Source organism: Scyliorhinus torazame, chromosome 17 (assembly GCF_047496885.1).
Source record: "Scyliorhinus torazame isolate Kashiwa2021f chromosome 17, sScyTor2.1, whole genome shotgun sequence".
NCBI lineage: Eukaryota > Metazoa > Chordata > Chondrichthyes > Carcharhiniformes > Scyliorhinidae > Scyliorhinus > Scyliorhinus torazame.
Window position 1 is genome coordinate 144713392 of NC_092723.1, and position 105604 is coordinate 144818995.

A 105604-nucleotide genomic window follows, 5' to 3' on the forward strand; every position below is an offset into this window, starting at 1 on the left:
CTTTGTAAGAGTTAAGGTTTCCCCCGAATGAAGCTACAGCCCAACACCGCCACCACCCCCATATTTAAATAAAGTGTGGGAGCAAAACCTGTTAGCAGCCGAAGAAAACTATTCCAATAGCTGCTGACCAAATGACAATGTAACATACTGAGGAACTGCACTTGTTCTAACTGTAATCTGAATTCAGCTCAATTGTGTTGAAGCTAAAATTCACAAGTCCCATCCAAGATTTTGAAAGAAGCCGAGGCTATCAAATAAACTTTTTAATAGATGTGTAATTAATTAATTACTCGGACTTTCATTAAATCATATTGTTGTCACAAATAAGTTATTTGATTGTTTTCGAACAATGCGATTCACATTGCAGGATAATATTCAGAATTTACAGTGACTGGCGTGATTCATGTAACATTTTACTTTATGGTATAAGTGTATGGTATGAAGAGAGAAGTCATATAATTAATACATTAATTATATAAGCCTTTGAATGATGACATTACTATAATTTGCTTTAAAAAGTGCCCCTGGTATTTTATCGATGAAGGCTCTTTGTTTATATCCGGAAGGAGTAAATATGGCGGGCGTGCTGGGTGTCGTGGTGTTTGCCGGGAGGTACGGCGAGCGTACTGGGTGTCGTGGTGTTTGCCGGGAGGTACGGCGAGCGTACTGGGTGTCCCGGTGTTCGCCGGGACGTCGGACTTGTGTGGTTTGCTTGGGGGCGGGCAGCGCAGTGCCTGCCGGGAGCGGGAGGGGGGAGGGGGAGGGGGGGGGGGGGCGAGTGGGCGAGTGGGCGGGACGAGCGGTGCCTGCCGGGAGGCGGGGCGAGTGGTGCCTGCCGGGAGGCGGGGCGAGTGGTGCCTGCCGGGAGGCGGGGCGAGTGGGCGGGACGTGCGGTGCGTGCTGGGAGGTGGGGCGGCGGGTGACCGGGTGGCGGTTGGTGAGGATGGCGGCGGTAAGCGGGTCGTTGTCGGAGCTCTCCGAAAACTTTAACAGTTCCCTGTGTCGGAAATGCTCCGGCCTGGAGCGTGCCGCTGCCGCCGCCAAGTGGGTCCGCCTGAATGTTGGCGGCACCCGGTTTCTCAGCACCCGCCAGACCCTGTGCCGCGATCCCAAATCATTCCTTTACCGCCTGTGCCAAGCAGACCCCGACTTGGATTCCGACAAGGTAATTGGAGAGGGAGGGTGTGGAAGAGGAGAAATAGGGAGAGAGAGAGGGAAGGATATGAGGGAGTGGGGGTGTGAGGGGTGGGAGAGTAGAGGGAGGGAGGGGGTTAATTCTTCCTAGTGTGTCCAGGCATGACAATTTCCCATCCCAAGAGTACAGGAATACTAAATTCTGATGTAACATTACTTGAGGAAGGGAATAATAGTCGCCTGTATGGTGGCTATTGTGTGCCAACACTAAGAACATTGTTCTCTAAGAAACACCATGTTCATAACAACTGTACAGAGTTTTCTGTGGTGATAGTTGACCCGTATAAGGTATCAAGAATATGTACAGGTGAAAGAGGTGAGAGTAAAAATGCTTGCAATTTATCTAGTTTATGTAATCCACTGCTTTGCTATCTAGATACTGATGGTGTGTATTTTCTACTATAAGCTTGTACTGGATATAAATGCCATCACTTATGGTGAATTATTTTGCCTGGTGTTGTAATATGGAAATATCATGCCCATCTCGTGATTTGTTTTGCAAATTGAGCAGGCAGTGTGCTGGAGAAACTCCACAGTCTGTTGAGTTCCCTGTACTATCTAAGGTAACAGGCTGAAAAGCTAATTTTGATATCTTTAACACTCACTCGCATTTTTGTGCCAGCAGTTTGTTGCATAGTGAAGTTCCCAAGAGATTAGAAATCCATGCAGCTGGGAAAATTCCAGTCCCAGCTCTGCTTGCTTACTGATTTTCAGGTGAGGTCTTGTAAGTTGTCTTTGACACAGCAGAGAGAGTATTCTGCAGGGTGTGTCAATGAATGTATATGTCCAGGGAGGTGCAGGCTGAGCAAAGGGACTGCACTTGCTTCTCCTGTTCCATGACAATATCAGTTGTCGCATTCGGTCTATGAGCAAGCTAAGGAACTTAATGGTACTGCACTGTCAATAGCCAGCCATCCCATCTTTTGTTTTGGGGGTCTGATTTTCATATCTAATGATATCACTCGTCCTTCCCATTAAGCACTATACCGTCAACAACTGATCTTTGTAACTGTCCTTTGGTCGGCTGTTTCCCAAGTCTTTCAGCATGGTTGATGCTTGTGTGTATTGACACACTTCCCCTGAGCAGCCTTTTAACTTCTGAACAGCGAGATTCCCACAGGAAAAAAGGGTGCTTTCATCAAACAAATAGTGTGCTGGTACATGTATAGAACAGCACCGAACAGGTTCTTCAGCCCTCGACGTTGTGCCTTTAGTCTTTCATATGCACTAAAGTTTATGTTTTTGTTTAAAATAATCAAGTCTTGGTGGTGTGGGGGGGGTAGATCTATTGGTTCGAAGAGAATGTTCTGATTTCTCTTTAAATATTAACAGTCCCCAACTGGATTGTAACGTATACTAGATTTATATCAAGCCTCATACCTCTTGGTTTTGTAATTACTGTTGGAAGATTTTTAAAATTGTTTTTATTCCATTCTCTTATCTCGCCCTCTCAATTCCATCTTTCTTTTTCTCTCTGTTTTGTTTTCTGCACATGATTTGACATGGAATTAAATATTATAGCTTCTGGTTTACGTTGTTTTTTTCAGGAAGGATTCTTTAAACTGTCTGGATAAGACAACACACTGTTGCTTACCACAGGTCTGCACGGAAATAACATAGTGAGACCTCTAATGGAGCTATTACTGAGGTCTCATCACAGCTGTTATCTGTTGTCCTGGAGCTTGTGTTTTGAACACAATGCCATATCTAGAAACATATCTGATAGCACTTTGCTTGATCTTTAGAAGGAAATGGGAAACCTGAAGGGAGAGGGTTGGACCAAAACTGCTGTTGGAAAGGTGAAGTGCAACGGTGAAATGGTTTTGGACAGGAGCTCTGGAGCATTGGGGTGTAGCGATCAGAAATGGAAAAACAGAGTTTGCCTTCTTAGGAGTTGCAGTCCCGCTGTCCTGCCACTCTGCGTGTGCTTCATATAAAAATCTGTTAATCTCTAGAGGAGTACAATATCCTTTACAAAGAGTCTGTTGTATCTTTTGGAACAGACCGTTGCTTCATTCCTCAAAATAAACCATTTGTGATAAGTATTTTCTTTTTAAAAAATCTTTAGATTTTGTCTGAACTCATTGAATCAGCTTAGTGTGAAGTTTCAGGCCTTGTGTTTGATTTGTTGAGATGCTTGAGACCACAATATAAAGGTCAACTGCCATGGTTAGTAGCCAGACTGCATCAACACAGGAGGCTGTTCAATGGAAAGCATGTATAAATTGGTCAGAATTCAGTGGGTGGTGTAGCAATGTTTAGTGAATGTCAGTTACCAGAGGTTGGAGGATAGGTATAATTGCAATGTTTCAGAAGGTGACAAATGGAGAAAGGGGAGATTAGCATTTATCTTTCCAAACCAGAATTTCATTTCAGGTGAGCTGGTATTTTGGGAATGTAGGAGACCGACTGTATCAATGCTGAACGATCTCTTAAGAATTCTTGTCTGAAATTGCAGTTGGTTCTTGTGGGATCACAAGCCTCAAATATTTCTTGAGCAACCTTCCATATGAAGGAAGAATCAAGTTGTATATAAATTAAAGTTTGTCACATTTTGCCTCTGAGGACAAGTGTAAACATTTAACTGAAATCACTCTTGTTTTTTGTATCCACTGAGAGATGTTTTACACGATTAAAAATAATCTTTGGTCCTGAGAGTTAGCCGAGAAGAAATCCATATACATAATGTAGTTGAATCATAAATGGGTATCTTTATTTTTTGGTACATGTGATAGGCAGCAATTCCTGCCTCTCTTGTGAGCTGTGGAGTTTGCTGATTCCCTCCGCAATTCCTTTAACCTCTTCGTTGAAAATGTTGTTGGTTTCTATCAACAACGTCACACTTATTCAGTCAGCGAAGTTTCAGGAGGCATGGTGTCGCAGTGGTTAGCACTACGGCGCTGAGGACCGCCCTGTTTGCAGAAACAGTCAATGCTCCAGATTGCCTTCCAGGCTCTGCGTTGAGTTCAATAATTTCAGATCATAAACGCTGTTGTTTTTTCGGGCAGCTGCTTCTAGTCCCAGTCACCAAGTTTGTAAATGTAAGCACAATTACTGTTTGTTTATAACAAGAACGGATACCTACTTTAACTTGCCCCCCCCCCCCCCAATGCACAAGACAGACAACCACAGGGGTGGAAAGGAGTAAAAATCATAACTGTAGGAGAAAGAGTGTTTGTTTCAGATGATAGTTCATCAGCACATCGTCACAGCAAGATTGCAGATTAAAGCTTTTGGTTTGCAGCCTATAATAATCTTTGTAGATTAATTCCTTCAGGTACTCTGTAGCTTAGAAATGCATTGCTTACAGTTTTTCCTAGAGATGCACCTTATTTCTCATCCAACTGCTTTCAGTTTGTGGTTGGTATTCAGGCCTGCTGTGGTCTCAGGAGAGCAGCACCCAGAAGCTTTCTGGAGAGTGGCCTTCTTAAGAGAGTTAGCTGGATCTTTCTGGAGAGTTCGTAGAGTCTTGTCTGCTTGCTGCCGGAATCAAAACTAGAACCAAACTCACACCATGGAACTCTGTAAAGCATCCCAGTGGAATAGAATCCAATCACCACCTGTTACCAGGCAGAGCACAGCATTTTGGGCCAATTCATTGGCCACCAGCCAAATCAATCAAACAGGGTCCTTGATCTAGCTCTCACTCACTGCCGGCCAGTCTACAGCATCTGTTTAAAACCGCCTTCTGGATTCTTCCTGCTTGAATTAAAGTGAGAAGTCCAATCATCCAAGAATCAAAAATAAAAGAAAGGGGATAAACATGCATGGAGTAAACAGGAAGGACCCTTACTCCCCGTGTTTGCGTGTGGGTTTGCCTCCGCAACCCAAAGACGTGCAGGGTAGGTGGATTGGCCATGCTAAATTGCCCCTTAATTGGAAAAAATGAATTGGGTACTCAGAATTTTTTTTAAAAAGGAAGGACCCTTACACTGTCCACAGATGCTGTGTGACCTGTTGAGTATTTTCAACATTTTCTCTATTTGGGATAAGGAGATCTTATCCAGTAGTGAGTACAATAAGCATGCCATCTTGGCACCATGCTGGCCTGAATGAGGATGCAACCCCAGTCATCTGTTACTGCATTAAATTCCACACTAAGGCACTATTGCAAATCCATGTGGGATAGAAACCGATGTCTCCAATCGATTGTTACCTATGTTATGGGCCAGGGTTGAGAGAACCCCAAAGTGTATCATGGAGTTCACCTGATCCTTTTAATAGATTGTGGTATGGGGAGCACATGGCCCACCCTGCAGGTGTGGTACAGCAGAAATGGAAAAGTATTTTTAAAAAACAAAACAATGTTTATTCTATGAACTCAAGTTAACCTTTTTAAAACAAACCGTGAATATCTTGGTAACTATTAATTCAAAGATAACCCCCAAAGAATATAACACTAAGTAATCCTTTAAGCTGTCCTTTTAACATCCAAAAGACTTAACAACCTTTAAACAGAAGCACAACAGGGTTTACATTCAATACTGAAAGCATTTAAATTTCTGAATTCACCAAATGATCAAGAGATAGTCCTTCATGGCAGAGAGATCAACAGTACAGCTGCTTTGGCTGACTTCAGCTGCAACACACTGAAAAAACAAACCAAAAAGACAGAGACACACCCAAGCTTTTCTCAAAGTGAAACTAAAAAGCAGAACCAGAGCTCAGTTCTACCCACACTGACATCACTGCAGTAACATGAGCAGCCAAACATTTCTTAAAGCGACATTCTCATGACACCTAGTTTTGGGGTCTTTCAGCACATATAAAAGAGTAAACCAGTAGACCTGCCGTCTATTATGAAAAAGCTATTCCAAATGTTGAGTGCTACTCCAAATGTTGAGTGCTACTCCAACTTGAACACTGGAGTGTGTTGTAGCAGGACTTCACCTAGTCATTGCTCCATCAAAGGTTTTTCATCCTGTAGTCAAATTGTATGCCTCTCCCAGAATATAAATCATGACTGCCAACATTTTGGTGAATAGGAGAGGGAAACAATGTAATGCTTATGGAAAAGCACTTGACAGATTGTTATAGAACTGGTACTAGTTTGATGCATTTCCATTTGCAAGCATCTAATTAATATTCCATTTTGATTTATAGGAAGTTTTATGCTGAAATATTATTAAATGTTTTGAACTTCACTAACTTCAAAGTGGTGCAAATATTTTTTTAAATTCTTGGGATGCCGGTGTTGCTGGCTGGGCCAGCACTTATTGCCCATGAGGCATTTCAGAGTCAGCCACATTGCTGTCTGGAGTCACATGGAGGCCAGGCAAGAGCACAGATTTTCTTCCCTAAAAGACATTAGTGAACCAGATCATTTTTTACGGATATCAACAATGTTTTGATGGTCATCATTGGACTTTAATTCAAGATTTTGATAGAATGAAATAATAGAAACAACTAAGAACCATTTGTACAATAACAGTGCCTTGCTCTCTATCAAGCAAAGTGCAATTTCTTTGTAAGCTGATGGGAGTTGGAGGGTTTCACTTTTTGGCATGGTTGGTATGTCTGAGCACACACAGCATCAGTCTGTGCTGACAGTTTGGAACGCATCCGCTCTCAATGCTATTGAAGCAGAGTACAGGTAAGGCAGTGCTGTGAACAGGGGAAGTTTTAGTATCAATCCTGTGAACTTGTTCATGTAGCATATCGTGAGCTTGAATCTTTACTGTTCTCGTTGTTGGAAACAACATAGCTGAACATGGGAACAGAAGTGTCAGTTAGAGTCCTGAAGACTCGATAACGTTTTGTAAGAGAAACATTAAAACTGTAACCACCCGACTTCTACAATTTAAAAATGTACAATGCCATGAAATGACATATCAGCATATATGTTGTGTTTTTTGTACACCCAGTATATGTGGAGCATTACCACTAATAAATGCTGCCTGCTGGGCTGGGGTTCACCCATCAGGTTAAGTCCAGCACCTTTTGGACTTTTTTAAAGCAGTGGGCCTTTCCGAGAGTAGACAGTTGTGTCAAGAATATCAGGTGACTGGGACTGCATGACAGTGTTCTGACACACTGCTGAGGAAGGGTATTTCCAATGGCAGTATTCACAGTTTCCATTACTGTGATATTTCCATTGTTGTGCATTGGGTTAGAACTCTGACAGGTAAGTATTTTCCAACCTTTTGAAATGTTGTCGCTGAGCTCTGTAATGATGGCTGCAGCTGTACAAGTAATACACAGCCGTGTGTCTGTGAAATCTTTGCACGTAACAGCTGTGAAAGACACCCAGCAGTATAGTTAGGTCATAGATTTTTTTTTTTATAAAGGAAACACAGCCTGGCAGTCAGCATCTGAAGAGAGCAGCCAGGTTAAGGTTTAAGGCTTTGGCCTTCATTAGAACTGAAGATCCCAAAAGTGTGGAAATATTTTTAATGAAAACAAAACTGAGTGTTTTAGGAGAGAAGTGAGCAATATTGGCAGAAAGCCATGGTACTGTGCTTCAGGCAGTGGAACGAATCATTGGAAGTCATTCAATACCCAAAGATTGTGTCTATAGCTCCAGCACCGGCAGGCAGGAAGTGACAAGCTCAAAGCCATGAAAACCTGTAGTTTGATTATGCAAATAAAATGTCAAATGCTGCTAAATAGAATAGGGTCCACTGTGTGCCAGTAAGTGAAAGCAGACTGATCCGAATGGAACTAGCCCCCCCCCCCCCCTCCCCCTCTGCCAGCCGTGTTATTTGATGGAGTTTCCACCACAAGCCTTAACCAGTCTCCCCTGGATGGATCTATCTTATATCCTCATCCCCTTTCTACTGTAAAGAAAGTAGAGCCTGTGGCTGTGGTCCTAAATCAATAAATTCAGTGTTCAGACCAGAGGACTACACAGTGTCTTCGATAAAGTTAAAATACCATAGCTGGAGCTTATGTTGAGCTTCTGTTAATCCCTGTATGACTGGAAATGGAGAGGCCAGAATGGGTAAGCAAGCACCAGGGGCGCACATAGAATTGAGACGTTTGCAGAACAGCCTCTCCAACATGGCTGCAATCACACTGTGAACAGTGGACTTGGTGTGTTAAACTGGTGGGAAATACTTGTATATCTTGCATGTAAGCCGTGTTTACAACACTGGGCAGTGGAATGAGGAAATAAATGCATCAGCTCTGCTTGCATAGGTAGTCTAACAGAGGGGAGAAAACTATGCGTCATGGAAGTTATTTGGCAAATGTGAAGGATGGTGAATGGAAGGTGAGGATAAAAGAACCTTGCAGAGGGATTCAGGAGTGTGGCTGAATAGATATTAACAAGGATGAAATGCTGGTTGGAGTGACTTGGGATCAAAGAGATTGAATATTAAATAATATTGGTTGAAGTGCTGTTTTTGGTACAAGTAGGTCTATTGATGCTTGAAGAAAGAAGTGGTGCTCAGCTTAATTCTGCATCTAAACATGCACAGTATCCTTTTAACTTAATTCTCTAGGACATCCCAGGTTACTGAGCACCAAAACATATCTTTAGGCTTGTTCTAACAGCTTTGTTTTTTGTGAGTGCGATACTTCTGCTCCGGGCTGAGGGTTGACCAAAGCTTTTACTACTTGCTTGGGGAGAGGTGTGATGGGAACTTTTAGCTGTTAAGTGGAACCTTGCAGCTCGACTGCAGTTGTCCAGAGAGGTTTTGAATTTTATATATTGTCAATGGAATGTCCCTTTAAGAAATGTGTGTTTATCAAATCGCTTCAGTGATGTCATTGTGTGGGTGGAGCTGGGCTGTCGTTCTGTCTTTTACTTTTGTTTTAGATGGTTGGGAGCTGCATTCAGACAAAAAGTTTATTTTGGTCACTCTCTCTCTATATGTTAAAAGGTATCCAGATCACTTGATAATTTAAAAGTGATACCTGTTTTTTGTAAAGAATTCAAACCTACTGTTTTGTGGAAAAAGGGATCGTCTGATTTATGGATGTTGTTACTTGAGTGAATCAGTAAAAGGGAAGTTATTAAGGGTTAAATATAGAGTACTGTAGCTGTGTGGGGGTGTATGTTTGGAGTTGATAAAAATGCTTATTGTGAGTGTTTATAAAATGTTAACTGAATTTGTAGAATAAACTTTGTTTTTTGATTTAAAGTGCTTTAGGCCTTCATTGCATAACACCTGAAGAGTAGGCCCTTGTGCTCATAACCAAAATTTATAAACAGTTGTAGATCAGGTGAACCCTATGATATACTTTGGTGTTCTCTAAACCCTGGCCCATAACAATATAAAATAGTTCACGTGTTTGGTGGGTATGGACATCCAAGGTCTGCTATCCTGTGACTCATTAAAATGTTTAGTATTGATAATTCCCCTTTGTGATCTTTTGCTCAGTTGATTTTGCTGCTTTGCTCGTCACATATCTTTTGGAAGTTTTTTAGCTCTCCAGCCTCTCTCCATCAGTTTGGCATTCTCCAGCAACGGTCTGATTTCTCTACTCTGTGCTCTTATCGTATCGTTCCTCACTCTTTAGTGTCCCCACTTTAATCAATGATTTCAGTTGCATGCACTTCTGATACCTTGCACAGTCAAATAGCCTGCGGCTGTCTAGATTCCTTTGAAGAATGTCACATGAAGCACTGGAACAGACAGGCTCTTCTAGCTACAGTATTTATGTCACTGATTCAGTTAAGTTTCTGGTCAATTTTGAGCCCTAGTATGTTAATAGTGGGGAATTCAATGATACAGTTGAATGTTATGGGGAGATGGAGAGAACTTATCTTGGGTTAGTTATTGCAAGATTAAAAACTCAAGCTTACATGGTATGTAGGTATTGCTGCATGTGGACATTGGCTATTTCATTATCTGAGTTATGAATGGAACTGAAAACTTCTAAGCTTATGATGGAGGGAAGGCTGTTGGTGGAGCAACTGAAGATGGTTGGCCCGGGGACAGCATGGCGCAGCGGTTGGCACTGCTGCCTCATGGCACCGAGGTCGCAGGTTCAATCCCAGCTCTGGGTCACTGGCCCTGTGGAGTTTGCACGTTCTCCCTGTGTTTGCGTGGGTTTCGCCCCCACAACCCCCAAAACAATGTGCAGGGTAGGTGGATTGACCATGCTAAATTGCCCCTTGATTGGAAAAAATGAATTGGGTACTTTAAATTTATTTTAAAAATAGAAAATGGTTGACCCTAGGACACTGTCCTGAAGAACGCATGCAGCTGGGGATGAAGGGCTAGGTATGATTCCAGACAGTGGCGAGCTTTCTTATGGTTCCCATTGACTTCAGTTTTACTGGGCTTCTTGATGACACACTCGGCCAAATGCTGTTGTAACGTCAAGAGCAGTCACGCTTGCATCACATCTGGAATTCAGCTCTTTTGTCCCTATCAACATCCTGAGGGTTACCATTGACCAGGAACTGAACTGGGCTAGCCATATAAATACAGTGGCTAAAGGAACAGGTCAAGAGGCTCGGAATCCTGGAGCAAATAATTCACTTCTGACTCCACGAAGCCTGTTCAACATCTACAAGGCACAAGTCAGGAATGTGATGGAATACTCTCCACTTGCCTGGATGAGTGCAGCTCCAACAATACTCAAGCTCCATACCATCCAGGACAAAGCAGCCCTGCTTGATTGGTACTCCTTTCACAGACATTCACTCCCATCATCACTGATGCACAGTAACAGCAGTGTATACTATCAAACAGATGCACTGCAGTAACTTGCCAAGGCTCCCCACACAATACGTTCCAAACCCACAACCACTACCATCCGGTGGGACATGGATAGCAGATGTCTGGGAACACAACCACCTGGAACTTCCCTTCTAAGCCACTCACCATCCTGACTTGGGAATATATTACTGTTCCTTCATTGTCGCTGGGTCAAAATCCTGGAACTTCAGCACTAACAGCACTGTGGATGTACCGCAGCGTTTTAAGAAGACTTAAAGACCACCAACTTAAAGATAATGAGGAATTGGCAATAAATACTGTCCAAGCATACCATGCCCACATCCCGTAAATTAACATATAAAAGATCTTTTTACAGATTGTGGTGGAATGCTGTTCTATTGCTGCTGATAGGCAACAGTGCTTCATGGGTACCTACTGCTCCATTCCAGGTACTTCCACATAACCTGCTCAATTCCAGGCCCCTCTGCTTAACCTTGGCTTAATAGGGTGGTGGTGGCACAGTGGTTCTGTCGCTGGACAAGTAATCCAAAGACCTAGAATAATTATCTGGGAACACGAGTTTGAATCCCACCATGGCAGATGGAATTTAAACTCGAAAAGATCTGGAATTAAAATAATGATCATGAAACCATTGTCAATTGTCGTAAAAAGAAACATCTGGCTCACTAATGTCCTTTAGGGAAGGGAAACCTGCCTTCCTTACATGGTCTGGCCTACATGTGACTCCAGACCCACAGAGTAGTGGTTGACTCTTAAATGGCCTATCAAACAGCTCAATTATGTTCAACCGCTTCAAAGAAAACACAAAGGATTGGAACTGGATGGATCACTCGGCATTTACATAGGCACCGGAAATTATAACTGCAAACCTAGTTCTGTTGACCCTGTAAAATCCTCCTTACCAACATCTGGGGGCTTGTGCCAAAATAGGAAAGCGGTCCCAAAGACTAGTTGAGCAACAGCCTGACGTAGTCATACTCGTGGAATCGTACCTTACAGATGATGTCCCAGGCACCACCATCACTATTCTTAGGTATGTCCTGTCTTGATATTTCAGCAAAGCCCTGTAGATTTCTGCTCCAGAGCCCCTAGCCCAACTGTTCCAGTACAGCTACAACACTGGCATCTACCCAGCAATGTGGAAAATTGACACGGATGACCTGTTCATGAGAAACAAGATGAATCCAACACTGTCAATTACTGCTCCATCAGTCTACTCTTTTTTAATTTAAAAAAATTAAATTTAGTTTATCTAATTCATTTTTTCCAATTAAGGGGCAATTTAGTGTGTTCAATCCACCTACCTTGCACATCTTTGGGTTGTGGGGGCAAAGCCCACGCAAACACGGGAAAATGTGCAAACACCACACGGACAGTGACCCAGAACCAGGATCGAACCTGGGACCTCGGTGCCGTGAGGCATCAGGGCTAACCCACTGCACCACCGTGCTGTCCCCCTCCATCAGTCTACTCTTGACCCATCAGCAAAGTGATGGAAGGAGTCATCAACAGTGATATCAAGTGGCAGTTCTCAACAATAACCTGCTCACCAATGCTCAGTTTGGGTTCCCCTTGCCTCCCCAGGCGTTCCATATATTTACCACCCTCTGTGTAAAAAAAAGCTTGCCTTGCACATCTGTTCTAAACTGTTCCCCTACGCACTTTAAACCTATGTCCCCTAGTACTTGACTCTCCAACCCTAGGAAAGAGCATCTGACTATCCACTTTGTCCATGCCACCCATAATCTTATAGACCTCTATCAGGTTGCCTCTCAACCTCCGTCGTTCCAGTGAGAACAGACTGAGTTTATCTAACCTCTCCTCATAGCTAATCCCTCCACACCAGGCAACATCCTAGTAAACCGCTTCTGTACCCTCTCCAAAGCATCCACATCCTTCCAGCAGTGTGGCGACCAGAATTGTACACAATACTACAAATAATATATAATCATTGCAGGCATTTCTCTAGGCCCAACCATCTTCAGCTGCTTCATCAATGACCTTCCTTCCATCAAAAGGTCAGAACTGGGCATATTCGTTGATGACTGCACAATGTTCAGCACCACTCATGGCTCCTCATACTGAAGCAGTCCATGTCCAAATGCAGCAAGACTTGGACAATATCCAGGCTTAGGCTGGCAAGTTACATTTGCGCTACACAAGTGCCAGGCACTGTCCACGAAGAGAGGATCTAACAATCGCCCCATGACATTCAGTGGCATTACCTTCACTGAATCCCCCACTATCAATTTCCTGACCATTGACCAGAAACTGAACTGGACCAGTCCTTTAAATACTGTGGCTACCAGAGAAGGTCAAAGACTGGGAATCCTGCGGTGAGTAACTCACCTGACTCACCAAAGCCTGTCTGCCATCTACAAGGCACAAGTCAAGAGTATCATGGAATACTCTCCACTTGCCAACAACACTCGAAGTGCAACACCATCCAGGACAAAGCAGCCTGCTTGATTGGCACGCCTTCCACAAACATGCAATACCTTCACCACCGACTAAGAGTGGCAGCACACCACCGACTAACAGTGGCAGCAGTGTGCACTATCTACAAGATGCACTGCAGGAACTCCGGACCTCTGCGCCTAGCCTGCCTGCTGTTGGGACAGGCTGTACTCCAGGATGGTAATGGTGGAGTCTGGTATATTTGTTAACTGAAAAGTATGATCCTGTGAGTATGACGACGCCATGCTGTTGTTTGTCTAACTGTCAGTGTTCTGATTTTGCCACAAGACCCCAGATTTTAGGGAGGGGGACTTTGCCGGGCCATTTGCCTCCATATGTGTTAGTCATATTTAATGCTGGGTGGCCCGTCCAATTTTATCATAGTTCTGCGTACAGGCACCACCTCAAGGTCCTGAAGAGATACCATTAATGCTGTCTGAGATGGATCAGGGAGAACAGGAGTACTAACATCAGCGTCCTTGAAGGAGCCAAGAGCACCAGTATCAAGGGCATGATAATCAAAATCAACTCTGCTGGGCTGCCACTTGCTTAGGATGCCAGTCTCTACTGCCAAAGCAAACCTTCATCACCCAGCTCCAGGAAGGCACCCGAAAAAGAGGATGACAAAGGATGCACTTCAAAGACATCCTGATGGCTTACCTCTAGAAATGCAACATAGACCATTGCTCAGAAGATAACTACTTGGAGGAATCTCCTGATTGAAGGGACACAATTCTTTGAGAACACCCGGTGGCAAGAGGGTGCAGTAAAGGAGCCTGAGGAAGGAATACCAATGATCTCTAGTCCAAGGACCAAATCCATATCCCAGAAACACCGGCCAAGTGTGTGGTCGGAGATGCAGCTCCAAGATCGGGCTCATCAGCCATGCAAGAATCCACAGAACCTATGACAAACAAAGAAATGTACAGCACAGGAACAGGCCCTTCGGCCCTCCAAGCCCGTGCCGACCATGCTGCCCAACTAAACTACAATCTTCTACACTTCCTCGGTCCGTATCCCTCTATTCCCATCCTATTCATGTATTTGTCAAGATGCCCCTTAAATGTCACTATCATCCCTGCTTCCACCACCTCCTCCGGTAGCGAGTTCCAGGCACCCACTACCCTCTGCGTAAAAAACTTGCCTCGTACATCTACTCTAAACCTTGCCCCTCTCACCTTAAACCTATGCCCCCTAGTAATTGACCCCTCTACCCTGGGGAAAAGCCTCTGACTATCCACTCTGTCTATGCCCCTCATAATTTTGTAGACCTCTATCAGGTCGCCCCTCAACCTCCGTCGTTCCAGTGAGAACAAACCGAGTTTATTCAACCGCTCCTCATAGCTAATGCCCTCCATACCAGGCAACATTCTGGTAAATCTCTTCTGCACCCTCTCTAAAGCCTCCACATCCTTCTGGTAGTGTGGCGACCAGAATTGAACACTATACTCCAAGTGTGGCCTAACTAAGGTTCTATACAGCTGCAACGTGACTTGCCAATTCTTATACTCAATGCCCCGGCCAATGAAGGCAAGCATGCCGTATGCCTTCTTGACTACCTTCTCCACCTGTGTTGCCCCTTTCAATGACCTGTTGACCTGTACTCCTAGATCTCTTTGACTTTCAATACTCTTGAGGGTTCTACCATTCACTGTATATTCCCTACCTGCATTAGACCTTCCAAAATGCATTACCTCACATTTGTCCGGATTAAACTCCATCTGCCATCTCTCCGCCCAAGTCTCCAAACAATCTAAATCCTGCTGTATCCTCCGACAGTCCTCATCGCTATCCGCAATTCCACCAACCTTTGTGTCGTCTGCAAACTTACTAATCAGACCAGTTACATTTTCCTCCAAATCATTTATATATACTACAAAGAGCAAAGGTCCCAACACTGATCCCTGTGGAACACCACTGGTCACAGCCCTCCAATTAGAAAAGCATCCTTCCATTGCTACTCTCTGCCTTCTATGGCCTAGCCAGTTCTGTATCCACCTTGCCAGCTCACCCCTGATCCCGTGTGACTTCACCTTTTGTACTAGCCTACCATGAGGGACCTTGTCAAAGGCCTTACTGAAGTCCATATAGACAACATCCACTGCCCTACCTGCATCAATCATCTTAGTGACCTCCTCGAAAAACTCTATCAAGTTAGTGAGACACGACCTCCCCTTCACAAAACCATGCTGCCTCTTACTAATACGTCCATTTGCTTCCAAATGGGAGTAGATCCTGTCTCGAAGAATTCTCTCCAGTAATTTCCCTACCACTGAAGTAAGGCTCACCGGCCTGTAGTTCCCGGGATTATCCTTGCTACCCTTCTTAAATAGAGGAACAACATTGGCTATTCTCCAGTCCTCCGGGACATCCCCTGAAGACAGCGAGGATCCAAAGATTTCTGTCAAGGCCTCAGCAATTTCCTCTCCAGCCTCCTTCAGTATTCTGGGGTAGATCCCATCAGGCCCTGGGGACTTATCTACCTTAATATTTTTTAAGACACCCAACACCTCGTCTTTTTGGATCTCAACGTGACCCAGGCTGTCTACACACCCTTCTCCAGACTCAACATCTACCAATTTCTTCTCTTTGGTGAATACTGATGCAAAGTATTCATTTAGTACCTCGCCCATTTCCTCTGGCTCCACACATAGATTCCCTTGCCTATCCTTCAGTGGGCCAACCCTTTCCCTGGCTACCCTCTTGCTTTTTATGTGCGTGTAAAAAGCCTTGGGATTTTCCTTAACCCTATTTGCCAATGACTTTTCGTGACCCCTTCTAGCCCTCCTGACTCCTTGCTTAAGTTCCTTCCTACTTTCCTTATATTCCACGCAGGCTTGGTCTGTTCCCAGCCTTTTAGCCCTGACACATGCCTACTTTTTCTTTTTGACGAGGCCTACAATATCTCTCGTCATCCAAGGTTCCCGAAAATTGCCGTATTTATCCTTCTTCCTCACATGAACATGCCGGTCCTGAATTCCTTTCAACTGCCACTTGAAAGCCTCCCACATGTCAGATGTTGATTTGCCCTCAAACATCCGCCCCCAATCTATGTTCTTCAGTTCCCGCCTAATATTGTTATAATTAGCCTTCCCCCAATTTAGCACATTCATCCTAGGACCACTCTTATCCTTGTCCACCAGTACTTTAAAACTTACTGAATTGTGGTCACTGTTACCGAAATGCTCCCCTACTGAAACATCTACCACCTGGCCGGGCTCATTCCCCAATACCAGGTCCAGTACCGCCCCTTCCCTAGTTGGACTGTCTACATATTGTTTTAAGAAGCCCTCCTGGATGCTCCTTACAAACTCCGCCCTGTCTAAGCCCCTGGCACTAAGTGAGTCCCAGTCAATATTGGGGAAGTTGAAGTCTCCCATCACCACAACCCTGTTGTTTTTACTCTTTTCCAAAATCTGTCTACCTATCTGCTCCTCTATCTCCCGCTGGCTGTTGGGAGGCCTGTAGTAAACCCCCAACATTGTGACTGCACCCTTCTTATTCCTGATCTCTACCCATATAGCCTCACTGCCCTCTGAGGTGTCCTCCCGCAGTACAGCTGTGATATTCTCCCGAACCAGTAGCGCAACTCCGCCTCCCCTTTTACATCCCCCTCTATCCCGCCTGAAACATCTAAATCCTGGAACGTTTAGCTGCCAATCCTGCCCTTCCCTCAACCAGGTCTCTGTAATGGCAACAACATCATAGTTCCAAGTACTAATCCAAGCTCTAAGTTCATCTGCCTTACCCGTAATACTTCTTGCATTAAAACATATGCACTTTAGGCCACCAGACCCGCTGTGTTCAGCAACTTCTCCCTGTCTGCTCTGCCTCAGAGCCACACTGTCCTTATTCCCTAGTTCTCCCTCAATGCTCTCACCTTCTGACCTATTGCTCCCGTGCCCACCCCCCTGCCATACTAGTTTAAACCCTCCCGTGTGACACTAGCAAACCTCGCGGCCAGGATATTTATGCCTCTCCGGTTTAGGTGCAACCCGTCCTTCTTATACAGGTCACACCTGCCCCGGAAGAGCTCCCAGTGGTCCAGATAACGGAAACCCTCCCTCCTACACCAGCTGTTTAGCCACGTGTTTAGCTGCTCTATCTGCCTATTTCTAGCCTCACTGGCACGTGGCACAGGGAGTAATCCCGAGATTACAACCCTCGAGGTCCTGTCTTTTAACTTTCTGCCTAGCTCCCTGAACTCCTGCTGCAGGACCTCATACCCCTTCCTGCCTATGTCGTTAGTACCAATATGTACAACGACCTCTGCCTGTTTGCCCTCCCCCTTCAGGATGCCCTCTACCCGTTCGGAGACATCCTGGACCCTGGCACCAGGGAGGCAACATACCATCCTGGAGTCTCTTTCATGTCCACAGAAACGCCTATCTGTGCCCCTGACTATAGAGTCCCCTATTACTATTACTCTTCTGCGCTTTGACCCTCCCTTCTGAACATCAGAGCCAGCCGTGGTGCCACTGCTCTGACTGCTGCTGTTTTCCCCTGATAGGCTATCCCCCCCGACAGTATCCAAAGGGGTATACCTGTTCGAGAGGGGGACAACCACAGGGGATTCCTGCACTGACTGCCTGCCCTTTCTGGTGGTCACCCATTTCTCTGCCTGCACCTTGGGTGTGACCACATTTACATAACTGCGATCTATGACGCTTTCCGCCACCTGCATGCTCCTAAGTGCATCCAATTGCTGCTCCAACCGAACCATGTGGTCTGTGAGGAGCTCCAGTTGGGTGCACTTTCTGCAGATGAAGTTTCTTAGGTGCTCAATCATACTTGTTAGTGATCGCCGAAGATTATAATAGTTTATCATAACAGCTTTGCAGCAATGGAGTGGCTTGCGTAGGCAAATTCAGAGTACAGTTGAGAACAAGCCACAGTGCTGAGGGTCTGGAATTGCACATAATCCGGCTGGGTATGGATAGCAGATTTCCACCACTGAAGTAAATCAACTGGGTTTTTACAACTATCCAGTAGTTTCATCGTTGCCATTACTGAAGATTTATTTAGTTAATAATCTTTATTAGTGTCACAAGTAGGCTTACATTAGCACTGCAATGAAGTTACTGAGAAAATCCCTTAGTCGCCACACTATAGCTAGCGCCTTTTCGGGTAGACCGAATTCACAATGTCCAAATCACCAAACCAGCATGTCGGGACTTGTGGGAGGAAACCGGAGGAAACTCACGCAGACATGGGGAGAACATGCAGACTCCGCACAAAGTGACCCAAGCCGGGTCACTGGCGCTGTGAAGCAACGGTGTTAACCACTGTGCCACCAAAACTGATCAAATTTAAATTCCCTAGTTGCTGTGGTAGAATGTGAACTCCTGCTTCTGGATCATGAATCCAGACCTCTGGTGTACGAGCCCAGTAACTTAACTATAATAAGCAAAATACTGCGGATGCTGGAATCTGAAACAAGAACAGAGGATGTGGAAAAATTGTTAGATCCCCTCTTCAAAAAGCATTTGTAAGGAGAAGAAAGCAGAGTTAACGTTTTAAGTCCTTTTGGCTTTTCGTCAGAACAACTATACTGCTCTACCATTTTCTTACTGTCAATGTACATTTTCTTAAAAGGTGCCCTGCAAAATCTTTAATTTAAAATAATTTTTTATGATGCTGGTTAAATATTGCGCAGTACTTTCCCAGCACCACAAGAGTGATACTCCATTTCTTTTATTTATTTACTGTCTGGCCTTTTTACTACCACTTTATTCCTGCAAAGTGTACCATCTTGTGTATCTCTACATTACCCTTAATCTGCCTTATTTACTAACCTGTCTATATACTTTTAATGTTGCTTAATGTCCTCTTTGTGCCATTATATACAGGAGTTAACTTACCATGCCACAACAACGTCCACCTCCGGCTATGACTTTTGCACGTAAAATATATTAGTTTATTCTGTCTTCAATTATTTTATCTTGCCTTCTTCAAAAGCTCACATGAAATGAAAAATGAAATGAAAATCGCTTATTGTCACAAGTCGGCTTCAAGTGAAGTTACTGTGAAAAGCCCCTAGTCGCCACATTAATAGTTAACCTCAATTGCCATTGTGTGTCTGATGTAGTGTGACTAATTTAGTGGGGAAAATGCCACAGCTTGTTGGGATTCCCGAGATTCCTAAAGAGTCAAGCTAGTGGTTGGAGAGGAGAATAACTAGCTTTGTAAAGAGCTGTTTTCTATTTACTGCAGGTACTGCACAAATCACAGAGGAAGCATGGCTCAATGATTTAACTGTTGCTGCTACGACTGAACAATGACATAATTGTTTTTCTTAATGAGTAAACGTGAGTGCCATGCAGCCTGTGTGGTTTGGTTACCTTAAGCACCATGTTTACTGAGCGGGAAGAGAATTCCAAATCTTAATCGTTTAAATCATGTCACAAATTTGGGGTGGGGAGGAATATTAGCAAAATTACAAAACTTATGTCTGAGCAATGAGTAATTAACCAAACCATTGGTTTTCTTTACTGGTCCTGGTTGAGACAAGTGATTGTAAAAGGGAATCCAGATTTTGTTAAAAGAGCAATGCGGAGAAATTGTTTTTTGTTTATATTGTTAGAACATGGAATGCTTTGCTGTGATCAGATCAGCGGGTGGCTCTCTCCTGCCAAATCATATAGTCACGGTTTAGGTCTCAATCCAGAGACTAAAATGTACAAAAAGTACCAAAATCGCCCAATTTTGAAAAACTTGATTATAATTGCAGCAAGACTTACTGTCTCTTATACCACAACCCCATTACAATAAAGGATAAAACATGTTGCTTTTCTAATTGCTTTCTGTATCTCTCTGCTAGTTTTGTGATTCATATATGTACAAGCACTTCCAAAATGCCTCTGTACACTAATACTTATTAGCGTCTCACATTTTAAGACAATTTCACATTTAGCCACATTATAAGCCATCTGCCACATTCCTGTGCACTCGTTTATCTTGCGTGCTCTCCTAATATTGTATCAAAGCATTGATGTACATTGTAAATAGCCTTTTGTTTTCACTGCATCGCAGAATCCGAGAATGTGGCAGTCCATTCCATATCTCCATCTCGTTATGAAGAATTTGATGTCAGTTCTAAATTTTCCCTTATTAGTTTGAACCTGTGCCTCCTTGACGTATTTGAGAGATTATTGTTACTCAGTTGGCTGGATTGACTGTTCCTATGTAAGTTTTCTATTTGATATGACACCCAACAATTCAAGTGTACAAACCCCAGGTTTATTTGTTCCTTTCTCAAAATTCAGCTCTACCCTGAAGATCAGACTCTGAAGCTAATCATAGAATTTACAGTGCAGAAGGAGGCCATTCGGCCCATCAAGTCTGCACTGGCCCTTGGAGAGAGCACTCCAGTTAGGCCCATGCATGCACCCTATCCATCCACCCAGTAAACATGGTGCTTAAGGCAACCGAACCCCACAGGCTGCATGGCACTCGGGTTTACTCATTAAGGAAAATTGTTCAGTCGTAGCAGCAACAGTAACCCCACCTACCTTTTGGCCACTAAGGGGCAATTTAGCATGGTCAATCCACCTAACCACATCTTTGGACTGTGGGAGGAAACCAAAGCATCCGGAGGAAACCCACGCAGACACGAGGAGAAAGTACAAACTTGGCCCAGGCAGTGACCCGAGGCCGCAATTGAACCTGGGACCCAGGAGCTGTGAGGCACCACTGTGCCGTCCGAGCTTTAATGCTCTGTAAAATATTTCACACATCATCACTTAAAATTACACTCTCCTCTATTGGTGCCAGCTATACAGTAAGTGTTACATCGTCGATCATCCAGATGCAGCCTGCGTTTAGTTGGACTGGATTTGTCTATCTGCTATTATGCAATACAGTACTATGCCTACTATTATGCTTCATGAAGCCTGCTGAAAATACCTCCCAAGGCATTCAAGGCTAAGGACCAAGTTCTGGGAAATGGGATTTGAATACTTAGGTGGTTGGTTTTGATCAGTGCATACAGGATGGGCTGAAGGACCTTTTCTGCGCTGTACACCTCTCTGGCTCTAACTGTTGTGTGGAACTGGGATATATGTAGCCTCATTTGATGCTAACTAGTATTTTTACAAATCTATCTTTACTTGAAGGTTTTATTCGTTAGTATATTTTAAAAAAAAAAATTTAAAGCACACAATTTTTCTTCCAATTGGGGGCAATTTAGTGTGGCTAATCCACCTACTCTGCACATCTTTGGGTTGTGGGGGTGAGACCCACACAGGCACGGAGAGACTACAAACTCCACGTCGACAGTGACCAGGATTGAACCCGGGTCCTTGGCGCTGTGAGGCAGCAATGCAAACCACTGCGCCACCCTGCCACCCATTGGCAACGATTTAAGTGGGTGTTCAGCAATTGCACCTGAATTTTGTACTCTATACCCCTAAATTTTGTCATTTGTTCAGATTTTGTGCTATCCCAGTTGTTAGTGATCACATCTCAAATACGACATGTGCAATTAACCAACATGTAATCACTTAAAGAAGCTGCACCTGTATAGTTAGTGCACATATTTTTGTCTTACAAACAGTAATTCCTGTCTGAAGTGGTTGTGTGAGGGCCTATGTTATTAGATTGATAGTTGTCTCTTAGCGGAATACCTGGAATTTGCTCTTGGCCTAAACTGAAGTTCGTGGTGGCATCATCTTCGTCTTATCAGTGGAACCTTGGGCACCAATTAGGAAATTAGAATCAAAGAACAAAGAAAAGTACAGCACAGGAACAGGCCGTTCGGCCCTCCTAGCCTGTGCCGACCTTGCTGCCCGTCTAAACTAAAATCTTCTTGCTTCTGGGGTCCGTATCCCTCTATTCCCATCCTATTCATGTATTTGTCCCTTATCGTCACTATGGTCCCTGCTTCCACCACCACCTCCAGCAGCGAGTTCCAGGCACCCACTACCCTCTGTATAAAAAAACTTGCCTCGTACATCTCCTGCAAACCTTGCCCCTCGCACCTTAAACCTATGCCCCTAGTAATTGACTCCTTTTACCCTGGGAAAAAGTCTCTGACTATCCACCCTGTCTATGCCCCTCATAATTTTGTAGACCACTATTGGTCGCCCCTCAACCACGGTTATTCCAGTGAGAACAAACCAAGTTTATTCAACCTCTCCTCCTATCTAATGCCCTCCATACCAGGCAACATCCTGGTAAATCTCTTCTGCACCCTCTCTAAAGCCTCCACATCCTCTGGTAGTGTGGCGACCAGAATTGAACACTATACTCCAAGTGTAGCCTAACTAACGTTCTATACAGCTGCAACACGACTTGCCAATTTTTATACTCCATGCCCCAGCCCATGCAGGCAAGTGTGCTGCATGCCTTCTTGACTACCGTGTTTCCGTGGGTTTCGCCCCCATAACCCAAAGATGTGCCGGGTAGATGGATTGGCCATGCTAAATTGCCCCTTAATTGGAAAAAAAATGAATTGGCTACACTAAATTATTATTTTTTTAAATTAAAAAAAAAAAAAATACTCTTGAGGGTTCTACGATTAACTGTATATTCCCTACCTGCATTGGACCTTCCAAAATGCATTACCTCGCATTTGTCCGGATTAAACTCCATCTGCCACCTCTCCGCCCAAGTCTCCAAACTATCTAACTCCTGCTGTATCCTCTGACAGTCCTCATCGCTATCCACTATTCCACCAACCTTTGTGCGTCCGCAAACTTGCTAATCAGACCAGTTACTTTTTCCTCCGAATCATTTATATCTACTGCGAACAGCAAAGGTCCCAGCACTGATGCCTGCGGAGCACCACTAGTCACAGCCCTCCAATCAGAAAAGCACCCTTCCATTGCTACTCTCTGCCTTCTATGACCTAGCCAGTTCTGTATCCATCTTGCCAGCTCACCTCTGATCCCGTGTGACTTCACCTTTTGTACCAGTCTGCCATGAGGGACCTTGTCAAAGGCCTTATTGAAGTCCATGTAGACAACATCCACTGCCCTACCTGCATCAATCATCTTTGTGACCTCCCCGAAAAACTCTATCAAGTTAGTGAGACACGACCTCCCCTTCACAAAACCGTTCCGCCTCTCGCTAATACGTCATTTGCTTCCAAATGGGAGTAGATCCTGTCTCGAAGAATTCTCTCCAGTAATTTCCCCACCACTGATGTAAGGCTCACCGGCGTTTAGTTCCCTGGATTATCCTTGCTACCATTTAAAAAAAAAAAAAAAAAAAAAAATTAAAAAAAAAAAATGTTTTATTAAGGTTTTCATAAAATATCAATAACAAAATGAAAAAGAAACCCAACAGGGTTAAGTACAAAACACGGTCTAGAAAAGCAACCCTCCCTACCCCCCTACCCCTAGTACATAAATAATAAATTAACATTAACACCCCGACTTAACACAACTGGTATATACACCCCCCTGGACCCTCCAGTGTAAATAACAAACAGAAATAAAGTAAAGTTACTTGCACTCCCGGCTCCTCTGCCACCCCAAATAATGCAAGCCCCCAGCCCGGTTTGACCCTGGACCCTATCACCCTCAACACTGTCCTTGCTACGCCCTTCCAAAATTTCTCCAGCGCTGGGCATTCCCTGAACATATGGGTGTGATTTGCTGGGCTCCCTGAGCACCTAACACACCTGTCCTCACCCCCCAAAAAACCGTCTCATCCTTGTCCCGGTCATGTGTGCCCTGTGCAGCATCTTAAACTGTATGAGGCTGAGCCTCGCGCACGATGAGGAAGAGTTCACCCTCCCTAGGGCATCTGCCCATGTCCCTTCCTCAATCTCCTCTCCCAACCCCTCCTCCCATTTACCTTTCACCTCCACCACCGAGGCCTCCTCCTCCTGCATCACCTGGTAAGTTTCCGAGATCTCCCCCCCCCCCCCCCCCCCCCCCCCCCCCCGCCCCGCCCCCCCGGAGAGCACCCTGTCCTGTACCGTGTGGGGCAGTAGCCTCGGGAATTCCACCACCTTCCGTCTGGCAAACACCCTTACCTGTAAGTACCTGAAGGTGTTCCCCGGAGGGAGCCCGTACTTCTCCTCCAGCTCACCCAGGCTCGCGAATTTCCCGTCCACAAACAGGTCCCCCAGCTTTCATATCCCTGTCCTGTGCCACCCCGAAAACCCTCCACCTCTTCTTCCTAGGGCGAACCGGTGGTTCCCCCGTATTGGGGTCCACGCCGAGGCCCCAACGTCCCCCCCCCCCCCATGCCGCCTCCACTGCCCCCAGATTTTGAGGGCAGCCGCCACCACCGGGCTCGCGGTATACGTCCTTGGAGGGAGCGGCGCCGTTGCCAGCGCTCCCAGACTCGTACCCACACAAGACGCCGTCTCCAGCCTCTTACATGCAGCCCCCTCCCCCCCCATCACCCACTTGTGCACCATCGTCGCATTGGCGGCCCAGTAGTACCCACAGGTTGGGCAGCGCCAGTCCCCCCCTATCTCTACTCCGCTCCAGGAACACCCTTGGAGTCCCTCGCGCCCACACAAACCCCATTATTCTCCTGTTAACCCGTCTAAAAAAAGCCTTCGGGATAAACAAGGGGAGGCACTGGAACAGGAACAAAAACCTTGGGAGCACAGTCATTGTGATTGACTGCACCCTACCCACCAAGGACATCGGCACCGCGTCCCACCTCTTGAACTCCTCCTCCATTTGCTCCACCAGCCTTGTAAAATTAAGCCTATGCAGGGCCCCCCCCAGCTCCTGGCCACCTGGACCCCCAAATACCTGAAGCTCCTCTCCGTCCTTTTTAGTGGGAGCTCACCAATCCCCCTCTCCTGGTCCCCTGGGTGAACCATGAACAGCTCACTCTTCCCCATGTTGAGCTTGTACTCCGAAAAGTCCCCCTAAGAATCCTCCGGCATTCCCCCCACCGGGTCCGCCACATATAGCAGCAGGCCGTCTGCATAGAGCGACTCCCTATGCTCCTCCCCACCCCGCACCAACCCCCAACAGTTCCTTGACTCCCTCAGTGCCATTGCCAGGGGTTCAATTGCCAGTGCGAAGAGCAGGGGGGACAGGGGGACCCCTGCCTCGTCCCTCAGTGCAACCGAAAGTACTCGGACCTCCTCCTGTTTGTGGCCACACTCGCCGTCGGGACCTCATACAACAGCCGAACCCACCTGACAAACCCCTCCCCAAACCTGAACCTCTTAAGCACCTCCCACAGGTACCCCCACTCTACCCTATCAAAGGCTTTCTCAGCGTCCATCGCCACCACTATCTCTGCCTCCCGCTCCCTCGCCGGCATCATGATAACGTTCAAAAGCCTCGGCACATTCGCGTTCAACTGCCTCCCCTTCACAAACCCCGTCTGGTCTTCATGGGTGATCTGCGGCGCACAATCCTCAATCCTCGTGGCTAAGACCTTCGCCAGCACCTTGGCATCTACATTTAGCAACAAAATCGGTCCGTAAGACCCACACTATAGGGGATCCTTGTCCCGCTTCAGGATCAAGGAGATGAGTGCCCGGGACATCGTCGGGGGCAATGCCCCCCCCCTCACTTGCTTCATTGAAGGTCCTGACTAACAACGGGCCCAACAGGTCCATATATTTTTTATAGAATTCGACCGGGAAACCGTCCGGCCCCGGTGCCTTCCCCGCTTGCATGCTTCCTATCCCTTTGGTCAGCTCCTCCAGCCCAATCAGGGCCCCCAGTCCCGCCACCAGTCCCTCTTCCACCTTTGGAAACCTCAATTGGTGCAGGAAGCAGCCCATCCCTCCTTTCTCCCGTGGGGGCTCGGATCGGTACAATTCCTCGTAAAAGTCCCTGAAGACCCCATTGATGCCAACCCCACTCCGCACCGCACTCCCTCTCCTGTCCTTAACTCCCCCGATCTCCATAGCTGCATCCCGCTTCCGAAGCTGATGCACCAGCATCCGGCTTGCCTTTTCCCCATACTCTTACATCGCCCCCTGGGCCTTCCTTCACTGCACCTTGGCCTTCCTGCTGGTCACCAGGTCGAATTTGCCCTGGAGGCTGCGCCTCTTCCTCAACAATCCTTCCTCGGGCACCTCCGCATATCTCCTGTCTACCCTCACCATCTCCCCCACATGCCTCTCCCTCTCCCCCCGCTCCCTCCGCTACTTGTGGGCCCTAATGGAGATCAGCTCTCCCCTTACCACCGCCTTCAGTGCCTCCCATACCATCCCCACTCTGTCCTCCCCGTTGTCGTTGGTCTCCAAGTACCTCTCTATACTTCCTCGGACCCGCTCGCTCACCTCCTTATCCGCCAACAGCCCCACCTCCAAGCGCCGCAACGGGCGCTGGTCCCTCTCCTCCCCCATCTCCAAGTCCACCCAATGCGGGGCGTGGTCCGAAATGGCTATTGCCAAATACTCAGTCTCCTCTCGCTATCAGCGCCCTACTCAAGATGAAAAAGTCGATTCGGGAATAATCCTTATGGACATGTGAGAAGAATGAAAATTCCCTCGCCCCCGGCCTTGCAAATCTCCAAGGGTCCACCCCTCCCGCCTGGTCCATAAACCCCCTCAGCACTCTAGGCGCCGCCGGCTTCCTACCCGTCCTAGACCTGGAGCGATCCACTGCCGGATCCAGCACCATGTTAAAGTCTCCCCCCATTATCAGGCCCCCCACTTCTAAGTCTGGGATCTGACCCAACTTATGCCGCATAAAACCCGCGTCGTCCCAATTCGGGGCATACACATTGACCAGTACCACGCTCTCTCCCTGCAACTTAGCATTACGTACCTACCGCCATTATCTGCCACAATGCTCGACGCCTCGAATGACACCTTTCCCACCAAGATCGCCACCCCTCGATTTTTGGCATCCAGCCCCGAGTGAAGCACCTGACCTAGCCACCCTTTCCTCAATCTTGCCTGGTTTGCCACCTTCAGGTGTGTCCCCTGGAGCACAACCACATCCGCCTTGAGCCCCATTCAGGTGCGCGAACATGCGGGCCCGCTTAACTGGCCCATTCAGTCCCCTTGCATTCCAGGTTATCAGCCGGATCAGGGGGCTACCCGCCCCCCCCTCCCCCGCCGACTAGCCATAACCCCTCCTCGGCCAGCCACGCGCCCGCACCCCACACCCGGCCCGTTCCCCACGGCGGCATACCCCTGTCTCGACCCCCCCTCATTCGCTCCAGCTCCCCCTTGACCATAGCAGCAGCAACTCTATCCCCCCCCCCCCCCCCCCCCCCGGGGCTAGGTCCCATCCTAGCTGCTTTACTCCCCCCATTGCACTTCCACAAGTCAGCTGACCCCGGCCACTCCCGCCTCTCCTTCGACTCCTCCCATTGTGTGCCACACCCTTCTCTCCCGTTCCCCATCCATAGGCTCTCCCCCTCCCCCTTCCATTCTAAGCGCGGGAAACAACCCTCGCTTCCCGGCCCCGCCACCTCCAGTCTTCAGCAAGGGAAAAAGCCCGCGCTTTCCACCAACCCGCCACCTCTGACGCAGCTCCTTTTACAGGCCCAGTCCCCTCACCCCCGACTCGGGCCTCCCCCTCCCCCGCGGGGCCCCATCTCACCGCCGGCCACCACCCCTGTTCCGTTTACCTACCCCCCTCCAAGTGCCCCCCGACCAACCCAACCATAACCGTGCCCAACCCGCCCCAACCACCCTCACCGACCTGAAAGAGAAAATCACAGAGAAAAAGAAACCGGGAGCAAAGCAAAGGCCCCCCCTCAACCGCAACACCCATCCCGACCCTCAATCTGTGTCCAACGTCTCGGCCTGAACAAAGGCCCACTCCTCCGGAGGCTCAAAATAATGGTGCCGGTCCTTGTAGGTGACCCACAGTCGTGCCCGCTGCAACATACCAAACCTCACCTCCTTCGCTCGATTGTACCCGGCCCCCCTCTTCGCCACCTCCGCACTCCAGTCCTGGTATATTCGAACCTCCGCGTTCTCCCACCTGCTGCTCCTCTCCTTGGCCCAACTGAGCACACTCCCGATCAACAAACCGATGGAACCTCACCAGCACCGCCCACGGAGACTTGTTAGCCTTGGGTCTCCTCGCCAGCACTCAATGGGCCCCTTCCAGCTCCAGGGGCCCCTGGAAGGACCCCGCTCCCATCAGCGAGTTCAACATGGTGACCACATAGGCCCCCACGTCCGGCCCCTCCGGGAGGCCCAGAATCCACAGATTCTTCCGCCTCGACCGATTCTCCATCTCCTCGAACCGCTCCTGCCATTTCATGTGGAGCGCCTCCAGCTTTACCGCCAGGCCTAAGATCTCGTCCTCGTTGTCGGAGATCTTTTGTCAAGCCTCGCGGATCGCCACCCTCTGGGCCATCTGTGTCTCCAGCAGCTTATCAATAGAAGCTTTCGTCGGCTCTTACTGGTCCGCTTTAATCTCTCTGAAGCAGTGCTGGATACCCTCCTGTTGCTCCTCCGCCCACTGCATCCCCGCTGCCTGGTCTCCGCCCGCTGCCATTTTGTACTTCCCTCGCATCTTCTTCGGGTCCACCACCAAGACTTCGGGTCTTTTTAGTCGCCCAGCTCCTAGTGGAAGCCATATGCTATCGGGGAGCTGTTATAATCTCCTTCCCATACCGGGAAACGTCGAATAAGTGCTGTTGGGGGGCCCTGAAAATAGCCCAAAAGTCTGTTTTTGTGGGAGCCGCCGAATGTGCGACTTAGCTCTGCATAGCCGCAACCGGAAGTCCCTTGCTAACATTCTTAAACAAAGGAACAACATTGGCTATTCTCCAGTCCTCTGGGACATCACCTGAAGACAGTGAGGATCCAAAGATTTCTGTCAAGACCTCAGCAATTTCCTCTCTTGCTTCCATCAGTATTCTGGTGTAGATCCCATCAGGCCCAGGGGACTTAATATTTTTCAAGACGCCCAACACTTCTTTTTGGATCTCAATGTGACCCAGGCTATCTACACACCCTTCTCCAGACTCAACATCCACCAATTCCTTCTCTTTGGTGAATACTGATGCAAAGTATTCATTTAGTACCTCGCCCATTTCCTCTGGCTCCACGCACACATTCCCTCCCCTGTCCTTTAGTGGGCCAACCCTTTCCCTGGCTACCCTCTTGCTTTTTATGTACGTGTAAAAAGCCGTGGGATTTTCCTTAACCCTGTTTGCCAATGACTTTTCGTGACCCCTTTTAGCTCTCCTGACTCCTTGCTTAAGTTCCTTCCTACTTTCCTTCTATTCCACACGGGCTTTGTCTGTTCCCAGCCTTCTAGCCCTGACAAATGTCTCCTTTTTCTTCTTGACGAGGCCTACAATTTCTCTCATTATCCAAGGTTCCCGAAATTTGCCGTATTTATCCTTCTTCCTCACAGGAACATGCCAGTCCTGAATTCCTTTCAACTGACATTTGAAAGCCTCCCACATGTCAGATGTTGATTTACACTCAATCATCCGCCCCCAATCTAGGTTCTTCAGTTCCTGCCTAATATTGTTATCATTAGCCTTCCTCCAATTGAGCACATTCACCCTAGGACCACTCTTATCCTTGTCCACCAGCACTTTAAAACTTACTGAATTGTGGTCACTGTTCCCGAAATGCTCCCCTCCTAAAATTTCTACCACCTGGCCGGGCTCATTCCCCAGTACCAGGTCCAGTACCGCCTCTTCCCTAGTTGGACTATCTACATATTGTTTTAAGAAGCCCTCCTGGATGCTCCTTACAAACTCTGCCCCGTCCAAGCCCCTCGCACGAAGTGAGTCCCAGTCAATATTGGGGAAGTTTAAAGCCTCCCATCACAACAACACTGTTGCTTTTACTCCTTTCCAAAATCTGTCTACCTATCTGCTCCTCTATCTCCTGCTGGCTGTTGGGAGGCCTGTGGTAAACCTCCAACATTGTGACTGCACCCTTCTTATTCCTGATCTCTACCCATATAGCCTCGCTGCCCTCTGAGGTGTCCTCCCGCAATACAGCTGTGATATTCTTCCCATCAGTAGCGCAACTCCGCCACCCCTTTTACATCCCCCTCTATCCCGACTGGAACATCTAAATCCTGGAACGTTTAGCTGCCAATCCTGTCCTTCCCTCAACCAGGTCTCTGTAATGGCAACAAATCATAGTTCCAAGTACTAATCCAAGCTCTAAGTTCATCTGCCTTACCCGTTATATTTCTTGCATTAAAACATATGCACTTCAGGCCACCAGTCCCGCTGTTTTCAGCAACATCTCCCTGTGTGCTCTTCCTCAGAGCCATACTGGCCCTATTCCCTAGTTCTCCCTCAAGCTTTTCACCTTCTGACCTATTGCTCCGGTACCCACCCCCCTGCCATACTAGTTTAAACCCTCCCGTGTGACAGCAAACCTCGCGGCCAAGATATTTATGCCTCTCCAGTTTAGATGCAACCCGTCCTTCTTATACAGGTCACACCTGCCCCGGAAGAGCTCCCAGTGGTCCATATAATTGAAATTCTCCATCCTACACCAGCTGTTTAGCCACATGTTTAGCTGCTCTATCGTCCTATTTCTAGCCTTACTGGCACGTGACAAAGGGAGTAATCCCGAGATTACAACCCTCGAGGTCCTGTCTTTTAACTTTCTCCTGAGCTCCCTAAACTCCTGCAGCAGGATCTCATCCCCCTTCCTGCCTATGTCGTTAGTACTAATATGTACCACGACCTCTGCCTGTTTGCCCTTCCCCTTCAGGATGCCCGCTACCCGTTCTGAGATATCCTGGACCTTGGCACCAGGGAGGCAACATACCATCCTGGAGTCTCTTTCACGTCCACAGAAGTGCCTATCTGTGCCCCTGACTATAGAGTCCCCTATGACTATTGCTCTTCTGCGCTTCTGAAAACCGTGAAAAACTCCTTAAGCAAAAAGAACGGCAGGCACTGAAAAGAAACAAAAATCATGGTAAAATATTCACCTTCACTGATCACAGATAATGCATTAATTCTCGACTTCAACATCATGTCCTAGCCAAGAAGCTTGACACTAGTTTTATTAAATAGTAGAATCTAGATGGGAAAATGTTGCACAATTTTTTGGAATGGTTACATAAGTCTGAATAAACTCATTTTATGAAGTATGTAGGGAACACAATGTAGTGAATGATGCTGCATCCACTAAATATTGGCAACCATTGGGCTCATTTTAGGTTGTTTGCTGATTAGTGCAGCTCCTCATCTTCAGTTGATTAAGGAAAACATTACCTATCTAAAATGCTGAATGGTTTGTTTCAGATATTTCTGTTTAAGCTGAGTGCAGCTGCAATCAGGAGGAAACTGCTTAAGAAGGAGTTATAAAACCAGCCTGAGAGCTGCATTAACATCAGTACGGATGATTAACTGTGCTTCAGCAATGTGCATTGATTCTGCTTTGAGACATAGCCATTTCTCTGCATCATCTCCCCCCCCCCCCCCCCAAACCACTCCCCGCGTGCTCATTGATTACACAGATACCCCTGCAAAAATAAGTCATACAGGGGTAAGAAAAAGTGTGCTGCATGATTAAGTGCCCAAGCTTTATCACTGGTCTGAGTTAGCTAATCTTAATTGATGCACCTGATGGGAAATTGGTCAGGGTTTTGTAAGATCATTATCTAGAAACCCCCACTGTGCGTGTGATAGGTGAGGACAGAATTAGTATGAATTAATGGACATCTAAGGCATCTTTGTATGAACACTTTAAACGAGTTACACATTTCCATTTTACTCTTTATCTAACCAGGAAAGATCCTCCAGACCCACTCCGGGATATAAACCAAACAGATCTAGATTTATTCATAGTTTAACCATACACACTTATCTTTCCGTGCTCCCACCACTGAGGTAGCTGATTCTGATGCTACTTATACATGTGATCCTGTGGAGGACGTGTTTGTGTACCGTCAAGGTAATTCAGCCTCATTTACTTCTGCCTGGTTTGTGATGCTGCTTTACTTGTCGTTTTAATCCTATTCATTTGTTCGCAAACTTTTAATTTGCAAAAAAAAGGTCTGAAGTTAAAATCTGCTATCAGGATCAAAAACTTAGTATCTTAGTCATCTAGTCAATTTGATGCAAACATTGCTATTTTTCTCCATGTGACTCATTCAATGAATAGCACTGCGCAATGTTAAATACTGACGTCACACGTTGTGTCATCAATTTATTAACCAGATCTACTCTTGCCATCTCTAGATTCACCTCTCCCTCCTCTCCTGGTATCTCTTAACAATCTGCAAAGATTGATGCTCATTGCTGCCTTGTAAGATTTTCTATGTATCAGCCCCAGCCTCGCACATAAAGTCGGGGCATTCACTATCCAAAGCACCTTACATCACAATCCCTCCTCCAGCGGCACCCCCAGCTCTTCCTCCCACTTAGCCTCTACACTCTCCATGGACACCTTTATCCTCCTCCAAAATCCTCCCGTAAATCGCCAAGACGACCGTCCCCCATGAAACAAATCCTTCATCTCTCTACTCCCCGGAACCATGCATCCATCTTACCCAGCTCAAATCCATGATCCCCACCCACATCCCGCTCCCAACTTAAAATGCTGCCGAAACTGCCTCCAAATCTGCGTGGATACCACCACCAAACTCACCGAATACTTCCCAATGCCCGCAACCCAACCCCCTACATGAGCCAACTGCCGTCCCCTCTGCAGCACCACCTTCTTTACTCTGGCCACCTTCCCCACTCATACAAACAAAGAGATCAGTTAATAATAATGTTTATTGTCACAAGTAGGCTTACATTAGCACAGCAATGAAGTTACTGTGAAAAGCCCTAGTCGGCACATTCCAGCGCTTATTCGGGTACGCCGAGGGAGAATTCAATGTCCAATTCACCAAACAGCACGTCTTTCGGGACTTGAGGGGAAACCGGAGCACCCGGAGGAAACCCAAGCAGACACGGAGAACGTGCAAACTTCGCAGACAGTGTCCCAAGCCGGGAATCGATCCTGAGACCCTGGCGCTGTGAAACAACAGTGCTAACCACTGCTACTGTGCGCCCTAGCCACCCCTTGAAAAACTTCTTAAGTAAAAAGACCGGCAGGCACTGAAAAGAAACAAAAATCATGGTACAATATTCGCCTCACTGCCTGTATCCGGCCCACCTGCAACAGAGGTAGATTATCCCACCTTGACAAATCAGCCTTCACTCTCCTTCACCAAGCTTGATAAATTCAACTTCTGAAGACCTGCCCAGTCCTGAGACATCTGCACCCCCAGATACCTGGAGTGAGAAGCTGCCAGACGGAATGGCAGCCCCACCCCCCCCACCCCTGGAGAGGAAACCACAAAATACCCTTCCCCAAATTCAGCTTATGCCCGAAGAACGTCCCAAATCTTAGAAGCAAACCCATTGCGTCCCCCATCGAGGAGCCTGGCTGCGAAATGTATAACAAGTCATCTGTGTACAAGGGCTCCTCTTTATCCCCTTTCGCAACTTTGAGCTCCTCAGCTGAGGGATTATTTCAAGCAGTTGCTGTTCTGATGTCTTGTATGTCCATTGTTAGAGCAGCTTGTCGCTTGGATAGTGGTTTGTGGTCTTGTGTCTGTAATAGCCATTGTTATATAGTCCTTGCTCTGTCCTGAAAGATTGTAAAAGGATTAGTGTTTTTCAAACTTTTTTTTCCCTGGACCCACTTTTGCCAACTGACCGACCTTCGCGACCCACACCACGTTTGTTTATCTTTAATACATTAGGTCTAAGGAATCACTGGGTGCAAACCTTTTTTGCAAAAAAAGCAAATGCGTAAGATTGTATTTCCCACAAGAAATTTTTTCAATTGTGAATTGAATTCTGCATTAAAAACATTCTCCCTCTGAAGAGACCACCCCTCCCCAACCCCAGTAAAATGGTGAAACTAATGAATCTCCAGCTCCCAATTTCATAGTCAAAAGTATTAAGAGCACATGTAGGTTTTATAAGAACATTAAATTGGCAAGGCACACATGCCCAGCTGGACACAGACAGCAGCTTACACTGAAAAATGAAACTTCACCTAATAATACATTCCAATTTTAAAAATATATATATATAAAATACATGTAAACACTATGAATGCTCTTGGGGTGCAGGATATTCAGATTCTGGTTCCTTACCACTGAGATGGTTGCAATAATCTTGCATCCAGTTGTTGTTCCAATACCTTGTGCAATAAAATGGTGGATCAGAACATCCAACCACACCAGTCATACAAAATAACTATTTGAGTGGAATGCAGTTCTGGTGCTATTATATTTTGTGCACTGAACATAGTTTTTCAAAGAATGCAGCTGGTGCATGTTGCATGACTGTGTTGGATCTCTTTATGTCTTGGCTTTGGAATATCGCAAATGACCACTGAAGAGTATCTGCCACCTGGACGTGAGACTGGTGGTGAGGTTAATTCACCTTCCCGTCACCTGGATTTATTCCACTCGTCACAAGTCTGGTCCAAGCAGGGGCATTGGCCGCCCCGATGAGACGGATAGTTTTAATACAAGCACTAGCAATTTTAATGCAACCACTGGCTGGTAACAACTCTCCCACCTGTTCCTTTCCGACCAGGAACAGTTGCACCTTCTAATTCATTACTGCCATGCTCTCCTGTACCACTTCTGTAATTGGGATGATTTTGCTGAGGATTACCACAAGGTACATTTGCTTCCCTCTGTAGCCCGCATTCCCCGCCTTCAGCTGTCCTGTACAATCAATTGCCGCATCTGCCTCACTCTTGATTTATTCTCTCAATTACATTTTGTTCTTTGCCTGCCCTCTTTCGTTCTGGTCCTTGCCATTCACATTTTTAGTGATCCTGCACTCTGCGACCCTGCCCGTGATCCATTGCAATCCGCACGTTGAAAACCCTGGAATAGGGCATAGGATGGGAGGGTGGGAAGGCAAATTCTGAAATTGTTTATTTAAATGGCATAATATTGTGTAAAATGAGTGGCTAATATGAAGAACAGTATTCCAAGCTTTATAAATAACTGCTGTAGAAGATAATCTACTCTACAGTATTTCTGAAGTATCCCATCATCAGATGCCATTGAAAGATTTTGTACTACCAAAGGAATTTTTAATGCATTTAAAGTGAGTAATGAGGAATGGAGCACTTTCCATTCTGGGGACCAAGAGTTAACATTAAGCAGTGAAAGTTGCCATAGTTCCAGAGAACTATAGGCTGCTCTCCCCATTGAGAAAGCTGACTGGTGGTGATTTATCCTGAGGGTCACCAAAGTCATCCGGGTTCATAACGTAAGCCATTTTCCAGGCCTGCTCCTTAGAATGGAAATAGTTTGGGTGTTTTATGGATGAATTTGCATTGAATAAACAATGCTATTAACCTATCTGGAAGCAACTAGGTACTCCATTATGTAGAGCTTGGAGTATGTTCCGGTCCAGGTCAATGGCCTAAACTGATCAGGTTTTCAATAGGCAACAAATTTTGAAAAGTTGTGTACTTCAGGATCTACAAATGCACTATTTAGTTGAGCAATGCTGCTAAGGTCAAGGCACTGATATTAATCTTAAGATCACTACTAGTCATCTGAGGTATGTGACAACAGTCACAATCTTGAATGTGGTACAACACTGTGCCTGTGAGTATTCACAATCCCTCGTGTTGAGGATGATTCTTTATTGAGGATAACTGGGTGAAAATGGGATGTCAGTATTGACTATTTTGCAGGTGCTTATGAGTTCTATCTTGACCTCGCAGGCTTTTCCACAGTGAGGACATTGGTTGTTGACTGCGAGAAGTGGACTCTTGTTGATTGATCTTGACACTATTTTAGATGATTTCACCATTCTGGTCAGATTGTGCATCTGCTTCTCATGTTTTGATGTTCATAGAGCAGATCTTCATAGGGGCATTAAGATGACTTTGAAACATTTTATTTGGTCTGTCAATGGCCACCTGTTTCGGCAGTCTTAAATGTGCATTCTGATGACATGTCCTGTCCATCGCAGCTGAATTTATCATGGCCTCTATACTTGACGTGTCAGTGCCTTGCAGATGTCAATACTCACAATTGTACTCTCCCCATATCAACAGATACACCTGTAAATGCTGTGTAATGGCATCAGTATGTAATCCGTCTGAAACACCCACTTTGTTAATGGTGAAATATCTTAAGATGCTATGGTTAGGACATAATATAGGTTACAGATGGTCTACTTGCAAAAATTTGTTTCCTATGCTTCTGTAATAGTCTTTCAATATATGTGCATAGCAATGTCTGATCTTTTTCTTTGCATGTATATTTTTGTGTATGCAAATAAGGAATTATGTAGCACCATCACAGCATAAGGACACCCCAAAACGATTCACATCCAGTAAATTTAAAGCAAAATATTATAAATGTTGGCGATCTGAAATAAAAATAAAGTGCTGGAAAAACTCAACAGGTCTGGCAGCATCTGTGGAAAGAGCAACAAGTTTTATGTTTTGACTCTAAATGTGACCTTTTTGGAACAAATGCTACCAGACGTCCGTTTTTCAGGACTTTGGTTTTATCACAGCCAATAAAAGTATTTTGAGGTGTCATCACTATTTCAATGTAAGTGAATGCAGGGACCATTTTTCAGTAAGGTTCCACAAACATTGATGAAATAATGTTCTTGGTGGTAGGCACTTATATTTGCTCGGTCACTGGGAGAACCTCCATGCTCTTCAAATAGTGCCATGGGGTATTTTACATCCACCTGAGGGTGCAGATGAGTCCTCAGTTTTAACATCTCATTCAGAAAGCATATTTTGTTTTGCTTTTATTAGTGTTGATTCCTCACTAAATAAGATTTCTTGAACTCTCCCTTAAAGTGATGTTCTCATCACACTGCCAAAACACTGTTCCAGGCTTGATTTTCCAATGTTTCCCTCATGGGCTTTATGCGCTCCTTTCTCAAAGATTCAAATATCTATTGCTCGCCTCCCAACCAGTGCTTTGTCTTGCCTGTGTGTTGTACTTGACCTCGCTGACCTCCACCTGTTCCATCTCCTTGAATGCAGCAGTTTTGAGATTCTCGGCCTACTTTACAAATCCCTCCAATGCCCGCTGCCACTAGCTCCGAGGAATTGTACGGGGTGCCCAATGGTACAGTCAACGGTCAGGATGTGGAATCAGCTGTGGAGACACTTTACGTTGGAGCGGATGTTGGTGTTGACACCACTGTGCGAGAAACATGGGTTTAAGCCAAGGGAGATGGATGGGATGTATGGAAAGTGGAGGGAGGTGGGGCTGGTGAGGGTGAGGGACTTGTACTTGGAAGGTCTGGATGAGTTGCCAAGGGGGAGTGAATTTAGAAATATCCAGGTGAGGGACTTGGCATGAAAGGAGTGGAGGTTGCCAGTGTACACCTTATTGGAGCAACTGCTGCCCCTGCATGAGTTTGGAGAGGGTAGGATTGGGGATATATATGGGTGGTTGGGAACGCACAGGTGATGAAGGTCAAGAACTCGTGGGGGGTGGGAAAATAGGCTGGGGACGAGGTGCGAGGCGATGCGTAGGGTAAATTGAACCTCCTGTGAGAGGGTGAGCTTGATTCATTTCAAGGTGGTGCACAGGGTACATATGACTCGAGCGAGGATGAGTGGGTTCATCCAAGGGGTGGCTGATGAGTGCAAGAAGTGTAGGCGAATCATGCAAACGTTCTGGGGTTGCAAGAAGCTGGGGAGATGCTGGGAAACTGTGTTTTGGACACTATCTAAGATTGTGGGGATGGAGGTCAGGCTGGGCCCAATGGTGGGGTATCGGAAGTGCCAAAGCTGCTGGAGGGGAAGGGGTCGATGTGGCCTTCGCATCTCTTTTTTAAAATCTTTTTTTATTACTTTTTCTGAGTTACTAAGCCAGAGCTCAAAGTGTGGACAGGGTTGAACCCCTAATCCAGCTCCTTGCCTGCTCCAAAAACCAATTCAAATTCAAATTGAATCCAATTCATGGTCCCCACAAGAGAGACGTAACCAGATCTGAGCCAAAAGGCAGAGCAGATACGACACTTGATCTTAGCCAAAATGTCGAGAAGCAATCTTCGCATCTCTAATTGCTCGGCGAAGGATCTTGCTAAATTGGAGGTCGGATATGCTGCAGGGGGTGGCAGCCTGGCTGGGGGATTTGTCCAATTTCCTCCAGTTGGAAAAGAGTAAATTTGAGTTGAGGGGGTCAGTGGAGGGCTTCGATATACAGTGGAGGTTGTTCATAACAATGTTTGAAAAACCATTGTGTAATATTTATTAGTGTCGCAAGTAGGCTTCCATATTAACACCAATGAAGTTACTGTGAAAACCCCCTAGTCGCCACACTACGGGGGGGGGGGGGGGGCAAAAAGGGGAATAATTGTACACACTGTGGGCTGTGTTTAAGGAGTGTTTTTTGTACTTGTTGCTGTTTTTACACGTTTGGAATAAATTACATTTTTTTAAAAAACATTCCTCCAATGCCGCTCTTCTCTGTACATCTCCAATTTCCTTCGGCCCTACATCCCAGTGTTTCTCCTCTGCTCAACTGTGAGCCCTCCAGCATACCAACATTGTCACTGACCAAACCTTCAGCTTCTGTTTCTGTGCGCTTTGGAACTCTTCTTAAATTATTCCATTTGACATTTGGATCACCTGCCCAAACCCTAACTTCCTAAGCCATACTTGCCCAAATCTCACTTGTGAAGCTTTTTCGGATTTTTTTGCTGCATGTGTGAACTTTAGACGTCTGCACATTTTCATGTTGGTTGACACCAGTTACCAATGGACAAATAACCTTGGGTATAAGATATTGTCAATGCAAAATTGATCAATTCTTTATGTAAAAGTGAATTCATAGACAATGCAATGAGCAAAGCAAAAGATCAGAGAAACAGAAGCACCTATGTAATGTGTAAGGTTGGGCACTCGTGGATTAGTCCTACATTCTGCAAGTACAAATCTCCAATATCTGTGTCTATTTCAGAGGGGCAGTATCCATACCACTAGCTGATATTTGCAGGAAATACTATCAGACAGGCCCTGTGTGCTCTGTAAATCTGTTAGGCTCTTCTGTATTAAAGCTAACAGCAGCACACTGATATAAACCAGCTAAAGTGCACATTACAACTTGTATTTTAGTGGGAATAAATACGTGTGAAATTCCTATTTGCTACAGTCAGGAGCAGATGTAATGATTAGCTAATGTGCTATTTTAAATTAGTAGAAATTGATAGATGTTTTAAGTAAAGAATCAAAAAAATGTTTTTCTTTATTATCCCTGCTCACTTGCTGACATACAGCACACTATACATAAAGACCACGTTGTATTTTGCAGTGTGGTTAATTCCATCAGTGGACAGTTTAAATGTTGCTCTGCATTATTCATGTTGGTTCCATTACAGCTGCAGATGGAAGTCTGTTGCAATTTGTTGTGTTGTGAAGGGGCTGGCATGAAACCAATCCTGTGCAGTGTATTAAATTATCAGAGTAAACACTGCTGTTCAGATTTTTCACACAGTGCCCCCCCCCCCCCCCCAGCCCATTTTCTCATTAAGCTCAAGTGCACATTACTCTAAAGTGTGGAAGTGTAGCCATCTGAGAAAATTAGCCTGTTGGACAATTGCTTGGGAATGTTTTTTTTAACTGGTAATATCTGGGTGTATTGATTAACTGAAGCAGCTGAGACTTGTGCTTAATAATTGATGTTGTAGTCAGCAATTCTCTTGTTGCATAATTAATCTGCCCAATTGAGGCTAAGCCATGTTTTTTTCCCCTAAGGATGCAACCCAATATGCTACAGTATTTTACAAGGAAAGGCTGTTGCAGCACTTTGTTTCCCCCTAAATTTGCTTTCCCACCAAGGCTGTCTGTCTTCTTCTGCCCTACACTCATTACCTGTTTTCTTTACTGGATATGGTGAATATTCGGTTAATTCTTTGAAGCATCCTGTATTCCTTCATTGAGTAGGAAGAGATTGAAATGATAATGGACTATTTACAATAGAAAACCCTCCAGATCCAACTCCAGTTTAATCATTTTCTCTTTCCTACCCAATTTTAAACTGTTTTTGAAGACCCAAACTAAAAACTGCGGCAATTTGTCGGAAAATCGTAGAATTTACAGTGCAAAAAGAGGCCATTCGGCTCGGGTCTGTACCGGCTCTTGGAAAGAGCACCCTACCCTTCCACCCTATCCCAGTAACCTCACCTATCCTTTTGGAAACCAAGGGGTAATTTAGCATGACCAATTACCAACCTGCACATCTTCTGGACTGTGGGAGGAAACCCACACAGACACGAATGTGGGGCTCCAATACTTAACAACACAACTTAGTGCTCTGGAGATTTCATCCAATCCATTTCCTGTTCTATAAAATGTGTTAACATTCAAATAATAAAGGTTATTTCTGGCTTTAATTTATTAATTGAGCAATTGATACACCCACTAAATGGAAAGCATGATGTAAATGAGCTGAGCTTGGTTTCAGCTTGGTTTGAGCTTGACTGACCACAGATGCAGGATGTGAAATCTATGATGGTTTAATATGATGTACAATTGCAGAAATACTCCAATGGCCCAGTTCAATGTTTCGTTTTTTTTGCACCTTGGTGCACACTGCTTAGCATTATGACTTAATAAGTATGCTTTCATAACAGCAAAATAATAATTGGTTTGAAAAGCAAGACTGCTATGTGGAGGTGCATAATCAGTTGCTACCATTCCCTGGTATAAGAGAATCTTTATAATGTTGTAACTGCTTCTGATCAATGTTGATGAGGGATGGGTGAAAATCTACTGAGTCTGCCCCCTCACCTCAAAAGGAGTTAGCAAGACACATGCAATGCTAACTCCTGCCTTTTGCTTTCCTGTTACTGCAATATTCAGCTTTAAAAGAGTAACTCTGTCTATGAACAGCCATGTTACAGACCCTCATCATAACTAGTCTGTATGTTCAGTCTGTTCAAGTTGTTAACCACACTTAGCTGTTCAAACAAGTTGCAACAACCTCGAGCAGAACTAACAAAAACCATCTCCTCTGCTCCAAGACTGGATAGGCCCAGGGGTTAAAAATAATTTGGAACGGTTCTGGTCCCTGGGCGAGAGCTAACAATCATCTTGTCCCAGCTGGATTCAACCTGTCTCTAATGCACCTGAAATGTGCAAGACAAAAGGCACATTGGATATTCAATACTTTGTCACACGGGGCTACGTTTCCGCACACTTGTATCTAGAATACTCTGTAACCTGCTTAAACTTCACCTGCTGAGCCCACTAATAACTCAGCCAGGGAAGTAGAGTTCAAATGGGTTGGCACATAAACTTTTAACTTACCTGTTCTCTCTGCAGGTGTTGACAGATCCGAGTGTTTCTGTTGTTGAATTTCTGTGATACCTTGGGAATTCGTGTGTGCGTGTGTGTGTGTGTGTGTGTGTGTGTGTGTTGGACGGGGGCTGCGGAGAGAGCAAAACCTGGGTGTTATTGCTACTTGTAGCTCAGTGGGCTAGACAACTGGTTTGTAATGCAGAAGAAGGCCAGCAGCGTGGGTTCAATTCCCGTACCGGCTTACCCAAACAGACTCTGGAATGTGGCGACTAGGGGCTTTTCACAGCAACTTCATACTTGTGACAATAAAATATTATTATTATTATTATTGTAGCGTTTTTAGCCTCAATCCCTGGAATTATTTGCTCCATAAACTACTTATGATGGAAAACAGAGTAATAAACCTCTGGGTGCATGCTGTTAGCCTTGGCAGAAACAGGATCATTACAATTGACCTCTGCTCCCATGGGTAGAAACAAATCATTATCTGGCGATTCTTTCTTAAAGGAGCACTTGTGAATGTGAGAATGGGTGTAATAATACCCTCGTGTCTCCGCTATGATCGGATAGACTGCCAGCACATGCTGATGTGGATCCTGTGTTTGAAAATTTCCAGTGAGACACTGCATTTCTGCTAGTATTTGTGGAACCAGTCTGGTACAAGCCAACACTGTCAAAAGAGGAGGAGAGAAAAACCACTAAACAAATCTAATGATAGACTGTGCTATTGTTACTGGCCATGTCAATACACGTGTACCTAATGAACCTTTGTTACACTGTGTAGCGCACAATGACTTACGAGAGAGACGAGAAGTGATGAAGTCGATTCAGGCTTTATTAAGCGAGACTTGTCCCCAGCAGTTCAGCAACAGAATGAAGCGGCGGGGAGAACCTCAGGTTCTTATACTCCGCCTTCAGGGCGGAGTCAGGAGTCGGCAGCCAACCAGGACCCGGGATCTGTCGGCCAATAGCATCACGGCTTCACAGTCCCACATGACCCCTAATACATACCACCACATTCACCCCTTGTTAAAAAGGAACCCGGCGGGGTGGTGGTTCGCATGGTGGTAGGGGTTTACAAGGCTGGTCCTGGGAGGAAAATTTCGGACATGTTACTACAGTTTTAGCCCTACACTGGGCTATGTACAAAGTTTGTGAAACTATTTACAATATTAGTGAGAGAAAAATTTTTTTTTTGTTACAATAGAACAACATTCTTGGTGTCACGCGGATGCCACGAGTCGAGCGGGCGGTCTGGTCTTCCTCGTCGATCGCCTCAGCCCCGTTGGTGGTGCAGGTGCTTGTTCAGGCGTTGTCGTCTCGGGGAACGTTTCGGTGTTCGTTCCTGTTTCACTCCTGGGCGGGCACGGGAGGAGGACCGATCCTCACGGGAAGGGGGCGGTTGCGGTGTGCGCCGGTGGTAGGGAGGGGATGATCGGTGTCGGGGGGGGGGGGGGGTGTTGCCGGCGGGCGCCAGGTCCCGCAGGGAGACCGTGTCCTGTTGGCCGTCGGGGTACGCCACATAGGCGTGCTGCGGGTTTGCGTGGAGAAGGTGAACATTCTCGACCAACGGGTCCGATTTGTGCGCCCGCACATGTTTCCGGAGCAAGATGGGTCCTGGGGCCGCCAGCCAGGTCGGCAGTGACGTTACGGAGGAGGACTTCCTGGGGAAGACAAGGAGGCGCTCATGAGGCGTTTGGTTAGTGGTGGTACACAGCAGCGACCGGATGGAGTGGAGAGCATCCGGGAGTACCTCCTGCCACCGGGAAACTGGGAGATCCCTGGACCGTAGGGCCAGCAGGACGGTCTTCCAGACCGTGCCATTCTCCCTCTCTACTTGCCCGTTCCCCCGGGGGTTGTAGCTCGAGGCTATGCCCTTGCTGAGCAGGAACTGGCGCAGCTCGTCACTCATGAAGGAGGACCCCCTGTCGCTATGGATCTATGCGGGGCAACCGAACAGTGTGAATATGGTGCAAAGGGCTTTAATGACTGTGGCCGCTGTCATGTCGGGGCAGGGGATGGCGAAGGGGAAACGAGAGTACTCGTCCACCACGTTCAGGAAGTATGCGATGCGGTCGATGGAGGGGAGGGGCCCTTTGAAATCCAGACTGAGGCGTTCAAAGGGGCGGGAAGCCTTGATCAGGTGCGCTCTATCCGGCCTGAAAAAGTGCGGTTTGCACTCTGTGCCGATGTGGCAGTTCCTGGTGACTGTATGGGCCTCCTCCACAGAGTAGGGGAGGTTGCAGGACTTTATGAAATGGTAGAACCGAGTGACCCCCAGGTGGCAGAGGTCCTTGTGGAGGGCTTGGAGACGGTCTATTTGTGCGTTGGCACATGTGCCGCGGGATAGGGCATCGGATGGCTCGTTCAGCTTTCCGGGACGGTACAAGATCTCGTAGTTGAAGGTGGAGAGCTCGATCCTCCACCTTAAGATCTTGTCATTTTTAATTTTGCCCCGCTGTGCATTATCGAACATGAAGGCTACCGACCGTTGGTCGGTGAGGAGAGTGAATCTCCTGCCGGCCAGGTAATGCCTCCAATGTCGCACAGCTTCCACTATGGCTTGGGCTTCCTTTTCCACTGAGGAGTGGCGGATTTCTGAGGTGTGGAGGGTTCGGGAGAAAAAGGCCACGGGTCTGCCCGCTTGGTTAAGGGTGGCCGCCAGAGCTACGTCGGATGCGTCGCTCTCGACCTGGAAGGGGAGGGACTCGTCGATGGCGCGCATCGTGGCCTTTGCGATATCCGCTTTGATGCGGCTGAAGGCCTGGCGAGCCTCTGTCGACAGGGGGAAGGTAGTGGTCTGTATTAACAGGCGGGCCTTGTCTGCATACTGGGGTACCCACTTGGCGTAATATGAAAAGAACCCCAGGCAACGTTTCAGGGCTTTGGAACAGTGGGGGAGGGGAAATTCCATAAGGGGGCGCATGCGTTCGGGGTCGGGGCCTATTATCCCATTGCGCACTACGTATCCCAGGATGGCCAACCGGTTTGTGCTAAAAACGCACTTTTCCTCGTATGAGAGGTTCAGGGCGTTAGCGGTCTGGATAAATTTTTGGAGGTTGGCGTCGTGGTCCTGCTGATCGTGGCCGCAGATGGTTACGTTGTCGAGATACGGGAACGTGGCCTGCAACCCGTGCTGGTCAACCATTCGGTCCATCTCCCGTTGGAAGACCGAGACCCCGTTCGTGACACCAAATGGGACCCTTAGGAAGTGGTATAGATGCCCGTCTGCCTCGAAGGCTGTGTACTGCGGTCACCTGGGTGGATGGGGAGCTGGTGGTAGGTGGACTTGAGGTCTACAGTGGAGAAAACCTTATACTGGGCAATCCGATTTACCAAGTCGGATATGCGGGGGAGAGGGTACGCATCAAGCTGTGTGTACCTGTTGATGGTCTGGCTATAGTCTATGACCATCCTTTGCTTCTCCCCGGTCTTTACTACTACCACCTGGGCTCTCCAGGGACTATTGCTGGCCTGGATTATGCCTTCCTTCAGCAACCGCTGGACTTCAGACCGAATAAATATCCGGTCCTGGGCGCTGTACCGTCTGCTCCTAGTGGCGACGGGTTTGCAATCCGGGGTGAGGTTTGCAAACAAGGACGGCGGTTCAACCTTGAGAGTTGCGAGGCCGCAGATAGTGAGTGGGGGTATTGGGCCGCCGAATTGAAATGTTAGGCTCTGCAGGTTACACTGGAAATCTAATCCCAGTAATGTGGGCGCGCAGAGTTGGGGAAGGACGTAGAGCCTGTAGTTCTTAAACTCCCTCCCTTGCACCGTTAGGTTCGCGATGCAGAACCCTTTGATCTCTATGGAGTGGGATCCTGCAGCTAGGGAAATCTTTTGCGTACTTGGATGGATGGTCAGAAAACAGCGTCTTACCGTGTCTGGGTGAATAAAACTTTCAGTGCTCCCGGAGTCGATCAAGCATGATGTCTCGTGTCCGTTGATCAGCACCGTTGTTGTCGTCTGGAGCGTCCGGGGCCGTGATTGATCCAGAGTCACCGAAGCCAGTCGTGGTAGTAGTGTTGCGGCGTCGTCTTCGGACCCCGTGGAGCCGTCGATGCTGGGGTCCTTTGTTGTCATCCAAGATGGTGGCGTCCATGAATCGCACGCGGCCTGAACGCAACCTCCCCTACTCTGTGGAGGAGGTCCGTACAGTCACCAGGAACTGCCACATCTGCGCAGAGTGCAAACCGCACTTTTTCAGGCCGGATAGAGCGCACCTGATCAAGGCTTCCCGCCCCTTTGAACGCCTCAGTCTGGATTTCAAAGCGCCCCTCCCCTCCACCGACCCCAACGCATACTTCCTGAACGTGGTGGACGAATACTCTCGTTTCCCCTTCGCCATCCCCTGCCCCGACATGACAGCGGCCACAGTCATTAAAGCCCTTGGCACCATATTCACACTGTTCGGTTGCCCCGCATATATCCATAGCGACAGGGGGTCCTCCTTCATGAGTGACGAGCTGCGCCAGTTCCTGCTCAGCAAGGGCCTAGCCTCGAGCAGGACGACCAGCTACAACCCCCGGGGGAACGGGCAAGTAGAGAGGGAGAACGGCACGGTCTGGAAGACCGTCCTGCTGGCCCTACAGTCCAGGGATCTCCCAGTTTCCCGGTGGCAGAAGGTACTCCCGGATGCTCTCCACTCCATCCGGTCGCTGCTGTGTACCACCACTAACCAAACGCCTCATGAGCGCCTCCTTGTCTTCTCCAGGAAGTCCTCCTCCGGAACGTCACTGCCGACCTGGCTGGCGGCCCCAGGACCCATCTTGCTCCGGAAACATGTGCGGGCGCACAAATCGGACCTGTTGGTCGAGAGGGTTCACCTTCTCCACGCGAACCTGCAGTACGGCGTACCCCGACGGCTGACAGGACACGGTCTCCCTGCGGGACCTGGCGCCCGCCGGCAACACACACACACCCCCGACACCGATCATCTCCTCCCTACCACCGGCGCATCCCGCGACCACCCCCTTCCCGGGAGGATCGGTACTCCTCCCGTGCCCGCCCAGGAGTGAAACAAGAACGATCACCGAAACGCTCCCGGAGACTACAACGCCTGAACAAACACCTGCACCACCACCGGGGCTGAGGCGATCGACGAGGAAGACCAGACCGCCCGCTCGACTCGTGGCATCCGCGTGACACCAAGAATGTTGTTCTATTGTAACAAAAAAAAATTTTTTCTCTCACTAATATTGTAAATAGTTTCACAAACTTTGTACATAGCCCAGTGTAGGGCTAAAACTGTAGTAACATGTCCGAAATTTTCCTCCCAGGACCAGCCTTGTAAACCCCTACCACCATGCGAACCACCACCCCGCCGGGTTCCTTTTTAACAAGGGGTGAATGTGGTGGTATGTATTAGGGGTCATGTGGGACTGTGAAGCCGTGATGCTATTGGCTGACAGATCCCGGGTCCTGGTTGGCTGCCGACTCCTGACTCCGCCCTGGAGGCGGAGTATAAGAACCCGAGCTTCTCCCCGCCGCTTCATTCTGTTGCTGAACTGCTGGGGACAAGTCTCGTTTAATAAATTGTAGCGCACAATGACTTACGAGAGAGATGAGAAGTGATGAAGTCGATTCAGGCTTTATTAAGCGAGACTTGTCCCCAGCAGTTCAGCAACAGAATGAAGCGGCAGGGAGAAGCTCGGGTTCTTATACTCCGCCTTCAGGGCGGAGCCAGGAGTCAGCAGCCAACCAGGACCCGGGATCTGTCAGCCAATAGCATCACGGCTTCACAGTCCCACATGACCCCTAATACATACCACCACACACTGCCTCTAAGGCAGGTATATCTTTCCTTTAAGAAGGAGACCAAATTGTACACAGTACTCCAGGTGTGGTCTCACCAGAGCCTTGCCTAATTGCAGCAAGACATCCATACTCCTACTTTATTACAAAGATTGACGTATAACATACGATTATGCCTCCGAATTGCTTGTTGTACCTGAACATTGTGATTCGTGTATAAGGTGTAGCCATCTGAGATGGCCACCTGCAAAGGACCATGGGAATTATGGCCAACCAAGGACTCAGACAGATACAGAGCTTCTGTGTATTTGAAACGGTAGCTAGACCTGATCGAAACCCCCGCTCGTTTGCATTCTAATGGCCGGTTTCCCAGAACAATAGGACTCCAATCAAGAAACCGGTACATCCACAGACTAATCGGCGCCACTCCCTTTACTCAGAGCCCAACTGCCAAGGTCAATGACCGCTAAGGACCCACCCCTTTATTGGCCGAAATCGAAGGCAGTGATCAGAGCCCTGTCGAACTATTGGGTCCAAGATCAAGGATCGCCCCAAAGAGCGTGAAATCCCAGAGGGATAAAAGGGGACACAGCCATGTGTTCTGTCTTTTTTGGATCCGGCCTGTGCTAGCCTCCTTTGAATCCGGCCCGTGCCAGCCAACTGTAGCAGGAACAGCCAGCCAAGTTCAAGACCAACGATTGCTACCTGACGGATGAGCTCAGCAGTGACAGAGTCACTTCTTCAAACCAGCCACGTGAGATCAAGATAAAGGCCTTATCCATTTGCACAGTGCTGGTCACCCTGAAGTTAAGTATAGGTTATTGTAGCTGATAGGTGTAGTTTAACTCGTAGTAGATATTGTGTTTGCATGTCGAAGTAACCCTGGTGTATGTAAATAAACCATCTTTTGAACTAACTAACAGGTTGTGTGGTCATTTGACCGATATAAGGGAAGGCTTGTGGTTTACTCAGATAAATAGGAATACCCACAGTATTGGCGACGCTGTTGGGACATAACATCATATTATAAATAGAGCCTCATTATTAAAAAGGGCAACAAAGGGTATTCAAATCCCGTGACTTACCTCAAGCAGTTGAACATCTCCCTTGTTTCTAGGCCACCCAATAGTCTGGGCCAGTTAATGTTAAGTGATACTGGAAATGCGGTGATATGATTGGATGGTTTCTCAGTGCCCTTGGGCACTGGGACCAGCCTTGTGACTTTTGTTTGGACCACTTCCAGTGCTTGTGTGTCTTATTTTGCGGTGACCAGAACTGGATACCATGCTCAAGAAGGTGTCTGTTGCAACTTTCATAAGATAATTACAGATTGCTTTTGGAGAGATTAGGCCGAATACAGTTTTTCCATGGTCAGATGCCCAAGTCATTGCACAGTATATGTTTGCTTTTGTATTTTTTCTCTTCCCTTTCTCTCTCCCCCTTAATCTTGGTATTAAACTGCTTGCCCTTCTGTGTCTCCAACATTTTCTGCTTTTGATTCACCCCCATGCTCTTCTAGTTGGCATTAGAGCTGGTAACAGCAGATTGCTGAGCTGGCCTTCTGTTTTGTCTGCTTTATAAATATCTTGAAATTCCCTAAGGCAGCTTTCCCTGCTCATGAAAGAAGTGACCTTATTTCTTTGACATGATAGCAGGATGGAGGGAAGGAAGACCAGGATGAAAAGGATAATTTGTGACCCAGGTGGTTCAGCTACATGGGGGGTGGGGGGGGGGGGGGTGAAGAGAGGAGAGAGTGCTCTAGTGGTATGGGGACTGCATTGTTAGGGAAGCAGATGAGCGTTTCTGCAGCCTTAGGGGTGACTCCAAAAATGGTATGTTTTCTCCCTGATGCCAGGGTCAAGGATGTCACCGTGTGGCTGCAGGGCTTTCTTTTGGGGGAGGGTGAACAGCCAGGGGTCGTAGTCCACACTGGTACCAATGACACAAGTAGGAAAAGGGATAAAGTTCTGAAAGCAGATTTTATGGAGTTAGGAATAGAATTAAAAAGCCAGATTACTCCTGGTGCTGTGTGCTCGTGAGCATAAGAAATATTAAGCAGTTCAATATGTGGCTGGAGGAATGGAGTAGGAGAGAGGGCTTTAGACTTCTGAGACATTGGAACTGATTCTGGGGCAGGTGAGACCCATACATGGACGATGGGTTGCACCTTAACAGGACTGAGACTAATGTCCACATGGGGAGGTTTGCTCATGCTGTTGGTGAACATTTAAACTAGATTGGTAGGGGTAAATTCAGAATGGTGAGGAGAACAACTGGCAGTGGGAAGTAGAGAATTACTAACGGATAAGGGGGATCTATCAAGAGTAGTATCAAGGTAAATTGAATACTTGGGAAAGTTTGATAGAATTAGATTAGGCAATAATAAGTCATTAGATGGGGGTCAGTAAAGGAAGAAGTGGGCGTGGCAGTATTGATTAAAAGGTCACATTATAGTACTGAAGAGAGGACCGGTTGCGACGGTATGCGAATTGCAGTAGATCAAGGTGTTCTGGGAGTATGAGGTGATGCGCTTCATGATCAAGCTCTCGAAGCACTTCATTACGACTGAAGTCAGGGCCACCGGATGGTTGTCATTGAGGCACGTTGTCTGGTTCTTTGGCACCCGTATAATGGTGGTCTTCTTGAAGCAGGTGGGGATCTCGGAGTGGAGTAGGGACAGAACAAAGAACAAAGAAATGTACAGCACAGGAACAGGCCCTTCGGCCCTCCAAGCCCGTGCCGACCATGCTGCCCGACTAAACTACAATCTTCTACACTTCCTGGGTCCGTATCCCTCTATTCCCATCCTATTCATGTATTTGTCAAGATGCCCCTTAAATGTCACTGTCGTCCCTGCTTCCACCACCTCCTCCGGCAGCGAGTTCCAGGCACCCACTACCCTCCGCGTAAAAAACTTGCCTCGTACATCTACTCTAAACCTTGCCCCTCTCACCTTAAACCTATGCCCCCTAGTAATTGACCCCTCTACCCTGGGGAAAAGCCTCTGACTATCCACTCTGTCTATGCCCCTCATAATTTTGTATACCTCTATCAGGTCTCCCCTCAACCTCCTTCGTTCCAGTGAGAACAAACCGAGTTTATTCAACTGCTCCTCATAGCTAATGCCCTCCATACCAGGCAACATTCTGGTAAATCTCTTCTGCACCCTCTCTAAAGCCTCCACATCCTTCTGGTAGTGTGGCGACCAGAATTGAACACTATACTCCAAGTGTGGCCTAACTAAGGTTCTATACAGCTGCAACATGACTTGCCAATTCTTATACTCAATGCCCCGGCCAATGAAGGCAAGCATGCCGTATGCCTTCTTGACTACCTTCTCCACCTGTGTTGCCCCTTTCAGTGACCTGTGGACCTGTACTCCTAGATCTCTTTGACTTTCAATACTCTTGTGGGTTCTACCATTCACCGTATGTTCCCTACCTGCATTAGACCTTCCAAAATGCATTACCTCACATTTGTCCGGATTAAACTCCATCTGCCATCTCTCCACCCAAGTCTCCAAACAATCTAAATCCTGCTGTATCCTCCGACAGTCCTCATCGCTATCCGCAATTCCACCAACCTTTGTGTCGTCTGCAAACTTACTAATCAGACCAGCTACATTTTCCTCCAAATCATTTATTTTTATATATATATATATATATATATATATATATATATACTACAAAGAGCAAAGGCCCCAGCACTGATCCCTGTGGAACACCACTGGTCACAGCCCTCCAATTAGAAAAGCATCCTTCCATTGCTGCTACTCTGCCTTCTATGGCCTAGCCAGTTCTGTATCCACCTTGCCAGCTCACCCCTGATCCCGTGTGACTTCACCTTTTGTACTAGTCTACCATGAGGGACCTTGTCAAAGGCCTTACTGAAGTCCATATAGACAACATCCACTGCCCTACCTGCATCAATCATCTTAGTGACCTCCTCGAAAAACTCTATCAAGTTAGTGAGACACGACCTCCCCTTCACAAAACCATGCTGCCTCTCACTAATACGTCCATTTGCTTCCAAATGGGAGTAGATCCTGTCTCGAAGAATTCTCTCCAGTAATTTCCCTACCACTGAAGTAAGGCTCACCGGCCTGTAGTTCCCGGGATTATCCTTGCTACCCTTCTTAAACAGAGGAACAACATTGGCTATTCTCCAGTCCTCCGGGACATCCCCCGAAGACAGCGAGGATCCAAAGATTTCCGTCAAGGCCTCAGCAATTTCCTCTCCAGCCTCCTACAGGGTAGATCCCATCAGGCCCTGGGGACTTATCTACCTTAATATTTTTTAAGACACCCAACACCTCTTCTTTTTGGATCTCAATGTGACCCAGGCTATCTACACACCCTTCTCCAGACTCAACATCTACCAATTTCTTCTCTTTGGTGAATACTGATGCAAAGTATTCATTTAGTACCTCGCCCATTTCCTCTGGCTCCACACATAGATTCCCTTGCCTATCCTTCAGTGGGCCAACCCTTTCCCTGGCTACCCTTTTGCTTTTTATGTACGTGTAAAAAGCCTTGGGATTTTCCTTAACCCTATTTGCCAATGACTTTTCGTGACCCCTTCTAGCCCTCCTGACTCCTTGCTTAAGTTCCTTCCTACTTTCCTTATATTCCACGCAGGCTTCGTCTGTTCCCAGACTTTTAGCCCTGATAAATGCCTCCTTTTTCTTTTTGACGAGGCCTACAATATCTCTCGTCATCCAAGGTTCCCGAAAATTGCCGTATTTATCCTTCTTCCTCACAGGAACATGCCGGTCCTGAATCCCTTTCAACTGCCACTTGAAAGCCTCCCACATGTCAGATGTTGATTTGCCCTCAAACATCCGCCCCCAATCTATGTTCTTCAGTTCCCGCCTAATATTGTTATAATTAGCCTTCCCCCAATTTAGCACATTCATCCTAGGACCACTCTTATCCTTGTCCACCAGTACTTTAAAACTTACTGAATTGTGGTCACTGTTACCGAAATGCTCCCCTACTGAAACATCTACCACCTGGCCGGGCTCATTCCCCAATACCAGGTCCAGTACCGCCCCTTCCCTAGTTAAAGATGTCCGCGGATACCTCTGCCAGCTGGTCCGGACACAGCCTCTGAGTGCACGACCAGGGATCCCGTCAGGGCCTGTCGCCTTCCGAGGGTTCACTTTCAGGAAGGCCGATCTGACTTCGGAAGCTGTGATGGTGCGTATGGGTGAGTTATGGGCTGCTGGGGCACTCGACAGCGGATTGTTGGTTACCTGCTCGAACCGAGCATAGAATGCATTGAGTTCATCGGGGAGGGGTGCACTGCTGCCGGAGCTACTGCTCGGCTTCGCTTTGTAGCCCGTTATGTTGTTTCGTCCTTGCCACAATCGCCGAGAGTCTGTCTGTCTGACTAGCTTAGTTTGATATTCTCTCTTGGCATCTCGGATAGCTTTGCGGAGGTCGTACCTGGATTTCTTGTATAGGTCAGGGTCGTCTGACTTGAACGCCTCAGATCTGTCCTTCAGTAGGTGGTCAATCTCGTGATTGAGCCATGGTTTCCAGTTGTGGAACGTACGTACTGCTTTTTTTGGCACGCAGTCGTCCACACGTTTGCTGATAAAGTCTGTGACGGTGGGTGGCACACTCATTTAAGTTGGTCGCTGAGTTCTTAAATATGGACCAGTCCACTGTCTCTGAGCAACTTACGGTCATTTGGGACGATGGTGACTTTACTTATTTGCAGACTCAATGGGCTGAATGGCCTCCTTCTGCACTAAATCTGGAGTTTCAGCCATTTTGATCAATGAGGCTTTGTCACTTAATTCAATGAGGTCTGCCAGCTTAATTGTATTTCTCACAGTATAGTCACTTACTGCATGGTTCAATATTGTGATAAATGGAGCAAATTGTAAGTGTGGACCTGTTTCCCAGATTCGAGTGTTTGAACTTTGGATTGTTTCCCTGCAGTTACATTGAGCATTAAAACACAAGTAGCAATCACAAATTTCTCTCTCGGGCACTGATACTTACGTTGCTATCCACATGGAGAACACTGCCTTTGAGAGGAAAAGAGGAATCATGCTGAAGCTCAGATGCCCAATTGGCTTATAAAATTATAGAATCCCTACATTGCAGAAGGAGGCCATCATGTCTGCACCAACCCTTCAAATGAACACTCTACCCATGTCCACTCCACTGTCCAGCCTGCCCTAAACCTGTAACCCCATAACCTAACCTGCACAACCCTGGACACTAAGGGACAATTTATCATGGCCAATCAACCTAACCCGCACATCTTTGGATTGTGGTAAGAAACCAGAGCCCACCGGGAGGTAAGCGGGTTGTGAAGATCAAGGAGAAATGGGAAGCGGAGTTGGGAGGGGAGATCAATTGGGGAGTATGGAGTTGAGGCACTGCAAATGGTAAACAGGACCTCTTGTGCAAGAATGAGCCTGATACAGTTTAAGATGGTACACAGGGTGCATATGACTCTGGCGAGAATGAATAGGTTCTTTCAAGGGGTAGCAGATGTGTGAGCGAGGTGTGGGCGGGGCCAGCGAATCATTCACACATGTTTTGGGGTTGTGGAAAATTGGGAAGATTCTGGGTGGGAGTGTTCGTGGTCTTAGCCAGGATAGTGGAGGATGAGGTGGACCCGGACCCTTTGGTGGTGATATTTGGGGATTCAGAGAAGTTGGAGTTCATGGAGAGGAGGAAGGCCGATATCGCAGCCTTCGCCTCTGATTGCACGGCGGCGAATTTTGCTGGAGTGGCGGTTGGCATCGCCACCTGGGGTAGCGGCATGATTGGGTGACCTGTACAACTTCCTGCTTGTTGGAGGAGATAAAGTATGAGTTAAGGGGCTCGGCAGGGGAGTTTGAGAAAAGGTGGGGGGTGTTTGTGACCGTGTTTGAGGAGCTGTTCGTCGCTGGGTGGTGGGGGAGGGTGAAAAAGGGGAAAAATCTGTACAGACTGTTTAGTTGATTGTTAGGAAGTATGTTTCCCGGGTGTTTATTGGCTGTAATCTGCTTTGACACATGTTTGTAATAAAATACATTTTATTAAAAAAAATAAACCGGAGCACCCGGAGGAAACCCACGCAGACATAGGGAGAATGTACGAATTCCACACAGACAGTGAACAAGGCCGGAACTATACCCTGGTACTGTGATGCAGCAGTGCTAACCACTGTGTTCCCATTTAAATATAATTCCTATTGCCTGCCCACGTCTCCTGAAGGTATTTGATTCTACAGTTGTTGGTCACTTCTGATACCTCACTCAAGTGGCCGGAGGTTTTTTATGCAGAGGAATGTTAGGAATGTCCAGGAATCACAAAGACCAAAATATATTTTAAAGGGGTCACGGATGCAAATTTGAAAAAGTGAAATAAAAAAGCTGTGGGGAAATGGCAAGGAGTTTAGGATTAAGTTGCTAATTTTCAGACAAATGGCACAGACTACATAAGCTGAAACTAAGAGACTACCTCCTGGGCTGTAAATTTGTTTGGCTTGGGATTCATTAATACCAAGGATGTGGAGATGTTGTGGTTCAGTTACTACTGCACAAACTCACTGATCCTTGTGAAAGGAAGATAGAAACAGACTGTTTAGATTCAACTCTATCCATCGATCAAGTTGTAACTTTTAATCAAGAAATTTTGGCCATTTATTTCACAAAAGCATTGTAATTATACAGCTACCACTTAGACTTTTAAAAGTTTATGATGTGGAGATGCCGGCGTTGGACTGGGGTGGTTTTAAACGTGCTTGAATTTTATGGATTGCATGCTTTGTTAGTGCCAGTGGCTCTGAGTGCACACTGCCTGCCTGCACAAAGGATCCTTTAAGTTTAACTGGCTTCACCTAAAGCTGCAAGACCCATTTTAAAATTGAGAACCCTGGCCTTCCTGATGGTGGTCTTTGGCGACTCACTAGTTTATTCTGAGACTATTAAATATTAAAACAGAACTCTTTTTGGTATTTGTGCTCCCTCATGTAAGGTACCAGTGGAGTGCCGCAAGGATCAGTGTTTTGGCCTCAACTAATTACAACCTATATTAATGACTTGGATGAAGGACAAGTCCTCAGGTTTGATGACTATACAAAGCCAGTTGTGAAAGTAAATTAGGAGAAGGACACCGAATTTACAAAAATATATCGACAGGTTAATTGAGTGAGCAGATAGAGTATAATGTGGGGTGGGGTGAGATTATTATCTTTGGTAGGAAGAAGAGAAAAGCAATTAATTTCCAGGATCTGTCGCCATCTGGGATGGCCACTTACAAAGGATCCTGGGAAATATGGCCACCTGCAAAGGACCATGGGAAATATGGTTAACCCAGGGCTCAGAGCTTATGTATATTGGCAACTCAGATAACGACTCTATCAAAACCCCCAGCTACTTTGCATTCTAATGGCCCAGAACAAAAGACCTGTACTCGGGTAACAGATACAGAAACCGACTCATCGGCGCCACTCCCTTGCTCAGGGAGCCAAAAAGCCAAAGTTAGTGACCGCTCAGGACCCGCCCCTTTATTGGCCAAAATCGAAGGCAGTAATCGAAGTCTGCCGAATTATTGGATCCAAAGCTAAGGACCACCCAAAAGAACGCTAAACCCCAGAAGAATAAAGAGAGACACTGCCATGTGTTCAGTCTCTCTTGGCCCCGGCGCTCGGTCTCTCTTGGCCCCGACCTACACCAAAAACCAAGTATAGCGCACGATCAGAAGACCAGTTCAAGACCGACGATCGCTATCAGACGGATGAGCCCAGCAGAAACGAAGTCACTTCTCCAGACTCAGCCACGCAAGATCCGAACAACGGCCTTGTTCCTCGGCATAAAGCCGGATGCCTGAAGTTAAGTACAGGTTGTTGTAGTGTTAGGTGTAATTTAGCTTGTAGTGTTTTATGTTGCATGTCGAAGTAATTCTTGTGTGTAAATAAACTATCATTGAACTTGAACTAACTAACTGGTTGTTTGGTCTTTGATCGATATCTGGGGAAACCTTGTGGTGGTATCATTTGATACCTAGCGACTCTGAAAAACAATATCATCATTAATAACTGTCATATCAGTATCCAATTAAAAGAGCAACTTTATTGGTGTCTCCGGTGCCGATTGGCAACAGATCCCCAGTGTTGCATTTAGGGGGTTCCCCAATGATGTGCTGGGGAATCCCTCCAGGAAGTTCCCATGTAAGGGTTTACCCAGCAATTGTCCAGAAGTGCTAACTTCCTCTGGACAATTGCACAAGGTTGCGAATCATCTGTCAGAAGCGATTTAAATTGTTAAGTTCGGATGGTTCTGCCAGTTTTATCCTGATAGCTACTCTGGAACGGTTAGAAGGAAAAATATTACCCATGTCCAGAGTAACTATTTAAACACCCAGACTGAGCCACACACAGGACACCCTGCACACACACGACCTCTCCAGCGGTTCCCCACACACTACCCCATACCAAGCATACATTCTGACCTGACACTGGACACCCCGCCACTCGCTCTGACCCAAACCAACTTGACCTCTAGGCCGCTAGCTGGAAAACTAGCTTTCAGGCTTGATTGCTGGAACTACTTGTCTGCTTTCTGAGACTGCTAATAATAATCGCTTATTGTCACAAGGAGGCTTCAATGAAGTTACTGTGAAAAGCCCCTAGTCGCCACCTTGCGGCACTGTTCGGGGAGGCCGGTATGGGAATCGCTGCTGCCTTGTTCTGCATTACAAGCCAGCTGTTTAGCCCACTGTGCTAAACCACTGCTTGATGTTAACTGCCTCCCTGGCTTCTCAGGGTCTGGTCAATTATACCTTTGTTCCTCTTTGATTATGCCTTCTGTTCAGTCGGCTGTCTGCCCCTAACAACTTTCTTGACTATACATTAAGATATATATAAGTCGTGGATTTTCCCAATTGTCTTCAAGCTGTAAAAGCTATTCAAACCTTTTTTTTTAAATTTAGAGTACCCAATTCATTTTTTCCAATTAAGGGGCAATTTAGCATAGCCAATCCACCTAGCTTGCACGTTTTTGGGTTATGGAGGCGAAACCCAGGCAAACACTGGGAGAAGTGCAAACTCCACACGGACAGTGCCCCAGTGCTGGGATCGAACCTGGGATCTCAGCGCCGTGAGGCCGCAGTGCTAACCCACTGCGCCACTGTGCTGCCCTCAAAGCTATTCAAACCTAATTATTATCTAAGCGGTCTTCTAATCTCGTTATTGGGAAAGGTGCATATCAGTGGGGCCTTTTGAATACTGTTGTCTCTAGACCGATTTCTACCTGTTGCTGGACATCTTGCATCCTATTATGTTTTGTTAAATTTGTTTACTGCTGTTGCTCAGCAGATTCATGACAGTCATTCATGTAGTTAAATGTATGTTTTTAGTTGCCTTTCTTGTGTGTTTAATAAACATTTCTTTTGTTTAATTATTACAGCAAGACCAGAACATCCTTCCCTGGTCTCCACATCTTTCCTCACATTATACCAAATCACAAAAAGTATAGTTAGGAATCAGCATTCCAGGTTTCTCTTCTGGGATTTGGAATACCCTAACATTTAACTTACCTGCATTCTTAACAATGAGTAGTTGCCATTGTCCCACTCATGGCCTTCAACTCCTCAATTGTGTTCTAGAAACAGAAGCTAGATTGGAATGAGTTCATTTTTTTTGTCCAATTGCAGTACAGCATACATGAGCACTTCTGAATTTTCCCAGTTAAATTAAATTCCTACATTACAAAAGTAACACAACTTCAATAGTACTTAAGTGGCTGTTAGATGCTTTGGGATGGTCAGTATTCATGAAAAGTGCTATATAAATGCAAGTCTTTTAAAATGCTGTGTTTTTAGTATCTAAGCATGTGGAGGTGCAGATGACCTATTTCCCTGGACATGTCACCATTTGTTCAATCCTTTATTTCTGGTATCAGCAAAATGTTCTTGTACTTGTTTTACCATTGGCTTTTCTTTAACAATTTTCTTGATACAACTGTTTCCTGTGGTTGTAGAATGGCCGGCTTCTTTTTTAGCCCTAATCTGAATATTTAATGTAAAACTATGTAATTTTCCATCCCAAACAAATAAGCATATAGATTTTTGGAGTTTTGTTATTATGTGCTTTGAATTTGCTGCCAGTCAGTCCAGCAGTGTGATCGATTCAACAGTAGTGGAACTTTGGAAAAGCAGCTCTCTGGCAAAGGGCCAGAAGAGATCAGTGTAATGCTACTTGCTGGTATTTTAGTGTTGGGTTCATTGTTTGATGCTGGCATATACAGATCTCCATCACTGCACCAGGAACATTGCAGTCAGCCGTCCATGTCTTTAATCTTAAATTCTACCATCATTAACATCCCATCTCTTTCCTCTTAATTAATTAATAATGATTTATTAATCTTTATTGTCACAAGAAGGCTTACAATGAAGTTACAGTGAAAAACCCCTAGTCGCCACATTCCGGCGCCTGTTCGGGTACACAGAGGGAGAATTCATAATGTCCAAATTACCTAACAGCACGTCTTTCGGGAGAAAACCGGAGAAAACCGGAGAAAACCTACGTAGACACTGGGAGAACGTGCAGACTCCACACAGGCAGTGACCAAAGCCGGGATTCGAACCTGGGACCCCGGAGCTGTGAAGCCACAGTGCTACCCACTTTCCCATCTTTTCTGTGCAGTGTTTAGAGGTCTTGTGAAGTAGTCTGGGATTTTCTACCCAATTATAGAAGGAAGATACTTGCCTTTCTCTAGCAGCTTTTATTTGATGCCCCAAAGCTCACTATGGTCCTTTAATAATTTCTGAAATCTCGTCACTGTTGTACAAACAACAATGAGATAAATGACCAGCTAACACATTTGGTGGCATTGGATAAACATTGGCCAAGGCACCAGGGGAGAACTCTATTTTTCTCCAAATATTCTCATGGGTTTTTTAAGGTGCACCTGAGGACACATGGAGTCACAGTTAATATAAACTCTGATAGCGCCACGTTCCCTCAATACTGCACAGAATTATCAGTCTAGAGTAGAGCTCGAGTCTTTTGACTCAAAGGGTAAGTGCCACTAACAGTGCTAAGCTGACAATTAGCAATGAAAGTAGCTGTAAGTGATGGTTAGATTATTAGGAAGGGGAAATTAAATGCAAGCAGATCAGCGTAAAATGCAGGCTCCACGGAGTGAATATTTAGGCCCTAATGGGGACAGGCATGGAGTTTCAAACCGCCGGCTGGCATCTGCCAGCTCACTGGTTCCATCCTGCCCCTGGGCTATTTTCCCAGAGGTGGGTTTGAGTAGCAGGGCTACCCATCCGCAAATGGCATATAGTCAAAGGCCTAGTTGGAAGCTGACAGGAAAATTCCAGTTGGCCGTCAGATTCCTGGAGGCACCAAGAAGCAGTACTGCCGCCTCTTGATTGCAGACCAGGGGTCTAACACACCAAGATGGCTTAGAGGCCCACCCTGCTTTCCAGGCTTCAGTTGTAGTCACAGGCCTCCATATAGAGGGGCTCCGCTTCCGCAAAGGTGCCCAATGCAACAGACACGCTCTCTCTTACTTATCTTCAGGCATCCTGCTGCTGCTTCTGAGCTGAAGGGCCACCCCTTATCCCTTCGCTTCAAGAACCTGTTACCCTTATTTGAATGGCGAGCCCACCCTTTTATGACCCCCATTTGAGCTTGATGGCTGCCTGGTCCTGAATCCCACAGTGAAAATCCTGGCCCATAAACTTGAATCTAATAGGCTGATGGGTTTATAACATTCTAATGCCATTTGCTTGGATTGCATTTTATTTCTTGTCACATGTATCAAGGTACAGTGAAAAGTATTTCTCTGCGAGCAGCTCAACAGATCATTAAGTACATGAAAAGAAAAGGAAGTAAAAGAAAATACATAATAGGGCAACACAATTACACAATGTAACTATATAACACCGGCATCGGGTGTAGTGGTAATGAAGTCAGTCCTTAAGAGGGTCGTTTAGAAGTCTGGTAACAGCAGGGAAGAAGCTGTTTTTGAGTCTGTTCGTACGTGTTCTCAGACTTTTGTATCTCCTGCCCGATGGAAGAAGTTGGAAGAGTGAGTAAGCCGGGTGGGAGGGGTCTTTGATTATGCTGCCCTCTTTCCCCAGGCAGCGGGAGGTGTAGTTGGAGTCAATGGATGGGAGCCAGGTTCGTGTGATGGACTGGGCGGTGTTCACGACTCTGACGTTTCTTGCGGTCTTGGGCCGAGCAGTTGCCATCCCAGGCTGTGATGCAGCCAGATAGGATGCTTTCTATGGTGCATCTGTAAAAGTTGGTAAGATTTAATGTGGACATGCCAAATTTCCTTAGTTTCCTGAGGAAGCATAGGCGCTGTTGTGCTTTCTTGGTGGTAGTGTGAACGTGGGTGGACCAGGCCAGAATTTTGGAGATGTGTACCCCTAGGAATTTGAAACTGCTAACCATCTCCACCTCGGGGCCCTGTTGATGCTGACAGGGATGTACTTCGCTTCCTGAAGTCCATGACCAGCTCTTTAGTTTTGCTGGCATTGGGGGATAGATTGTTGTCGCTGCACCACTCCACTAGGTTCTCTAGCTCCCTCCTGTATTCTGACTCGTCGTTATTCGAGATCTGGCCCACTACGGTCGTATCGTCAGCAAACTTGTAGATGGAGTTGGAACCAGATTTCGCCACGGAGTCGTGTGTGTACGCAGCCTTGGTATTGAGGACTACTGTGGAGGAGGTGTTGGTGTTTAGTGAGTGTAGTGGGTTATAGACTACAACATGGTTGTGTTAAAGAAAGGCTAGAAAGCAAGATGAAAAGCATTAGAATAATAGACCAATTTTCTGGTCGGCAGCTCATTGCATCAACTCCCAGTGTGCGGAGTTCTGGGAAATGCCCAGGAAATTAGATTTCCAAAAATAAATTCCGCTTCTCCTTGGGATGCTCCGTGAATGTCTCCAACACTGAGTTAGAGTCGGTGATTTTAGACACTACCAATGACAAGACCCCTATCCCGCTCCCACCTGGGAACCCCCCACACCCATCCAGGCCACCCCCAACCACTTATCCATTCCTGGGTTCATTCACCAGCATTCAGACTGAACATTTAAACTTAGCATATGGCAACCAGTGCAGTAAAAAGGAGGTCTGTCCTGTCTTTGCCCAACTATACAATGATCCAATGGAGTTCCCTGAACGATGCTAAAAGTCTGCATTTCTGGGGCAACCAGGTTCAGAAGTCTCTAGTAGAAATGCGGTTGGGGAAATTTCCAGACACATTGGCAATCTGACGATTACCACACCTCAAGATCTGAGCTGATGATTTGATTAAACTAACAGAATTAGTAAATACTTGCAAATGTGATTTTGTTTTTCTTTTCTAACCAGACTATTCTGTGTTTGACTTTTCAGGATGAAACTGGTGCCTATTTAATAGACCGAGATCCTACTTACTTTGGGCCTGTGCTTAATTACCTGCGACATGGGAAGCTGGTTATTAATAAAGATTTAGCAGAGGAAGGCAAGACCTGTTTGTTACATATTCAATTTTGTTTATCTTTGTATTCTTTGATTATAAGCAAAGGATTAGGGGAAATGTTGTGTAGCTTACCAAAGCCTCTTGTATTCAATTTCTTGCCACTTCACGTCCTACATGTTTTAAGTGTTACTCAGTTCTGTTTTGATGCTGCACTGCCTGTCACATTATTCAAGATAGCTGTCACACTTTGGGTGAAGAGGTTTTTTTCTATATCTGTTCAGGACTTATTTTCCACTAGTTTATATTTGAGGCCTTGTCTAAGCTTGTGAGCTTTTATACTTTATTGAGACCCTTGAAAATGCTATGATAGCTTTCATCCTGAAAGGTATTTTCTTGAATAAGATGAGACCAGTTAAAGACAATATTTAATACTGTGGCTTTACACCCAAGAGACGTCCCTAAAAATTAGGTGCCAATCTGGTGATGCTGCAACATAGGACTACATTCGAGCAAAAGTGGAAGGAGCAGACTGAGCGATCAACTAATCAGCCTAAAACTGCAGTCCTGCCACATTCAATCGTGAATAATGAGCAATGAAACAGCTAAATGAGAGGAGGATACTCCACAAACATCTCATCCTCAATGAAGACAGACCAGGATGTCAGTGCAAAAGACAAAAGCTTTTGAAGCATTCGCAACCACCTTCAGTCAGAAGATCCATCTTGACCATCGCCTGAGATCACTACCACCACAGATGATAGTCTTCAGCAATCAGATTTACACCATGTGATATCGCGAAATAACCAGGCTCTGGATACAGCTGTAATGCTGTGCTCTAGAACTCGGCGCACTGCTAACCTAGCTGTTCCAATGCAGCTTCAACACTGGCATCATCCTGACAATATGAAAAATTGCCCAGGTGTGTCCTGTCCATAAAAATCAGGACAGGTGCAATCAAGAGTTGAACTTCAGAGGTGAGGTGAGACTGACAGACCTTGATATCAAGGCAAACATGAGACTCCGTGTGGAATCAGGGAGCCCGAGCAAAATAAAGTCAGTGAGAATCTGAGAAAACGCCCCATCGGTTGGAATCATACCTCGCACAAAGTAAGATGCTTGTGGTTGTTGGAGGCCAAGCATTTCAACCCCAAAACAGTATCCTGAGAAACTCTTGCAGCAGTGTCCTAGACCCAACCATCTTAGCTGCGTCACCAAATGACCTTCCATCAATCATAAGGTCAGAAAGGTAATGTTCACTGATGATTACATATTGTTCAGTACCATTTGTGACTTCTCCGATACTGAAACAGCACTTGCCCGCAAGCAGCGAGACATGGGCAGCATGGTAGCACAAGTGGATAGCACTGTGGCTTCACAGCGCTAGGGTCCCAGGTTTGATTACCCGCTGGGTTACTGTCTGTGTTGAGTCTGCACGTTCTCCCCATGTCTGCATGGGTTTCCTCCAGGTGCTCAGGTTTCCTCCCACAGACAAAGACGTGCAGGTTCGGTGGATTGGCCATGCTAAATTGCCCTTGGTGTCCAAAAAGGTTAGGAGGGGTTATTGGGTTACGGGGATAGGGTGGAAGTGAGGGCTTAAGTGGGGCGGTGCAGACTCGATGGGCCGAATGACCTCCTTCTGCACTACGTTCTATGTAATATTTGGGCTTGAGCTTTTAAGTGGCAAGTAACATTCATGCCAGACAAGTGACTGGCAATGGGCATCTCTCGCAAGAGAGAATCTCCCCATGACATTCAGTGGTACCATTGCTGAATCGTCAATCATCAACATTCTGGGGGGGGGCAGCAGTGACCACAAACTTGACTGCAAGAGCAGGTTGCAACTTCAACGGCAAGGAACTTACTTCTTGACTCCCCAGAACTTTTCAACCATCTGCAAGGCACAAGTCAGGGATGTCTTGGAACACTGTCCACTTGCTGGAGGAGTACAGCTCCAAGAACACTCAAGCTCAACTCCATCCAAGACAAAGCAGCCTGCTTGATCCCCTCCACCACTGGTACAGTGGCAGCAGTGTGTACCAATTACAAGATGGACTGCAAAAACTTGCCACAGCACTATAACTACTCCTTCCAAATCCATGATTACCACCACCTAGAAGGGGCAAAGGGAGCAGACACATGGGAATACCATCATCGGCAAATTCCCCTCTACTCTACGTACCATTCTGACTTGGAAATATATTGTCCTTCTTTCAGTGCTGCTGTGTCAATATCCTGGAATTCCCTTTGTAACAAAACTGGGTTTACCGCCACCAAGAAGACTGCTCATCACTATTTTCAATTAGTTTTTTGAATAAATTTGGAGTACCCAATTCTTTTTTTCCAATTAAGGGGCAATTTAGCGTGGCCAATCCACCTACCATGCATATTTTTTTTGGGTTGTGGGGGTGAGACCAACGCAGACTTGGGGAGAATGTGCAAACTGCATACGGACAGTGACCCGGGGCCAGGATCGAATCCGGGTCCTCGGCACTGAGGCAGCAGTGCTAATCACTGTGCTGCCCTATCACTATCTTCAATTAGGATGGACAACAAATGCTGGGCTTGTCAGAAGTTTCACATCCCAGGAACAAAAAACAATTGCAAATTATTAAGTTACACTTGAAAAGAACACACTCAGCTGCAGTATTATTGATTGAGAATAGTTGATGCTAATTATATCCCTTTCAGGTGTGCTGGAAGAAGCCGAGTTTTACAACATCACATCACTAATAAAGTTAGTGAAAGACAGGATAAGAGAGAGAGACACCAAAACATCACAGGTGAGTGGAAAGAGACCGAGTGCAAGTATGTGAAATGTTGTTGGATTGGATGGAAGCTGGGAACAAGGAATCTTTTGAGAGTTGGAGAGAGCGCTGTACTATTTCCAGAATTAAGGAAGTTTGGTTACTTTCTGAATGGATCTTTGGAGCTCACTCAGTGGCATTCTCTCTTGAGAACAGTCACATTTTCCCTTTTACTATTAATCATGCAACCTCCTGCAGGGGCTAGTTTAGCACAGTGGGCTAAATAGCTGGCTTGCAATGCTGAACAATGCCAGCAGCGCGGGTTCAATTCCCGTACCGGCCTTCCTGAACAGGCGCCGGAATGTGGCGACTAGGGGCCTTTCACAGTAACTTAATTGAAGCCTACTTGCGACAATAAGCGATTATTATTATCATTATTATTAGCTGCTTTGGAAAGCAACACGTGCATGCAGGCCATGAATAAAAGAGTAGGCCATTCAATCCCTTGAACCTATTCCACTATATCCTATTATCACTCTCAGGATGGCGAGGAGGCAGGACCCAAGCTTACCTTGGCTGGAAAGAGAATCAAACCCATGTTGGCGTTACTCTTAAACCACATGTGAACCATCTAACCAACTGAGGTATCTGCCCCCCATATATACCTTGTTCTTATCTACCAAGTGTCTATTCATCGCAGTCTTGAGAAGTTCCGTTGTTTCCAACTCTCCTACTGTATCTATTCTTTTGAGGTTGGGGTAGGGGTCCAGATTTCCACTATACGTTGTGTTGAAAAAACATGGTTTTGCATCTAAATGGCCTAGTTCTAATAAGATTGTCCCAAACTTCCGGGATGTCCACCAGAGGAAATAATTTATCTTCTCTTTTCCATAGAATCCTTCAATCATTTTAAACATGTCTATTAAATAACCCCTCCACCTTTGCACTCAAGAGAGTGCAAGCCAGTTTTAATCAACCCATCCTTATGATTTAAACCTTCATGCCCTGCTGTCATTCTAGCAAATTTGTGCAATACCCCCTCCAAGGCCAATGTATCCTTCTGAGGTGCAGTGTGTGTATTAAAAAAAAAAGAAAGAAATGTCTTAAAAAGAGTACCCAATTCATTTTTTCCAACTAAGGGGCAATTTGGCGTGGCCAATCCACCTACCCCGCACATCTTTGGGTTGTGGGGGCGAAACCCACGCAAACACGGGGAGAATGGGCAAACTCCACACGGACAGTGACCCAGAGCCGGGATCAAACCTGGGACCTCGGCGCCATGAGCATGTGTAAAAATGACCACCGCTCCAAATTGGGAGTCTGACAAAGTTCTGTACAACTGAAACATCATGTTCTCCCCTTTGTATCCTAGTCCCCTTGACATAAAGACAATCAGTCTATTAGTATTTAGATTGCTCTTTGTACCTGTGCATTAGTTTTTAGTGATTTGTGTCCACGATTACTGGTCCATGGACTTCCTGCTCCTCCACAGCTCCTAGTTCCTCGGCATTATTGCATGTTCTCAGCATCATTGCATGTCCCTAGCTGTTTATACATCGAACACTGGATTAATAAGTGGAAAGTAACATTCTCACCACAAAAGTCACAGGTAATGGTCATCTCCAACAAGAGAGAATCCAGCCATTCCCCATGATGTTCAGCTGCAGTACCATTGCAGAATCCTCCATCATCAACATCCTGAAAGGACACGATTGACCAAAAACTTAACTGGACCTGCCATAAAGATCCAGTGGCCACAAGAAAAGTCTTATAACTCTTATACAAAAGCTACTGACTTCTCCAAAGCCGGCAAACTACCTAAAAGGTACAGGTCAGGAATGTGATGGAATACTCAACACCATCCAGAACACAGCAGCCTGCTTGATTGGCATCCCTCCGCCACCAGCGCACAACAGTGTACCATTAAACCATCTACAAGGTGCACTGCAACAGCTCATCAAGGCTCCTTTAACAGTGACCCCTACCACCTAGAAGAACAAGGGACAGTGACTCAAAATCATACCACCACCTTGAATTGGAACAATATCACTGCTCCTTTGGTGTCGCTGAGTCATAATCCTGGAAGCTCCCACCCTATCACAGCTGTGGTTGTACCTATGCCAGATGTACTGCACCACTATCTTCAAGGGCAATTAGAGGTGGGCAACAAATCCTAGCCTTGCCAGTGATGCTCCCGTCCCACAAATTAATGTTTTTAAAAAGTAGTTTTGTGTGGATCTCTTGTATAGATATCAGCAAGTAGCTGCCCATGTTTCAGTGTATAAAAGTAAAGTATAAATTGACCACGTAGAAAGACCAACAATTACCCATGGTCCATGTTGAGTTAACTGATCAGAATTTGAATTTCTATACCCATGGATTTAGAAGAGAAAAGTCAGCCTTGAGTTTGTTCTTGCCATCCAGTGCTGGAAAGGTGCACTTGCCAGTGGGTGCAGGACAGAGTCAGACTGTGCTGTGGTGTGCTTGCCCCTGGAGCAAATTGCCTGCTGATACTCATTACTTCACCTCAAGGCTAAAGAATGGCCATTTCGACAGGGTGTCAGAAGATGACCAATTCAGTTGAATCATACCATATTTGAGGGCACTAGGAGCATGGGAAAGTGAACGAGAAACCAGGAAACTGAAAATTTGGTGGTAGAGAATTACATGGAGATCTGACACCCAACATTTTCTTCAAAAAAATTATATTCAAAATTACATCCACAAGGTACACATTTTAGATTTTAAATGAGGTGCAGATCCTTATAGATTTCCAGAATATTTATAGCACATTTATTGCATATTAGAGATAATAACTACTGCCAAGCAAATGCAAAAGATTGCGGCAACAGTTAAGCATATTTGAAAAGTGCTGCAGTAAACGTTTTCAGAAATACAAGCTGTTATCAGGGATCTGAAAGAAACTAGTGCAGTTCCAGATGGTGAGTGTTGATAACAGTATGCTGCTTAAGTTATCAAAAGGAAAAGCAACTGAGAGGAGCTGGCAAGCCAGGTCTGCAGGTCAGTAATAGCTGTAGCTTCAACTCTCATTGCCTGCGAAAAAACACCAGAAGTGTTATGCAGCTCCCTGCATAGATTAATTTATACAGTGACACCAAAGCCCTGAGTTCAATCTCTGTCAGTGCTGAGTTTGCTGATTTCCGTTGCAGCTATGTAAGAATTAATGGAATTGGCATATGTTCCTATATTAAAGAGGAAAATGAGCCAGGATTCCTGGCTTAAGAAAACTGGGGTAGAAATGAGTTGGGGCAGGATCAGGTTAAGCTGTGAATAACATACCAAAACTCATTATTTAAGTGTTAACATGTACCAAAGAACTGTTTCTTCATTTCAGCTGCACTTTAAGATTCTATCCCTAATTTTAATATGATTTTACTAGCGCTATTTTCATAATTGAAATAATCCTCAAGTTCAACAGCTGTAATTCTAATATTTTCTGAAATGGGTCTTTGAACTCGTAATTGATTTGATTCCTCTTGCCCTGTAACCCTCAGATTCCAATGAAACATGTCTATAGAGTATTGCAGTGCCAGGAAGAGGAGCTCACCCAGATGGTGTCTACAATGTCTGATGGTTGGAAGTTTGAACAGGTAAACATGTTAAATCAGCCAGTTAGACTGAGATCTGTCCAGCATTAGATTATAGTTGAGAATAATGCAAGAACTTCTCTTTCACTTTGCACCATACCATGCCATTAGAAGTCAACAAATGCACCTTCTCCATGTGAAGGCAACCTCAATATGATAGTTGGCTGAACCAAATACAGATTCAAAGACCTGTGACGTTCCTGACCCAATTTTTGTTTCAATCTTTATGGCTGCTCAATTAACGGATATCTTTGGAGCTGTGTAACAAAAGAAATTTGACTGTAACTAACCAAAAGATGCATGAGCATTTAGTGATGTAAGCAAAGTCCAAATTCTCAAAGAATATACTATATAATTCCTTCCAAACATTCTCCGTGTGGACCTGGGGATATGGATGGCTTTCCATTCCAAGGACATATTATTTTCTAAAAATAATTCTGCATGCTACAATCCCCATCCAGTAATCAGAAGCATAACTGGGCAATGTATTTATAATTGTGGCATTGGCTATTTTGTAACTTCATTATTTCTTGACTAAAATAATCAGGTCTGCCAATTTGTACTTATGGTGAATGTCCACGCTGACCCCTGAAACACTGCCATTCCTTACTAAGGATCACATTTATGTTGCTACATTACTTCAACATATCTTTCTGGGCATGAGGTGATCTATTAGATTTATAAATGCACATTTCTGGATTAGAGCAGAGCATGTAACCATAAGTCATTATACTTTGTCAAAATGTTTCATTATAAATTTGCATACCTATATGATCAGTTTATGTGGAAAATGTCCATTATAAATGTCAATGTACAGTATTTATGGTAAAGAAAATAAGGTTAGAATACATAACTATAAAAAAGGGATAATATATCTCAGGCTACTTATTACCTTGGTTAGCATCCTAGCTGGACTAGAGTTTGGCTTCACTTGATAAGTAAAAATGAAACCTTTCGGAAGCAGTCACTGGATCTTGCTCAACAGCAGGAACAGTGGATGAGCCCTGACTCATTGTCCTCCTTCCCTCTAACCCATCTTACCTGAAGACTACATTTTGATTTTGGCTCCCATATGTAACACCACAGGCGTTTGACCAATATAGGTAATATAGCTCTGCAGTCTGCATCTGTCCTGGAGACATTATATTTATCTTTTTGTTTTGCTATATTCGGGAAAAGGTAGAGCTTGAATTTACATAGTGCCTGATTAAATTTTTCAAGCACCTCGGTGTTTGACATGAAATGGTTACACGTTACTTTGAAGTGGCTGTTTTGTAGGTATTAATTGGACTGACGAGAGATCTGCCTGTTTTTTTGAGCAGACTGAACATTCCCTATCAGTTATATGTTTGGCTCTGTTTACATCACGTTTCTCTGACCTGTCCACCAAAGCCAACTGTTTGGTCCTCCTGATGTCCCAAGTCCAATAATTCTTCCCTCGTGACTGCTGTTTGCTGATTCTCAGCATTCCTTTCCAACCTTTTTGACATTTTGTATTCCCAACATGTGTTGCTTTGGAAACTGTAGAATTGGCTTGAAAACTTTTTTTTAAATAAAAAATTGATTGGGCTAAAATGACTATTAAAGATTGAAATCGATATTTTTGTGCCAGAGAAGAGATCTTATTTTTTAATAAACATTTTATTGAGGTATTTTTGTTTTCTCCATACAGAGAAAGCTAGCCTGGTCCGATAGCCAGGTCTCTGACTTCGGGGGCTTTGGGTCCCTCCGTGCCAATAGTATCTGTCTCCGGGCTACCAGGGAAGCAAAGGCCAGAACATCTGCCTCTTTCTCCTCCTGGATTCCCGGATCTTCCGACACTTCCGAAAATCGCCACCTCTGGACCCAGCGCCACCCTTATTTTTAACACCGTGGACATGATGTCCGCAAACCCCTGCCAAAATCCCCAAAGCTTTGGACATGTCCAAAACATATGGACATGGTTCGCTGGTCCTCCCGCGCATTTTGTACACCTGTCCTCCACCCCAATGAATCTGCTCATCTGGGCCACTGTCATGTGAGCCCGGTGCACAACCTTAAATTGTATTAGGCTGAGCCTGGCACATATTGTAGACGGGTTGACTCTACTCAATGCGTCTGCCCATAAACCATCCTCTATCTCACCTCCCAGCTCCTCCTCCCACTTGCGCTTCAGCTCCTCGGTCTGCATCACCTCCGACCCCATAAGCTCCTTTTGGTGTCCGAAACGCTCCCCTCCCCTACCCACCCTCTGGAAATTGCCCTGTCCTGAATCCCCCTCAGCGGTAGGAGCGGGAAGGTTGCCACCTGTTTCCGCTCGCCAGCCCAAACTTTTCCTCCAGCACCCTTGTACTCGGAAAGCTCCCCTCTATGAACACATCCCCCATCCTCTCAATCCCCGCTCTCCGCTATACCCGGAACCCCCGATCCATACTCCCCGGGCAAACCGGTGGTTATCACAAATTGGGGCCCAGACTGATGCTCCCACATGCCGCCTCCACTGGCCCCAAACTCTCAGGGCCACCACCACCACCACGGGGCTGGTGGAGTACAGCACCGGCGGGAGCGGCAGAGGCGCAGTTACCAACGCCCCAAGCCTGGTGCCCTTACAAGAAGCCGCCTCCATACGCACCCACGCTGACCCCTCCCCCACCACCCACTTCCTGATCATGGCTATGTTAGCCGCCCAGTAATAATTGCTAAAATTTGGCAGCGCCAGCCCGTCCTTTCCCCGGCTCTGCTTGAGCATTATCTTCCTTACCAGCGGGGTCTTGCCCGCCCAGACGAAGCCCGTGTCCGAAGCCTGTTGACCCGATTAAAAAAGGACCGCGGAATAAAAATGGGGAGACATTGAAATACAAATAGGAACCTCGGGAGGACAGTCATTTTCACCGTTTGTACCCTCCCGGCCAGCGACAACAGGAGCGCGTCCCATCTCCGGAAATCGTCCTTCATTTGATCCACTAGCCGGGCCAGATTCAATTTATGCAGCCGGTCCCATTCCCGCGCCACTTGGATGCCCAGGTACCTAAAACTTCCCCCTACTGGCCTAAACGGCAGCTCCCCCAATCGCCCCTCCTGTCCCCTCGCCTGAACCACAAACATCTCACTCTTATCCATGTTTAACTTATACCCCGAAAACCGGCCGAATTCCCCTAAAATCTTCATGATTTCCTCCATCCCCTCTACTGGGTCCGAATCGTACAGAAGCAGATCATCCGCATAGAGCGAAACCCTGTGCTCCACCCCCAAAAAAAAATCCCCCTCCAACCCCTTGAAGCTCTCAGAGCGATTGCCAACTGCTCTATAGCCAGCGCAAACAACAGTGGGGAGAGGGGGCATCGCTGTCTCGTCTCTCGGTGCAGTCTGAAGTTGTCCTGTTGTCTGCACACTTGCCACCGGAGCCTGATACAGTAACCTGACCCAGTCAATAAAGCCCCGCCCAAATCCGAACCGTCCCAGTTCCTCCCACAGATAGTCCCACTCTACCCGATCAAAAGCCTTTTCTGCATCCATTGCGATCACCACCTCAACCTCCCTACCTTCCGGAGGCATCATGATCACATTTAACAGCCTTCTTACATTGGCCACCAACTGCCTACCCTTAACAAACCCCGTCTGGTCCTCCCCAATAACGTCCAGAACACAGTCCTCAATCCTGGAGGACAAGATTTTGGCCAGCAACTTGGCATCCACATTCAGCAGGGAGATCGGCCTGTAGGACCCACACAGCTCCGGGTTCTTGTCCCGCTTAAGAATCTGCAAAATCATTGCCTGTGACATCGTCGGGGGCACCACCCCTCTTTCTCTTGCCTCATTGAACATCCACAACAACACTGGCCCCAGTATGCCCGAGAACCTTTTATAGAACTGCACTGGGTACCCGACCGGACCTGGGGCCTTACCTGCCTGCATGGCCTTCAAGCCCTCCACTATCTCTTCTAGCCCAATTGGGGGCCCCCAGCCCTACTACCCGCTCTCCGTCCACCATTGGGAAATTCAACCCCTCCAAGAAGCGCCTCATCCCCTCCGGCCACGTCGGGGGTTCCGACCTGTAAAGCCTGCTGTAAAAATCTCTCAACCCCTTATTCACCCCTACCGAATCACCAACCTGGTTCCCCTCACCATCCTTTACTTACCCTATCTCCCTAGCTGCCTCCCTCTTCCTAAGCTGCTGTGCAAGCATTGTGCTGGCCTTCTCCCCATGTTCATAAATCGCTCCCTCGCCTTTCTCAGCTGCTCCACCGCCCTCCGTGGTCAGCAAGCTAAACTCCGCCTGCAGCCTCTGCCGTTCCCTCAGGAGCCCTGTCTCTGGGGCCTCCGCATACATCCTATTGATCTGTGATATCTGTTTTATGAGTCTGTCCATCTCTGCCCTGTCAACCTTCTCCTATGAGCCCGGATCGAGATCAGCTCCTTCTTACCACTGCCTTCAGTGCTTCCCAAACCACCACTGCCGAGGTATCCCCCGTGTCATTGACCTGCAGGTAGTTCTGGATGCATTTCCTCGGCCGCTCGCGCACCCCTTCACCTGCCAAAAGTCCCACATCTAACCTCCAGTGCGGGCGCTGATTACTGTCTTTACTAACCTGCAGGTCAACCCAGTGGGTGCATGGTCTGAGTTTGTGATCGCCGAATACCCTGTGTCCACTACCCCAGCCAGAAAGACCCTGCTCAAAATAAAGAAATCAATCCGGGAGTACACATTATGCACGTGTGAGTAGAAGGAGAACTCCTTCACCCTCGGCTGCCCAAACCTCCATGGATCCACCCCCCCCCCCTCCATCAGCTCCATGAACCCTCTTAGCTCCTTTGCCATTGTTGGTACCCTGCCCGTTTTTGAGCTTGACCGGTCTAAGCCCGAGTTCATGACTGTATTGAAGTCTCCTCCCATGACCAACCTGTGCGAGTCCAGGACCGGTATCTTCCCCAGCATCCTCTTTATAAACTCCACATCATCCCAATTTGGCACATATACATTCATTAATATCACCTGCACCCCCTCCAGTTTCCCACTGACCATAATATACCGACCTCCCGTGTCCGAGACTATTCTACCCGCCTCAAACACCACCCGCTTATTGATCAGGATCGCGACACCTCCAGTCTTTGAATCTCGTCCCGAGTGAAACACCTGGATGACCCAGCCATTCCTCAGTCTAACCCAGTCCGTTACCTTAAGGTGCGTCTCCTGCAACATCACCACGTCCGCCTTCAATCCCCTAAGATGCGTAAACACACGTGCCCTTTTGACCGGCCAATTTAACCCTCGAACATTCCAGGTGATCAGCCTAGTTCCCCCCCCCCCCCCCCCCCCCCCCCCCCCGCCGATCAGTCATCCCCTTTTTTAGGCCCGCCACCAGCCCGTGATCCGCGCCTCCACAGGCCCATCCCCAGGCAGCCCCCGACCTCCTCTGTCCCTCAGCCCAAGTCCCTCCCTTGCCAGCAGAACATTGCCCCCCCCCCCCCCCAATTGGGCTTCCGAAACCTAGCTCACCCAGCTAGCTTGGTGGCCCCCTTCTCCGGCGCCAGATAGTCTCCCCCCTGTTGTCGTCGTCCCCCGCTCATGCAAACAAACCCCAACATCAAACAATCCCCACACAATTGCCCAGCAGAAAAACACCAAGATCAAAACTAGCACACCACCATCCCCCAACAGTGCAAATGAAAACCTAAACTCACCCAGCCCTACTGCTGGTTCCAAGCAAAACGAGAAACTTTTCACAAAAACAGAGAAACAAAACAGAGAAAACAGAAACACGAACGTTGCAGCCAAGTTCAAAAGTTCTCAGTCCTTCGCCAGCCCTTTCTTTCTTGCAAAGTCCAACGCGTCCTCAGGTGACTCAAAGTAAAAGTGCTGATCCTCATGCGTGACCCAGAGACGGGCTGGGTATACCAGTCCAAACTTTACCTTTTTCTTGAAAAGGATCACTCTGATCTGATTGAAGCCTGCTCTCCTCCTGGCCCCCTCCACGCTCAGGTCTTGGTAAACCCGCAGGATGCTTTTGTCCCACTTACAGCTCCGTGTCTGCTTGGCCCACTGCAGAATACGCTCCTTATCTGAGAACCTGGGGAATCTCGCCACCATAGCCCTCGGGGCGGGGGGGGGGGGCTTCTCCCATTTGCAAAAGGGCCGGGAGAATGCCCTATCCCCCAGCAGCTTCTCAAACATGCCTGCGACGTATGTCCCAGCGTCCGTTCCTTCGGACCCCTCTGGGAGCCCGACAATTCTTAGGTTCTGCCGGAGGGACCTATTCTCTAGGCCCTCCACCTTTTCTAGAAGCTTCTTCTGCTGGTCCCTCAGCATCCCCACCTCAAACTCCACCGCGGTCTGATGCTCCTTCTGCTCAGCCAGCGCCTTCTCCACCTTCTGGATCGCCCGATCCTGGGCTTCCAACCTGAGCTCCAGCCGCTCAATCGACGCTTTTATCGGGTCCAAGCAGTCCCGTTTCTGCATAGCAAAGCCCTCCTGGATGACTTGCATCAGCTGCTCCATAGACTGCTGGGTCGACAAGCCAAAGGTGCGCCCCTCCGCCATGATGTCCCCTTTCGGAACTACAGCCCAAGTCTTCTCTGTCTTCTTATTTCTGCCCTTACGAACACTTTTAGTCCTTTTCTCCGTGCACCGAACTGGGAATTTAGTGGAGAATTGCCACTGACATCCGTTCTACAATTCAAGTCCGTGAAAAGGTCCAAAAGTCCGACCAGGGCGGGAGTCACCAAATATGCGACTTACGCCTTCATAGCCGCCACTGGATGTCCCCAGAGAAGAGATCTTAAATTGCTTGGTTAGAACACAGTAATTTTCAGCGATAAATTTAGTAACTATTTTTAATTCAAACAGCTTTACATCTTAATCCCCTTTTTGAGAATGGTTTATATTGCAAAATGATCATACTGCATATTCCAGAAAGTGGCCACGCTTGAATTGTGCCATTATTTTTTTTCCTCCATCAATTTTAAATCTAAGCTTTTGTACTAAAATGAGTTAGGTACTCAACTATTATTTCTGCAGATTTGCCCTCCTGCAGGGGATGCCTATTAGGCTACGTTTCACAGCTGCTGGACCTGCTCTAGGTGACAATTCTTCACATACGAGCCGAGACAATGATGTTCACAGGCTATTCAGTTCTGTGGAGCATTACAGTCTCCATCCTGTCCTTGCCAAACATACCCTTTCTAACAGGGTGTCAGTGAATAACTAATGTAAATCTTGCTGAATGTTTTTCTTCCCTCCCCTAAGCCAGAGATGCCAAGGCTAATTGTAACACTGCAGCTACAGCTCTGACTGATGTGCTAACGTCATGTAAACCAGGAATTGAATCTGGAATATTCGTACTCGGGTCATGGAATCATAGAATCCCTACAGTGCATCAGGAAGCCGTTCGGCCCATCGAGTTTACACCGACATTCTGACTAGGCCTACTTACCCACCCTTTCCCTGTAACCCCATAACCCGGCTAACGTTTGGGCACAAAGGGACAATTTAGCATGCCAATCCACCTAATCTGTACATCTGGACTGTGGGAGGCAACCGGAACACCTTGAGAAAACCCACGCAGACACTGGGCGAATGTGCAAACTCTGCACAGTCTAATTGAACCCGGGTTCCTGGTGCCGTGAGGCAGCAGTGCTAATCACTGCGCCACCATGCCGCCCAAGATTTCATTCCCCTCTTCCCCAACCTGAGTTTGCACTCTTGCTGTTTAAGTAAATATTGATGGTATCACTGGCAGATTTATTGAATGCTTCTCTATAACCAGCCACTACACTTTGTGTAGGAGCACGCCCTTGGATGGGCCTTCTCAATTCCTCAGTTCAAACAAAAAGCCTTGTCTTAATTAGCCGCCTCCATCCCATATAATGACTGGTGTCACTGAGCGGTTGTTCACAGGTCACCTTCACTATTCTGTGGCATACAAGATTCTAGGACCTTAATGGAAAGCAAGAATTGTTCGCTGATCCAATATTTCTGATGCATATTTTAAACAATTGCCACACTACCTGTGTTGAAAAAGTCATCAGTGTATTTGAAATGTTATAAAAATAATTTTGGAATGTTTAATTTACACTTTTTGAAACTTGAAATGAAAGAACTCCTTTAGCATATCTAGTGTTGCAAACTTTCTGCTCTGGTTGTTACAGCTGGTCAGTATAGGTTCCCCGTATGGCTATGGGCGCGATCATCAGTCAGAGTTTCTGCTGATTGTGTCGCGGGAAGTGAAGGGGGAGGAGACCACTTTCCACAACAGCAGCAGTGAGGTCTGTCCCAGAAATACCCTCCACTCTCACTCTAACAATGCACGGCCAATTTCCCTGCTTGTAACCATTGCTTGCTTTATATTACATCTTCACATTCTTTGTAAGATCATTTTTCATCCGTGTCTCAATTCTGTGGTGTGCTGATATTATGTGATTATATATGTGTGTATGTGAGTGAATATAATATATTTAGTGTACACACAACACATTTTTCGCAGTTTTGTGCACCAGCTGTTGTTTGTACTGCTTAAAACAGTTTTTGCTTCTCTAATGTATTTTTTAATAGATTTCCAATAAAACGCAGACCTAAATACAAGTTTGTGAAATCAGATTCAAAAATATTTCATTTGACCGGTTTCTTTTATTCAGAAATTCCTGGTTTTGCACAGTATTTTGATGAAACCTGCAGCAAGCTTGGTACAACATTTAACTCTGAAGTAAATTCTCAGCTGTATCTTAGCAATGATTGCTTTTTAATTGGACTGTGTTTAGAAGGTTTGAGAACAGCCCTTTAAAAAAAATACATTAAAAACTATTTTGAAAAGCTTGTTGAGTTGCCCTTGAGCAGCAACATTGAAGCTCTGACATAAAAGCAGAAAATGCCAAAACACTCGGGTTGATCTGCATCTCTGAACAGTTGTGTGAAGTTGTTTCTGGTGGATGGCCTTTCCCCTCCTCACAGATGTTTTCCGACCAGCTGAGTTTCCAGCATTTTCTGTTATGTTTGAGTGTCAGCTTCTCCAATATTTTGTTCTTTTGTTTTAATAAAGTACTGGTGCCTGGAGTGCAAAGTGGATCTAATGGGGCAGAGAACCTCAGTGTGTAGACTTGCTCTGCATATTCAATACAATTAGCAAATCTGTTGAGAACTTTAATTGTAACTCCTATTAATTTAGGTCTAATTTCAAAGTGGAATTTTGGACCGAACAGCACAAACAATCTCCAGTGTGGGTGAAGACAGATCAGTCACTTGTTACGCTTTATGGTAAAACAATCTTGCTGGTCATTTGTCCATTCACCTTGTGTGAACCTTCTTGATCTAGGTATTGGAATGTTGTAGGTATCTTCAAGAGAAAAGAGATAAAATTAGACAACTGTAACTAGCTTGCACTTACTTTAGATACGCCTGCCATTCTAATGTCTAATGGTGTTCTTGGTTTCTCTTAAAACCTAAATTTGAGAACTTTTATAGGTTAGCAGTTTGCTGATGAAAAGGTGTAAAACTCAACATTTCTTCTCAGCTGAATCATTGCACAAAGAACCAAGTTGAGGGCACAAAAGGAGCATTCTGAATGCAACTAGTGCCGTAGTACAGAGAGAGATGGTCAGGATATTGTTACGTCTGTTTTGCGCCCCTCTTGTCCATATACTTGCCATCAAATTTTGCCGTATGAAATGTTGCTCCACAGAGCTGAATGATAAGTTGATCCTTTGAATGCTCGCTTAATTAATCAGGATCAAAGGGAAAGGTAGTTCTTCCCTTTTTGAAAGGTTCTCTCATTGTCACCTTCCTTGGGAAATTATCTCAGTTCTTGGGAGAAACATGCCTGCAATTATCATGGCTCTTTTATTTCTTTGTAATGGTTTATAAGATGAAATTTGAGATCAGAAGAAAGTAGAAAGGGAAGGAAAGATGCAATGCTGTGCATAGTTTCTCGCATTGGCACCGCATCAACTTGTTTATGTATGTAATTTGCGTATGCCAAGCCAGAAATAGTGTTTCCCAATTTATTCACACCATTGAAGAACATTTACTCGCTAAATATATCATTGCATTGAGCTTGAAATCGAGCACGACCAAGCTTTTAAAATGTTGGATGCTTGAAAGGCCTGCAATCATCAAAATATGTCTGAACAAGACCGAGGTCACCACAGAGGAAATAAGGGCCTAAATTTGGGGTTTACCCCAAGAAGATAGGAGTTTTATGATTCCGTTCAGTGGAGTCTGTGACAGATGGCTTGCAAAGTTTGTAAAATATAAATTAGCAGTGTCCCTAAGTCTCAATTAATGAGAATAAACCAGGGATGAGATAAGATTTCCAAATCCAAGGAGATCGTGATGTGACTTTGAGTGATTTAACAGTGTTGCAACTGGTGACTATTAATTAAAAGTTCACTGGATACCCAGCTTTGGCTGGGCAACCTACCACGACAAACAATATTTTAACAAGAGTTCTGTTGTCCTAGTCACTCCCCAAAATTCCCAGCATTTCTATTTGGAAATCCAGTTTCAAAGTGGATACGGCTCAATTGTAATGACAAACCATACACCCAATAGTCTTCAGACACTTCAGCTGATATGGTGGTATAGTGGTAACGTCATTGGACTAAAAATCCAGGCTAATGCTCTGAGGACATGAGTTCCACCATGGCAGCTGCTGGAATTTAAATTCAGTTGCATAAAAAATAGGAATTTGAAAGCTAGACTCGGTAATGGTGACCATGAAACTTGTCATCAAGTGGTGTAAAAATCCATCTGATTCATTAATGTCCTTTAGGGAAGGAAACCTGCTGCCCTTACCTGGTCTGTCCTATATGTGACACCAGATCCATAGTAATGTGCTGGACTCTTCACTGCCACTCAATTTAAGGACAATTTGGGATGGGCATCAAATGCTGGTCTTGCTAGAGAGGCCCATGTTCCATCAAAGAATACTTTTTTTTTCACTTTTACGTTCAATTTCAGAGTGGCGATTGGTCAGTGCCCAAATAATGCTGATATAGAATAATTGGGTCAGGGACCTGGGATTACTGGTACAGAGCGGGGGATTGGGTCAGGAACGTGGAATTACTGGTACAAAGTAGGGATTGGGTCAGGGACCTGGGATTACTGCTACAGTTTGGGAATTGGATCAGGGGCCTGGGATTACTGGTACAAAAGGGGGATTGGGTCAGGGACCTGGGATTACTGCTGCAGTTTGGGAATTGGGTCAGGGGCCTGGGATTACTGGTACAAAAGGGGGATTGGGTCAGGGACCTGGGATTACTGGTACAAAATGGGGATTGGGTCAGGGACCTGGGATTACTGGTACAAAAGGGGGATTGGGTCAGGGACCTGGGATTACTGGTACAGAGCGGGTGATTGGGTCAGGAACGTGGAATTACTGGTACAAAGTAGGGATTGGGTCAGGGACCTGGGATTACTGCTACAGTTTGGGAATTGGGTCAGGGGCCTGGGATTACTGGTACAAAAGGGGGATTGGGTCAGGGACCTGGGATTACTGCTGCAGTTTGGGAATTGGGTCAGGGGCCTGGGATTACTGGTACAAAAGGGGGATTGGGTCAGGGACCTGGGATTACTGGTACAAAATGGGGATTGGGTCAGGGACCTGGGATTACTGGTACAAAAGGGGGATTGGGTCAGGGACCTGGGATTACTGGTACAAAATGGGGATTGGGTCAGGGACCTGGGATTACTGGTACAAAATGGGGATTGGACAGAAACCTGGGATTACTACTTTTTTCTAATTTAAAATACCCAATTATTTTTTTCAAGTTAAGAGGCAATTTGGCATGGCTAATCCACCTAACCTATCATCTTTGGGCTGTGGGGGTGAAACCTATGCAGACCCGGGGAGAACGTGCAAACTCCACACAGTGACCCGGGGCTTGGATCGAACCAGGGTCCTCGGTGCCGTAGACAGCAGTGCTAGCCACTGTGCCGCCCGGGGACCTGGGATTAATGGTACAAAACAGGGATTAGGTCAGGGACCTGGGATTATTGTTACAAAGCAGGGATTGGGTCAGGGAACCGTGATTATTGGTACAAAGCAGGGATTGGGTCAGGGAACTGGGATTATTGGTACAAAGCAGGGATTGGGTCAGGGACCTGGGATTATTGGTACAAAGCAGGGATTGGGTCAGGGACCTGGAAATACTGGTACAAAACGAGGGTTGGGCTAGGGACCAATGATTACCAGTAGAGAGTGTAGATTATTGGATCAGGGATTTGGGATTGCCGGTACAGAATGGTGATTGGTCCAGGATCCAAGATAATTGACACCTGTGAAACTACACCACAGTAAAAGTAATGCTGTGGGGAGGGAGAGAGTTGGTGATGGTGCAGTTGGTGAAAACATTTTTTGTGCATGGAGATGTAGAGAAATTGTTACTTGCACCATTTGTGTCATGGTGGTGTTTGTAGTTGTTGAAGGGGTTTACAGTCTGAGCTGGCAGCCATGTTATTATCTTCCTGAAAATGACAGAATCAAACACGGGCAGCATAAGTTATTAAACTTGATGTGTCCAGTCAGTCTGGCTTTCATTATTGCTAAACAGTTCAAACTCTTCAATAAGAACACAACAGTGGGGGGAATCTTTTGAACAAGCGATGGGAAATCATAGATTTTTTTTTTCCTGAAAATTCATCAGTTAAATGCTTTGTCTTATGTTTGTCGTGTCTGTTCCTGTGAATCACAAGTCCCACTACATTCTCAGCCATGACTGATCATTGAGACTTCAGCTTTATCCTAGCCTTTTTAGACCAACACTTATCTAGCAGTAGCTACTTTTTCTTTATTTTAATCTTTATTGTCACAAGTAGGCTTACATTAACACTGTAATTAAGTTATTGTGAAAATCCCCTTGTCGCCACATTCCGGCACCTGTTTGAGTACACTGAGGGAGAATTCAGAATGTACAATTCACCTAACAGCAGATTACTGTGATGGTTTTAACACATTTTTCGTGCAGTCCTCCCCAAGTTGTAGTTGATCCTTCTCCAGGTTTGTTCATACTTGTTCCCGAAATATGTTCTGACAAGATTGTTTCTGACACCAAAAGGGTGCGGGGGAAAGTCAAGGAAAACTAAAATAAATTGCAGGAGAATATAAATAAACTTGAAGAATGTGTAAATGATTGTCAACACAGTTAAATGTAAGTTCTACATTTTCGTAGAAGGCATAGGGAGGTAATTTACTACATGGAAAGTGGGGTAAAGGAACAAACAGATCCGAGTACAAATATACCACTTTTATAAAAAAAAAATGCACTCTACTTTACTTCCAGAGGGATAAAATTGAAAAGTCGAGAAGTTGTTATATCTCTACTAAACATTGATTAGACCGCTAGAGGGTTATGTTGATAGGTTTAGTTGAAGGGTGAAAGGTTAAAGGAGTATAAATGGACTGGTTGGATAGAATGACCCTTTTCTGGGTTGTATATCCTGTCTAATTCTGTGTAAACTCTGGCTTTGAAATTTGCATGTAGTAACTCATCCTTGGTGCCCTGAAGAAGTATCTCCCTCTTGCAATGACACCTCTGACAGTTCTTCTGAGATCAAATATCGGGTATAAAATTCCTTGGGGTGTTTTTCTATGTTGAAGACGCTATATAAATACAGGTTGTCTTACACATTTTTAACAGCAACAAACCAAAGCCACTAATCCATGTCACAGCATATCAGCACATTTGCATAATTTCCCTGCTGTTTGCTCAATGTTAATTTGAGTTTAAATGGTCCACGAGGCAAACGGAAGCTTGTATACGCAGTCTGGGTAAGAGAGGGTGCAATTTGGGGCAGCACGGTAGCATAGTGGTTAGCACTGTTGCTTCACAGATTCAGGATCCCAGGTTCGATTCCCTGCTTGGGTCACTGTCTGTGCGGAGTCTTCACGTTCTTCCCATGTGTGCTTGTGTTTCCTCCGGGTGCTCCGGTTTCCTCCCACAGTCCAAAGATGTGCGGGTTAGATGGATTGGCCATGCTAAATTGCCCTTAGTGTCCTAAAAGGTTAAGTGGGGTTATGGGGATAGGGTGGAGGTGTGGGCTTGGGTAGGGTGCTCTTTCCAGGAGCTGGTGCAGACTCGATGGACTGAATGGCCTCCTTCAGCACTGTAAATTCTATGAATCTATGAATTTGTGTGTCAGTTGCATTTGGATTTTGATACGCCCCAGGAAAGTGTCAGCAGGTGAGAAATACAAGAAACTGAATCCATGTCTGAAGAGAAGACTGTTTTAAATTGTGTGGAGAGCTTTCACCAGCTCAGTTTCCCATCTGAAACACCAAACTACACAAAAGGGGAGGCTTGATAAGGCTATGAGGAAGAAAGAATAGCAGGCTGTGCTGATAGATGAGCAAAGATGGGAGGAGGCTCTAGTGGAGCATAAACTCCAGTATGGACTAGCTGAGCTGACTAGCTGTTTCTGTCCTATATTTCCTCTGTAATCTTCTCTCTTCAAATACTTATAACCTGCTGCGTACTTCCAGTACATGTACTCTTCTCTCTTCTATCTCAGTAATGTTGATGGGTCCTTGAGTCTCCTAAATCTGTTTTTAAAGTTCGACTTCACCTTGCACCTTAATAAGCTGCATCAGAGCTAAATTTTGGTTTTACTAAGAAGGTTAATTCATGAACCCGTGTTGAATTCACATGTTCAGGAGAAAGTAACTGGGCAATTATCTCTGTATTATTGTTAGAACCTGCTTAGCCATCAGTACGCATCTGGCATGGCCTTGGCTGTTTACAGTTTTGCTGTTTTTATTCTCAATCATTAGGAGAGGGAAGGGTTGTCTTTTAGTTCAATGTATAATATGGCAAACTATGTACAATAGGAGGAAAATTGGTCATCTATGGAAGTACGAACATCTCCAGTGCTTTAATCATTTCTGGAAGTTCTGTTAGCTTCCAATGGTCAATCATGTAAACTGACACTTTCCAATTCTCCTTTGTGACCCATGTTTTTTTTAAATTTAGGGTACCCAATTATTCTTTTCCAATTAATGGGCAATTTAGCCTGGCCAATCCACCTAACCGGTATATTTTTGGGTTTTGGGGGTGAAACCCACGTAGACACGAGGAGAATGTGCAAACTCCACACGGACAGTGACCCAGGGCTAGGATTCGAACCTGGGTCCTCAGTGCCGTAGGCAGCAGTGCTAACCACTGTGCCACGTGCCGCCCTTGTGACCCATGGTTAAGGTCATATGATCCAGGTGAACTATCTAAAGCTACTTAAAATATTTCCAGATAGTTGGATAAACACAGGTAAGATTTGAGTGGAGCAGTATGATGTGATCTAAATTATCTGTTTGTGAGTGCCGGCATGGTAGTGCAGTCGTTGGCACTGCTGCCTCACGGCCCTGCTGACCTGGGTTCGATCCGGGCCCCAGGTCACTGTCCGTATGGAGTTTGCACATTCTCCCCGTGTTTGCGTGGGTCGCACTCCCACAACCCAAAAAATGTGCAGGTTAGGTGGATTGGCCACGCTAAATTGCCCCTTAATTGGAAAAGAAATAATTGGATAATCTAAATTTATATTTTTTAAAAAATATCTGTGCACAGGTTTGCAGTTTAATGAAAAGTGCTTTGTTTTTGTTGTTTGTTGTTTTCATGCTCTTCAGTTACTGATCTTTGGCAGAGAGTTGCAACAGCTGGATATACACAATGGGCAGACCAGGCATGTCTAGGCATGTGCTGCCTGAAAATAAGATACACGTATCATTTTTTTTTAATATAGTTCTGGAACTTTCAGCAGCACAGCTAGCTGAGTCTTGACTGCATTTCAGTCTGGATAGTGTATATTACACTTGCCCCAGTTGAGCCCCATCCACATCCAAGATTAAAACATTAGAACAAGGAGCAGTAGTAGGCCATCTGACCTCCTGAGCCTGCTCTGCCATTCAATTAGATTGGCCTCAACACCCTGTCCTACATGTTTCCCATAATTCTAGACTTCCCTTTAGTTCAAAAATCTATCTATCTCAGCATTGAATATATTCAATCACCCCAGCTTCCCCAGCTGTCTGGGGTAGAGAATTCCAAAGATTTACCACGCAATTGAAATTTCTCTTTGTCTCCATTTTAAATGGAGGATCCCTTGTTCTGAAACTATTCATAGAATCATGGAATCATAGAATTTACAGTGCAGAAGGAGGCCATTCGGTTCATCTAGTCTGCACCAGCCCTTACAAAGGAAGCCCACGTGTCTACTCTAACCCAGTAACCCCCACTTAACATTTTTTGGACACTAAGGGCAATTTATCATGGCCAATCAACCTAACCCGCACATCTTTGGACTGTGGGAGGAAACCAGAGCACCCGGAGGAAACCCACGCAGACATGGGGGGAACGTGCAAACTCCACACAGACAGTGACCCAAGGCAGGAATCGAACCTGGGACCCTGTGAAGCAACTGTGCTAACCACTATGCTACCGTGCTGCCACGAGTTCTAGATTTCCCCATAAGAGGCAGCATCTTCTCAGCACCTACTCTGTCAAGATCTTTCAGAATCTTTTCTATTTCACTAAGATAACCTCTCATTCTTAACGACAATGAGTATAGGCACAACCTACTCCACCTTTCTTCCAAACAACCTATTCATCCCAGCTACTTTTATACCTAATCCCTTTACTTCTGGTCCCGCCGAAGCTAATGGATGTATGAATGGCTCACCGCTTCCACTGCAGAAGACCCTGGCTTATGTCTCTGTAATGACTATCAGATCATACGCATTCATTTCTATTTTAGTTATAAATTCATTCATCTTGTTACAGATAAAAACCCTGTAATTTTGCCTTTTTACTATTTTTCCATATCTCACCCTATTTGCTGGTGAACTCCCCTTCATGTTACACTTCGGTTATCATTATCCATATCGATACCTTTCACTATTTCCTTGTTCCTTTTTAATGTTCTAAATTACAACTCTTCCCCTCCCCTCAACTGTTTGGTTTAAAGCCTTATCTACAGCCCAGGTTATGCGATGCATCTGAATGCTAGTCCCAGTGTGGTTCAAGTGAAGTCATTCCTAATGGAACAGCTCCCTATTTCCCAAGCATTGGTGCTATATGATTCAAAAGCCATTTCTCCAACACCAATTTTTGAGCCATGTATTCAACTCTCTGACCTTATTTACTCTGTGCCGCTTTACTTGTGATTCCAGTGGTTATCCAGAGATTATTATCTTTGTGGTTCTGCTTTTTAATTTAAGTCTCATGCTGCTCATACTTCCTCTTTCTTAGTCCCACCTATGTTATTGAAACGCTAACCTGAGACAAACCGATTCCAAGCTCATCATTTCTACCCTTGTATGATTGGAATTTTATGCCCCGGTGGTCCCCGTGATAAAGGTGGTATCTGCATACAGACCAAGTTCAGTCCCCAACAATGCTGTTAACTGATTTCAACTGCAGAGACATGTGCTGCCATTGTTCTCCGTATCCTCAGCAGGTCGGGACAGTGTTGGACTTAGCTATGAATCCTCATGTGAATGTATAGCCTGCCAAAACTGACTCTGATTCACAGAGGGTTGGATGCTGTAGGACCATAAATTAAGATGAGTCTGCTCCATTGAAAATCCATTGATGTTAGATATTAAAATGTGTCCTAACCAAGTGGTTAGCACTGCTGCCTCACAGCACAAAGGACCCATGTTCGATCCCAGCCCCAGGTCACTGTGATTTTGCACATTCCGTGTGGATTTTGCACATTCTCCCCATGTCTGCGTGGGTCTTACCCCACAACACAAAGATGTCCAGGGTAGGTGAATTGGCCATGCTAAATTGCCCATTAATTGGGTGAAAAAAGGAATTGGATACCCTAAATTTTAAAAAGTGTCCTGACCAGGCTACAATCAATTTTTTCCTACTCTAACCTGGTCACTCTGTACAGGGGTCAAAATAATGACCGTCTGTTATCAGACAGTCATCAGGTTAGTATTCTCAATATTTTACACTGAGCCTAAATCCTCTTAGATCGCGAGAAGAAGTTGACTCAGTTGCATTTCTTGTTGACCACTAACCAAACACTGCCAATATTTGCATAACAGTAATGTTTATATAAAAACACATTCTTTAACAGAAAAGGAACTCTGAAATGAGCTCCATATTGTGAATACTGTCTTCATGAGTGTCTCCTTGCTGTAGGCTTGATGGTTTTATATTTTTGAAGCTGACTAGGTGGGACCTGAGCCAAGTGTTGGTGTTGTAGGTGTAAAATCAAGTGGGAGCTGCTTATTATTCATGGGATGAACCTGTTTACAGTGGCCTTCATTTCTGGTCCCAGAAGTATCTTCCCCGGGGACCTTGTTACAAAAACACTTCATGTACCGGTACTTTGTTTTCCAATTTCTTCTTTAAGGAATATAATAATTGAAGAACTAGTTTAAAACAAAAACTAAAAAGAAAATGCTGGAATATCTCAGCAGGTCTGGCAGCAGCTGTAGGGAGAGAAAAGAGCTAATGTTTGAGTCCAGATGACCCTTTGTCAAAGCTCACCTGAGGAAGGAACTGTGCTCCGAAAGCTAGCGATTCAAAACAAACCTGTTGGACTTTAACCTGGTGTTGTAAGACTTCTTGCTGTACCTTTTGAAGGGCAGAGTTTCTGTTGGGAGAGTTGAGCATAGGCAGATAGTGTCAGCGTTTTTCTGGGTGGGTCAGTATGATTGACTTTGTTGGATGTGACTGAGAGATCGGTTTGCTACATAACTTTGGTCAGAGAAATAAAATAAAATAATAGACCTGAAAATACCAGCTGATCTATCCAGTCAGTCTCTCGCGTTGTAATGCCTTATGCAACATAGTGCAGATGAGTCTGACCCACCTAGAGCCATGGGAGAGGCAAAAAATGAACAAAAGCCCAGGCAGTTTAGGGGCAGGGGAATGTGGAAAATTCCTATGACCCCAGCAAGCAGGCTCTGATGCATGTTATGCAGTACCACCTTCGGACACAGGTCCAGCTCTTGCTTGAAGTCATTCACCGAATCATGCTCCTGATCAACCCAAAGGAATATGTTCAAGCCTTGTGCCTTTTTTGAATTATCTGGGAACTTGGAAAATCTATGGTACCCTGTTGCTTTTTATCTTGACCAATCAGAGTTGACTGGCCGATTAGCCAAAACCCTTTTCTACTGAGGTATAAGGTGTTGTGATTGTTTGAAACTTGGCATTCTTTTGTTTGGCCTAATCGGTGTAAGATTAAAAATTTCAACATGCCTGCCTTTTCAGTAATATGCAAGAAAGGCAGAATCATCACCATTAGTTGCTTACAAAAACAAGATACAAAAGAAACTCGGCGAGGAGGGGGGAATGGGGGCAGAGGTAATGATCTGAAATTGTTGAACACATTGTTCAGCCTGGAAGATTATCAAGTGCCTAATTTAAAGATAAGATGTTGGTCCTCCTCACTGGTCAGCTGCTGTGGATCGGAGATGGACCAGGGTACCCAAACTGACCACTGGTCAGCTCTTTTGTATAGGAGGGGAGGTGGGCTGGCATACTCACTCTTGATCACTGGTTACCAGTTTTACTGGAAAGTGCATGTATGTAGCAATTGGATGAATCTGATACTTGAACTTGGCTCTAATACTCTGGTGAAGTACTAGAAAGCTGGGTAAAATATTACAAGAACCATGTAACTGTAACATACCTTATGTGGAGTGAAGGGAAGGTTGGATTAAAATATTCATTAGCTGGGTCCTGTCAGAATTTGGTGAAAAATGACCCACCGCTAAATTATCTACTTTGTATTTCCCCAAATCTCAAGAAATCTTGGAAGTAAATGCTGTACAATTATGGATCAGACGTGTGAATGAAACTTGGAACAAGACTTAACTGCTTGGTAAACAAGTGCTGAAACGACCTTGGCCAAACAAGATGTTGGTGTGCCATGTGGGTGGGACCTTTGCTCACTCTCTGAATCTCCTGGCAGCTGCACCAGCTACCATCAATCACTGCAGTATGGCCCCTGCATCCTTAAAGTTGTTGCAAATGTTCACAGGATCACCAAAGCTGTAGTTCTGATTTAATCTCAAAGACAAAGTCATATCTGAGTCTGGTTTTGTTTCTTTTTGCCCTCACAGTTAAAGTACTTTGTGGTAATAACCAAACCCACAAATCACTGCCTCCTTTGTGTAATCTTATCCACCTTCTGACCACACCTCATATCTTGGCATTTATTTTTAAAGTAGTGAATGTATTTAATGTTTCAGGACAGAGCTTGTTTTATGTACAGGTATATTTAATGTATTTAGCACTTTCTTTCCTACCTTTGTTGTCCTGTGACAACTATCAATGACTTGAAGCCATTCAACTAAGGAGGGTCTGAATTCCAGTACCTCACAATGTACAATATCGACCCTCCCCTCCGGCACTGCAATTTGAGAGATTGACAGGAGACTCAAGTAAGGGAGACAATAAAAAGACCGAATGAAAGGTGAGGGAGGGATCAAGATATTAGAGTAAGATAGATGGAGTGAGAGCGGGAAATGGGAGACTGAAGGACAAAGAGAAATGAAGATGTAAGCAAAGGAGGAGGAGGGAATTTTCTCAGCATTATCAGTACCCTGAGGATGCAAGTTTTTTTAACCAACATCAACTTTGATTGTTGCTTGTCTGGCTGATCAGTCGTGTGGGTGTACCACATAAACAAAGGTCAGTTTCCAAATGTAAATGAACTGTCACTTTGCTCCAGAGCTTCAGATTTTGTCCAACAAAATTGGTTGCATCCACCCTGGTTTGTTTCAGCCAGGGTTAATAATTCACTCGCACCTGCATTCCGTATACATTTTAACAGTGATTCGGTGACCGTAATCTTTGTGCCTATTGAAACTTTCAGCACTGACAACATGAGAAGCATGACTGTAAACCACCACATCTTTCTTTCCTCTGCCTTTATGTTGCTTGTGCTGTGTGCCACTCTTATAAACACATCCAACTGTGCATTTCAAGTGTTGAAAGTTAAATGCAATTATTGATTCTTTTGTGGGGGTTGATTCTGGGGTGGGGTGGTTGTCAGGTGACATCCCATCAGTGTTTGTTACCCAATTTTCCTGATTGCATGAGTACCTTGGGAATAGTTTATTGATATGTTGACACCTCTCTGTGTACTTAAATTGTCTCATTTCCCCTCTCCAGCTGGTCAGTATTGGCTCTTCCTATAACTATGGAAATGAAGACCAGGCTGAATTTCTTTGTGTTGTCTCCAGGGAGTTGCATAATGCTCCATATGGCACAAATACAGAACCCAGCGAAAAAGCCAAGGTGAGTGAAATTGTAAAATAAATTAAATCTGGCTCATGGGATGGAGATACTTGTTTCTGTGGTTTTCACCTCTGGCATCAATCCAACCCACGGTGTTGTGATAAAAGTATTTTTTCTCCGAGGATAGTGTCCTAAGTAAAATAAGTTTAGAGAAGTGTCAAATAGCAGTCCCTCATTGTACACATTCTCACTCACACTTGGGTCCCAGGAGTGACTGGTGTTTCTGTAACGTTGAATTGTAGCGCATGGAGAGGGCATTACAGCTTTGGCTGCATCTGGGATAATTAATTCAAACATCGAATGTGTGATGTGATGTGTGCCATCTCTCATTTTGAAGAACAGAAGTTATTAGATCTGTTTCAAGCTCACCACATACATAGCTGACTGGGTATTGCTGAACATTTTGCCAGTTCCAGTGTCAATGTAATGCTCAAAGCTGGTTTGTCTCATCTGGCAAAGACCATACGTGGTCACTGCATTGCTGAATATTCTGCTGGTATTTATCATAGTAACTGTGTAGCTCTGCATATTCCAATGTTATATTTAACAATGAATGTGAAGGTATTTCATATATCTTGGATTTTAAATGTGCTGTTTTTTTTTGTGAAAAGCAGCTACTGATGGAAGGAATACCCCTACCCTTGTTTCTTGCCTTTAAGCTATGCTTGTTTAAATACAGTCCAGTTTAAAGCTAGCATTTACCATTGAATGCATCAGGCCATAACCAAGCACTCACTGGACTGTACCTTACCAGGTGTTCAGAGATGCAGGTCCTAATTCCAGTTCCTTGTTAGCAAGTGAACAAAAATGTGGCATTATCTGAACATTACATTAGATATTTGCACATTGATCATTCAAATACTGACTATCCAATCTCAGCTCACTTTGCTTCCTAATCTCTCCAAAAACATAGCCAAATGCGCAGTGAACAGCAATATAAGAGCAAAATACTGAAAATAGCAAGATGGGTGACATCTGGGGAGAGAAAAGCCATTAATGTTTCAGGTCTCTGACCTTCTTGAACAGGGAAAAGCTAGACATATACGTTTTGAGAAGTGTACGGTGAGGAGGGTGGGAAGAAGAACAAAAGGGGGAAGCTCTGTAATAATGTGAAGAGCAGGAGAAGTCAAATGACAAAAGATTTTATGGTGCAAGACCAAAGAGACAAGTAAATAAACAAAAGATGTGTCGGTGTGAATGGCAGTACAGCTGCCATCTGAACACAAAGTGAGATTTTTTTTTAGGTAGAAAAGAAACAAGACAAAATGGGGGCAGGGGTTCCAATCTAAAATTGTTGAACTCAATGTTGAGTTCAGAAACAAAAACAGAAAATACTGGACAATGTAGGCAAGTCTGGCAGCATCTGTGGAGAGAAAAGGGAGCTAACGTTTCGAGTCTCAACTCTTTGTCAAAGCTCTTCATAGATGCTACCAGACTTATTGAGATTGTCCAGTATTTTCTGTTTTTGTTTCAGATTCCGGCATTCGTAGTAATTTGCTTTTATCGTTGAGTTCAGAAAGCTGTAGAGTGCAGAGTCGAAAGTTGAGGTGCTGTTCTCGAGTTGGTGTTGAGCTTCAATAGAACATGTTAGCAAATCAAGAATAGAAAGGTCAGAGCAAGGTGTAGAATTAAAATAACATGCGACTGGAAGCTTGCAATCAAGCTTGCAGACTGAATGGAGATGTTTTGCAAATCAGGCACCCAGTCTATGTTTAGTTTCCCTATATAAAGGAGGTCATATTGTGAGCAACAAATACAGATACTAAATTGAAAAAAGTGCAAGAAAATCACTGTTTTACTTGCAAGGAATATTTGGGCCTTGGACACTTGAGAACAGAGGAGGTAAAAGAGCAGGTGTTACATCATCTGTGCTTGCATGGAAAGCTCTCTGCCAACTTGGGCACGATACTGAATGGCTGCCCCAACACCACCACCATGGAGCCATATCTTCAGGGAAGGAAGAAGACTAAAAAATAGATTTTTGGATTTCAAATTCATGAAAATAGTGGAGCAGATTGTATAACTTTTTGCAAATGAACTTTCTCCACCTATTTCGGTTGAACACAATTTTTGTTATTGCTGATACGACATTTGATTATAGTTTGAAAGTATAAATTGCCTACCATATTCTTTTTCCTTCCTGTTTATATTTTTGCATGCTGCATGTTGAATCCAGAGTGAAGATGAAGAAACGGATTGCGATATGAATGACTCAGATTAATTTGAAATAAAATGTACTGGTGAGCACTGGCTACCTGTAGAAACCCCCACAAACCTCTCATTTTCTCCCAGTTTACCTTCACCCTTGTAGAGCTGCCACCTGTGACCCTGCACTGGACCAGCCTGGATGCTCGTGTGCCTGGTAGTATGGTATTGTGCAATGTGTTGTCCTAGTGTTGCATGCTCTGCTGTGCTGCAGGCAGAGATGCTTGGTACAGTCAGCCATGGGGAGCAGACTTCGAGTTAGAGGACACTTAAACATTCTCCTGTCCAACTACCACAGACCCTGCACACCAGCTCGTTCAGGAATGTGACTCAAATCTGTTCAGCTTGTGAATAACATGGTGCTTTGAGTTGTGGTACTACCTCGTTCTATTTCAGGGTGAAATGTGGGAGGGAGAGATGAGTTATTGCAATTATATTTCTGGCTTGAGCAAATTGAGAATACTGCCCTCAGTAACTAGATACCTTGTTTCACATTAACCCCGCTTTTAGTTTAAACAACGTTACAGCTTCGAAGATGAATACTTCAAGAAAGGTGTACATTCATTCCTTACCTTGCTGGTCTATAATTGGTACTTTAAACATTTATATCCTCTAATGTTTTAGGAATCATTGCACTTCATGGCTAGCCTTATTGATACAAATTGACTCAGATTTTTCTGTACAAAAAGATGACCGATTGGATTGTCCCTTTCTTGACTGTTGAGAGCTGTCCTGAGTCCACTCCATTTATTCTGTATACAAATGTAAACTGTGGGGAAGCCTCATCTGATTCTCGCAATGTAGGGTGTGATGAAGCAGAGTTCCATGCCATTGCTGTCATAGCATAATGTGGAACTTCCATTTTCCAGATGAGTACATGATTTTTATCTGTTCGATATGTAGAAGGTGGAGCTTCCTGCATCACAAAACCCAGGCTCTAGCTTCATCCCTGGTGCTGACTAGACAAGAACGGACCGCAGTGGTGCTGCAATTAGCCTCAGTGCCCCATGGTTCTTAATTTTGATCAGCTTCTATTGATAACCTTCTGAAAATGAGTTTACGTCTGTGTGAGAGCTGAGTGCAGGACCGGGCTCAGGTGTAATGCTCTTGCAGTTGGATAGCCTGACAATACTTATAACATTTTGTGTGTGAAAAAATAACTCCTTGACTGAGGCACTTGAAAAGCAATGCCAGAGTGAAGCATTAACATCTTCAGGAGGGATAGGATGGATTTGCCTGTCTCTTTGGGATGCGTTTGTACAACAAGCTGAATGGCCTCCTTCTGCATTGTAGGAATTCTATGATATTCTATAGATTTCTGTGTTACTCAAGGTTTTACACAATAAATAGAAGCTTCCCTTCAGTGCCAGTCAACAGCAACATTTAGCTGCCATTAAATAGAAGTGCAAATATCTTCATCTCTAATGCATTGTTTTCTGGATTTTGTGCAGCTGAGAATTGCCTGTCAGTTGAGTGAGTAATATAGCAGAACTCTGACAATCTAAATGTGTTATTGGGAGTAGTATTCAGGTCAGCTAGATCTGCCCTTCCAGTATATTACCTGCATCCTCATGTGACAATTGACATAGACACCTGGCACTTGAACACTTAGTTCCGCACTGCTACAGATGAGAACATTTTAATATTTTTAATGATGGAGAGATGCAAGAAAGCTGGGCTTTGGGATGAACTGCTGTCCTGTCATCCCACTGTCTTCTTTGCTCCTAATAACTGGAAATACTTGCTCTGATCTTTCCACATTTGCTTTCCCCCTTCCTCTGGTGGTGCTCATAGAATACCTACAGTGTAGAAGAAGACCATTTGGCCCATCAACTCTGCACCAACCCTCTGAAAGAGAACCTTAATAGGCTCATTCCACCCTGTAACCCCCACCTCGCCTTTGGACACCAAGGGGCAATTTAGCATGATGAATCCACCTAACCTGCACACCTTTGGACTGTGGGAGGAAAGCAGAGCACCCGGAGAAAATCCATGCAGACGGGGAATGTGCAGACATCTCACAGATACTCACCCAAGGTCAGGATCGAACCTGGGTCCCTGGTGAGGCAGCAGCACAAGCCGCCATGCTGATTCTTGAATCGGAGCTCCTTAAAAGTAGTTCCCCGTAATCATTTGTCATCTTAATGTCAGTTGAGCATTGAAGCAGAGCAGGCATTGGGTTTTAACCCAATCCTCCTATCAAATCACGTCCACACATCCAGCAGGAACCCGATCACATTCAGAAGCAGAAACTCTGGTTAATTGTTTTCCTCTCCCCAAGGAAGAGTTAGAGAACATGAGTTGTGTGACTTACCTGCCCTCAAGGCAGGAGGCTGTACAGAGATGCTGTTTACTCAGCCTGTTTGGTTAATTTATTGGATGGACAAATGGACTAGATATCTGAACAGTTATAAGTTGACTGGTGTATAATGGGCTGTGTTGCCACGGTCATGTATGAACATTGATACTGTAATTACTGGTTACCAGTTTAGTTGGTTGGATAGCTGGTTTGTGATGCAGACCGAGGCCAACAGCGAGCGGGTTCAATTCCCGTTCCGGCTGAGGTCATGAAGGCCGTGCCTTCTCAACCTTTCCCCTCGCCCGAGGTGTGGTTATCCTCTGGTTAAATCACCACCGGTCAGCTCTCCCCCTCAAAGGGGAAAGCAGCCTATGGTCACCTGGGACAATGGCAACTTTACTTTTACTTACTTTACTGGTTGCTTTAATTACTGGATTACTGTAATTTATATTTTTACTTTATCTTACAGATTCTGCAAGAGCGAGGATCACGAATGTGAAGTCAGTACTGTATTGGCCGAAGAAGCAATTTTAAGTTATTTTACTTTCTGGGGAAATGCAAGGTGGAGCAGCTGTGGTGTTATTTAAAACCTGGCCTCTGACATGAACATTTCTTGCAAAACCTTTAAACTTGGATCTCCCTCTCTTTCTGCCTCCACTCTACGAAGACTGAGTTTTCTTATTGATGGGTAAACATTTTAAGAATTTAGAAGCGTTAGTGCATTATAAAGACAGCTGTATATCAAAGCATGTCTATACTAGTTAGGAGCAGCAGTAACACCTCCGTAATGGGATACATCTGGCCATGGTACTCTGTGCCATGTCCGACTCCTTAAATTAGATCAATGAATATTTGCAAAAGAATTGGATTAAAATGATTACTATTCTGCAAAAAAGCTGAGTGTATAACTGAGGTAACAGTTTCTTGATTATGGAGTAACGGCTGTGCCATATTCAACAGACACTTCCACTTAGGGACTCTTTGATTAAACTAATTTCTTTAGAAATGATTAGGTAGACAGCAGTGGGAAACAAATTTAGTGGCTGGGTTGTCACTCACTGTACTTGTAAATCGGCTCCTTCATTTTGCTGGATGTTCTGTGGATGCTTGAGATGGGTCCAAGCAGTTCCAACTGGCGTTTTGTGTTTTATTAAGGAAGTTAGTCATTGCTGTCTATTGAAAGCAGTTTATATTAAAGATCATTAGGGAAACAAATCCTGATGGGATATTTTTAAACTCGTTGCATGGTGTATTGCTTTTTATTTTAATAATTGCTGTTTTAAACACCCAAGAAGTGGTTTGTATGCTTTTGGATTCCCATATATATATATATTTTTAGGGTGCTTGTGTATTGTTGAAGACCAATAGGTTGAGCTGTTAAATCTTTCCAGTATGTTTTGAACCTTTATATAAAAAAGCCGAGCCGAAGCCAACACTTGGACTTGTTGAAATTTCAGCTGCTTTCAGAACAATATTTCAACAATATTTGTGCTCAGTTCTCATTGTCGTAAACTAGTGAGACCTGTCTCATTTTTATTACGTTTTAATTTTACTTTCTTCAAGGTCATTGTCCATGTTCAGTGGCCTTTTAAACAAAAATCACTTCAACAAAACAATTAAGCAGAAAGACAATTAAATCAAGCTGTTTGTGCTGAATAGGGAACTCCTTTTCCCGAATCTGTAGCAGAGGTTAAGGGCTTCTACTCTCTCTCACACTCTCAAGGTCTAGTTTTCTCTTTCATTTTTGATTTAATCAGACATGGAAACTATCTGTGGGGCACTTAATACCTATGTCCTCTTGACCCAGAGTGTATACTCAGTTAAGGTGACACTGAACCTTACAATTAGCCTCCATATTACAGAACAAGGGATGGGGAATTAGTCAGAGTTCCTGTTTCTGTGCACACAAAATGAGAACAGGATCTAATTCAGTGAAATAGTCTCCTTAACAATCCCTTTTGAGAAAATTTGCCACAGGGGTGAGTGTGACCCGTACCTACCCCCAGCAAGAGGGGGAGAAACAAAATAATAGTCAAGATCCCCTGCTTTGCACCAGCTGGGCTGAGCGAACAGCATTGCACCATCAGCCCCACATATCATTTTCATTGTGTTTACAGTTCCACACACCATTTCCACTTGTGTTTACATAGCCCCACATACTATTTCCATTGCGTTTATGCAGTCCATGCATTACTACCCCTTGTGTTCACAGCCCTGCACTCTGTTTTCCCCTTCTGTTCACGCAATCCTGTGCACCATCTTCCTTTGTGTTTACGTAGTTTCACCCCGTTTCCCATTGTGTTTACATAATCCTGTGCTCCATCTCCCCTAATGTTTACACAGTCCCACACATCATTTCTATTCAAGTTTACATAGCCCCACATTCTGTTTCCCTTGTGTTTAGGCAGTCCTATGCACTGTCACCCCCATGTGTCTATGCAATCACAGGCATAGTTTCTCCTTAAATTTATGGAGTCTTTTGTTAGAACAGTGAAAATTGAGGCAGGGCATGGGTTAGAAATATATTTAAAATGATGTAGGATGGGACATGATTGGTGAAAACTGACTATTCACTAATAAGAAGCCATAGATACAAGGTTAAATGTAACAAATTTAGAACAGAGCAGGAAAATCTTCAGTTAAGGCTGTGGCATTCACCTCCAGGATTAATGGCTGAGGCAAAAGCTGTCAATTCAAAATAATTTGGATAGACGGATATAGGGAGAACGGGAGGTGGGTATAGAAAACAAGATGAGTAAATGTGATTAAAACCCTTTGCTCATGTGGAGGGTAAACACTGACATATATTTGTTGGACTGAATGGCCTATTTCTGTGTTGTAACTTTAATGTATTTCTGTATCTGTTTGTAGTTGGTGCATAAAATGGTTAAATTCATTGTTCTGTTTTTGGTGGGAGGAAGGAAAATAATTTTGTGGCTCTATCTGACCGATACGCTCCAGCTGGTCCCATGCTTGTCATCTGAACTGCGTTGACTTTGAGTCTGATCCAGTAAGGCAGCAGAGGCTATAATTTGCAACAACATCTGGAATAAGATCGGGAAATATTAGCCAGAGTTCTTGCTTCTGAGCATTGTCCAGATCGACGGTGTCTCTTAAGTCAAACAGCCTGCCAACACTTAATCTGTCGATGAGGGTTAGCCACTGAGAACTTATTGGAGACTAACTGACACCGTTGCAAACTGTGCACTAGTAAAAAGCTAACACCATCAGTCCAAAGATAGTCTCCTTAACAATCCCTTTGCAGGTTAGGTGGATTGGCCATGCTAAATTGTCCCTTAGTCTCCAAAGGTTGGGTAGGGTTATGGGATTAGAGATAGGGATTGGGCCTAGGTAGGGTGCACTTGCAGAGGTCCTTTTCAGACTCGATGGGCGGAACGCCCTCCTTCTACACTGTAGATTCTATGATTAGACGAGAAAATGCTGTATTGGTCCATTTCCAGTCAAGGCTGTGGACATCACAATTTGCGATCTCTGTAAATAGTCCAGGAATGGAGGCAATGAGAAATAATCTTTTAAGGGCTGTGCTTCTATTCAAGGGGAGTCTGTTCCTTATGGTTGATTTGGGGAATTGAATCCACAAACTGTTCGCAAAAAATGCTGGTTTTGATCCTTGAGAGAAGATGCTTTGGGGAGTGTCATCAACTTCTTCCTGTTCATTCTTCGAGGAACTTATTCTTCAATTTTTGTTATAAATCTGCAGAAGCTGAAAATTATTCTGTAAATTGTTGGGTTTGGTTGAACACAATAAATGCCAGTCCCTTGCTCTGAGTGCAATTGTATCTAATGCTCATGTTTATATTGTTTGATCATACCAAAATTCCCAAACCCCTTCACACAATTACTTCAAATACAGTGACATTTGGGCAGGCCTTTCTGTGTCTACTTCCCATAACCAGCAACAAGACAGCGAGCCAGGAAACTGCAAACACTGGTAGTTCCATGTAATCTGACAAGACAGAGCCTTGGTTTGTGACATCTGAAGCATAGCAGTACCCTTGCGCCCTGAATTGAGAGCCCAAACAGACAATGTTTTGGCCCAGTGATGGGAGAGTTGCCAAGCGTCAAGTCAGCAATGCCTGTAACTGCCAAAGAGTGAAAATTGGCCTTTAATGAACTGCTGAGTTTGATGGCCAGCCTGCTGAATTGACTGGCTGGTGGATGCAATTTTGTAACTGGCCATGGCTTCTAAGCCGATGTGGAAGAATCCAGCCCCTGTCTCTATCACTAAGAAGTGTTTTTAAGTCAAGAAAGACCATGGCTGCAATGCCCTCTATGTTTGATGGGCTTTCCAATGCTCTTTGTCTAGTCACTCAACTGAAGACTATCTGCTGGAGGACATGAGAGATCAAGAGACTGTGCCTGCAAAAAAGGAGGGGAGAAAGTTGGAGTGGATGATTTGACCATTCTACACCTGGGAAAACAGCACATTGAAACAGTCAACTCTTAATTCCAAGCTTTTGTGTCCCTCATCCCCATCCAAAACTTTGCAACAAGTGACAGTTAATTAACTGTGGAATACTGTGTGGATTTCTGCCCCATAGCTCTTCCTATAACTGATTTATTGTAATCCAGTCCATCAAATGAACATAGTGACTGTCTCTGAAACTTTTGTTGTGTTTAACTTGAACTTAAACTACTTGCTCATCCATTTGTGCGTGTATGTAAGACAGTGAAGAAGGAAATGAGGATTGCAGAAGCTCGCATCTTGGTTCAGTCGACTTGTATAGCATTCAGCCACTAGCTTGGGCTGAATTCAAAAGTACTATCACCAACAGAGGAGTCAGAAATTACCCAGACTCCGGAAAGTGCAAAGCTGCAGCTTCCTTTTAATTGAGAGGAGTTATTTTTCATGAACTTTCCACCTGAATCAACATTTATCAGCCTAATTTTCTAATCTTTTCCAAATCTTTGTATTTTTATTTCCTCTTTCCTCCTTTCTCTCTTATTTGGGTTCCAAGATCCAGTTTGTTAGTGAGCAACGTAAAATTATTGCAGTATTGATCAAGGAATCTGTTGATCACCCCATGGGTTTATGGTAGGTCCATGACAAGCTGTGTTCTGATTTAGCCAGAATTTCAAAAATCTCATCTTTTCACACCTTGGACCATTTCCTATCTGATACTTTATAAACTTTTTTTGCCATAATATACCTACCTGGAATCATGTCCATCTGATCTGTTACTTCCCCTCAGAACTTGATGATTTATCTCTCCATACATACTCTCAATTCTATATTTCTTTTTTTCAGAAAATATTTTATTATGGCATTTATAATTTTAACCACCAGCTATCAAAGGGAACAAAACAAGATGACCAACACTCCCACCTAAGAACAAACCCCAGCCAACATGGCTTACACAAACAGAACCTCCTTCCCCAGCCCCCTTTTCCACTGGTCTTCCATACCTTACTCAACCCCTCCCTGCTGACAGCTTAATTTTTCTTGAAGAAGTCAATGAACAGCTGCCACCTCCAGGCAAACCCCTGCAGCGATCCCCTTAAGGCAAACTTGATTTTCTCGAGTCTTGAGAAATCCCGCCATGTCGCTCACCCATACTCTGACTTTGGGGGGTCCGGGTCCCTCCTTCCCAGTAGGATTTGTCTCCAGGCCATCAGGGAGGCAAAGGCCAGAACATCAGCCCCTCTCACCCCCTGGTTTCCCGGATCTTACGACACACCAAAGATTGCCACCTTTGGACTTGGAACCACCCTCACTTTTAAGATCTCTGACATGACATCAGCAAACCTGCCAAAAAACCCTCGAGCCTCGAACATGCCCAAAACATGGACGTGGTTCGCAGGCCCCCTCAAAGCGTCCACATCTATCCTCCATCCCCTCAAAGAACTTGCTCATCTGGGCAGTCATGTGTGCCCTGTGGACCACCTTGAATTGTATCAGGCTGAACCTGGCACACGACGAGGATGCATTGACATGCCTCTGGGCCTCCTCCCATAATCCAGCCTCCAACTCCCCATCCAGCTCTTCCCATTTTCGCTTCACCTCCCCTATCGGGGCTCCCTCCCACTTCATCAGTTCCTTGTAGATCTCTGAAACCTTCCCCTTCCCCACTCCTGGTCTCGACACCGCCTTATCCTGTCACCCCTGGGGTGGCAGGTGCGGGAAGGTCAAACTCTGCCTCCGCACAAAGTCCCTCAGCTGCAGATACTGGAACCCATTCCCACCTGGCAGCTCAACTCCAATTCCAAGCTCGGGAAGCCCTCATCGATAAAAAGATCTCCAAATCTCTCCCTGCCCGTTGCCACCTCCGGAACCCCCCCAGCCAGCCCCCCCGGAGTGAACCGGTGGTTATCACATCGGTGCCCACACCGACCCAACTCCAGCCCCATGTGCTGCCGCCACTGTCCCCACACCCTCTCAGCTGCCACTACTACCGGGTTGTGGAGTACCTGGCCGGCGAGAATAGCAGAGGTGTCCCTAAATTCGTGCTCCTACATGAAGCTGCCTCCAAACACCCACAAACTGACCCCTCCCCCACTATCCACTTCCTGACCATTGCTATGTTTGCCACCCAATAATAATTTATAAAGTTCGGAAGGGCCAGCCCCTCGACCCTGTTCCAGCAGCACCTTCTTCACCCGCGGGGTTTTACCTGCCCACACAAACCCCAAGATCACCGCATTCACTTTTTTAAAGAGCGCCTTGGGGATAAAAATTGGTAGGCTCTGAAAGACAAACAGGAACCTCGGAAGGACCGTCATCTTCACTGCACCATCCCCAGCGGGAATGCATCCCACCTCCGAATGTCGCCCCTCATCTGTTCCACAAACCGACCCAGATTCAGCTTGTGCAGCTGCTTCCACTCCCGCGCCACCTGGATGCCCAAATACCGAAAGCTTCCCCCATACCACCTTGAACGGCATCTCCCCCAATCTCTTCTGCCCCCTCGCCTGGATCGCAAAGACCTCGCTCGTACCCATATCAAATTTATACCCCGAAAACCGACCGGATTCCTCTAGTATCCCCATAATCCCTCCAATCCCCCCCACCCCCAAAAGCGAGTCTGAAATATACAAAAGTAGATCATCCGTGAAATGAGACCCTGTGCTCCACCCTTCCCCTGTACTATCCACTGCAAACCCCTGACGCTCTCAGTGCTATCGCCAACGGTTCCAGTGGGGAGAGTGGGTACCCCTCCCTCATCCCCCAGTGCAACCTGAACTAATTTGAACTCACCTGGTTCGTCCGCAAAAACGCCACCGGTGCATGGAATAACAACCGGACCTAGTCCACAAAGCCCTGTCCAAACCGCCTCAGGACCACCCACAAATAGTCACTCCACTCAATTAAGGAACTTCTCTGCGTCCATGGCGACCACCATCTCTATCTCTCGTCCCTCTGGAGGCATCATGATCACATTGAGTAGCCTCCTGATGTTGGTCGCCTGATGCCTCCCCTACACAAATCCCATCTGGAGCGACCCTGGGACACAATCTTCTATTCTAGAGGCCAAAATCTTAGCCAATAGTTTGGCATCTACATTTAGCAGGGAGATCGGTCTGTATGACCCACATTGTTCCGGGTCCTTTTCCCACTTCAAAATGAGGGAGATCGAAGCCTGCGACAGCATCGGGGGGAGCATTCCCAGCTCCCTTGCCTCATTAAAGGCCCTTAACAGCAGTGGGCCCAATACCCCCGAGAGCTTCTTATAAAATTCCACCGGGGTACCCATCCAGCCCTGGGGCCTTGCCCGATTGCATCTCCGCCAGCCACTTCTACCAGCCCAATTGGGGCCCTCGGGCTCTCCACCAACTCCTCATCCACCTTTGGGAACTCCAACCCCTCTAAAAATCGCCTCCTCCCTGGCTGGGGGTTCCGACTCGTACAGCTTGCTATAAAAGTCCCCAAACACCCCATTCACCCTGGCTGAGTCCAAGACCATATTCCCTCCCGCGTCCTTCTCTTTCCCGATCTTCCTCGCAGCCTCCTGCTCGGTGCGCTAACATCCTGTTCGTCTTCTCTCCATACTCATACACCGCCCCTCTCAACTGCCCCACCGCCTTTCCCGTAGATAGAACCCCAAACTCCATCTGCAGCCTCTGCCGCTCCTTTAGCAACCCTGCTTCCAGGGCATCTGCATACCTCCTATCCATCTGCAGGATTTCCTCCACTAGCCTTTCTATCTCCGCCTGCTCTGCCATCTCCCTATGTGCCCAAATCGAAATAAACTCCCCACTGACCACTGCCTTTAGTGCCTCTCATACAGTATTTACCGAGACCTCCCACGTATCATTAATCTCCACATATTCCTAGATGGCCTTCCTCACCCGCTCACACACCGCCTCCTCTGCAACAACCCCACATCCAGCCTCCATTGCGGGGGCGCTAGCCCCTCCCCCACTTTGCTCATCCGCAGTTCCACCCAATGCAGGACATGGTACGATACCACTATTGCCGAGTACTCAACATCCACCATCCCTGTCAGCAACATCCTATCAAAAACAAAAAAAATCTATTCGGGAGTGCACCTTGTGTGTATGGGAGAAGAATGAAAATTCCTTCCCCATCGGTCTCCTAAATCACCACGGACCCCCCCTCCCCAATGTCCTCCATGAACCCCCTTAGTCCTTCGCTGCCACCAACACCCTCCCTGACCTCAAACTCGGCCGATCCAGTCTCTTATTAAAATCTCCCTCCTAATTAGTCGATGCGAGTCCAGGTCGGGTATCCTCCCCAGCACCTGCCTTATAAATTCAACGCCGCCCCAGTTCAGGGCGTAGATGTTCACTAATACAACCGGCATCCCCGCCAATTTCCCACTCGCCATGACACCTCCCCCTAGAGTCGGCCACTATACTTCCCACATCAACCACCACCCGCCCCGCCCCCCCCTCCCCCAAGTGAAATACCTGCCCTCCCTATCCCTTCCTCATTAGCGCCCTGTGCGCTCAATACACTTCCAGAGGTCATGCGAATGCTCCCTCTCCCATCAGCTTCTCCAACATCTTCCCCACATGCGCACCGGCGTCTGCTCCCTCGCTTCCCTCCGGCAGGCCCACGATTCTTAGATTCTGCCTGCGCGACCGGTTCTCCAGGTCCTCAACTTTCTCTTGCAGCCAAGGTGTAGTGCTTAGCACTGGGACTGTGGCGCTGAGGACCTGGGTTCGAATCCCGGCCCTGGGTCACTGTTCGTGTGGAGTTTGCACATTCTCCCCATGTCTGCGTGGGTTTCACCCCTACAACCCAAAGAAGTGCAGGTTAGGTGGATTGGCCATGTTAAATTGCCCCTTAATTGGAAAAAAAAATTGGGTACTCTAAATTTTTTAAAAAACTTTCTCTTGCAGCCGCCTCTGCTGATCCCCCTCAATTCTATATTTCTACAAAAGGTTCTTTACTCTCTCCTAGAGATTGGTCTGTAGTTTCTGGGATCTATCTACAGATGTGTATTGACAGACCCCAGTCCTTCCCCACCCATGTGTCCAAGGTCACTTCACTTTGAAGTTTCAGTCATTCAGCGGTCTTGGGCTTTCCAAATGGCCATTTATCACCTTTTTGGGCTTGGAATTGCTCAAGTGCAAACATTTCTTTATTCAGACCAGGAAATCTACCTCGTGCTTTGGGATAGAATTCCTGAATCTTGTGGGTGAACGCATGTTGAAAAAGAGCCACACCCTTGGCTCGCATCTTCAGGATAAAGTGCCTGAGTACTCTTGAGTTTATTTCCAAAACCCTTGTTTTCTGTTCCTGCCAGGCAACATGGGATTTAATTCTGCCCCTCGCCCTTTGGTACCTTGCACTTCCTCTATGTAATGAGACAGTGAATCTTGTCACTATTCAAACACGAGGAAAGCAAATCCTGGTTTAAATAGTAAAACTTCATCTCTGAGATACTGCCCTCATGTGGTCCACAGCCATGACGTGTCAATGGTATCACTCAGTCAAGAGCTCATAATGTAATCCCATCAACTATAATTTGACTCAGATTCTCACCTGCAGCTCCTGTCAATTTGAATAAACTTCGGTGATGGTCCCTCCCTTTGAATCGCTGCTGAGCTAAGGTTAAGAGCAAATGAGGAGGTGTGTTTGTCTTTTAAAAATTTAGTGTACCCAATACATTTTTTCCAATTAAGGGGCAATTTTGGTGTGGCCAATCAACCTACCATGCACATCTTTGGGTTGTGGGGGCGAAAGCAACACAAACACTGGGCGAATGTGCAAACTCCACACAGACAGTGACCCAGAGCTGGGATCGAACCTGGGACCTCAGCGCCGTGAGGCAACAGTGCTCACCACTGCACCACCGTGCTGCCCTTCGGAGGTCTGTGTTTCACAGCACTTTGCACAATCTCAAGATGTCCCAAGTGCTTCACAGCCTGTGAAATAGTTTTGAAGTGGAGGTTCTGTTACGATCCCAGACCAGACTCCCAGATTGATTTATGACCTGGTTAGGGACCAGTAGCATTTTTAAACCACGGTTTTAAACCAGCAAAGCAGTTATGTAAATGGATTGAGGCAACACACGTATGGGATATTTTTTTTAAAAGGGATTTAACATGGAGGAGAAATAACAAAATCTAAAGTTCCCTAACTCAATGCCGAGTCCTGAGGGCTGTAATGAGCCCAACCGAAGATGAGATGCTGCTCCTCCAGCTTGTGCCAGGCTTCACTGGAGTGTTGCAGCAGGCCATGTGGGCATGAAAGCACGGTGCTGAGTAAAAATGGCAAGTAACAGGAAGGTTGGGGGCACACTTGTGGACTGAGATAAATACTATATATATTTTTTCATAAGTTTTAGAATACCCAATTCATTTTTTTTCCAATTAAGGGGCAATTTAATGTGGCCAATCCACCTATCCTACTTATCTTTAGGTTGTGGGGGTGAAACCCACTGGGAGAATGTATAAACGCCACGCGGACAGTGACCCAGGGACGGGATCGAACCTGGATTTTTGGCGCTGTGAGGCAGCAGTGCTAACCACAGTGCCACTATCTCTCTTATGTGCTAAAATCAAGAATAAACGTAAGAACTGGAGCAGGAGTAGACTATCTGGCCCTTCGAGCCTGCTCTGCCATTCAATGAGATCATAGCTGATCTTAGTGCACTCAGCTCCACTTTCCCGCCCGAACACCAAAACCCTTTATTCCTCAAAAAACTATCTATCTTTATCTTGAAAACATTTAATGAAGGAGCCTCAACTGCTTCGCTGGGTAAGGAATTCCATAGATTCACAACCCTTTATAGATAGAATTTACAGTGCAGAAGGAGGCCATTCAGCCCATTGAGTCTGCACCGGCTCTTGGAAAGAGCACCCTATCCGAGGCCCACACCTCTACCCTATCCCCATAATCCAGTAACCCAACCCAACACTAATGGCAATTTTGGACACTAAGGGCAATTTATTATGGCCAATCCACCTAACCTGCACATCTTTGGACTGTGGGAGGAAACCAGAGGACCCGGAGGAAACCCACACACACACGGGGAGGATGTGCAGACTCCGCACAGACAGCGACCCAAGCCGCAATCGAATCTGGGACCCTGGAGCTGTGAAGCAATTGTGCTATCCACAAGGCTACCGTGCTTTAGTGAAGAAGTTCCTCCTAAACTCAGTCCTAAATCTACTTCCCCTTATTTTGAGGCTATGCCCCCTAGTTCTGCTTTCACCCGCCAGTGAAAACAACCTGCCCGCATCTATCCTATCTATTCCCTTCATAATTTTATGTTTCTATAAGATCGCCCCACATCCTTCTAAATTCAAACGATTACAGTCCCAGTCTACTCAACCTCTCCTCGTAACATGAATTAAACATGGATAACAGGCAAACTAGTCAAACACCAAAAATTGTATGCCAAATGATACACAACCAGGACAGATCCCACAAATTTCTTAACCTACCCAAGATATTAGTGAGTCACAAATTCTTTAAAACT

The 105604-nt window shown here is 45.7% G+C and overlaps 1 protein-coding gene across 2 annotated transcripts; it reads left to right on the plus strand.

The window, feature by feature from the left end:
• The first annotated feature begins 892 nt into the window (after positions 1-892).
• LOC140394212 (BTB/POZ domain-containing protein KCTD5-like) lies at positions 893-97482 on the plus strand. Of its 2 annotated transcripts, XM_072481208.1 has the most exons (7): positions 893-1165; positions 61551-61659; positions 64306-64397; positions 67877-67972; positions 76094-76210; positions 89063-89188; positions 94162-97482. In XM_072481208.1, exons 1-7 carry the CDS (start codon positions 944-946, stop codon positions 94189-94191), a joined length of 792 nt encoding a protein of 263 aa, XP_072337309.1. In that variant the 5' UTR covers positions 893-943; the 3' UTR covers positions 94192-97482. The 2 variants fall into 2 exon arrangements, with proteins under 2 accessions (XP_072337309.1, XP_072337310.1); XM_072481209.1 differs by lacking the exon at positions 76094-76210 and having other exon boundaries at positions 895-1165.
• Positions 97483-105604: the final 8122 nt, after the last annotated feature.

Bases quoted from the DNA above. Each gene is read 5' to 3' on its own strand.
- LOC140394212 (XM_072481208.1), top strand. From the start codon at position 944: ATGGCGGCGGTAAGCGGGTCGTTGTCGGAGCTCTCCGAAAACTTTAAC. The intron at 67,973-76,093 runs GTAAACATGTTA...TGGTTGTTACAG, and splicing joins ATGGTTGGAAGTTTGAACAG to CTGGTCAGTATAGGTTCCCC. The intron at 89,189-94,161 runs GTGAGTGAAATT...TTTATCTTACAG, and splicing joins AACCCAGCGAAAAAGCCAAG to ATTCTGCAAGAGCGAGGATC.